Source organism: Pseudonaja textilis, chromosome Z, assembly GCF_049901715.1.
Source record: "Pseudonaja textilis isolate UNSWEBS1 chromosome Z, rPseTex1.2, whole genome shotgun sequence".
In the NCBI taxonomy this organism is placed as follows: domain Eukaryota; kingdom Metazoa; phylum Chordata; class Lepidosauria; order Squamata; family Elapidae; genus Pseudonaja; species Pseudonaja textilis.
Window position 1 is genome coordinate 133,090,803 of NC_142008.1, and position 121,896 is coordinate 133,212,698.

The window sequence follows — 121,896 nt, forward strand, 5'->3', positions numbered from 1 at the left end:
AGCCTTGATGGGAATGGATGTTTTTACACTATATATCCCTTTTAAGATTGCTCAATGGGAACCTCTCCTGCAAACCTCCATGGTATTGCAGGATGCATTGGAAGATTGGTGTGGTCAAGTGTCATGCCATCTTCCCCCTGATACTCGGCTACAAGTTTTGCGAACAGTCCCTTTTGTTCTGAAGTCACCTTTTGTTCAACAGCCCTTGAAAGAAGCCCTTACTGTGTTCACTGATGGCTCTAAGACTATTGGGGCTTGTGTGTGGTACATAGATGCTCAATGGAATAAACGCTTAACTGCCCCGCAGAAATCAGCACAACAGGCTGAATTGGCTGCTTTCTCATTGGCCTTGTCTCTTTTTCCACAGCAACCTTTAAATGTCATATCTGATAGTATGTATGTCACTCAAATGGCTGTTTGCATGTTTGATGCCTATATTTCCCTGTTACCCCTCCCTCTCTCATGACACTTTTTACAGCTCCAAGCGCTACTGAAGGAAAGAAGTAAGCCCTTATTTGTGGCTCACATTAGAAGTCATCAACACTTGCCCGGATTTTTATCAGAAGGCAATCATATGGCCGATGAGGCCTGCAAAATCATGACCTCCTCCCCTTTTCCTCAACCACTTTCGGCTGGGGAGAGTCATGACTATTTCCATCAAAATAAGAAGGCCCTGGTACAGCAATTGGGATTACGTACCAGGAAGCCACAGCAATAATCCAACAATGTCCCACATGTAGTCTCCAGGCTAGAGGTATCCCTGAGGGTGTTAATCCCAGGGGTATCCAAGCTTGTGACACATGGCAGATGGACGTTACTCACTACCCTCCTTTGCTCCCTGGAAATACATTCATGTGTCCGTAGACACTTATTCAGGGTTTATTATGGCAACATTGCAAAGAGGAGAGGCAACTAAAATGTTATTAATCACTGTATTCGAACATTGGTAATGTTGGGATGTCCAAAAATTCTCAAAACAGATAATGGTCCTGCTTATGTCAGCTCTCCCTTTGCTGAGTTTTGTCATAAGTGGGCCATCACTCATAAATTCGGTATACCATTCAATAGCCAGGGTCAGGCTATTGTGGAAAGGAGCAAACCAAACTCTGAAAAACGCCCTTGATCGGCAAATGGGAAAAAAAGGGCTTAGGCCCCCAAACCTCCGGCGTTACAAAACATCTTGAACATTACACTCTATGCTCTTAACTTTCTTAACCTCACTGGCTCTCCCTCTTCTACGGCTGCTTCTCGCCATTTTACCAAGCCAGTGCCCCCTCCTCTCGCCCTCTTGTCTATTTCAGGCAACTCCCGGATCCTGCGTGGAAAGGCCCTGCACAGCTCATCACGTGGGGAAAAGGATACGCTGCAGTACAACTTCCTGACAAAGTGCTTTGGGTTCCTGCTCGTTGTGTCCGCCCTTACCATGGGCCACCCAATGGCCAAGACTCCTCTATCTCTCACCCTCTTGCTGACAATGATATTTCCAGTCTTTTCACTCTTTAATGCATCTCCAGGGGTTATCCTAGCCCCCCTTCACAGCACAGTAACCTTTGTTTATGAAGACAATTCTCTTCCTGCCTGCAATTATGCCTTTCAGCATAATGGCTGCCCTCTTCTGCCTGCTTCAGAAATCACTCTCTCATATTATTATTTCCCTTGCTTCATTTCTCTGACTATACAGGTAACTTCGCAAACAATTGGCTCCTATTCTTGTTTAGGCTTTTCTTTTAATCATACTTACCTCAATCATACTGTTCTCTTATTGTCTACCCCCTCTTCTGCTTTTCCTCCCCTATCCCCACCGCTTCTATCCTGGCTACAGCTGCTTGACTCCAACGTCTCTCCTCTTTCGGAACGTCTGGAGAGACACCTTCACTGCTGCATTCCACCCTGCGACTCCGCTGCCTGCCTTTGGAGATCTACTCTTCCATCTTATTGGCCAGGCCGTTATAAGCCACCCTCGGACCGCAGACATCGCCTCATCCTCGATGGCACTTCTCACAAAACAACCACACTCATCCGGACGCATCGCCTCAGATACCCTGCGGTTCCGGGTCTCAGCTCCATTTCCAACGCCATGGAATGTGTCCAACGCTCTCCGGTAAAAAGGAAGGGAACTATTTGGAGGTGGTTTCGAAATGACACTCTGTTGACAGATGGCACCCAATATTCCATCACTTATCATTTCCGTGGGGTCGAGGCTACGCAGCAGTCCAGCTCCCTGACAGAACTCTCTGGGTTCCTGCAAGGTGTGTCTGCCCATATCACCGCCCACAACCAGCGGAGCCACCATCAGAAAAAGATGACAGCACTTCTCTTCTTCCTGCTTGGCTGTTCGTTTCGCTGGACTGATGGAACATCCACCAGCCTTAAGGCCCACAAACCACACAACATCACATGGGTCATCAAGGACGCTTATGGGCAAATACTCAACTCTACAACTAATTACACCATGATTTCTTCCTATTTCCCCAAATTACATTTTGACTTTGCTGAAATGATTATGTATTATTGACAAAAAATTCCTTTTGTATTCAGGTACAATTGCTTCCCAAAATTGATGTATATAACTCAGAAGATTTTGTTTCTTTACTAGAACCTAGACAATATAACCTTAGGGCAAAAAGAGAAGTAGTAACTGCTTTGATGCTAGCTGTACTGCTGGGATTGGGGGCTTCTGGGACGGCCACAGGTATAGCTGGCCTTGTTACTTCTGATCAGCATCTTCGCCATTTAAGCGCCACCATAGATGCAGATTTACGCCGCATTGAACAATCTATAGTTGCTTTGCAGAACTCCCTCACTTCCCTATCTGAAGTTGTCTTACAGAATAGAAGAGGTTTAGATTTGTTGTTCCTCAAGCAGGATGGGTTATGTGCAGCACTGAAAGAAGAATGTTGTTTTTATGCAGATAGTTCAGGAGTGGTTTTAGATTCTATGAAAGAATTGGATAAGAGACTAAAGGAAAGGCAAAGAGAACGAGAGGCTCAACACACATGGTATCAGGGTCTGTTCAACTTCTCCCCATGGTCAACCACCTTAGTATCTGCCATTGCTGGTCCTCTTATTCTCCTACTTGTGCTCTGTACTATTGGCCCTTGTATTTTGGGCAACGTTTTGGCCTTCTTAAAATGCAGATTAAGCCAGTTGGATTCCAACCTGTCACGAACTCAGAAACAGGTAAATAAAAGCAACCTTTGTTATCATTCTCCTCGGACTCAGACAACGATGAAATCATCAAAAGTGTTGGTAAGACATGCATCCTAATGCACTTGCACGCCCTAGACTCGGAGGAGGAGGGGGCGAGCAAGAATCACCATTAGGTAGTGTTAATCTCACTTTCCCAATAAAATAAAAACAGAGGAGAGAAATGTTGCAATGTACTGTTACTGACTGGTACGATAAGTGATGGATGGACAATGGAATGTAGCCATGTGATAAGGTGCTGTGTGAAAAAAAGTACTAGCTGGAGAAGCGGAGAAATGAGAGTAATATGGGAGAAACGAAAGTTATGGAGATAAGAGTAACTGGGAGGAGCTGAGAAGTAGGAGCATAAGATATCAGCTATGGCATAGGTTTGCATTAGCATAATTATGTAGAAAGCTTCTTTGTCCTGCTATGACGTATGCATGTAGCCTATAAAAGGAGTACCCACCTGCCTGTTTAATAGGTCCATGTGTTATGGGACAATTGCTAAAATTCTTACAAGGTCGCTTACAAGCACTTGATAGTGAAATCAGTAATACTCAAAAAACGGTCAGTTTTCTCACATCTGTTATTGTATCCAAGGATTCTGTTAAACAGCCTCTGCTGCTGCTGCTGCTGCTGCTGCCTGGGTCAATCCATCTGCCCCAGGTGTGATGTGCTCCCTCCTATGAAAACAATCGGATGCCTGGTGTCTGTTATTGGTATTCACCCTTGCGAGGGTCCCTCTAAACTACTTCCCTGCGGGGAATTCCATAGGCAGCGAAAGAACGCAGACGGAACAACGGACCGGTCGCTCGCTGCGACACAAATTGTTTATTAGAGAGTAGGTTGTTTGTCTCTAAGTGGAGGATAATGGATTGGTTAATAATTGATTCCATGACTTTACAGACTCTCATTTAAAACCTCATCAACTCCTCAAAACCTCCTCAAAACCTCCTCCTCAACTAGGATGAGGTGTGTGTGTGTGTGTTAGTGAGCCGGGGGAAAGGGAAAGCGCAAAGAGAGCATTTTGCCATTCTTTTAAATTCATTGAGTCTCTGTGTATTCTAAAGAACCGGTTGTGACTGAATGTTCATGTGAAAGTGGTTTGAGTATGACTATTTTCCAGGACAGGGAGTGTGCAAGTGAGTGACCATAAGCTGAATCTGGGAGCACACGTGTAACATTTTTAATAGTGTCAGAAGTGGGGTCTATGGATTAGACCCTTTGGATTTATTATCTGAATGAACAGTTACGCTTTACTGAAATATGGAGATGCCCAGCAAAAGAGTGTGATAGCTACACTGGAAAATCCTGAGGAAGGAGGTGAAATGGGTTTTGCATATTGTGAAGGGATGGAGAAACTTGTTAAGAATCTGAGGTTCCTATTTGTGCAGGAATTGCGCAGCAGCTATCCAAATGAAGTGGGAGACACCAACACAAACTTGTAGTTTTATATAAATAAATATATTTAACATTCTTATTAACAGCAGACAAGAAAGTCAGGAACATCATGAGGTAAATCAAAACAGCATATACAGGGCATGCAGAACTAACGGGCGTGGGAAAACACTCTCCCTTTACACCCATAACAACCAATCACAGCACAGATTTGCAGATAAATGGCAACAAAAACATGTTGTGCAAGAATTAAAAATCGAGGCCTTAAAGGACCTTGTGCACATCTCGGCTAGGCATAAGCCCCCAGCCTGTGGAGAATATAGCAAAGGAGGGGAAGCTGTACAGACAAATAAGGCAACAATCTTACCAAAATGCCTGTTAACAAGCTTAGATTTTGATGAAACGCCCAGGCATTCTTTCTGATGGGAAGGACCCTTTTGAGGAATTAAGCAACACAATTCTGTGGGATTCAATATCAGTAGTGGAAACCTGAGCACAAAGAAGGTACAGAAATCCCCCAAACCAGCAATGGGAAGAGTGGGAATAAGTACTATTTTATCAGGAGGAGAGCTGAAACAGATACAGATCTAGGGACTTTGAGCCCTGTCCTCCTGAAATGGACCTGGAGGCTACATCAGTTCAGCCTCCAGTACAATTTGTCTGACCAAGAGATTAAGCTGGCCGTATTAACATACCTGGAAGCCTGCAGCAAATGGCAAATCTACCAGAGAAATCCTAATTTCCCCTATTCTGATGTCTGCCTCATTGTCTTACGGGGATCCCAAAACATGGTTGAGAATTTAATCACAGGCACCCAATTATGGCTTAAAGTCACTGAGGATTGGCAGGAAAGAAAGAGGACTTTTTAGAATTCTGCCATCACTATTTAGGTACCAGCTCATAGCTTCCTAATAACACAGATGAGAAGCAAATGATGGATGACATTATGCAGTGCCCTTGGAGAAACCAGCCTTGGAAAGGTGTGTTGGATGGGCTGCGTCCTGAACGATCTTGGATTGGGCAAGTAGGTGCCAGATTATCCATTAGATTTGGAAACCAATCTGTGAGATGCAAGGAAAGCTGTTATTAATGTTGGAGAGGAAAGGAAAGTAAAGGATGTGAGGGAGATACAAGGAATAAAAAAAGGTGGGAAAGATGAGGAGAAGACAATAGGAATAGGAAATTGTGGAATAACCAAGGGCAGAGAGCGGAGAATGGAAAGGAAGGGGTGCAGATGTGACAAAAGATGAGAGATTTGGGAGAAAACATGGAGATGGGATGGGCTTTCTACTATGAGCTGGAAGGAGTGGGTGGAACAGTTAGAAAGAAATCAGCAAGGAGGGCATGGATCAGAGGAGGAAAATGGAGGGAAGATGGAAAAAGAGCAGCCTTTCTTGCTGCTCAGGCAGGAACTGAAACAATTATCTAAACTGTAAAGAATGTTTCAGTCAGGGGTGGGATTCAAATTTTTTAACAACCGATTCGGTGTGCGTGGCTTAGTTGGTGGGCGTGGCTTGGTGGCCATGTGACTGGCTGGGTATGGCCAACTCAACATCACTCATATTGAGGCACGCATCTCCTCGCCTGGCCTCTCATGACTGTGGGGATGCCGCAACAGTTGTAAGTGTGAAAAATGGTCATAAGTCACTTTTTTCAGTACCATTGTAACTTTGAATGGTCACTCCACACAAGCAAAGGAGGGGGAAAAGACTCCAGAGAAGCTCTGGAGACAAGAAGTCTAGTCCTGCCAAGAATGTAATAAGGGTTAACAGAGAGGCAGTTTCTGTAAGCAACACCAGATTGTTTCCTTCCTGCCTTCCTTACAGGATTAGGCCAGTAATTTATTCTAACAACTGGTTCTCCAGACTGTTTAGAATATTAACAACCGGTTCTAGAGAATAGGTGCAAACCTGTAGAATCCCACCCCTGGCTTCAGTCCCGGCTATAAAAGGGAAAAAGGAAACTTAGGGTTGGGGTGGAGTGGGGTGGCAGGATTTCATCCTATTTTGATTACAAATTTTGGAGTTTTGTTAAAATCCCTCTATGAAGCCACTACCCGGTGTGATCAAGCTTTTCATCCGCTTAAATAAGCTCTCACCTCAGTTCCTGCACTAGGGTTGCCTGACCTGGAAAGCCATCCTGCCGCTCTCGGAGGGTGAAAAGAAGACGATTGCAAATGGAGCTTTTGACTCAGGAATTAGGAACTTGGGGGTGTCCTGTGAAATATTTTTCTGAGCAATTAAATCCAGTACTTTTAGGTTTGCTCGTGCACTGGAGCAACAGCTGCTGTGTTGATTGATTGAAGCTGTGTAGAAATCAACCTTTGGAAAGGAAATGGAAGTGAGACTGACTCATGTGGCGAAAGAAATTTTGTGAATCAAAGGATGTCTTTGGCTCACTGCCAGTTGATTAACAAGGTACAAGTAATGCGTTTTTTTGAGTGAGGTATTCCCCTCCCCCCGCAAGTGATTTATATGTCAGTGCAATTGTTTGCATATTCACTCAGAAATAAATCCTGTCAACTGTTAAGATTCCTATGTAGAAAATATGCTTAGGACTACTGCCTCAAAAGGACCTGATTTCAGCCAAAAAGGTAGACTTTGACGGCAAGCAGGAGAGCAGATACGAGAATAGATTCAGAGATAACACAAAATTGTTCTTAGTTTTCAGCAGTTGGAGGGCAGATCAGACAGGGAAATTGGCAAAGAAATGTAACTAATTAGGCTGCTGATTTGAGCTCCGAGGTTGGCAATTTGGGAGCAAACATTTCGTCACCACTTGAGTGGACATCATCAGTGTGTTTTGAGATCAGCTCAACTCAAAATGCATTGACGATGTCAATGCATTTACTGACTGGATGCCTTTCCTGATGCCTATGTAAAGTTTGCAGCAGAGATTTTCTCTTTGCACCCAGAGAGAGAAACATCTGCTGCTACCTAGGATTGAACTTATAACCTCATGGTTGTGAGGTGAGAGCTCCACCTCTAGGCCACCATGCTGTTCATTTTTTCAAAGTCCTTTAAGTGTTGAAATGTGCAAGCAGAAAAATTCTCATTGACACAAGATGGTATCCACTTACCAGAAATGCAGTGTTGATGCTCCTGCTTCATGGTGGTTTTATGTCCCAAACTAAAGGAAACTTTTCTTTAATGCGCTTTATGATGTCTGTGAAAGCCAATTAAATTCTCTCTCTTCATTATAGTTTGTAAAGCATTATCCTTTATATATGGATGAAGCTATGTAAATAATCACAGGTATTTAATCATACTTTCTAAGATTTTATTTGCTTGTTCTATGTGTTTCATTTTGGGTTGTTTTAAGAGCAGAGAAACAATAATTCTTAGGATATTGAGAGGAAGTCTATCAGGGTATAAATCTGAAACACTTCATTCACCTGGAAGCTTCTGAGATTTCATTTTTTTCCCATCCATAAGCTCAAACGGAAGGAAAGAAGGAGGGATGGGGGAGGGAGGGAGGGAGGGAGGATGCTGAATTGTATGCCTGCAGATTAGTCCTCAATTTACCACCACAACTGAACCCAAAATTTTTGTTGCTAAGCGAGACATTTATTGAGTTTTGCCCCGTTTTATGATCTCTCTTGCCACAGTTGTTAAGTGAATCACTGCAGTCATTAAGATTATAACATGGCTGTTAAGTGCATCTTGCTTCTCCGTTGAGTTTGCTTGTCAGAAGGTCAAAAAACCTGACCCAGGGACACTGCAACTGTCATAAATACGAACCAGTTACCAAGCATGCAAATTTTGATCATGTGACCCTGGGAATGTTGCAACGGTCGTAAGTGTCAACATCAGTCATAAGTCACTTTTATTGATGCTATTGTGACCTTCAACAGTCATTAAAAGAACTGTTGGAAATCGAGGACTACCTGTGCTAATAATCATGTCTGTGTCAGCAAGAATGACTTCTGAAAATTTGCCTTCATTCGTGACACTCAACTCTGGATACATACAGAAAAAAGATGCACTATAAAGTGAATTGGAATAAGCAAAAGATACAGGTTAAATAAAAATTGTATGGTTAAATGCATTTATTATGAAGACACCTTCACCGCCCTAAATCAAGGATCATGGTGAGTCATACAGATCTAGGCGTGAATATCACCATTAGGTGCCGGGACCAGCGGAAAAATCTGTCAAGAAAAATCTGTGCAAGTCAGGGAAACTAACACATTCACAAATAACAAAACAATATGGAGGCACTAACTGAGTTCCTTTCATACCAGCTGAAGTTGGGGACAATAACACCATAGAGGAAATCTCTTTATGTAGTCAGAGCTAAATGACCCAGTTGTTGTGATTGCGAGAGGTAAATTGATTTCCTTTATCTGGATTCTTTCTCCTACTGTTCAAACATTGTTTTATGTGAATAAGACCACTGCTTGGAGGCACTGTGTTTGCTCAGCTACCCTGCAGCAGATAAATTTCTTGAAGACATTAAGAAATTGGCTGAGATATACAACAGGGCAACTCTGGAATTCTTCACAGGTTGTGTTGATACAGGGTGGGAATTTTGTTAATTGCAATCCAACATAACCTTGGGTAACAAATTGTAGGAAGGTTAACTCTAAATAGCTTAACAGTCCCTGGTACCCTGGGTAACTTTCTGTATTAGGGAGTATGGATTTATATTGAAGCGTAGAGTGAATAATAAGGTTATGGCAAGGTTATTCCAAACATATTTTCCTTTCAGTAAAGGCTTTTATAAACCAGCAATTTAAGAAATGATTAAGAAGTTTCTTGTACAATGTTTTAAATAGTGAAACAGAATTGAAAATGTAAAAAGTAATTTAAAAAAGAGAAAAGGGAATACAATGTCACCAGATGAATTTGATCTAAACTGCTATAAAGAAAGCCGTGTTGGCCCATTGAATGGAAACAACACTTTGACTGAGGACAATCAAATGCCAAAACAGAGTGTGTGAGTTTTGAATTTAAGCCTAACCTGCATTTAACAATACATTCACTTTCAATTCAGCAATACTTCATTCTTTCTTTCATCTTGGATTCCAGAAATTCTTATTTTAGTTCTATTCTGTCTAAAATGTTCTCCAGCTGTGGTACCCCTATTGCAGATGTGCTGTCCAGACAGTTTAGAGTTAATGGGCTTTGGGATAGTTAGTTGGGATTTGAGAGCTGTCCCCTTAAGGGAATGCATCATGGTAAATGTAGTTAAGGTATCCTGGGAAATGTAGTCCATGTCATGTGGTCACATCTGTAATCCTGATTGGTCACTAAATTGACCCTTGTTGGGTTGGGGGAGGCTCCCTCACTCTTGCCTGAAGCCATTACCATGCAGTCGCTTCAATCATCATCATAGGGATGACAGTTTATTATCTTTCTACACCACAATTCAGATATGCAAAGGATTGGACATTAAGAAGAACCTCGTCATAAATGTGAGTTGATAAGGGTGCCTGATGAACCAATAAAAAAGACTTTGTATGGATGCTTTGTGGAGTTGCTCTGTCTGCTTTATATCCATCCAAATATTAATAAGCAGAACAGCAGTCTGTGGAGATTTTCTCCCATGTACTTTCCTAGTTGTCAAAAGACTCACTATGATGACCACAACATTGATCAAAGCCCTGCTTATTTTAAGTTTGTTGCGAAGAAATTAAACATGTTGCATTCAGGATAGATACTACAGAGATCTTTCATTGAATCTTTCTTAATTGCAGCCTGGTCAACTCCCCCAAAAAAAAAATCAAGATTAAAAAGGTGGAACCATATGCTTCCAAAACAAGCATATTATTACCATGAAAGGGGATAAAATGTAGTCTGTTTTTTTGCTCCTTCTCCACCCGATGAGCTTGGAAAAGGTACACTATACACAGTTATACCCACCAGTACCATCACAAAAATAATCTCTATGTTTAATCCCAGCCATGTGATCTATATTTTCACACTTGCAAGACTGATGTGGGATAAACCAGTTGAGAATCACCACCAGACGTACGAATTCTATTTTATTGTAAAGCCACGTTTAAAGAATGTAGGAAGTCTAAAGTCTCCCCCTCCCATTTATGACCTGGGAAACTAGGGGGGGTGTCTCTTCTGAGACTTACTCTGCTCACCACCTAGAGTTGCAGGCTATGCTGTCTCTTCCCTAGGCTATGCTACCATTCCCTAGTTATTTCCTTGACTCAGTCAGCCAAAGTCCTCCCCAAACACCATTACAGATCTTCTAGCCTTCCATCCTACGGACTCAACATTCTGCTGAACACCCCACCCCCTCCCCCTCCCTAAATCGTTCATAGAAGAAACTTCACAAGAACAATGCAGAGTTAAACTTTTGGCATTTGAAGCACTTAACTGGGTTGGATGGACTGAGAAGCAGAAGCAATGGGAGGCTGTATGTCTCGTTATTGAAAGCACTTAAATTAAACAAGGAAATTTATTTTTGCCCCTTCTGCTTATTTGGTCAACTCTTTAGATTCAGGATTCCTTTGGCTCCTGTGCAGAGTTCAGTTGAATGCAGGCTGGTAAGCTACTACAAGGAGGAAATCATCAGACATTTGATGTAATTACCCAAGTCGTTCTCACTAATAGTGGTCATTGTTGCTGCTCCTTTTTGTCATATCAATGGGCAAAAATGATCAGCCATTTTTAGGTAGTCTATAGGTAATCCTCATCTTACAACCACCATTGGAACCAGAATATTCATTGCTAATCAAGGTGGTTGTTCAGTCACGCCTGATTTTTTGCCACAATTGTTAAATAAATCATTTAACGTAGCCGTTGTTAACTGAATCATATGATCATAAAATAATCTGGCTTCCCTGATGATATTGCAGATCAAAAACTGGCAGGGAAGGTCACCAATGGCAATCACATGACACACACCCTATTCTGCCTGTCCTGTACAAATACTGTACAAAGGCAGATAGATAAGCTCCACAAAGCATCCATACAAAATCTCTTTTATTGGTTCATCAGGCATCCCCATCAACTCAGTTATGATGAGGCTCTTCTTAATGTCCAATCCTTTGCATATCTGTCTTTATGGGTAAAAAGATGGTTATCTCTTTCATCCCATATCATAGAGACAGGGGGTAACTGCTACCACAAGGCTGTGAGTTCAAGCAAGAGTGAAGAAACCTCCCCCAATCCACCATGGGTCAATTCAGTGACCAATCAGGGTTACAGATGCGGCCACATGACATGGACTACATTTCCCAGGATACTTTTATCTACATTTACCATGATGCATTCCCTTAAGGGAACAGCTCACAATTCCTAACTATCCCAATAACTCTAAACTGTCTGGACAGCACACTCCCTGCCTGGAATTGTAAATTCCACTATTAAGAAAATAGGAATTAACTATATAACTAAGAAAAGCTGTAAACAGTGATACTAACTGAATAGCAGATAACTGTAAGATATAAATAAGATAAACAGTTAGCTATATAACTAAAGGAAACAGTAAATAGCAATAAAGCATCAAACAAAGCAAAGCATGTAAAGCTTGAGGTTCAATCTTCTAGTTCAGTCTTTCTCCGCAGCAGCACAAGGTCAGTGACCGGTCTGGTGTAGAGCTTCTTGGTGAAAGTCTGCTGGTCGTAGGAGTAATCTAGTGACCTCACTATTCGGATCTTGGCTTTGCGGATTAGTTCATCAGAGCTGGGCAGGGTTTGATACACAAGTCCCATAGGCCATGCATTCTGATGCACATCCTTGTCTTTCAGCAAGACAAGGTCTCCCTCTTTGAGGTTTGGTTCTTTGGTCTTCCATTTACGGTGGTCTTGTAGGGTAGGACAGGTACTCTTGCTTCCAATGGTTCCAAAAGGTGTTGGCAAGCTGTTGAACTTGTCTCCATTGTTGTTTGTACAAGTCCTTAGAATCAAAGGTACCTAAGAGTGTGGGCCAATCACCCGTCTGAGTTAGCAAGGCAGCTGGAGTGAGAAGAGTTGGATTCTCAGGATCTGAGGAAACCGGAACTAAAGGTTGACTGTTGATGGTGGCTGTTACTTCTGCCATCAGGGTAGATAGAGTCTCATGTGTCAGTTTAGGTGCTTTCGCCAACATGGAATCTAGGATTCTACGAGCTATTCCAATCATGCATTCCCACTTTCCTCCCATGTGAGATGCATGGGGAGGATTAAATATCCATCTGCACTTGTTGACTTTAAGGTAGTCATCGATCGGCGAGTCAGGGTGAATGCGTCTTCTTTCTGTAGTTCTTTACAAGTGCCTACAAAGTTTGTTCCACAGTCAGATCTGAACACCTTGACTGGGCCTCTGCAAGCTTGAAACCTTCTCAAAGCATTGATGAAGCAACAGGCGTCCATAGATTCAATGACTTCGATATGGACCACTTGAAAGCTGAGGCATGTGAAAAGTACTGCCCATCATTTGCTGTTAGGTAGACCATCCCTGGTCCATTGGGCAGACACAGACCAAGGGCCAAACACATCGAGGCCTACATTGGTGAATGGCGGTTCAGAACTCAGGCACTTGGGTGGTAGGTCAGCCATCATCTGGTGTAGAGTCTGACCCTGTTGTTTGCGACAATGAAAGCAAGACTGCAAAGCAGTTGTAATACATCTTTTGGCACCTACAATTCAGAGTCCATTCGCTCTGAGGGCACTTTCCATTAAGTGGTGGCCTTGATGATGGATTGCTTCATGGTAGTATTGTACCAATAGCCTCGTTACATGTTGGTTAGCAGGAAGGATGATGGGGTGCTTGGTGTATGAATCCATTTCTGCTTTGTGTAGGTGACCTCCTACTCGAAGCACTTCCTGGTTGTCAAGGTATGGGTTCAGTCTCAGAAATGGACTTGATTGTGGTATGGGCTTCCCTGCACTCAGGCATGTGTATTTCGAAGGATATGCGTCTTGTTGTACACTTCCCAATATTTGTCTCTCAGCATGAGAATAGTGGTCTGGGAAGTATGACTGGAAGCCTTTCCAATGACTGAGGAGACGGATGACTGTGCGAATGATCAGAGTCATCCCCAGTACAAGAGGTTTCCATCGGGAGAAGCATTCAAAGCAAGCAGGTTTTAAGGGGCTTTCCTTCTAGCGTTCGACCATCATTGCCAGGCAGATGACCGGAGGGACAACTGGTTCTACTTTCTTGACTAACAGTTGAATGTTGCCATCATTATCTGGATTTAGAAGTTCATACAAACCAGGTTTCTGTGGCTCCAAGGCATCTGTATGCCACAAGAACTCGGGGCCTTTGAGCCAGGTAGAAGTTGATAATTGTGATGCAGGAATAGACCTTGTCGCATGATCTTCAGGGTTCTGATCCATTGGAACATACCGCCACTGCATGGGTTCAGAAGCTCTCTGATCCATTCAACTCTGTTGTTCATATAGACGTAGAAGCGCCTACTCTCATTGTAGATATAACCCAGTACCACTCTGCTGTCTGTATAGAAGGTGGTGGGTTCTAAGGGAAGAACTATCATCTTCATTATCTATCATCTTCGTTATTGTGTCTGATAGTTCCACGGCCAGCACAGCCCGGCAAAGTTCCAGCCATGGTATAGTATGACATTTGATGGTGCTAGTTTTGCCTTTCCCATGATGAAACCGACATACACGTTGCTCACCCCACCACAGACTTTGAGGTATGCCACAGCTGCTACTGCCTTTGTTGATGCATCTGAGAAAATATGCAGTTCCTTTCATTGTGCCATGGTGGATGAGATGGGAACATATGTGCGCTGTAGGTGAATGTTGTGGGGACAGCATAGAGAGTTGCACCATGTCTCCCAATCTTGCTTCTGCTTTGGTAGGAGGGGTTCATCCCAATCTTTGGTGTTTTGGGAGTGTGCACAGTAGGATTCTACCTTGAATGGTGACGGGAGCTGCAAACCCTAGAGAATCGAACAGACTATTAACCGTTGAGAGCACTTCTCTTCTCGTGAAGCCAGTCTTCAGGGCTGGGGTTTTGAAGGTGAAGAAGTCTTTCTTCAAGTTCCAACACAAGCCGAGACTGCATTGGATAAAAGGGGGTGTCACTGCCAAAATTGAGGTCTTGCAATCCCTTGGCATAGCCTTTGGGATTAAAGTCCTTCAGTACTTCTTCACTATTGGATGCTATCTTGTGTCCAATAGCTTGAGGTTGGCCGTCCCTAGCATTTGTTGTGTGTTCTTCAAGAGGCCTATGGCCTCTGCTAGGGTGGCTACCAATTTCAAGCCATCATCTACATAGAAGTCATGTTCTACAAAGCATTTAGCTTCTGCTCTGTATTTGTCTCCTCCCTCTCAAGCAGTATGCTGGAGACTGTAGAGACGTTGGAGAGATGCAGTACATTGGAGACAGTACATTGGAGACATGCACCCTCATTCAGTATTCAGAAATCTGTTGGTTGTGCTGATCATCACTGAACCATAGGAAACGGAGATAGTTACAGTGATCTTCCTGTACAAGGAAGGAATAGAACATCTGCTGTATGTTGGCCATAACTGCTATAGGTTCTTTTCTAAAGTGGATGAGCACCCCAAGGAGACTGTTCATGAGGTCAGGACCTGTCAGAAGGGCCTTGTTCAGAGAGTGGCCTTGAAACTGTGCACTATCATTGAAGACTACATGTATTTCGCCTGGTTTCTGTGGATGGTACACTCCAAAGAACAGCAGGTACCAACATTCTTAATCAGTTTCCAGGGGTGGGGCTGGCTCAGCATGTCCATTCTGTATCATTTTGTCCAAGAACTCCACCAGATGAGCTTTCATTTCTGGCTTCCGGGTCATGATTCATCTCAGACTGAAGAGGCGGAAGAGTGCATATTGTTGGTTGTTAGGCAAGTGTGGTCTGGGAGTGCGAAAGGGTAGTGGCCTGACCCAACTACCAGTTGCGTCCTGTTGAAATTCCTTATCCATGAGCTGAAGAAATTTTGTTCTCAAGAGACAAGGCTAAGTCGTCTTCTCTGGTAGTCTGAAATAGTGCCTCTCCTAAGACAGGTTTGACCATCGAAAGCGTGAAATGTTCTTGGCACAGTTTCAGGTGAGATGTTCTTCCATTCTTGAGAACGGAGGTAGCTAAGTAGTTGTCTGGGTTGGGGCCTGTAGCCAATTGACACAAGCTACTCCTACGATCCCCCATCCTAGTGGGGGATGAAGGCCACCAGGTCGTCTATAGGGCCGGCAATTAACTTGGAGAAGGCAAAGGTGCGTGGGGCGTTAGTTCCTAGCAAGAGTAAGATCTCAGCCTCCAGATCTAGAGTGGGAAACTGAGGAGCCAGATGCTGCAGGTGAGGTATGCTACTTATGACCTCAGGTGTTGTGTTCTGACTGCAGTCATTCGGTATCCCATCGCATTCAAACACGGCTGGCAGTGTGAACCGGGAATTTCCATCCAATGATTCTATACTGAGTCCAGTAGCTGTCCTCCCCATCGTGCTTCTTGGCCCATGGCACGTTGAGATAGTGAAGTGAAGTTCATCCTGTTGCACCTCAAAGAGGTCAAAAAGACAGATATGGCCAGGGTGCAGATGCTTTGAGTGTCCACTACCACGTACATCTTCACAGCATCTTCAGGGCATCCTTCAGGGCACACTTTGGCTAAACAGATGGGATTACATGGATGAGGACTTGGTGAGTTGGCACACACTGCTGCGCAGTTGACACTCATCACCAGTTTTGGTTGCAGTCTGGCAGCCTGCCAAGGAGCCTTGTGTGCTTCTGTGGTACATTGAGCCTCCTTGTTCAAAGGAGGGCTACGAGATGTCTGCAGTGGCGGCTCGACGTCTGGATGCAGCATGGTCGGGTGCTTGTCACTTTTGCATAAGTAACATTGCACTTTGGCTGTGCAGTACTTGGGTGGATGTTTGGTTTCACAACACAGAATTGGTATTCCTTTATCAATTCTTGCCATTGGGTCTGTGATTTCGCTGCAGACCCCTGGCACCTGTTCAGCAAGTGTCGAGTGTGATGCAAAGGACAAAACTGGCTTCTCTTTGTCGTTGGAGATCTAAAGTGGGTTGTATGTGATGAGTTAGCAGCCAAACTCTTTATGGGTGAGGAGTCAATCTCAGCTTTATGGACAACCATGAAGGGTTTTGCCCTTGCAGTAGGCGTAGGGCCTGTGGATGGTATATAGTTGCTGTTGTATCTTTTTTCATTGGGAGAACTAACAGCTCTGAGTCTGCGGGCCCTGGGGGTGTTGCATGCTTTTGCCTGGTGGGCCACAAATTCTTCAAGAAGAGTAAAGGGTACATAGTTGTGGCGATCCTTGGCCATGAAGGCATCAGACAACTGGAGCCACTGTTCAATTAGCACCTGTGGGAGTTTCCGAATGATTTTGTTTTGCATGTTGGCATGGTCAAGACAAGTGAGTCCCATTGTGCCACTTTTGGTTGTATAAGTATATTAGAGAGTTCCACAACCAGGTGAGGCTTGTCGATAGGAATTTTAGGAAATCTGTTGAGGCTGTCCAAGAGTGTTGATTCTACTGCTGTGGGAGCGCCATACATTTCGTCAAGTCTTTTCCATGCCAACTGTAGAGCAGCGTCTGAGTCATCTAAGTGGGAGGTATAAAGTATCTTCGTTGCTTTGGCAGACTGCAGCCCTAGCCATGCTATCAAGTGTACAAGTACTTCCTCAGGTTTCAGGCGTGCATCCTGAATGGTATGCAGGAAAATTTTCTTCCAGAGGAGATATTTGCCACCTGGCTCATCAGAGAATTTGTATACCCCATTGGTGGACAAATCTAGCTTTCCTCTCCTGATAGCCAACTCACTCCAGTAGTCTGCATCAACTGTAGAAGTGGATTGGGTAAGGGGCATTGATGTAGATGGTAGGTTCAGGTTGTATGTCAACAACGGCTCATAGTGTTCCTCCCAGTGCTTACGGAGGATGTCATCCTGCCATTCCAGAGATGATAGTGGAGCTTCATGCTGCTGTGTAGGCTGGCCATGGTTATCTTGTTGTACCTGTGAGCTCGAGTGGTATTGAGGTTGTGGCCGGAATGCTACTGCCCATGGATTGAGTGTGGCGGGTGTCGTTGGTTGCATGTCTACTTGTCAAGAAGTCGTCATGTTCACTGGTGGGCTAATTTGTTTGCCCGGCAGGCCATGAGATGTTGGATTAGGGTTGCTGATTCTGGGAACAGAATCTCTGCCTTTAGGTCATACAACATTAGTTGGGGAAGATTTGCTGTTGGTGGGAAGTAAATCTCGTATTTTAGGTCTTACAACATCAGTTGTATGACTGAAGTTTAGAGTCTGTGGTTGAGATTCACTCCTATGCTTCTCTTGTTGTGGGAGACTTGTAAGTAACTGAGGCGATTCCACCTGCTCATTTCGAAGCGAGTGCTGGTCATCCACGTAGGCCTTGACCCATGTATCTGGGCTCTCTTCTCCCAACTCTTTGAGGTCAAAGTTGAAAGAGGTGTTGTCGGCCACCTTCCTCAATGCTGTGGCCAGCGCTGTTTTTGCTGCTGTGTTTCTTTGCCATTCGGCCAACTCCAATTTGGCCATTTCTGCCTGTTGTCTGGCCTGGGCTTTGTCCATTTCTGCCTGTTAAGCTGCTATTTCTGCCTGTTGGGCTGCTACTGCCACCTTCTGATGTGTTACCTCCTCTGTGGCATGTAGATCTGCGTCTGCTACAGCAGCTTCTACCTCAGCTTCTGCAGCCCAGTCAGCATAACTTGCTGCTTTGGAGGCCTTAGATGCACCACTACGATGGGAGGATGCTCTGGAAGGATGGTGAGAGCCGGCAGCAGAGAATTGGCATGAGACACTGGAACCTGCTTGTGATCTAGCCAGTTTGGAATGGAGGAAGGAGGCTTTCTTAGAACGGTAGGAGGAGGCTGCTCGTGATTGAAGACCTATTTCAGATGTGGCCCTCTCCCCTGACATTTCTTCCAGCTTTAGGGCTTTGTTGATCGCAGCTTGGAGGGCATTTTTTCCTTCCCTAATGTATTCTTCATGTTCCTTGTGTACTTCCTTGAAGCATTGAATGTGTTCTTCAAGGTTTGGGTCATCCAACCTTGACTGGATGGTCTTGAGTTGACTTTCGCTGTCTCTCCACTTTGGGAGAAGGTCCTGTAGCTCTTCCTGCAATGTTCAGAGTCTCCCAAGGGACAGCCTATGCTTGGGAGTTTCGCAGATATTCTCCAGTTCTGTCCATGATTCTATATAATGACGATACTGCTTAACCCACTGCTCCCTCAATAAGAAGTCCATGGCTGCGGTAGGCTTCCTATGTTGTCTGAGGTCGTAGGCTTTCTGAGGTATCGCCATTTCTTCGGAGGTTTGGATGTCCGAATGAGGGTTTGGGGAACCACCCTCCATCAAGGGGGGGGGGGGTTGAGTCCTCTGGTACTTCAGGGACATCTGTCATGGCTGCAGAAGTTGCCATACTTCAAATTGACAAAGGTGAATTTTGGAAAATTTAGTGGTTTTCTGTGTAATTCCCTTTATTTTGCTAGGGGGTGCTGTGTGCAGGGAGCAGAAAGTAGGAGTTTCTGCTAAATTTAGTACTTGAACATGTAGGAGGCGCTGCAGTTGCTTTTAGAGTGCGTTGCATGCTTGCTACACAAGTGGGCGGTATAGGAGGTGTTGTTGCTGAGTCTGAAGACATGAGAAAAAAACGCAGATTTGCCTGTTAGTATTGCTTGCTACACAAATAGGCGCTATAGGAGGCGTTATTGATGAGTCTGAAGATGTGAGAGCAAAATGCAAGGTTGCCTGTTAGTGTTGTTTGCTAGGTCTGGAAGACACTGTTGCTAAGCAAGATTAGGTTTCAGATAGTACTAAAATCTTGCATTAAGTTGCTTAATGTTTCCACAATAATTGCAAAAAAAAAAAAAAAGAATTTTCATTGGTTAAACACTGGTTAAATTTGGGAAACTTCCTATAGTTTTTATAAAAATTTGTAAACAAGTTCTTATAAAAATTTGCAGACAAGTCTTTGAATTCTCTGGGAAATTTCTCCTAGACCACCAGATGGTGCTGTGGGCTGCTTTGCTGAAGTCTGTAGGTGTGTGTGTGTGTGTGTGTGTGTGTGTGTGTGTGTGTGTGTGTGAGAGAGAGAGAGAGAGAGAGAGAGAGAGAGAGAGAGAGAGAGAGAGAGAGAGAGACCAAAGCAATTGATTGCTTCCTCGCTGGAAGAGAAATTCATCAAATGAATACAACACTCCAAAGGTTGCATGCGGTATTATATTTTTAAATTTTATAGGATAGATATAAGATGGATAAACTCTAGGCTTTTAATCAAAAAAGAAATTGCTCCTTTGTTCATATAGCTGCTTGAGTTAGCTTTGCGTCTTGGGAGGGGGGAATGTGCTCCTTTGCTTTGAAGACGGTCCTTCAACTAATGAATTATGACCCCCAATAAAACGGGCAGAGTGGTTGTAAAAATAGCTGGAGAGGCTTCTTTTATTGCCTCTGAGCTGGAACATAGAGCTTAAGAAATGCTGAGTTTTTTAGTTTGAATGAGCAGAGCAGATTTAGCTTTTCTTTTAGAACACAAGAAGATACTACTTTTGACTCTTCATCTGCATTTGAAAGGAGTTTGTAGGTAGTAACCGAGGGAAGACAGTGGTACATGGGTAATAACTGGCTCCTCCCTTTTTTGCAAATTGGTTCTTTCTGAGTTAGGAGCTGTAATTTGAGACTCAGCACTTCTTTCGCTGAAGAGAAAAATGGGGTGAATTTGCCCCTTCTTGCAGCCACGATGGGAGGTTTGAGAGAGAACCAAAGTACAAAGGAATAGCATGCACATTTACTCCTGGCTTCAATATTGCAGATCTCAGGGCTTCAGGATTCCAGATTTTTTAAACCATCTTTTTACTACTATTCTGCCTGTCCTGTACAAATACTGTACAAATACTGTACAAAGGCAGATAGATAAACTCCACAAAGCATCCATACAAAATCTCTTTTATTGGTTCATCAGGCATCCTCATCAACTCACAGTTATGATGAGGTTCTTCTTAATGTCCAATCCTTTGCATATCTGTCTTTATGGGTAAAAAGATGGATATCTCTTTCATCCCATATCATAGAGACAGGGGGTAACTGCTACCACAAGGCTGTGTGTTCAGGCAAGAGTGAAGAAACCTCCCCCAACCCACCAAGGGTCAATTCAGTGACCAATCAGGGTTACAGATGTGGCCACATGACATGTACTACGCTTCCCAGGATACCTTAACTACATTTACCATGTTGCATTCTCTTAAGGGAACAGCTCACAATTCCTAACTAACTATCCCAAATCCCATTAACTCTAAACTGTCTGGACACCACACACACCCACAATCTTGGAACTGTCAAGCACCAAAATTTTGATCAGTGGGGATGGTGCAATAGTTGTAAGACCAGTGGTATATCACTTTTTTTTAGTGACATTGTAATTTCAAATGCTCACTTGTGGTCATAAGTCGAGGACTACCTGTATAGAAAATGATTTAGTTAAATTTAGGCTATACTTATTTTTTCGTATAATTTCGTTTATCAACAAGAATAAAATACAAAACAAAAAACCCAAACATCCGACAATAATGATGGAAAAAAATATTGTGTACGAAAAAAGGGGAAAGAAAAAAATAACACCCCAAAAGTCAACTAGATCTCATGTTAAACATAAAGAATCCACCGAGGCTGGATGCTGAAAAATATATTAAAAAACCTTGTTGTTTCTCCTCCCGCTGGTTTACAAATAGTTATAAACTTTCCCATCCTTAATTAATGTATATACTTCATTAAATAAATCTTTGAATCCCTCTGTTAACCATCTGTTATTATATTTAAGACTCAGAAAGTCCACAAATGGCTTCCGGTCTCTTATAAAGCTTTGTTTTTAATCAAGGCAGTTAATTTTGCCATCTCTGTTATTTGATCAATTTTAAAAATCCACTGTTCAACAATCAGCATCTTTTTTCTCACAACAGTCATCACATAAAGAAATAGTGCCCCAAACTGTTTTTGATTGGTTTATCCATAATACCTAAAAGAAAGAAAATATTTTCATTAATATTTCATTTCATTCATTAATGTTTGTACCTTAAATATTTTCTGCATTATCATGACTATGTTTATCCAATTTGATTTAACATATTTACAAGGTGACCACATGTTAAAATGTATCTGGATTTTGATTATATTTTCAACATTTCTTGGAAATCCCGCTACATATTTTTGCTAGGCTGTCTGGAGTTAAATACAAATGATACATTATTTTGTAAAAAAAAAAAATTGAACTATAATTCAAAGTACGTTTTAAGCCATTGCTCTCCCATATATCTAGCATTATGTTATACCCAAAAATGTTGCCCATTTTACCATACAATCTTGGACATATTCATCTTCCAAATTCATCTTAAGCAACATTTTAGCAATTAAGTGGTTGTCATCTCCTGAACATAAGTTGGTATTCAATTCAGATTTAGCTCCTACAAATGCAAAACTTTTAATTAAGTTTAAATCTTTCAAAAATTCTATAATAATTAAACCAATCACAAACAAATCCTCACTAGTTGCTCTCTTTTTATCTTAAGTCCCTTTTTTCCCCAAATATCAATAAATCCTGATATGCCACTCATTTATATTCCAATAGCATCTCTTTTCTATATAGAGCTTCATGGAGTGATAACCAAAGTGGCATTTCATTAGCCAATCTTCTTTTATATTTCGACCATATATTCCCAATTGATTGCTTAATAATATAATTCCTAAAACTAGGGCTAACCTTTACATCCCACCCAAATCTCAAACCAGAACCTTGAGATTCAACCACCCTTAGAGCTAAGATATAACCACCTTAAGTTTTTTAAAGTTATCCAATCTTTCAACTACTCCAAACAAGCATCATAATATAACGTTAAGCTCCAGGCTTCCTCTTCCTTTAGCATCCTGTAGAAGCTTATATTTAATTCTTGGGAGGTGGGTGGGGGTGGGTTGTTTTGTATTTAGTCTATTTTTTTTTCTTTTCTTTTAATGAGCCTGTAATCCCTTGCATTGGAATGAAGTCAGGGTGACTGAATAGAGCTGAGCGTTTACTGGCCAGATATCCTACCTGACACCTATGCGGAGAGTTTGCAGCAGATATTTTCTCTTTGTGCCCAAAGAGAGAAGTGTCTGCAGCTACAGTAGGATCAAACTCACAGCCTCCCGATTGTGAGGCAAGAGCTCCACCTCAAGGCCATCATGCCACTCATTTTATTTTGCATTTAGGCTGTGCTTATTTAAAAACTGAGGTGGTGGTGGGGGGAAGACTGCAACTGTTAGCTGGGTGCCAACTGTCATGACAGGGGCTGGGGAGTAGGTGGCCCTTTGGATGTTGCTGAACAAGACATCCCAGGATGTGCCACACTTGATTCCATCAGGCTGCAGCTTCTGGGAACTGTACTCTTTAGAGATGTCACACCAGTTGCTTGTCACTTCTGCATTTGTTACTGGGATTGATGATTGGGGATTTTTTAGCAATAAAAATAGCTAGCTTGGAAGCTTCCACATGCTTTGTGCAATCTTTCATATTTTTCAGGGTGTAATTTTCCTTTTCTTTACAAAACAGGACATAATCTACCAAAGTGGATGCTTGTTAACCCCATCCCAACCACCTTGGAATCAGTCTCACAGAGAATAGAGAAGTGGGGGGGGGAACATTAAGCCAAATGCTTCCCATTACAGTAGTCATAATTCTTTTCATTGAGAGAAGTGAAGCTCTTGATGCTGATAACGAAGAAAAAACACCATTGACGTACCAGTTTCATCTTTTAAAATCCTCACAACTCTGGGTGTATGTAGCACATTTGTTCCCCTTTGTGCTTTTTTTGCAATAGAAAAATGGGATGTGGTTTTAAAGATGACATGGCTGTGAACACTGCCAAAGAGAGATCTCACCAGGTCATGATTAGACATTTTCATCTACATAGTCTAGTCCCTGTTATGCGTTAGGCAGTACAAATCCTCAGTGGGGACCATTTTCCGCACCTGAGAAGAGCTGAGAAGACTATCCTGGCTGTATGGCTGAAGGAACTTTGAAGATGAAGCTATCCCTCAATATCTTCTTCTTTGGTTAGTACCCGACATAGAAGGGAAAGAGAATTGTATATGCTGTTTGATAGGGGATGGGGGTAGACTCACTATTGCTTCCTATTTCTTGGTTTCTGTGGCTCTAATGGCCTGATCTTCTTTCCAGGATGGTGGTTGGCCAGGCAATGTTGGACCTCTACAGGTGAGTCAATATAGTGGAAGGGTTTTTTGCACCCTTTTCCCCAAAAGCTGGGAGGTTCTGGGGTTGATGCTTATGGTTCTGGATGCTTATGGACCATCTGAAATAATTGTTTATACTTTGAAGATTTGAGCTTAGACAGAGGCATAATGTAAGCACTCCAACAAGCACTTTCACTTATGAATATTTTAACCCTAGGAGTTGACCACAAGGGTCTTCAAAGTATTTATTTCAAAAGTTCTTCTGTAGTAAAATTTGGGAGGAATCCCTTGCTCTTCAGATTCTTGTGGGGGGGGACATCTTTCCCAGTCTTTCTTATAAATATATTTATTTATTAAATTTATATGTTGCCCATTTCACTGTTGAACAACACTGGGCAGGTCATAACTGAATGATTGAATTGGTATAAAATTATTAATTGTTCCCATTAAAGTTGGTGATTGAATATATACTATACATGAAGTTCAGCTACTTTTACTTTTTCTTTTGTCTTTTGTACTGTAGTATGTTGTATCAGCTCAAGCTACTTTAACTTACCGTGTTTCTCATATAATAAGGCCAGGTCTTTTTTTTTTTTTTGAGTCCCCCCCCAAATGGCTAGGCTGTCTTTTCGGGGGTGACTTAATTCCTCCCCCCACCCCTTGCATCTTCAGGCGGGGGGCGACGGCTTGGATGTTGACCTCGGCGTTGGTGGGGCACTTCACATCGGGGTCAATGCAGGCAGCACCATATCTGGGTGTGCAACAAAAGTACTTCCTAATGGCAAGCCCCCCCACCATTCCCCCCCATTTCGCATGTTTTAATATAGGCCTTAATTTGTGGGAAGGGCTTATTTCATTTCATGCCTATAAAACATGCTGGGACTTCTTATTGGGGGAGGCCGTATTGTTGGGAGAAACAGGGTAGTTAAACATGTGTCCATACATAGATCTCAGTCTTGTTCTTTTGACTGTTAAGTCATGTCCAACTCTTGGCAATTTTATAGAAAAATGTTCTCCATGCTACCCTGTCAAGCACAGCTTTTTTAATTATGGGATGTTTAACTTTGTATCAGGTTTGACAAGCCAGTGTGCTCTTTGCTGCCCCTTCTTCTTCTTCTACTAACAATTTCTATTTTCACTGCCTCCCCCAATGAATTTGCATGCATGTCATGGTCAAGGTAAATCAGACAGTAGCCTTATGACTTTAGTTTCTAGTGATGGGTCTGGTTTTATATCATTTGACATCTCTCTGCTAGTTACTCTGGCTGTCCATGGGATAGGCAATAATTTATCACCAGTGTCACAGTTCAGGATCTCAGTTTACTTAATTAGATTATCAGATACTCAAACTGAACTAGGGGGATGTGTATGCATCAGGTTGCTTCTGTGTCAGCATAATTCATGGAGAACCTATTCAAAAGAAGTTGTGGTGGTATTTTTTCTCTGTGTTGAGTTTGCAAATGATGGCCTGCAGTTAGCTAACAATATGAATGGTTTACAGTGAATGTTCGAAATAATGTCTCATAAAGGCGAAGAGTATTTAATCTGAAAATTAATGGTCCAAAGACCAGGCAGGCTGTATTTGACAAGGTAAGTACTGCAAGTGGTGATGAAAAAATTGTACCAAGTAGAAAATTATGTGTATATTGGAAAAAAAAGTGTTGCAGCTGAAGTGGAAAGAGAGTTTATTTCCAGGACTTGTTTCCCTGAACCTGGAAACATGACAAGACCAAGTTCAGTTCCCCACTTTACATAATCCCCTCAGATCTCCTCTAAACAACTCCTACTCCCATATAATCCTTTCCTTGCTGATATAAATGACCACACAAAAAGCTGCCAGGCTTTGAAATACCACATCAGGAATGGTCAATTCTGAATAGGATTTGCCCCTGACACGGCCTCTATATAAATGAGGCAGAGTATCCTTCCACCAATGTGATTGTGGGCTGCAACATCAAACTGTAGGTCGGAGTTCCCCAACCTTTTTGGTTTGTGGACCAGCCAGGAATGGGGGTGGGGGGGTGGGGAGGGGATGGTTTTGTGCGTGTTCAAGGCCTGGTAGTGATTCCTCAGCTCGGAGGTTGGGGAGTCCTGCTATAGATCACATCATGATCGGCAGTAAGCTGAGGGCATTTACTGGTCCAGTATCTGATTATTATTATTTTTTACGATGATTGATGTTGCACTTCAATGGTTAGATGATCTAGACACAAGTATTTGAACACCAATCTAATATTAAAATATATTTTGCCAATGCATGTATGATATGCCATATACTAAATAAATAAATAATAGGTATTGCTCATTGTTAACAAAGGGACAATGAGCTTGACTAGAGGCAGGCAAAATTCAGCCCAGTGCAATTGATTAAGCCAGTGTTTCTTAAAATGTGGTCTTAGGACCCTAGAGAGATCACACAACACCCCTTCAAGGGTCCATGAAATGAAAATGATTTGCCTATGTTGAAATATAATACATCAAACATTCCCATCAAACAATTGTGAGAAGTGGTATTGTCAGCAAATGTGTCAATTTTAATTTTTCATGTGGACATATCAATAAACCCATACAAATAAAAGCTCTTTGGGGTCCTTCATACATTTTTGAAAGTGGGAAGAGACTCTGAGGGAAAAGAGTTTAAGAAACACTGGACTAAGATAATTGCAAAAAGTAACTGGCACCTTAACACTAACAATGTTTTTTCACTTGCTGACAAGAAACCATGCTTATTTCCAGCATCTCTGCTGCCTCTGTGAAACATTAGGTATTTTAATGATAAAACGGCTCACTTACACGATTAAACTTAACCAGTTTTCCCTATATGCTCACAAGATCCTAACAGTGAACTAGACTCCTAAACTTTCTCACCCCAAAATTCAAAATACCTATAAAATATTTTCCATTCTATTGTGCTCTGTTCCTTTTCCTTTGTAATCTGAAACTGAACTACTGTTCTTTGAAAAAGTGTAATTTTGTTCTTCAGAATTCTACTCCATCTTTTTCATTCACAACAATTTCCTAAAGATGGAAAATGGATGGAGAACATTTTTGAGGTATAAGTCCTGGGAGAAACTAAGTATATGGCTTGTTCTGAAGAATGAATGTCAAAAGAAGTCAAAATAGCCCATTTTTTATGTTGGAGAGGGCAACAACAAATAAGTCCTAATTCTATCTGTTACAATGATCCCATTGCACACAGTATGAAGCACATTGAGGCTTTACCATAAAACTGATAAGGAATGAGGATGAAATCACAAAAGAAAGAAAAAAGGGATAAGCAAAAATGTTCCATTGAGAGGAAGGGAAGAAACAGAATGAATGGTGGTGAGATGGAGTTGATTAGATCCTGAATAAGTGAAAAGTGGTACATTTATAGAACAAATATCCTTATAAAATGATTTAGTGAAAGCAAAGATAGTGGTTTGTAAGAACAAAAAGAGACAGTGTTATAGTGAATCATATAGTGGTAAACCTAATTTAAATTCCTTTTTCCTTATCTCCTACCTTTATTGGGTTGGCTTATTGCATTAATCTGCTTTTTATGTGCTTTGCATACAGTTCCTTTGCTCAATGAATAAGTATTTGTGATCATATGTTAGCACTCCAAACCAAGGGAAGTTTTGCCAATTTCAGACTCTACAGAGCACTTTAATTGTGTCCTAGAGGGAAACATGGAGGGAAAATTCCAGTATAACTATGTAATCCCACCTGTGTGTGAAGAAATAATATTGCTTTTTAATTATTCTTATAATTTTCAATCTCAGTTGGAAACTGGTTTGAGTGTGTGAAAACTGTGCAGGTTTGTAGGAACAGAAATATACAGAATGAAATATTGAATTATCTAGGTATAAAGGTGATTTAGTAGTATTTTTTCCTATTCCTTTATCTCCTAAATTTAAAATGTTTCATGCTCTGTTTCTGGGTTTTGCATGAAGTTCCTCATCCTTTCAGGTATTTATCTCACCTTTTAACTTTGTTCAGGGGACCCCAATTCTGAGGCTAAGCATGAAGAAAATATTCATATAGAAAACTGTCCTGAGGTTGTTCACTTTCCAAGATATTTTTTTCAAGGAGAGTAAATGACAAGTGTGCAAAACATTTCAAAGCCAAGTGCCTGATTTCAAGTTCAAAATAGCACACTCTAAAGGCAGATCGGTCTGTTTTGAACTAAGCAGACTTCAGATTTGAAATGTTTGACTCACCATTATTAGAAATGTCTCTATTATAGAGAGAGAGAAAACAAAATCAGAAAATAAAATACAGGCTGAATAGTCAAGACCTTGTTGATGATCCAAACTCTGTCAAGGACCTTGGAGTACTCATCTCTAATGATCTAAATGCTAGAGCCCACTGTAACTACATAGCCAAAAAGGCATTAAGAGTTGTTAACCTAATCCTACATAGCTTTTTCTCTGGTAATATCACACTACTAACCAAAGCATACAAAACATTTGCTAGACCAATACTCGAATACAGCTCATCAGTCTGGAACCCCCATTACATATCTGATATTAACACAGTTGAGAAAGTCCAAAAGTATTTCACAAAAAGAGTTCTCCATTCCTCTACTCGTTGGAGAATACCTTATGCCACCAGACATTCTAGAGGTATCGGGGGGATATGTGACCTGTGGCTTTCATGTGTTGGACTAGTGAGGAAGTATGTTCCAGCTTTTTTACTGCATTTTTGTGTTTATAGAATAGAAGAATAAGTACCCGCCTGGATGAACACAGGTCATAGCATCAACTTCAATGGCACCAAAACCCTAGCCACTATAGAAAACCCCAGCCACAGAATCATCAGAGAAGCCATAGAGATTTAAAAAAGACCTGAAAGCATGAATAGAAGAGATGTTTCCACCAGACTGTCAATCATTTGGAAGCCTGCACTCACAAACAAAAAAATCTCCACACCACTAGCCAGGCAAACACCTGGGCACAAACAGATCCTCCCCTGATACCTCCAGCTCAACACACCCCAACCAGGCACCCAGATGAAATCTAGCTTTCTAACAAATGATAGCCATCCATTTACTCAGAGCCAAGCTGCACTAAAGGCCTCCAATAAAGGAACACAATATTGCCAGCCAATCAAGACACAAAAAGAGCCACAAAACAGACAGAAGACCGTAAAGCCTACAAACTTAAAATTTGGCATGTATGTTCCTCTTGGGTTTCACTAGGAAAGGATTTTTTGAAATGACCATCAGAGTATTTGTATTTTGTATATTATTATTAACACACTCTGATGCTAAGGAGTTCTACTCCCCCTCCACATCTGAAAAGAACTCTGTCCCAAGTGTAAAGCACAAGCAGAGGAGTTTCAGTTTCAGTTTCAAAGCAGCAAACAGCTTTAGTACAGAACAGTTAACCTAAGCCAGTGGTGGCTAACCTTTTTTGGCTCCCATGCCAAAAATTGCACACACGCTCTCGTGCACTCACATGCCAGCACCAAGAAGGCAATGCATGCTGCTCTCCCATGATCCCCCATGCATGCCGTGCATCTCTGCGCATGCGCGCACGATCCCCTGCATGTGTCGTGCATATCTGCACATGCACATGAGACCCCATGCATGCTGCGCATCTCTCACATGCACGCTGCGCATCTCTCGCATGCACGCACATCTCCTGTGCACCCTCGCCTCTTACACATGCGTGCCAGATACCCAACAATCAACTGTCAGGCGGCAGCATGCGCAGGCATATGCAGTGGGGTTCTTCTGGGCAACCACTCGTATGCCATAGGTTCGCCATCATGGCCCTAAGCCATTCCCAGCTCCTTGCTGTCACATAGCAAGTTTCCAAACAGCCCTGAATTCTCTCACACACTGACAGGATGCTAACCAGATGAAAACCAATGGATGCAGATAGGCAGAGGCACAATTTCCACCCCTTTATTTTCCTCCCCAAAAACTAAGCCTGAGCACATAGTTTTGTAGTGAAGCACAGGTATAGAGCTGGTAATAAATAGAAGTAAGTAATAAATACACAAGACAGAACTAGAAAATGTGAAAGATAAACTACTGAATAAACTAGAGGTTAGTGATATGGAGTAAGATCTTCCTTGGTTTACTTGCTAGGCTCAGACACATAAATCTATTTGCTGAACACTACTGTAGTATATCATCAATGGTATCAAATTTATTTATTTAGTGTATAGCACGTGTCAGCCAGGGATCACCGAAGTGGCTGGCTGCCTGCATGAAAGGAATTTTTTCGGGTGGTGTTATCTTTACCCGCAGGACCCCTGAATGCTAGTAGGCAGCCGAGGAGGGTGGCTCCTTTCTTGTCCCACTGCAGTTTATTCGCTCATGGGAATCAAACTGCTGAGCTGCCAACATCAGCGCCCTCATAAGTTTTACCCCATGAGCCACTGCAGCCCCCAATTTGTATCAAAAATCTGAAGGCATAAAAATGGTAATGTATGGCAACAAAATAGATATTATGGCAGGTATATTCTCTAGTTAAGGGAAATCATTTCTTCCAGAAAGTACTAGCCACTCTTCATAAAGAAGAGTACCGCTTCCAAACAGAGTCTCGATTTTGCCTTTAGTTGTTCGATTTCTGAGGATAAACAGATGCTCCGCCTTCCAGATTTTATTTTGCTGATTTTTTTTTCTTTTCTTGTCCAGGTCAAATTCTTTCCACACCTTTGATATCTACCAACTTCAACAGGATGGTTGCTTTGGGAGAAAAGGTCACTATCACCTGCAGAAGCCAGGATGATGTTCATGGAACATTCTATCTCACCCGATATAAAAGCTTAAGTGATCATGGGGAAACTGTAGAAACTAAGAAGGCTGAATTATTCAATCAGACTGAATTTTTCTTCCCACATCTTAGCAATTCACAGGGAGGCATCTACAGCTGCAGATTTTGCCTGGATGAATGGGAATGCTCAACTTTAAGTAATATAATCTATCTCAACCTAACAGGTGATGTCTAGTCAGTCATGGTTTGATCTTCACACAACTGGCACTACAAAGAGTTTCACAATATTGCATCAGCCAAATATTCCCTTTCCCTGTCAGAGAAGCTCATGGGATAATTTTAAGCAAATTGCTCTCCCTCCCCCCCACCACCACCACTTTTTCACTTTTTATTCATTTATAATATAAAATACAAAAATACAAAAGCAAAAAGTAGGAAAAATGGGGGAGGGAAAAAGGAAGAGCAAAGTGTAGAAAGTAGGGGGAAAGAAAGAAAAGGCAATTTAATTTCCGACTCCTTTTGGTGCAGTAGAATAAGATAGCAACATCAAACCTCAACTTTTTACCTCTACATAACAGTATAAACTAGCCATTTCTATAACAACAAACCTATCTAATCAGTAAACCTCAAAATCAAATTTTCATTTTTTTCCCCACCTCGAGCACAAAGTCCAGAAGGAGTTTCCAAGTAGAAACAAAAGTGTTTTTTTTTTCTTTTATCAAAGCAGTCAATTTAACCATCTCTGCTAACTCCATTAGCTTTCGCAAGCCATTCATCCATTGTGGGGGTGAAAGTGTCCTTCCATTTCTACACATAAAGTAATATTGCTGCCATCAACATCAAAGTTCCAAGAAAAATTTCCAAGTCTTTTCCCATTAAACCCCCAAAAAAGTTTCTATCAGCCAACATATCTCACAGGGTTGTTATTGGGAAGGGGAAGGAAGAGGGAGCACTCTGTATACCACTGAGAACACTGGTTCCGGGGGGGAATTGGTGTTTGTAATGCCTGGATGGAAAGCCAAGTTGCTTCAATTCAAATATCCATGCATTTTCCCTTCTGCGTCCATAGTGATTAAAATTGGTTCATTTTCTTGCCCTGATATGGATTAGGCTCTTTCTCAGTCCTTGAAACGGCAAATCCATAACTCTGCTTGGGCACCCACTCGGTTGGGAAAAAGAGGGTCTACATGTGCATGAAGTTGGCAAAATAGAAATGCGGTAACTGATTAAATGCAGCAATCTTTGCATCAGATGCTGTTGACTTCATGACACAATGCAGCCATTTGTGCACTTACATCGTGGCACCTATAACTCCATTTTGATACCTTTTTGCTTTTATAGACACCATTCTCTGTCAGCTAACATTGTTTAGTATATCACTTTGAAGACACAGAATGTAAGATAAGGGAAATTTGGTGCTTGGGCCTTGGCTAAAACAATAGAGTGTGGAAAAAACAAATAGGCTTTCTTATAAATATTTGAAAAAAAATGTACTGAGAATGGAGAAGATGATCCTTTTATTGCCAAAAGACTGAAAAGGGAGGGATGTTATTTGTGGCTGAATGAAGCAGGAGATATTTGTCTACAAGGATCTCTGAGGTTTCACTGAATCTTTCTCCCTTCTAGATCACAGCCTGGCCAAGCCTTTCATCCAGATTTTAAATACATATCATCCATACTTCGATGTACAGTGTGAGGGGAGAGAACCTCGTCTAACATTTGCTCTTATGAGCTCAAGCCAGCAGATAGGTTACAAGTCTGCAGAGCCAGGGGAAAAGAAAGTGGTTTTTCCACTCAGCTCCTTGAGGTTGAAAAAGGCAGAACGTTATACCTGCCAGTACCACCGGGAAAGCAGCCCCTTTGTCTGGTCAGTGCCAAGTGACCCGCTGGAGTTGCCTTTGAGAGGTAAGCCACCAAAACAGCATATTTCCTTTCCTCCATTTGCCCCATCTGAGATGGACTGAATTTCTGGGAGATCTCGAACTGGGGCAGAACTTCTAGTAATGGATATCATATAGATTGAAAGTCATAAACGTTAGGCCAGTAGGTGACCATTGATAGGCAAGTATCTGTCTTGGGACCACTGAAGGGTGAATAGACACCTATTGCAATATTGACCAGAGGCTCATCTGTGCTTCTGCTGTTGTCTCATCACCAGATTATAACAATTATAAACACTGAAGGATATTGCTCCAATTGCGAGTGCTTGCAGTGATTGTCGGGGTTAAGCATAAGATTTGGATGATAATATTCTAAAGTTATCCTTTGACAGCAACTGCTAAAATTGTTTTGCCAAAGATCAGGAAATGCTCCCAGGGAAACATGGAAGGGGAGGGAGTATTAGAAATGTGAGTATTCCTTTCTGCAGAGAGAGGAGATGAGAAGAGACTTGGTCAACAGGACCTGCAAGGGCCTTTAGCAGTGGGCTCTGCTTGTCCTCTGAAGTTGATCATGTGACCAGCTGGTGGTCGATTCCCGTGATGTGCCCAGAGCAAAAAGAGCCACTCCTGTTGGAAAGAAAGTGGTGGGTTAGGTTAATTCACTGCTCTTGTTCATTGGAGGAGTGACCCTCCAGTGGTGCTGGGCTTCCATCCCCATTGTTTTTGGGAAAGTTCTCTTTTCTTTGCCAATAAATGAAGATGTGTTGCAAATGTGCAAAAAGAACCTTGCTATTTGCTAAGATATTTCACAAAAAATATTGTCGAAATCCAAAGAAATAAATGAATTTCTTTCTTGAATCCTGATTATTTTTAGATCCTGAGAGTATGAATCCCACCATGAAGACGATACCTGGAGGGGACAATGCTTCAGGTGGGAATTTCACCCCCCCCATAAACTCCCAGGGGCTAAGAAATGGTCTGATTTTTGCCCTTCATAAATAAGAATGAGGACTGTCTTTCTCCAGACTCTATTGCCATTACCTGCTGAACCAATGATAAACCTATCAACTACAACATACTAAGCATAGTTAGGTTTAACTTTGCTTAATTATCCTTGGAACTAAGAACAAAGATCTTGAACCACCCCTTTGTGGAAGGGAGGGTCTGATGAACATCTTCAAGGCTGATGTGATTGTGAAAAACAGAGATAAAATTGCTCAGATCTGGTCTGAGTTGGATTTTGAGGATATAGACCAAACCTATTTCTAATTTCTTGCCTCCAGTCAATGAGACATCACCACGATGGCTGCCTTGACAGCTTTCTTCTTCTCCAAGTAGCCACCATGATGGTTTCTTTAGTCAAAAGATGCCCACTTCCCAAAGAGCACACGGGGACAACGTCTCCTCAATTCCCCTTTGGCCCCCTTATAGTTTACTTTTGATTGTTCCTGTGGGCATACCTTCAAACAAAATATTGATTTTCAGTCACTCCTTTTTTTTTCTAACTGTGTTTCTTGGACTTACTTGGAGGTTCAAATATATTAATGAAATCCAACCTGTTGCTAAGGAATATTGCTTTGTATGGCTGCATTGCTAAAATCATAGGACATAGAGTCTGGCTGGCCTCAAGGCGGTTATTTGTGGTTACTTTCCATTGTATTGAGATCTTACAGAAGATAGGATGGAGATTGAAAACAGATAAAGACACCTGAGGTTATAGATCTTTTTGCAGAGTGAATGGTGGATGGAATTCTATTTCTGCTTTACTCGTCTCTACTGTATATTTGACCCTTGTTTTTATTCCTTAAAATGTATTGCATGGATTTTCAACATTCATAATGATGATTTTTTCATATGCATCTCCTACCAATTTGGATTGTCCCCTTCACGTTAGCGTTCTCTTCATCTTTGCAAAGAATTCTTATGGCTGTGATTTGAACTGGATTCTGATTCACAGAATTCCAGAGTTGAAAAATTCCACTGGACACCAAGCACTTGCTCTGTGCTGGAATCAGGCTGTTTGCAGGGACTGGTCAAAACAGGAAAGAGGAGGAGGATGCAATAATGCTACCCAAGCCCTACTCCTTTCTGTGTATTCGCAATTCTGACGCACACACGCACACACACACACACACAAAGGGGCTGGGCTTCAATTGCATTAGGCAACCACCATCTTCCCTTTTTTGACACCCCAGACAAGAAATGAACAAGTTTTGACATCCTGTGGGATATCCCTTCATGGGAGTTGAGAAGTGCTACTTCGTACTTTTCTTTTCATGGCTGAACAAGTCTTGTTTTCCCCTTCTTCCCTGCATGTACTGCACTTCTTCATGCTCTCTGAGTTTCCATTTCCTGGATTTATGGGTAGTCCTCAACTTACAACCACAATTGGGACTGGAATTTCTTTCGTTAAGTCTTTGTGGCCATAAGTCAAGTCAGACCAGTTTTTGATGGCCATTATGACAATCATTAACGATCACCCATGGTCACTAATGCCAGAGTCATAAATGCAAATCCATTCTTCTAAATTGTTTTTTTTTTTTTGCCATCCCCCCACAAAAGGTTGCAAATCATGACCACAGGAGAACAGGATCCTGGAAACTGTCATATATGCGTGCTGGTTACTAAGCATCCCAATTGTGATCATGTGACCACGAGGGTGATATGGCAATCATAAGTGCAATAAATGATTGAGAGTGTGAGGATTGGCCTTTTTTCAGCCCTATCGCAACTCCGAATAGTTACTAAACAAATGATTGCAAGTCGAAGATTAGCTGAACTTTATCTGGTTATTAGATTTTAGCCTACCTACTGTATAGGATTTCTAAGGAATATTTTCAGGCGTGCAAGATTGGTGTAATTCCTGCAAGGCAGCCTAGTGAAGAAACACAAAGAAGAGTGCTAGCTCTGTCTTTATTATTGCCAGAATCTTGCAAGACTGTAGAGTATTTCTCCACCCCTCCCCCTTTCCCTTTTCTCTCTGGCAAACTAGGGAGGAACCCTTTTGAAATGTTTCCCCATGTTCCACCCCTTTCCTGAGGGCTGAGACATCTTTTAAATGCCAGCTTTTTCTCCTGTCTCTCAAGGTCACTCTCTTGCTGACTTGCTCTGTCTAAAAACAGCTGACCAACACTGGTGGGTGGACTCATTGCTTCACCAGCATCCCACAAACTGTCTGTCATCCGTAGGATTATTTTTTAGGTTGTGTCTAATTTGTGAGACTGCTAAAACTGTGCAAATAAGGAGCTAGAGTACATAAGGAGCTTCTGTAATGCCTGATTAGCATATTGTGAGGCACAGATCAAGCATTATATAGCAAAACCCCAATGCCTGATCATATTTGTTCTCAGAATGCTAAAGTGGACACAGAGAGAAATCACAAGTAACTGGAAGAAAAGAGGGGCCAAAAATAACCCTTAGGAGCTCAGAAGGTCTCGGTCCTTGCTTCATTACTGTCACCACAGTTGTTACAAAAGTGGCGTGTAGCAAGGTGAAAATACTGCTTCAACACTGAAATATCAGGACATATTCTATTTACATTTGCCTATAAAGTCAAACTAGGACATGGTGACTTGGTTTGCAGAGCTGTAAGATACAGAACAGCTAACAAGAAGGATTTGTTTTAATTTTACACAATTTGGTTATTGCATTTGATAAAGATTATGGAAGAGTCATGTTAATCTATAGTAGCCATTGTTTTTTGGATCTGATACCGAAATCAGAGACAGCATGGCAGTTGAAATAACAGATAACAGAGAACCAGAGTTGGAAGGGACCTTATAGGTCATCTAGTCCAACCCCCTGCCCAAGCAGGAGACCCCACACCATTTCTGACAAATGGCAAGCCAATCTCTTCTTGAAAATCTCAAGTAATGATGCTCCCACAACTTCCGAGGGCAAGCTGTTCCATTGGTTCATTGTTCTGTTAGAAAGTTTCTCCTTATTTTCAGGTTAAATATCTCCTTATTCAGTTTCCATCCATTATTCCTTGTCTGGCCTACAGGTCTGTTAGGAATGTAAGTAACCTAACAGCTATTTGGGATGGAAATATATAAACCAGGATAGACATTTTAAAACTGTATCTTTAAGAAAATACAAACTGTCATTGAGTGTGGTTTCTCAAACGGCCATAAGATGGAGCCAGAAACCTGGGCTATCTTAGTCTCAGAAGAGAGTGTGTCTGAGTGAGTCTCTGTTTTTCATTCTGTTGGAAAGTATTGCCCGTCCCTCCATTTCTTCTAATTGACTGGTATCACTGGATTTGATATAAGTCTGATATTGAACTGTTTTTGACACTGGACTTTGATATTTGGATTATCCCTGGACTAAAAACTGACTGATCTTACCTGTGAATGACTTTGGACTGCCTATTTTGAACTTTGCTTAACGTTTCTGGAAGTAAAACCCTACATTTTCTGTACAGTGTATCTGTGTGCTGTGTGTGTATTATTCAAACACTACTCTCTATACGTCTCCCTGTATGCGCTCATTCTCCTAACGGGGAATTACCTCAACAAGGTGCTTTAGAAAATAGCTTGACTCCTTCCTCCCTGTGGCAGTCCCTCAAATATTGGAAGACTGTTATCATGTCTCCCCTGGTCCTTCTCTTCACCAGACTAGCCAAGCCCAGTTCTTGCAACCGTTCATTGTATGTTTTAGCCTCCAGTCCCCTAATCATCCTGGTTGCTTTTCTCTATACTTTTTCTAGAGTCTCAACATCTTTTTTTTAATGTGGTGACCAAAACTGGATGCAGTACTCTAGATGTGGTCTTGCTAAGGCTTTATAGAGTGGTAGTACCTCACTTGATCTCAATTGTATCCTTCTGTTAATGCAGTTTAGGATTACATTAGCTTTTTTGGCTGCTGCTATACATTGCTGGCTCATATTTAGCTGGTTGTCCACTAAGACTCCAAGATCTCTCTCACAGTTGCTGCTATTGAGCCTGGTTTCACCCAGTCTATATGTGTACTTTTGGTTTTTCTTGCCTAAGTGTAGGGCTTTACTTTTCTCTACACTGAATTTCATTTTGTTAGATACAGCCCAATGTTCTAGTCTGTCAAAGTCAATCTGGATCTTGAGCCTATCTTCTTGGATATTAGCTATTCCTGCCAGCTTAGTATCATCTGCAAATTTGGTAAGTTCCCCTTCTATTCCCTCATCTAAGTCGTTAATAAAGATATTGAAGAGTACTGGGCCTAAGACAGAACCTTGTGGCACCGCACTGCTTACTTCCCTCCATGTAGACTTAGACCCATTAAGGACTACTCATTGAGTACGATTTGCCAGCCAGTTGCGAGTCCATCTAGTGGTGGTGCTATCTATTCCATTTTTTTCTAGCTTACTAAGAAGTAGGTTGTGGTCTACTTTGTCGAATGCCTTGCTGAAATCTAAATATATTATGCCCACAGTATTTCACTGGTCTACTAATTTGGTCACTATGTTGAAGAATAAAATAAGATTGATTTAGCATGATCTGTTTTTAACAAACCCATGCTGACTGCTAGTTATTACTTTACTTGTTTCTAGATGTTGGCAGATCTGGGTTTTTTTTATTATCTTTTCCAGTATCTTCCCAGGTATTGATGTTAGGCTGATTGGTCTATAGTTTCCTGGGTCTTATTGAGGTATTCCCTGTTAGGAGAATGAGTGCACTCAGGGAAACATAGTAAGAGTGGTAATGAATAACACACAACCAGCATACAGATACACTGAATAGTAAAATGTAGGTTTTACTTCCAGTAAACGGGTAAACAAAGTCCAACAAACAGTCCAAATCATACACGGTTAAAGCAGTAAGTATCAGTCCAGGGATAATCCAGAAACAAAGTCAAGTATCATAAACAAAGTTCAGTAAACGGAGTTTGCTAACAATTGCAAGACTCACAGCAATCCGAGCAGAATGATGATCAGGCAATACGGTAAAACAGGAAATGCAAGGAGAAAGAAACCAGGTTTCTGGCTCCATCTTATGGCCATTGGAGGAACCTCAGCCAATCACACTTACAGCATTCTCTTAAAGATACAATATTAAATTAATATCTTGGTTTATATATTTCCAACCCAACTGTTAGGTGACTATCATTCCTAACAGGTCTGGTTTTTTCCCCTTTTTTGAAGATGGGAATCACACCAGCTCTTTTACAGTCCTCTGGTAGTTCCCCAGTGCTCCAGGATTTTTGAAAGATGTGGTGCAGTGGTTCTGAGATTACCTCTGCCAGCTCTTTTAAAACTCTGGAATGTAATCCATCAGGCTCTGGTGATTTGTATTCATCAAGATCAGACAGGTGTTCTCTTACTATTTTTTTTTGTGCTTATTTTAACTTTTATTTCTGGTCTGTCTTTTACAGTTATGTTTTTGGTGGGTTGAGCTATAGTTTTTTGGGGGTGAAGACCAATGCAAAGAATGAGTTAAGCAGTTCTGCTTTCTCTCTATTGCCTTGTGCTGTCCCAGCCAGTCTATGGGAATTGGATAGTTACTTAGGAATTATGAGCTGTACCCTTAAGGGAATGCATCATGGTAAATGTAGTTAAAGGTATCCTGGGAAATGTAGTTCATGTCATGTGGCCACATTTGTAATCCCAATTGGTCACTAATTTGATCCTTGATGGGTTGGGGGAGTTTTCCTCACTTCTGCCTGAATTCCCTAACTCATAGCAGCTGCTTTCTATCGCTAGGAGATGGGTTAGGAGATAACTATCTTTTACTATGAGGTAGATATGCAAAAGATTGGTCATTAAAGAAGAACTTCATCACAAATATGAGTTATGAGAATACCTGATGAACCAATAAATGTACTTTGTTATGGACATCTCGTTGAGTTTATCTATCTGCATCTGCACAGCTTAAAAATCCACTACTGTGCAGAAGACAGAAAATGCCTCTTACTTCCTTGCCCTCTTCTCTCTTTAGTGGACTGACTGTTTCCTTGATTTTTTTCTTGTTATTTATATGTTGGAAGAAACTTTTTTTATTATCTTTGACTTTTGTTGCCAGTCTTTGTTTGTTCTGAGCCTTTGCTATCCTGACTTCGTCTTTGCAGATTCTGGCTATGTGCTGATATTCTGCCTTAGTTGTATGTCCTTCTTTCCATTTTTTGTACTTGTCCTTTTTTCTTTCAATTTGCCAGAGAGACGTTTGTGCAGCCATGCTGATTTCTTCTTTGATTTTTTGTTTCTCTTTCTCAGTGATATTGTGCTGTTCTGGGATTCTATGATCATACTTTTCAGAGTTTCCCAAGGTTCTTGAGTTGTTTTCCCCTTTAGGATTTTCATCCATGGAATCTTTCCCAAGTTCTCTCTGAGTTTATTAAAATCAGCTCTTTTAAAATCCAAGACTCTGGTGTCATTATGTTCTATTGCTTATGTTTGTGTAATGTTGAATTCTAGTATGACGTGGTCACTCTCACCCAAGGTTCCTGCAGTTTCAACTCCCTCTATCGTAAAGGTGGTAGGAAGTGAAATATGGGCACAAAAACTTGAAAAAGGCAGCATTCCTTCATTCAACATTGCCTAAATTATTAGTTTCCAAACGTGCTTCCTGAAGATTAGGGGAGGAGAGGAATCTAGTATATCTAAAGGTCTCCAGGATAGACAATTCTGCCCTAAGCAAACAGTTCCTGTAGGACTTGAGATAGTTGGATGAAAATCCTCCCTCTCCCCCCGAAAGCTAAATAAAAAGAAGAAGATAAAAGAAAGGATGTATTTTTGTCTGTGAATTAAGCAAGGAGTCAGATAGAGGACATAACAGAAAAGCATCCTTAGATATTTTTAGTATTTAAGTGACGGAAGGGATATGGAAAGACCTACTCAACTGCTTTGACTCATGTGGTTGCTTAAGACTAGGTCCACCTCATACTATAAAATGATGATGTAGGGAATTTATGTGTGTGTGTATATGTGTCTAAAAAAGAGAAGCATGGGATGGATGGAGAACTAGGAGCTATGTCCAAGAAGCAGTGTAGGGAAAGGGCTCCATTCAGAGAAGCAAACCCACTGACTTAAGAATCATGGTAGCTTTTCTTCCCCACTGTCAGCAGAAGGTGTGGAAAGATCATACGTCTATTTTAGGGCACATACTTTATGTTCAAAAGGTGCAGTTTCAATCTGTCATCTCTAGAAGGGTGAGGAGGAACTTTTAAGAAATCCTACCTGAGTAATGAGAAGGACATCTAGAGGAACAGCAGTATAATGCAGGTGTTTTTGGCTTCACAGGTCTTCTTCAACCATACTTATGGGCAGGCATTGGGGTGAGCGTTTTCCTGCTTGTCGTGTTGCTGCTGGCTGTGGTACTGTACAGAAAAAGGAGAAGAAGTAAGTGGAGATGATCTTGTAATAAACATGGCTACAGAGAAGCGGGTGAACAATAACCAACCGTGGTCTATAAACCTTACATAATGGCTGCATTGCCTTCATTTTCATAAAAAGCATAAAAAAGCTTCTCCCTTAAAGATTATAGGTAATAGCATCAGACAGAGAAGCAAAGCACATTTTTGACCTTGAGATTTTAAAAAGAAACTTGAAGCTTGCTAGCAATAGGTAATAGAGTCTGAAAACCTTGGTAATTGGCCGAGGAAGATTGTTTTTATAATCCAAGAGGAAAAGCTTGTATATCTCTTTGATATACTCCTTGAATTAAGTAAAAAAAGAAACTGAACATAGGCTGGCTTAAAGAAATTGAAGAAATGCATTATAGCCATTACAATTCAACATATGAACATGTTTTTAAAATGGCTTAGAGTGGCTTACACCAAATACTGAATAGCAAAGGAAGCCATCTGACAAAAGAGAAATGCAAAATTTAAAAAACTGAGCCATAAATCAGCAGTACAAGATAAAATTTTAACCTTTTGAATAAACATAGACATAATCTCATGTCTAATGTTAACAAAGTGGCACAAGCAAATCTAACCAGAAAAGAAACCACAAATTTGACCTAAAAAGACCTAAAGTGGAAGTGGATAGAATTTGGTTTAACTGACAATTTCATATGAAATGTCCTCCAGATATACCAGCTTTTCAAACTGGAATAATATGAAAATCTTGGCAGCTGTATTTTAAAAACCAGGGGAAGTTTTTAAGCAATAAGTATTTTTTTAAATTAAAATTGTATGCCATCCAACTCTCAGCAACTCTGAATGTTTCACAACAAAGAAATTAGAATAAAATCAGTAAAAAATAAAAGAGGACAAATGTGATGACGCCAAAGGCCTAAGTCTTCGTGACTTTAACAATGATAGAGTGGGGTCACCATGGCACAAAACCTTTCTGGTATAATCAACTGATAGAGACTTATTTATTTAGGAATTTTAAGAGTAGAATATTTTGGAAAGGATCAGCTACTATTATTTTAACCAAATTCAAATTAGGCACAGAATCTCATGGCTGTCTTTGATCCACAGGTTCCCAAACCAATGAACGTAATCCAGCAATAAATCTGGTAAAGTATCTTTTTTTCATAACTGTGCTTTCCTTGTCTAGATTATTTCATCAGATATAGATGTTACAATAGGCAAGTCCTTCCGAAGTTACCTCTGAATTGTCAGTTTTCATTTTATCCAAGAACATTGCTGCGTAGGGAGCAATAATAATAGCACTTAGACTTATATATCACTTCACAGTGCTTTACAGCCCTCTCTAAATGGTTTACAGAATCAGCCTATTGGCCCCCACCAATCTGGATCCTCATTTTACCAACCTCTGAAGGATGGAAGCATGAGTTAACCTTGAGCCTGGTGAGACCCAAACTGCTGGCAGCCAGTGATCAGCAGAAGTAACCTGCAATACTGCATTCTAACTACTGTGCCACTGCAGTGTAAAGCTGTTAACTATAATTAATTGATAACATTCAACAAGAGCAGCGCTGTGACCTAGAGGGAAAGACACTTGCCTCCCACTCAGAAAGTTGAGAGTTCAATCCTAGGCATTGACAGATGTTCCTCTATCAGGGCTCAAAGAGAAAATATCTGCTGCGAACTCCACATAGGCGTCAGGAAGGGCAGCCGGCCAGTAATCGCTCAGCTCCATTCAGTCACTCTGACTCCAGCCTGATAAAAGGGATTACAAGGTTGTCAAAAGAAAAAAAAAAGATGATAACATTCAACATTAACTATTAAAACCATTTACATTTTGTCTTGCTTTAAGGAGTCTGACTTGAAGAATGACACCCAAAAGCTTGAAAATAGTTGTGCATATGAGATTTAGAATTTAAGAAATCACCCCACATAATAAAACTGGTGGCATTACATTTATGACATCATGAGAACAAATGGGTAGACATACTTGTGCATATGAATTCTCTAATCTCAGAAATGATCCACTCAATTAACAGAAGGAAGACTAGATTTGATCATGCTTGTTGGCGGCTGAATTAATTCTCCTTATCTCCTATCCTTAGTTAAATAAACTATTTAACTGGGAAAAGTGGGGATCCTGTGTAAGTTCAATCTTGTGCCAATGAGCAACCAGATAATTGGTTCAATTTCTCTGAGGCCGAAAAGTTTTAATTCCATTCTGTGCAAAAATGGGAGCTCTCTAGGTCTCTTCAAAGTTGGAAATAGAAGAATTGTGTAGAAGCACATGAAGATCTTGAGAACAGGAACTGCCTGAGAATTGATTAATGGAGTGGGTTTTTAAAACTGAAAGATTTACAAAAAATATATGATAGAGGCAAGTAAAACCTAATGCTTTCATTCTATTGGAGGGAATGAAAGAGCATGTGGGGATACTTTTGGGGATACTTGGGAACAAAAGTCAAAGGAAGTTATCTGAGATCTTAGCAAACAAGTAGCCAGAACAGAACGATGAACTAAGAGAGGGCAAAGATTTTACTATTTACAACTCTCTGCCCCAGTAGAGAGAAGAGAGTAGATTATGAGTAGCTGAAGAATCACTGCATGTAATGGGAAGTAGGAATTAGGAACAGGAGAAAGGGCCACAACTGAAATAGTGGTTAGATAAATGAAATTTGAGTCCAAGGTGGAAGACTAATTTGAGAAAATGACTCAGATTTGACCCTTCCTAGTTTTCACAAAGATGGCGGGGACATATCAAATGAGATTTACACGATTCTGTTCTTATAGCCTTATAATATAAATAGTAATAGTATTCCTAATTTTGCTTTTCTAATCCGGTTCACCTCAAAGGACTGACATAAATCTTGCAAATCTTCAGAGTTGAATGCTTTTATTTTGAGAGACTCCCATATAAGTGGTATGTGGGAATGGCCTTGGGAGAAAAGGGGAAGAGATTTTGTCCAGAGAATGATCAGGTAAAAGTGGGAGCGGCCTACAATTGAACAACAAGAAAAGAAAGGATCTGCCCTAACTCCTCCTCAGGTGGTAAAAAGAGACGCCGGGAGATTTGTGCTTTCAGATGGAGCTTAGTACTTGGGAGGCTGACATCAACCTTATAAATCTTAAAGTACAAAGCCCCCACTGCCTCTTTTTACCACCTGATAAGTTAGGATGGATCCTTGCTAAGCTTCTTTCTTGGCCTATTGTTTAGCTGCAGGCTCCCCCTCCTTTTATCTGCTCGTTCCCTAAGCAGCATCTCTTTCCCTTGCAAGCTCAGTCCCACCCACCATTACATCATCTCATGTGGTCGTATTGCAATAGAGAAGGAAAGTATGTGTTCTGAGCCTTTCTTCTTCTTTCTAGTCTTCTGATGTTGAAGAACATCCGGATGAAGTCTCCTATGCTATTCTGAATCACCAGCCACAGAAAACCCAACAGGCAACCGATCCTAGGCAAACCTCTGAAACTTGTTTATATGCATCAGTGGTCAAAAATACAGGTTTTCAGCCATATATATCATAAAACTTTGGGAGGACTCCTGAGATGAGTACATGCAAGAACGGCTTATTTTTATTTTCCTGCCAATGTGTAATTATAGATGCCAATTATAAGGACCGCATCATAGTGGGGGCTCCAGAAATGAGGTCATCAGAATGGTTTTGACTTTGTTTCTTAGCATTGAGGCACAGGCTCTTACAATCATCACTCTCCCCATCCATTGTTAACCAAAGCTGAAGGAAAGTGTTGACACTGAAATCTACTCCTAGTCTGTAACAATGGCTCCTTCCTATATGCTTTTATTTGGCATTGCCCGAGTATTTATTTATCTCAATCCTGTATTAGACAGGAAAATCCTGTAGTTGAGACTCACACTGTTGTACTGTCCATCGTGCAGCATTGCTAGGCTTCTATTCCTCTCCTCAGAAGTTCTTGTCTATGCTGGTGTTTCAATTTTTTTATTGCATTTGACCAATCACCTGACATTTCCTTGGAGGGCTGAGAGGGAATCCCCTTGTGGAGTATTGTGAAGCCATTATGATGGCAAGTCCACTGTGCTGTTCAGTAGTAGCCATGTTAAAACACACATACCTCTAAGAAGTGTTAGGGATGTCTTACCCCCACAGTATTTGTTTCCAGAGGGTAAGTCATCTGTGCACCAAGATGGTTGAAATTGCTTGAGGCATTCCAGAGTAATGCTGGAATGCATGCACACACACACGCACATTTTATATATAGATAGATAGATCTTTGGTTATTCGGGTTTTCTCCCACGTAAAATTGGAAGTATCTAGGCAACGTTTCGATGAAGTCTCATTCATCATCTTCAGGCTTGTGTCCTCGGGAGAAAACCCGAATAACCGAAGATCCACATACAAATACCCGCGAGAACAGAAGCCTGATGATGGCAGATGAGATTCTGCCTAAACGTTGCTACAACTTTAAAAGCACAACTACAATGACATGGGAAAATACCCGAACAAAGCTGAATGCCATACATGTAAGTACCCGCGAAAACTTAAGAAAACAAATATAGATCAGTTAAACAAAGACTTGCTAGCACTACACCTGGAATTGAGCAGCAAAATCCACCCTCTACTTTGGGACAAGATTAAACAACTTACAACTTGGAGAGCTGAATCTGAAAGCACTTACAAAACTGATAAACTCTTGAAAAAATTAAAGAAATTAGAACAGGACAAGAAAACCCCCAACAACTCACAACAACACCTGAAGCAATTAGTATACAACGTTTCCAACAGAGAACTCACCAAAACAGAAACAGATGTCCTAACCAAAGGATTCAATTATGCTATAGCACCCCAAAAAATCCCCATAGAATCCATCATATGTGCAGTAGAATCCAGCCTAACCAAATTAAATACAGATGAAGCTGATAAAATAAGACACCAAGTTACCAACATCCTCTGCATGAGCAAACCACCCAAAAGCAACTTGCAGAAAGAAGAAATTAAAGCACTACAAACCCTGAAAAGAGATAACAGCATAATCATACTCCCAGCAGACAAAGGGAATGCCACAGTAGTAATGGACAGAAAAGACTATGAAACAAAATTGACAGACCTACTCCAAGACTCCACATACAAACCCATAAACACAGACCCAACCACATACCTGGAAAAATTAACCAAGAAGAAAATTATAACCAGCCACATGAGCAAAGAGATCCAACAGACAATCATCCCAAGAGAAAAATCTTCCAGATGCCCCAAACTATACGGCCTCCCAAAAATACACAAAGAAGGCATACCTCTCAGACCCATAGTCAGCTCCAGAGGAGCACCACTACAAAACCTAGCCAAATACTTAGCAAAACAGCTACAGCCCCATGCTGAAACAGCAGCTTCACAAGTACAAAACTCATACTACTTCTTGGAAATGATCAAAGATCTACATGTGGAGCAAGAAGATCTGCTTGTAAGTTTTGATGTGGTTTCACTATTCACTCAAGTCCCGATAAAAGAGACCCTTGAAATCATCAAAAAATAAATACCAACCAGCTAAACACCTCATGGAACTAACAGAACACTGCTTAACCAACACATATTTCATATACAAAGGACAAAGATACAAACAAATTGAAGGAGCCCCTATGGGATCACCACTGTCACCTGTCATTGCAAACCTGTTCATGGAAAAATTCGAATCCAGAGCCCTGGCCAATGCCATCCACAAACCCAAACTATGGTTAAGATACATCGATGACACATTTGTGATTTGGCCCCATGGAAAAGAAAACCTAAACAATTTCCTAACACACCTAAACAGCACACACCCCAAAATCAAGTTCACCATGGAAACAGAAACAAACAAACAACTACCATTCCTAGATGTACTAATCTACAAAAAAAACAGATGGCACACTAGGACACAACGTATACCAGAAGAAAACACACACTAACCACTACCTCAACGCCCAATCCCACCACCACCCAGCACAGATAAACTCCATGGCTAAAACACTAATTACTAGAACCAAACGCCTGGCAGTCAAGACACACATTAAGACTGAACTATGCACCCTGACTAAAGTAATGACAGCCAACGGCTTCCACAAAAGCAAAATCACCAGCTTGATCCGCAAAAACACACTGAGACATAATAGAGACCCAGAAGATGAACAGACCTATGGAATAGCTGTCCTGCCCTACGTAAGAGGTACTACAGACAAAATTAGTAAGATACTGCACAGACATCACATCAAGACTGCCTTCAAAACAGACAGGAAAATAGCAGCCATCCTTAGAAACCCCAAAGATAAAATTGACCTGGAAAACCAAGGCATATATGAAGTCCCCTGTGCATCATGCCCGGACACATACATTGGACAGACCAATAGAAGAATAAGTACCCACCTGGATGAACACAAAAATGCAGTCAAAAAGCTGGAACACACTTCCTCACTAGTCCAACACATGGAAGCCATAGGTCATAGCATCAACTTCAATGGCACCAAAACCCTAGCCACTATAGAAAACCCCAGCCACAGAATCATCAGAGAAGCCATAGAGTTTTAAAAAAGACCAGAAAGCATGAATAGAAGAGATGATTCCACCAGACTGTCAATTATTTGGAAACCTGCACTCACAAACAAAAAAATCTCCACACCACAAGCCAGGCAAACACCTGGGCACAGACAGATCCCCCCTGATACCTCCAGCTCAAACACACCCCAACCAGGCACCCAGATGAAACCTAGCTTCCTAACTAATGATAGCCGTCCATTTACCCGGAGCCAAGCTGCACTAAAGGCCTCCAATAAAGTAACACAATGTTGCCAGCCAATCAAGACACAAAAAGAGCCAAAAAACAGACAGGAGATATTAGAAACACCAATCAAGCAGAACACAGCAAACTCCAAGACCAATAAACACAGACCAAGACTCCCAACCAATCAGGGTGAAAAAAAAACCATTCTGGCACAGCAATAGGCTGCCCCAAATTTAAATCTGAAACCACTATAAAAGCCTGACTCACAGATGAACACTATACAGAAGCCTGATGATGGCAGATGAGATGCCATATATATATATAGACTGAACTATGCACCCTGACTAAGGTACTGACAGCCAACGGCTTCCACAAAAGCAAAATCACCGGCTTGATCCACAAAAACACACTGAGACATAATAGAGACCCAGAAGATTTTATATATATATATAATTACAGGTATCCTCAACTTACAACTGGTTGTTTAGTGGCCATCCAAAGTGACAACAGATGTTCCAAGGGTTACTTACAACCAGGGGTGGGATTCAAATTTTTAACAACTGATTCTGTGGGCGTGGCTTAGATGGTGGGTGTGGCTTGGTGGTAATGTGACTGGCTGGACATGGCTTGGTGGTCATGTGATTGGCTGGGTGTGGCCAACTCTGTATCACTCACATCGAGGCATACATCTCCTTGCCTGGCCTCTCATGACTGTGGGGATGCTGCAACAGTTGTAAGTGTGAAAAATGGTCATAAGTCACTTTTTTCAGTGCCATTGTAACTTTGAATGGTCAACCCACAAAAGCAAAGTACCAGCAAGAGGGAAAGAAAACTCCAGAGAAGTTCCTGAGATAGGAAGTCTGGTCCTGCCAAGAATGTAATAAAGGTTAACAGAAAGGCAGTTTCTGTAAGCAACACCAGAATGTTTCTTTCCTACCTTCCTTACAGGATTAGGCCAGTAATTTCTTCTAACAACCAGTTCTCCGAACTGCTTAGAATGTTAACAACCGGTTCTAGTGAATAGGTGCAAACTGGTAGAATCCCACCCCTGCTTACAACCCAGATTCAAAGTTCCAATGGTTGGTCCCTGTGTTCATGTGGCTGAATTTTGGGTGCTTGGCAACATGGCCTTATTTATGGCTGTATGTAGTGTCCTACAGTCATGTGATTGTGTTTTATGTCAGTTTTTCCAAAATCCAGCATTTCCATTGGCAAAACTATGCCCTTAGTGAACCATTAATGATGAAGTTCACTTAACATTTGCCGCAAAAAAGGTTGTAAAATGGAGTCAGCCCATTCTGCAACCGTTATCACTTATGACTGTAATGGGCAGGCTCTGTCATGGTCATATGACAAGGACCCCATGCAGTCTTTTTTCAATACAGGTACTCCTTAATTTACGACCACAATTAAGCTTAAAAATTATGTGGCTAATAAGTAAGACAAGTGAGTTTTGCCCCATTTTATTACATTTCTTGCCACAGTTATTAAGTAAATCACTGCAGTTAAGTTCATAACATGGTTGTTGAGTGAATCTGGCTCCCCCATTGACTCTGCTTGTCAGAAGGTGGCAAAAATGACCCTGGGACATGGCAACTGTCATAAACACATGCTAGTTACCAAGCATCCAAATTTTGATCATGTTATCACAGAAATGCTACAAGTGAGAGAAATGGTCAGAAGTCACTTTTTTCATTACAACTTATAATTGTCATAACTTTGAACACTCACTAAAAGAATGGTTTGTAAGTCGAGGACTACCTGTGTTGTAATGACGAGGCAGTCAAGTTGTTTGATCATGAACAACTGAATCATGATGATCTTTATTGGAGTCTAGTCTTGCATTTATACACATTTTTAGTTATCCTCCATCACTGCTTAACTTTGGTTACTGTTTAGCACAGTAATCCATACAATTAATTATCTCTAGTTAAAGTCTAACATATGTTTACTTCCTCTCTCTAATCCTCCTTTAGATTAGTGACTTTGTTTACCTGAGTTGTATTTGCTTGGAAACATTCTTTATCTGAGGTTTGCCATCCGAGATTGGAACATTCCTGCAATTACAACTCTACATATCCTCGTTTTTTATTTTAAATGGAGGATTCAAAGATGTATAAATGTATCGCGATTGTAGAGGATTAAGAGAGGGGGAAGCAGGATGAAACAATGCGAATAAATTTGGAATATATGAATAAAACAACAGGTTGCAATTAGTACAATAATAATAATTATAGCATAAAAGAAAAACTGTCTGAGCCAAGACCAATCAGGGAGCCAATTGGTTAGCCACTCAAAAGGTAAGTAATGAGCATGGATATTATTTTGAATGTATGATTGTAAATTGGCAAGCTCATCCTCAATAGTTTTATTCAAAGAATGAAAATGCACAGCACATCCACGGCGCCCAACTAACGTACAGAACCCTCCCTGATGGGCTAAAAGATAGTCTATGGCAAAATGCTGCTGTAAGACATCTTGATTTAAGTCTTCTATTTCATGCTGCAAATCACAAATAATAGCAGCGGTAGCATTGATGGATTTTTCAAGTCTGCAGGTGAGACCAAGAATAGATCATCTGTTTTCTTGAACAATTATGCCAGGATAAGAGCCTAGAGTAAGGACTCCTGTAATGGCCCCTGCCAATGCACAGCCAAATGTAGAACCAGAAGACAATTGTGTGTCAATAATGACTTCATGATTACATGTAGGCCCCAGAGAGGAAGGCCGCTGTCAAGTTGATGGGAGTGTGCCTATTTGAACAGGTAGAGTAAAATAACCTATAGTTGCACATTGATAATTCTGAGGATGAACATTAGTAGCATATTTATCAAAAAGGAACCACATACTAGGATCCTTAAGCTGCCAACCAGCGCATATCGATCCTGTATTAGATTGATCAGAGGCATTAAAAATAGGAAAATTGTCAGGATACATATCAGGAGCTATATTAATTCCATGCAAAGAAGAATTAAAGGTACCTGACAACCAATAGTAATCAGAACAATAACTATAATTCCCTAGCTTTTTTAATATGTGCTGAGCAGCATTATAATCAGACCAATTATGAAGCCAAGTGTGTTTAGCGTGACAACAGAAACACAGACCCCTTGTAAATTGACTAACTTTTAAGTAACGCCAACGGACAGAATTCAATTGCATAGGGGGTGTAGAAAATAGCCAGGAGTGTGAAATAGATTGTAGTTGTGAGACAATAAATGTAGAAAACATGATCAAGTTAGGGGTAAAAGAAATTTGACCAAATGCCATTAGGGGCTCATAGTATAAATAATATTTGTGCCATGGATCATAAACATGTATTGGGCATGACGTACCCACAAATTAGGGTTAAGACGAACCACAGAAGTGTCATTTTGAGCAAAAACACCATTAACCATAAACAAGAAAATACAAAGTAAAATGGTAACAGAGTTAGCAGTAATAATAGCAAAAACAGCAGCAACAAGATTTTCAGGAGTCTGAGGTAATGAGGCCTGTTGCAGTTATTGTTGAGCTTGATATGTAGTAGATTTAACCTGGCCCGAAGTGATGGGTTGTGGGCGCGTCAACCTTGGAAGATGGACTTCCATGTTCAGATGAAGATTGAAATCCGGAATCGGGTTGTGAAGGCTCTGATGCCATGCCATGATATGGACAAACACAGCGCGCTGGAACCCACACTGCTTATCGAGTAGAAGGATCTTCCACGGCAGTGTAACCGTGACCCCAAGTGATCAGCAGTGTAGGGCCTTTCCAGGTTGGATCTGGAGCTTGGCGATACTTTACCAAAGGCCTTGCTAAAGATTCAGTAGTTCAAAAATGCAAATTAACAGGTGAGTCTACAAGAGAATCTAAAAAGGTTAAATAGTTCCAAGTATATAATGCTTCAGCAATGAGATTTTGAATCTTTCGCAGATGGTAAGGGCCAGACTCAGTTTGTAATTGTTTCTGAAGCAATGCCTTAAAAGTACGATGAGCTCGCTCAACTATAGCTTGACCCTGAGAGTTGTAAGGAATTCTGTGCACTAAAGTAATATTCCATTTCTGACAAAAGGTTTAAAATTCCTTACTAATATAAGTGGGGCCATTGTCAGTTTTAAACTGAGAAGGCCGACCCATTACAGCAAAAGAGTATAGGCAATGAGAAATAACATCTGAACTACATTCATATTTTGAAGCAGTAACCCAAAGGAAGCGTGAACGAGTGTCAATAGACGTATGAAGATAACAGTATAGCTTAAAGGTTGAAAATTGAGTTACATCCATTTGCCAAATTTGTTTAGCTTGGGTTCCTTATGGGTTGACACCCACTGGAAAGGAAACTGCCAGTTGCTGACAAGCTGGACAAGCACGGACAATATCCCGGGCTTGAGATAATGAAATTTGAAATTGCTTTGCAAGCGATTTGGCATTTTGATGAAAATAAGAATGACTAGCAACAGGATCAGCAAACAAAGACACAACATCCTTTAAGGATTTATCTGCCTTCCGATTTCCTTCAGTCAAGACATTAGTAAAGGGAGTATGACTTCGAATGTGTTCTACATACAAAGAATACAAGCGAGTTTCCAAACTATTCTTTAAAGATACAAACAAGGATAACAAATTCCTATCCAAAGAGAGAGCACAATAAGAAAAGGGAAGAGATTGCATAGCTAAATACACATATCGAGTATCAACGATCAAGTTAATAGGTTGGTCATTGAACAATCGTAAAGCCAAAATCACAGCAGCCAGCTCAGCAAGTCTGTGTGGCAGTAAATTTAGAATACCATTGTTGTTGAATCTGCCAGACAACCACATCCCTTGTAGGTGATCCATCAGTAAAGACTGTAAGAGCTTTAGAAATAGGATTTCACACAAAAATGGAAAGGCCGGATTTAAAGTAGTAGTAACCACTATTCTAGGATCCTTGGGTAAAGAATACAACAAGTTTCCCATATATTGAGAAAAGGCTATCTGATATGATTCTGAAATCATCAAATGCTCATGTTCAACTTTTGTACGAGTAAAGCTATGCTAAAGAGATCCTGTCCTGTAAGATGTAAGGCTCGTTTACGACCTTTAATAATCAAATCCTCTAATGCTGATTGATAAGGATAAATGTTTCTAGGCGGAGTAGCTCACAAATTAATCCATTCATGAATGTTGACCGCTTGCAGGGACGCATTAGAATAAAGACATCCCGTGGGTAAGGTGTAGTGGGAAGAATAGCTAAACAAAGTCCTATTGTTAAGGATGTTATCCTGTCCATATATTGATGCTTAAACTTATTCAATATTTCTTGAAGGCATGTTCTTTGAGGATCAGTCAATACAACTAGATCTCCTGGTGATTGTGCTCCCTTCAAAGACTGAAATAAGGGCAACATATCACCAGTTGTAATGTAGAAGAATGGGCGTGCCCAATTAATAATGCCAAGTAATTTTTGCCATTGTACTAAGGAATATGATTTCTGTACTTGTAATTCAGGAAGAATTGGAATGGAGGAATTGTGCAACATTCTATGTTTCCCATTTTTCTTTTTTATAAGAAAAACAGGAGTATTCCAAGGATTAGTAGAAGGTTCCATATGACCAGCAGCCAATTGTTCTTGAACCAACTGTTGTAAAGCAGCGAGTTTTTCCCTTGATAATGGCCATTGTTCCATCCAAACTGGCATAGAACAGAGCCATTTAAGAGGAAGAGCCATCATCAAGAATCAAATGGGCATTAAGAAGAGAAAGGATATCACGGCCCCAAATATTAGTATGAATATCTAGAATGTATGGTTGTAGGAAAAAGGACTTACCAGCAGATGTTGTAACATTAATTTCTTGAACACTCTGCCAAGCAGCTGTAGTACCTCCTATTCCCCACAATGAAGGAACTGTCGTTTTTGGCCACTGTACTGGCCACTGTAAAGAGGAGATGACAGTAACATTGGCTCCAGTATCCAATAACCCTTGAAATGGTTGTGTCATCTGAAAATTTGATGAGTTCCCCTTCTATTCCCTCATCTAAGTCATTTATGAAGATATTGAAGAGCACTAGGCCTAAGACGGAATCTTGTGATACCCCACTGCTTACTTCCCTCTATATAGATGTAGTACCATTAAGGAATAGATGTAAGGAGGTTACAAAAAAAGATCCCTCCATCTGATTCTTGGGCACTGGCAATAAGTAATTAAGCCACTTTCTCCTTTGTCTATTTGACTTCCGATGGGAGAATCGAGGTAGCAAGATAGCAGCTGCAATCATCAGGTGATCAAAGCCAGCCCCTTTTTACTTTCATTGAGCATGAATTGAATTTAGAAAAGGGCTTCAATGATATTACAACCACCATCTTGTCCTAAACTCACACATACATACACACACTTGAGACTGCAATTATTTCAAAACTCATCAACCAGCCAGTTGGACCTCCTTAGCACCTTCCCAATTTTTTAAAATCCATTTGCTGTCAATGACACAGAATTGATGATGGTCAAGAACTGAAGGCCACTTAAATCTTAGGCGGATTCCTTTCTTTGCAGAAGAAGAGCCAAAAAGTAGAACCACGTGGTCTGCTAATGCAGCTAACCTATGCAGTTCTTGGTTTTATCACAAGGGGACATATTGTTAACATGCACACACACAAAGCATGCTGAGTTTGGCTGTGCAAGTGTTTTGGTTTGTGAATATTGTAGGAATCAGCCTTACGGTGAGAACAGCTACTTTTATCTCTCTTGCATTTTAGAAAATGGAAATGTTCAACTCCCTTTGAAACCCAAACTCACTTTGGGAAAAGTCTAATTTGGTCTCAGTTTTGAAAAAAACCATGGAAATATCTTTGCCTCTTACAATGATATTGTACAAAGTTATTGCTCAAATTTCAGTGGATTGGTTGATATCTGAGCAATAACAATAGTTCTCCTAAAAATACAACTTCAATCATAGCCATCATCTTTCCTGCATCATCCAATTATTACTGGCATATTATCTTACATACAACCCTTCCAGGAGGCAAGGTATCCATGGTATGAGAATAAATTAATCTTTAATCATGATCTTTTTTTCCCTATTCAAAACTCTATTAAAAACTGTTTTTTAATGTTTATTAGGACAGTACCTCATGCAGTTACTCTTATAGTCACTGTATAATTATTACTACATACTGTATTATTATATTTAAGATCCTTATTGTATTTGGAGTGTTTTTTAAGTTTTTCATATGCACAGAAAGGTAAAATATATACTTTATATTAAGACAAACATTTGACTAATTGATGCTAAATAACTGTTCCAACTTACCTACAAATTTGACTTAAAGCCAGACATAGTAATGAGTCTCATTCATAACCCAGGGGTACAACTGCAACTTCCTGCATCTGATTTTTTTAGCTGTGATAATATGAAATGCAACCTTATTCCTCTCAATAGTGGAGGCTTTTTATTGAAGATGTCTCTCCTTAAGACACAAATGTCTGTGGGTCAAATTCTATCAATCTAACAACAAACCAAAGAGCCAATATGTCCAAAAGTGGCTGACCACAGTTTGAGAAAGATGGTTATTCCCTCATCTAAAGATTAGTTTAGCTTAGAGCTCTCAACTGGAAACTGCTGTTTTGTTGTCTCCTTGCAAGGGGCAACTGTCTGGAGGACTTGTGGGTGATCTCAAATCCTTGTCCAGAGAGGAATTACAAAGATTCGTCCGGCTCTTCATTCTACTACAGTTTTCAACTCTGCTTTTAGGGAAGCCATCTTCATTTCATCATTTCTTTTCTGGAAATCATTATTGCACTAAATAGCATTCCTATTATCTCTACCATGCCTATTTCTTGACTTATCTGAAGCATCTACTGTAGAATGGAGTTTCTTTCCTTGCACTACATTTTACTACCATTTTGGTAGTAAAGAGCACCATCAGAAGTGGTGCAGAGACAGGCAGATATTAATAGTAGATGAAATGACTGCCTTGCCTCTTCATGTACTTTTCTTTGGTACAGGAAATACATGTAACTTCTTTGATTGCACTTTCATGTTCCAGGGAAGGGTATGGAGAACATTTACCGTAACATGCATGAACAGGTGTGGGTTTCTCTTCTTTGTTGCTGCTTATTATAAACAACAGCAAAATGTTCTACCTCTCCTGGTGTAGAACAGTTTTACCCTAAGAGAACTGAAGATAATACCCTATCATATCATCCATTTTACTATAGTAAATTGCTGCCATTTATTATACTATGTTAATTAGACAAGACTATTCTTGAATCAATAATAGACTAATAAAAATACCACTGCCCTCTCGTCCCCCTCCCTCAATGCAAGTATTCTGACTGAACATTCAGTGAAGTAAAGGAGGAGGCTAGATGATCCATATCGTAAAGAAATACAGAGGAAGACTTGAAAAAAATATCTACAGCAGTGGTGGGATTCAAAATTTTTTACTACAGGTTCTGTGGGCATGGATTGGTGGGTGCGGCAGGGGAAGATTACTGCAAAATCCCCATTCCTTCTCCACCTCACTAGCCTGCTTTCCAGCTCCATTCTCCTGTGCAGGGCAACAAAAGAAGACCCAGCCAGGGAGAAGACAGTCTCTTAAATACAAGCAAATAAAGAGAGAAAAATGGATTGGATGTTACATGTTGGTTTTACAATACAAAGTTCCCCCAATTCTCCTCCCATCACATCAACCAAACACACAGGTATAGAATAAGTGGTACTTTCTCAACAGCTGTGAGAGGGATCTTGGGGCCCTAGACTAGTGGACAACCACTTAAATATGAGCTAGCAGTATGCTGCAGCTGCCAAAAAAGCTAATGCCATCTTGGGCTGCATCAACAGAGGGATACCATCAAGATCACTGCAAAAGTGACTCCATCTCACTTCCTCTTTGAGCCATGGTGGCACAGTGGTTAGAATGCAGTATTGCAGGCTGACTCTGCCCACTGCCAGCAGTTCAATCCTGACTGTAAACTGCTTAGACGGGCTGTAAAGCACTGTGAAGCAGTATATAAATCTAAGTGCTCTTGCTCATGCTATTTTTATTGCATTAGTGAGGCCACAATTGGAATACTGTGTCCAGCTCTGGCCACCAAGATACCAAAAAGATATCGAGGCCCTAGAAAGAGTACAGAGAAGAGCAACAAAGATGATAAGGTATCTGGAGCAGAGGTGGTATTCAGCAGGTTCAGACCAGTTCTGGAGAACCGGTAGCGGAATTTTTGAGTAGTTCAGAGAACCGGCAAATACCATCTCTAACTGGAGATTTTACAGTATCCTCCCCCTGTCACGCCCACCAAGCCACGCCCACAGAACCGGTAGTAAAAATAATTTGAATCCCACCACTGGTCTGGAGGCTAAGGTGTACTATGAATGGCTAAGAGAACTAGGTATGTCTAGTCTATCGAAGAGAATGCTAATGAGGGCAGAGGGGACATGATAGCTGTTTGCCAGCACCTGAGGGATTTTCATAGAGAAGATGGGATCAACTTATTCTCCAAAGCACCTGAAGGTAAGACAAGAAGCAATGGGTGGAATCACCAAAGAGAAATCTAACCTGCAACTAAAGGGCAAATTTCTTGACAATGAGAATAATCAATCAATGAAACAGCTTGCCTCCTGGAGTTGTGGATGGAGGTTTACAAGAAAAGATTAGATATCCACTTGTATGGGATGGTCCTACCTTGGACAGGGTGTTGGACGAGAAGACCTCCAAAATCCCTTCCAACTCTATGATTCTAAGTCCGTGATGGCGAACCTATGGCACATGTGCCGAAAGTGGCATGCAGAGCCATTTCTGCTGGCACACGAGAGGTCGCCCAGAAGAGGCCCACTGCGCATGCGTGCGCCACCTGCCAGCCAGCTGATTGTCAGGTATCTGCTGTGCATGCACAGGGAAGAGGCACGCATGGGAGATGTGCACGTGTGCGCAGAGGCATGTGGTGTGCGGGGGTTACGTGCGCATGTGCAGAAGTGTGCAGTGCAGGAGGGTCACACGTGCATGTGCAGGGGATGGGGGAGTTGCACACGCATTGCATCATGGGTGTAGGCATATGAGCATGCGCACGCATGCACTTTTGGCACACAACATGGAAAATGTTAGCCATCACTGCTCTAGGTCTATTTTCTTTTTTTTTTAATAAAAGTTTTTTTTTATTTTTTACACATCTCTTCACATGAGCAACGTGATTCCAGATTACACATTTGTACACAATCACACTTACTTTCTTATTAGTATCACATCACATGATTATCCACTCCACTAATCTTTAAATAAGTTTCCATTTCATATTTCAGTTCATTAATTCAATTTCAAATCATTTCATCCTCACACATATTTCCAATTCTTTATCCCCTATTATTTCCATTTTCAGTTTACCACCTATTTTATTTTACACTGTACATTGTTATCTTCATTAACTTTCTTAAGACCAATATATAGTAAAGAAAGAAAAGAAAAACAATAGATTAACTTTCCCTTCTTACTTACTATCAATTATACATATATATATATATATATATATATATATATATATATATATATATATATATATATATATATATATATATATACACACACACACACACACACACACACACACACACACACACACACATATACACATATACACACACATATATATGGATCTTTGGTTGTTCGGGTTTTCTCCCACGTAAGATTCGAAGTATCTAGGCAACGTTTCGATGAAGTCTCATTCATCATCTTCAGGCTTCTGTCTTCGGCTCTGGGCTTCTCAGAGTGAGATATATATATATATATCTCACTGTAAAAGACTGATTCACAGATGAACACTATACAGAAGCCTGATGATGGCAGATGAGATTCTGCCAAAACGTTGCTACAACTTTAAAAGCACAACTACAATGACGTGGGAAAATACCCGAACAAAGCTGAATGCCATAGATATACATATACATATACATGTACATATATATTTGTTTTCTTAAGTTTTCGTGGGTACTTACATGTATGTTATTCAGCTTTGTTCAAGTATTTTCCCACGTCATTATAGTTGTGCTTTTAAAGTTGTAGCAACGTTTCGGCAGAATCTCATCTGCCATCATCAGGCTTCTGTATTGTGTTCGTCTGTGAGTCAGACTTTTACAGTTGTTTCTGTTTTAAATTTGGTGCTAGCCTACTGCTGTGCCAGAATGGTTTTTTCTTCATCCTGATTGTTTGGGAGTCTTAATCTGTGTTTATTGGTCTTGGAGTTTGCTGTGTTCTGCTTGATTGGTGTTTCTAATATCTTCTGTCTGTTTTGTGGCTCTTTTTGTGTCTTGATTGGTTGGCAACATTGTGTTCCTGTATTGGAGGCTTTTAGTGCAGCTTGGCACCGAGTAAATGGACGGCTATCATTTGTTAGGAAGCTAGGTTTCATCTGGGTGCCTGGTTGGGGTGTGTTTGAGCTGGAGGTATCAGGGGGATCTGTTTGTGCCGAGGTGTTTGCCTGGCTAGTGGTGTGGAGATTTTTTTGTTTGTGAGTGCAGGCTTCCAAATGATTGACAGTCAGGTGGAATCATCTCTTCTATTCATGTTTTCAGGTCTTTCTTCAATCTCTATGGCTTCTCTGATAATTCTGTGGCTGGGGTTTCCTATAGTGGCTAGGGTTTTGGTGCTATTGAAGTTGATGCTATGACCTGTGGCTTCCATGTATTGGACTAGTGAGGAAGTGTGTTCCAGCTTTTTGACTGCATTTTTGTGTTCATCCAGGCGGGTACTTATTCTTCTATTGGTCTGTCCAATGTATGTGTCCGGGTATGATGCACAGGGGACTTCATATATGCCTTGGTTTTCCAGGTCAATTTTATCTTTGGGGTTTCTAAGGATGGCTGCTATTTGTCTGTCTGTTTTGAAGGCAGTCTTGATGTGATGCCTGTGTATTATCTTACTGATTTTGTCTGTGGTGCCTTTTATGTAGGGCAGGACAGCTGTTCCATAGCTCTGTTCATCTTCTAGGTCTCCATTATGTCTCAGTGTGTTTTTGTGGATCAAGCCGGTGATTTTGCTTTTGTAGAAGCTGTTGGCTTTGTGGAAGCCCTCCAATACAGGTACACAAAGTTGCCAGCCAATCAAGACACACAAAAAAGCCACAAAACAGACAGAAGATATTAGAAACACCAATCAAGCAGAACACAGCAAACTCCAAGACCAATAAACACAGACCAAGACTCCCAAACAATCAGGATGAAGAAAAAACCATTCTGGCACAGCAGTAGGCTAGCCCCAAATTTAAAACTGAAACAACTGTAAAAGTCTGACTCACAGACGAACACAATACAGAAGCCTGATGATGGCAGATGAGATTCTGCTGAAACATTGCTACAACTTTAAAAGCACAACTATAATGACGTGGGAAAATACCCGAACAAAGCTGAATACCATATATATATATATATATATATATATATACACACACTCAGGTTAGTCTTAGTTGCTGGGGGATTTGAGCTGATGAGCTGTGATCCTGCTGTTTGACTTCGAGTTCGTGGTCGCTGGCAATGGGAGAAAAACTTGATAATCCACTTCTGGGCCTGCGGGAAGGGGTTGTTTCCCCCACTTCAAAAGGAATGTCGTGGAGCCTTAAAGCTCTGGGTCTCTTGCAAATGATGCTTCAGTTCCTCCATTTCAACACACCCACAGATTGTTATCACTTCCTCTATTTTTCTTCTTTCTTTTCTTTCACAACTGCGGAAGTTTAGAGAATCATCAGACAGAATAAGGAGGCTGTTGTCTGAATTAAGCTGCTTTTGGGGGTGTGCATGATAAGATCTTTTCCATAGATTTCTGTGGTATTTCAGCACCAATTTGTTCCTCTGAGCAACAGGACAGGACAAGACAGAAGACCTAGGAAGCCAGAAGTTCTGCTGCCTATAAAAATCCCATCATGAGGCTCGTTTTCAATCTGTTCCTGGGTTGGTATTACTGGTAAATGGAAGATGGTAGCAGTAGGGATGGTGACATAGTGCCAAGGTCAAAGATCCAGTGTCAATTTCTGCTGCTCAGATATTTAATATTAATGCAGAGATCTCCAAACTTGGCAACTTTAAGACTTGTGGACTTCAACTCCCAGAATTCTCCAGCCAGCATAGAATGCTGGGAGTTGAAGTCCACAAGTCTTAAAGTTGCAAGTTTGGAGACCTTTGTACTAATGGAATCATTTTTTCTCCCCCAGGATGGTGGCTGACTCAGTATTATAGATGGATGGCTGAAGGTGAGTCTCATTAGACATGCAACTTGGATGGATGCAGAATGAGAATTACATGTCAGGGTCTCCCCAAACAAATCCATTTTTTTCTTTTTTAATATATTTTTTTCTTTTATATTTTAATTATACATAGATACTTTGAAAACAGTGTGTTGTATGGGTCCATTTTGTTTAACAGAGAAATAACACATGTAATAATAATAATAATAATAATAATAATAATAATAATAATAATAATAATAATAATAATAATAATAATAGCAAAATCTTAATTATAGTAGTAAAAATAATTATGTTAACTTATTTATATTCATAGTCATACTGACTCTTCTTTTACTTAGTAATAAACTTTCTTCTGATTTTTACCTCTTATATCTAACCACTGATAAAACATATCCCATGTTGAGTAATATTCTGTATCTGCTTTATCTTTTATTTTTAATGTGTGTCTATCCATCTCTGCACAGTCTAATATTTTCTGAATTATATTTTCATCTGGGGGGGGGGAGGGGGGTAATCCTCTTTTTTCCAATATTGTGCAAATACGATTCTCACTGCTATCAACACACGAAGTATTAAATATATAGTCCCTTTATTGTAGCTTTCTGGTAGTATACCTAGTAAGAATATTTCTGGCTTTGGATCTATATGTTGCTTCATTATCTTCTCTAACCATGTATGTATTTTTGTCCAGAATTTTTTTGCCTTCACACATGTCGACCACATATAAGTATCTGGAGTCTGATTACATTTCCAACATTTGGCAAACATATTTTGGACAACTTTGCTAGCCTTGCAAATGCCACCTATAAAACACCTTGTATAGGTTTTCCTTATGTGAGGTGGCCACTGTTATTTTATAGTTCCTATCCCAAAGTTTTTGCCATTTCTCTACTTGCATGGTATAGCCAAAGTTTTTTGCCCATACTATCATTGTTTCTTTCACTTGTTCATCTTCCATTTTAATACTTAATAAGTAACTATATAAGGGGATGCGGTGGCTCAGTGGCTAAGACGCTGAGTTTTTCGATCAAAAAGGTCGGCAGTTCAGCGGTTCAAATCTCTAGTGCCGCATAACAGAGTGAGCGCCCATTATTTGTCCCAGCTTCTTCCAACCTAGCACTTAGAAAGCATGTAAAAATGCAAGTAAAAAAAATAGGGACCCCTTTGGTGAGAAGCTAATAGCGCTCCGTTCGCCTTCAACATTTAGTTATGCCAGCCACATGACCATGGAGATGTCTTTGGACAGCTCTGGTTCTTCGGCTTTGTAATGGAGATGAGCACCGGCCCCTAGAGCCAGAAATGGCTAGCACGTTATGTGTGAGGAGAACCTTTATCTTTAAGTGATTATATAGTTCCTTTATTAATTTTTCATCCGTCCCTAATAGTATCCAACCGAGTGCTGATAATTCTTTATAAAAACTCCATGTCTTGGCATCTTTCTCATATTTAGATTGTATTTGCAGGTATGGCCACCATGCTAGATCCACCCCTTCGTTTTGCTATTCCTGCCTGGTTTTAAGTTCTCCTTCCTCATTTAAAATGTCTTTATAAGTTATAATTTTTTCCAAATTAACAATATTTCCATCGTGGAGAGCTTGACTGGTATTTTCCTGTAGTTTTCTTGTAGACATTTATATTCTATTTCTCTCCTCACTTCCTGTCCCTCATTTGTGTTAAAATGGTGATCATAAAATTCCATTGCTTTGTTTAGCGAATCCAGTCTGTATCTTTTGTCATTCCAATTGACTAGTATTCCCTCAGGTATCAGCCATCTGTAGTTTACATTATATTTAATCAGCATCGCAGTCAAGAATTATATTGTTTCTGTAGGTTTCTCACTCTCCTAGGAACCAGCTTCAAGGCAGCCAATTCTTTTCCCTTGTATTGTAATGGTTCGTCTTGTGCCTTCTTGAGTATTTCTTCTCTCATCAACTTTTTCAAAAATCTCATGCGTACCTCTCTTGGAAGTTTATGTCCTTTTGCATAACTTGCGTGTATTCTAAAGGTGTCATCTATTTTTGCATCCATCTCCTGCTTATCAATCTTTAGCAAATCCATTTTTCTTATCCCAGCAGGACAGCTAGATATATTTTACAATTTATAGGAAGTCCAGTATTTCTCATCTCTTGTTGTATTATATACAACTCCTCCAGAAAAATGCAGGATTTTCTCTCTTGGTCTTTGATTGTACAATAGCTAAGAAAAAGTGAATAAATAACCTGTTTTCTGATGAGGTCCAATATAGGATTCTCATCTTTTGGGCTTTTGATGATAGGGAGAGGATCTGCTCAGGGTGAGCAGTATCAAAAGTGCTGAAGTCCCTCCCTTGAGTAATGCATATTCATATCAATTGATGGGTTCACGTTTCTTGGGTATTGCTTTCTTCAATGAGGTGTCTAATGAAATTGCATGAATGGAGACCAATGATCTGAGCCAAGTACTTCAAAGGGAGAACTAAGGGTGTCCCTGTCATCTCAATTCTACAGGAATTATATGGATGGAGTTTCCAAAATTCATTACTCAAGACTTGTCCTAAAATTTGTTACAACTTCTGAGTTGCTTGTCCTAAGATTTGGTTGACTGCAATTTTTATCAGGAGGCAGATGATTTTAATCCAAACAAGGTGTTAGTGTTAGATCACTGACTTTTCCCCATTGAATATCTAACAATTAGAGGAGAGAGGGCCATGTTCAAACTCTGCCCTGTGCTCTCCAAACCAAAGTGGAAGGTGGGGTGGGGGAAATCAGCCCGTAGGAACCAGAGGGGATCAAATTATTATTTTTTCAGTCAATTACAGTATCTTGCATTAGTCTCTTTCTCTTTCTCTCTCTCTCTCCCTCCCTCCCTCCCCTCCTCTCTCTGTAGCAATTCATGTGGGTGTGAGTCACTGAACAAGGGAAATGTTGATGCTGTTTCAGAGTTTGCACAATTTCGTATATAGACCTCACACACATTTGTTGCCTAAAAGGTTCTTCCCAAACCCCCAAAACTTTAACCTTAGACTGTCTACTGTTGACCTCACCCCACTCCTAAGAGGTCTTTAAGGGGCATGCATAAGTACACCAATGTGCCGTACTGTCCCTATTCTAGTGTTCCCTTTTATTCATCCATTTCATGTATTAATAATCATGATTATACTTTGTTATCTGTTATCTAATACTCGTTTGACAAAATAATAAATAAATATAACCTACCAATCTCTTACACAAACAACTTCTTTCCGATTTTCCATGTTACAACCTCTTTCGTCTTCTCCTCTTATCCAGGAAAACCTCTTCCTCGACCTTCCATCTCGGTGAATCCCAGTAACGTGGTTGCTTTGGGAGAGAATATAAGTATCAGTTGCAAGAAGGAGTGGAACCTAGAAGGGACATCCATTTTATATCTACGGAAATCAATGCCTAGTGAAAGAACTATTAGGAATACAATGCACAATGAGCTTGAATTTCATATTTTCAATGTCCAGCAATCACATCAGGGGAAATACAGTTGTATATATAATTTAAATTCATTCTGGTCACCCTACAGCAACACAGTTTCTATCATTGTGCGAGGTAGGTCTTTTTCTGTGCTGCTTTTGTCAGTGAGACTAACCTAGCTACAAGTTGACCGCAATTTACAACAATTTGTTTAGTGACTGACGTTACAACAGAACTGAAGAAAATGACTTATGACCGCTTTTCACACTTATAACCACTGCAGTATCTTCATGGTCAAAATTCAGAGCCTTGGCAACTGACTCATATTTATGATGGCTGCAATGTTCCTGGGATCATGTGATCCCCTTTTGCGATCTTCTGACAAGCAAAGTCAATGGGGAAGCCAGGTTCATTTAACAACCATGGTACTAACTTAACAACTACAGTGGATCACTTAACAACTATGGAAAGAAAAGTCTTAAAATGGGGCAAAACTCACCTATAAAATGTCTCACTTAGCAACAGAAATTTGGCTTCAATTGTGATCAGAAATCAAGGACTATCGGTATTTCCTACACCTATAAATAGAAATCAAAGTTTGTATTCCCCCAAATGCAGAAAGGATGAAAATTTCCATTTTCTCCCCAAGGCTCTTTCCCGCCAAGGTCTTGAGAGACCATTACAAATCAGAGCTTCTTGTTTAGTGAAGCTCAGCAGGTCGAGTGTCTGCTCTTTATCAGCTAATATGCTCCCGTGAGCTGTAACCCATTTATTCCTCCTCGTTTTTCCAACCACCTCAATCTCTCCATGCGGGAGGTAGGGAGACTTTGAAATAATGCCTTCTGAATTTCAGGAGCAAGACAGGATAATGTATGAAAGTCATATTTTTCATGCTGTTAAAAGAAACAGTTCCTATCCTGATTCTTGCCTCCCTCCCCAGGTAGGTTTTGACCTAATCGTAGTTGTTTGTTTCCTCCTGAAATGCAAATATCTAGCCATTTTAAAGATTTGGGCTGTTGTAAATATTGGTTTTAAAATCTCTTTTTTTCTCTCCTACTCAGATCAACTTTATCTCAGCCCCTCCATTTCAATAATCCCCAATGGCATGATTGTCCTAGGGAAAAAAGCCACCATCCAATGCAAACAAGAATATTACCCAACTGCACATTTTAACCTCTTCAAAAAAGATGCTTTAGATGCACCAGCAAACTATGTTTACAACAAACAAATAGCTGAATTCCCTATTCCCAGTGTCCAAGAATCAGATGGAGGAATCTACTTTTGTGACTATCGAATTGGCTACTGGAACAAATACTCAAAGTTCAGTAATAAAATATATATCAATATAACGGGTAAGATATGGATTCCTATTCTTCATAGTTGTTTCACCAAAGAGAGTTCAGCGTTTTTGCATTTTCTGTACTTAGAATACAAATATTAGCATTTGAATTTTCTTTTTCCTTCATCTCTTCATGCGTCTGCAACTCAGTTAACTTATTATTCTCTTGAACATCAAGGCATATACAAATGTAATGATCATATTGTGATAGCTCATGCTGTAGGATGAAGGCCCTTGAGTTATTTTGTGATTCCTGACTCTAGCAGTTTTCCTGACAAGATTTTCACAAGAGATTTGCCATTACAGTACTTCTTCTTGGAGCTGAGAGTGAGTGATTGGTTCAAGATCCTCTATTGGTTTGCTTAAGGAGGGACTAAAGCTCACAGTCTCCTGTTGATTAGCCTAAGATCCCCTGTTGGTTCCATGCCTAAGGAGGGACTGGAACTTGCAGTCTCTCGCCTGATCCTTTAACTACTACAGAAACTTACTCCAGGTACATAAATATATAGATACATACATTCGTATGAGCCGCAGTGGGGCAGTGGTTAGAATGCAGTACTGCAGACTACTGCTGCTGACTGCCAGCTGACTGCAATTTGGCAGTTCAAATCCCACCAGGCTCAAGGTTGACTCAGCCTTCCATCCTTTTGAGGTGGGTAAAATGAGGACTCAGATTGTTGGGGGAAATATGCTGACTCTGCAAACCTCTTAGAGAGGGCTGTAAAAAGCACTGTGTAAATTTTCTAATGGTGAGAATCAATCAATGGAATAGTTTGTCTTCTGAAGATGTGGATCACTGGAGGCTTTCAAGAAGAGACTGGACAACCATTTACCCAAAAAGGTATAGGGTCTCCTGCTTGAGCATGGGGTTAGACTAGAAGACCTCTGAGGTACCTTCCTACTCTATTATTCTATGTTCTAAAAGGATTAAGAAATTACGTTTAGATGGAGTTGATGAGCTTGTTATGGAATGTTCAGGTTAAAGATAAAATTTCAGAGGAAATTAACAATTATTTTCAAGATAACAATGAACATGAAGCCTTGTTCAAGTTCAGGAAAGCTGTTTGTTTAATGATCCTTATTTCTCTGTGTTTATTTTTCTATCCAGCAAATTCCTCCCCAGCTACGTCAGTCTTACTAGTGATGTTGCATAAATCTAAAAGAGGGGGGAAATTGTAGGTCATTGCCCCCTTTTAAGGCTTGTCATTTAGTACTTCTAATGCCTTAGCTCTTTATGTAATGTTTTCTTGCCTTTAGACCCCAAGGTCACCGAGCCTGCCATCTTTATGGAACCAAAGGGACAGCAAATGCTTGATACAGATGTCCAGATTTACTGCCAGGGGCCAAAGGGTGACCTGAAATACTCCCTCTATAAGTCAACAGACCTCATAGCTTCCCAAAGGACAAAACCAAACAGTTCCTTGGCTGAGTTTTCCATCTTGGGAGTCAGGTTGGAACACATAGGAAACTACAGTTGTTGCTATCAACTTAAAAATAAACCCTTTATGTATTCAAAGTTAAGTGACCCTCTGCAGCTTGAAGTAAGAGGTAAGGAATTGGCTCTTCCCCAATTCCCGCTATCTTCCAAACCCCATATCCTGAATAAGAGCCATGAGTAAAATTGGGGACCATTTATCCTGAACCATTTGAGAAAACCAGAGGATGAGATGTTTTAATGAGGAAAGTATATATACATATAAAAGATCAGAATGAGAAAGTGAAAACATTACAGCCAACTTCATTTGCATTATGCGTATACTGTAGGTGTGAAAAGCAGCATGCACAGAGTCAAAAGAAAAGAGCCTGGAGAAAATACGATACACCACCAGTGTAATATGTGCATGGGTTTATCATTTCTGCTACGAGAAGTGTGAAGCCCAGTTTGTTAAGCCACACAGGTGGAGAAAGAGACATAAATAGGTGCTTCCCTGAACTTGGATTCCTTGTAAATTTGTTTATTTAGCATGTGGCATACAATGTCAGAGAAATCTACACATGCTAGACATTGGTGGGATTCAAATATTTTTACCACCGGTTCAGTGGGCATGGCTTGGTGGGCATGCTTTGCGTGCATGCACACACTTTGCATGTGCATGTGCACCAAATGCACACTTTGCGCAGGCACAGAGGCGTTTGCGCAGGTGCAGAGGCGTTCTAACTCACCTCCTGTGTGAATATTTTATAGTCTACGTTCAAAAGTGAGATTGGTCTATAATTTTTAATCTGTTTTTGATCTAAATCTTCTTTAGGAATTAGTGAGATGTTCACTTTTCTCCAGGAATCAGGTAATTTGGCAAAGTCTAATACTTCATTGTACACATCTAACATCACTGTTTCAAGACATACATAAGTACATTTATACAATTCCACTGGAAGACCATCTGGCCCTGACGTCTTATTATTTTTCTGCCTTTCAACTGCCCTTTTCAATTCTATCACTGTTATTTCTTTCTTTTTTTAAATTTTATTGGTTTTTAAAAACAAACATAAACAAACAAAACATAAAAACATCAAGCTATCTTCCATAGGTGTACATACAGTGTGCCGGTTGGTTTATAATTTTTTTTTTTTTGCTTCCATTTCGTAGTCTTCAATTACAATTACATTACATATAATCTCATATTGTCAATCAAAACTTAAATCCCTTAGTCTTCTTCTTCTTCTTCTTTTTCTTCAGCGTTTGTCTCGCGCTCGGGCGAGGTCCGCTAATGTCCTTGAGTACTGCTTCCACACCTCTCTGTCTGCCACGTGTGTCGGGTCTGCCTTCGCGATCTCTAGATCGGCCTTGATCGTGTCCATCCAGCGTTGTTTAGGTCTACCACGCGGTCTCGCTCCTCCGACAGTCACCTTCATTACAGATTTGATGATGGATTCTTCCTTGGCGCGGCTCACGTGGCCGAACCATCGTAGCCGGGACTGCCTCATGACCGTGGGGATGGGCACGACGTTGAACCGTCTACGCACTTCTTCGTTCCTGACGCGATCGAGTAGGGTGAGGCCTACCGACCATCGGAGCATTCGCATCTCCATTATCTGGAGTCTGCTTTCGACTTCTTTGGTCGTCGGCCAGCACTCTGCGCCGTATATGGCCACGGGGCGCACCACAGAGTTATAGATTTTCGCCTTCAGGCGCATCGGCATCTTCTTGTCACAGAGGACGCCCGTGACGGACTTCCATTTGCCCCACGCTGCATTGATCCTGGCTGCCACCTCAGTTTGTAGTAGGCCTTCTTCCCCAAGAGTAGTTCCCAGGTACTTGAAGGTGGAGGCGCGCGGTAGCTCCTGCCCGTTCACGTGGATGGAGCCTGTCATTTCATTGTCAGTGGTCAGGTATTCGGACTTCTTTAGGTTCAGCCGGAGCCCGAACTGCTCGAGGCGGTCGTGCCACTGTTGGACTCGGTGCTCTAGTTCAGCCTTGCACAGGTTGGCCAGGAACACATCATTTAAATCCCTTAGTATCATTATTAATCAATCATTTGACTATACTTTTATTCATGCATGTTTTACAAGATAACCATAATTTACTTAGTTTATTTTATAACAAATAACAAATAGCAAATGTAAAATTCTGGGTAATATATTCATCTTGGTTGTTGAAATTCTCCCTATTAGTGACAGTTGTAAGTTTTCCCATTTCGCCAAATCTAGTGCTATCTGTTGTTTAAGTTTAATATAATTATTCTCTTTTAATGTACTACATCTTGCTGTCAAATATATCCCCAAGTACTTGATCTTATTTGTGACCTGAATTTTCAATAGATCTGCCAGTTCTTCCTTTTGTCTTAATAGCATATTCTTTGTCAAAATCTTGGTCTTATCTTTATTTATTTTCAAACCAGCCACCTTTCCGTATGTCTCTATCTTTTCTATCAATTTTGATTGTTTCTAAAGGGTCTTCTAAGATGAAAACCAGATCATCCACAAATGCTTGCAGCTTAAATTCTTCCTTTTTGATTTTCATTCCTTTTATATTCTTTTCATCTCTAATATTTCTGTTTAACACTTCCAAAGTTAACACAAACAGCAAAGGTGATAGTGGGCACCCTTGCCTTGTTCCTTTTCTTATATTAATAGAGTCTGTCAGTTCTCCCTCTATCATTACCTTTACTGTTTGCTTATAGTATATAGCTTCTATTGCTTGAATAAATTTTCTAGCAAAACCCATCTGTTCCAACAGTAATAACATGAATCGCCAATTCACATTATCAAATGCCTTCCGTGCATCTAAAAATATCGGAGCCATTTGTTTTTCAGGATGTGCCTCGTAGTATTCCAAAGTATCCAAGATTACTCTCATACTGTCTTTAATTTGTCTCTTTGGCAGAAATCCATTTTGATCAGGATGGATAAAATTATTTAAATATTTTTTAAATCTTTCTGCCAATATTGAAGCAAAGATTTTATAATCTGCATTTAGTAGAGAAATGGGTCTATACTTCTTAAGCATAGTTTCTTGAATGGTCATTAATGAAGCCTGTATTGTTTGCATATTGGCTACAGTTTGTTTTTCTGCCCCTGACATTCCCTCAATCGCCTTTTGACCCGCCGGTGATGTAATTGTCAATGTTTGACTGGATGTTGTCTTCTTTGCCATTCTCCAGGCTGATGTCATGGCATTTCTCTTATTTTCAAGCTCTATTTATTTCTACCTATTTTATTATTTCCTTTACAATATATTTTAAACTAATCTCTTACTTTCAATTTGTTCCTTCTTCTTTTCAAATATTTTTATTCTAATTATATAGACTTAGCACCACTTATTATCCCTTAGTCTATCTCAAAGTCAATATCACTATATATCTAACAATATCCTACTCAGACAAAGCCCTCCTGCCTTTCCTTATGCACATTGTATTACATTTATTCTTTTTTCCTTTTATCTATAGTAAAAGAGGGAATCACTTCCTCCTTCTCCACTCGCCATGTTGGTCTCGTAATAGCCCTCCGTCCAAGAAGCAGAGAGGAGTCAGTCGTCTCTCCCTTATCACCTTCTTTTCTCCATCTCCTCCTCTGGCTTCCCTGGATTTTCTTCTTCTCCCACCAGTTCTTGTCTTATTTCAATCTCCACCTTTCAGCTTCCTAGAACCATTCACTTCCAACTTGTACCCCCTCTTTCCGTCTGTAAAAGGTGCTGAATCACAGCTTTTCTTACTGTCTCGCCGCCTGTCCTATGGGGTTATCCCCCCCCTCACCGGAGCTCTTTTTTATTCTCGGAAACAAGTTCAAACTTACTTTTGGCAAAACATCACAGTTGCAACTTTGGGATTTTAACGTCAATGACACTTTCTGTTGATAATCTTCTCACTTCCTCCTCATTCACAGTTCAGCCATGGCCTCGGATCTGCCATAATAAAATGACAGACACTTTCACTTCAGGTTTTCAGGGGTTTACCTTCTTGCCGGCTGGCGATCGCGTTTTGCCTCACCGTCTTCCAGGCTTCCCTCTTCTCCGCTTGGCTTTCCAGGCTCCTCAGGCCCCAAAAGGTCCCCAAAAGTGAAAGAATTGGATCCAGAGATGGAGACCGCTCTCCCTTCACTCTTTCACCAAGGCATCACCGCCGGAAGTCCTCTGGCCAGGAGTTCCAGCATCATTAAACCTCCGAGACAGTGCATCCCCCTCATTAAAAATGTTTCATTACCAACAAAGTACCAACATCAGCGTTATGTGGTTGTTCCCTGTTTTTATATATATGGTCATTTTTATCATATACGCACACGATAAAAACTAATACAAACTAAAATGTAAAGTAAAAAATAAATAATAGAAAGTGCAGAAAAGAAAAAAATAGAAAAGGAAGAAAAAAAAACAAAATTGTAACAAAAAGAAGAGAAATATATAAAAATATGACTTCTCCCTTCATTACAATATATATAAACCATTTTAATAACTTACCACATTCTTTAACGTATTTGGTTCTGGCTGGGGTTGACCCCATCTTCAGTGTACCATTTCTTCCCCAAAAGTCCTCGGTCGGTATTTATGTCAAAGATCTCTCCTGCAATGAAATTTGGGAAGAATCTTTTGCTCTTCAGGGTATTAAGGGAACATCTTTCCGAGTCCTTCTTGGAAGTGCTGTGATTGGATGGTTGAGTTTACACTCAAAAGGTTTTAACTTCTCCAGTTAAAGCTGGTGATTATATTTTCTCTGTAAATGAAGCTTGATTAGTTTTAATATTTGTATTCTTAGCACCTGGTGTCAGCTCAAGCCACTTTAATTGGGTCAAAACCTGCATTCATGGATCGCAGCCTTCATTAGATTATTGTACAAAATTTCAGTTGGAATAGTATAATCCTAAGCCACATCTGGCCCTTTGGCTGTTCCTGTCCAGCCCGCATGAGGTTAACTGGAAATTAAAAATCAACTATAAATAAATATATATGACATGCACACAATATAACTGCATTACTTTTATTTTGAAGGCAACTGCTTTTTAAAAAAAATTATAAATGTTCCTAATTAACAGATTACTCCCATAAAATGGGAGTTTGTATGTTTATGCGTAGGTCTTCAGAACCCTGTTGGTTTCAGCCTTCCACAATAGTCCCAGTTTCTCTTGTGGCCCTCTGAGAAAATTAATTGCCCAACCTTGCTTTAACCTTAACCCTACCTTGATACCTTGATAGAAGAGGATGCCCTGAACTTCTATAATTTTATTTTGACATCTTTTCTGCTTTTACAGATGCCATTCTTCTCTGTAAGCTCAATTATTTAGCATCTCACTTTAAAGACAAACAATGTAATATAAAGCATACTGGACCCCTGGATAGAATAATGGAATGGGGAAGAAATAAATAGGCTTTCTTATAAATATTTGGGGGAAAAGTATATATCTGAGGATTCAGCCAAAAGACTGAAAAGGGAGGGATGTTATTTGTGGTTGAGTGAAACAAGAGATACTGATCTAAAAGACTCTTGACGTGCCACTGAATCTTTCCCCCTTCTAGATCCCAGCCTGACCAAGCCTTCCATCCAGATTATAAATGAAGAACAAGATGCCCCAGAAGCAATCGTCTCCATACAGTGCAAGGCGACAGAAACAGATCTGATTTTTGCTCTTCTGAAATCAGGGAAACAGATAGACTGCAAAGCCGCAGAGCCAGGGGAAAAGGCGGTGAATTTTTCTCACCATTGGATAAAGTTGGAAGAGATACAGAATTATACCTGCCAGTACAAAACCAGGCCCTTTGTCTGGTCTGTGCCAAGTGACCCAGTGGAGGCGCCTTGGGAAGGTAGGATGTCAAAGGAGCACATTTCATTTTCCCCATTTGCCCTGTCAGAAAAAAGAGACAGAGACAGACTGGATTTCTGGAAGACCTGGAGAACCAGGGCAGTGAATATTGGACACATTGTCTGCACAATATGGTGGACACACACATCTGAATATGAGTAGGAATAGGTGGGCCTGTGTCTACCTTGGGATGTTTGAAAATGTTTTGTGGGTGCCATCAAGTAAAGGTAGAGAGACATAAATATTGACAGATAGACTGAGAGCTAGACTTTCCATTTTTTTTAGTAGGCTATGGAAAGTAAATTAATAAACGTAAGATACTGAGAAAAAACTAGAGAAGAGATAGCAGGCACAAATTCTGATATGGACCAGAGGCTTATTTGCATTGCTGAGTTATTCTATCACCAGATTATAACAGATCATAAAAATGGTACACATTATAGGCTATTAATCAAATAGTGAGCCATTTGTGATGATTGTTTGGATTAACCATAAAATGAGAAAGTTTTGTTAATGATACTGATAATAATTATGGTGGAGGTGGAGGGGGTGGTGGTGGTATTGGAGGAGGAGGAGTTATCCCTTGACATCAACTGCTCAAATTATTTTACCCATGACAACAAAGTGCTCTCAAGAAAACATGGAAAGGGTGAGCAATGTATATATTCTTTTCTGCAGGGAGGGGGAAGGAGAAAGCCTTTGGTCACAGTGGGATCTGCAGTAGCTTCAGCTGCAGGTTTTACCAGTCCCCGTGATCACATGACCAGCTTTAGATGGACCTCCAAGCATGGAAGTGTGCCAAGAGAGAAACAGAAATAGAATCCTTGGTGCTCTGGGGCTAGTTGTTTAGATGTTACATTACCCAAATACTATAGGTAACATCATCAACTGACTGAGTGTAAGGATTGCTTCAGTAGCTTGCCCAGCCTGTTTTGGTGGGTGGGTGGTTTTCTTCTTAATAGTTTTTTGATTAGGGTATTGTTTTCTGCTTTGCTTGATTGTTTGTCTGGTGTTAATCCCTGCTTATCTCAGTGCTGGCTGCTAAAAAGAATATGTTCTGAAATAGAAATGGAAATAGAAATAGAACAAAATTGCTTTATTGGCCAAGTGTTGTTGGACACACACAAGGAATTTGCTGCTGGTACAAAAGATCAAAATGTACATATATAAATAGTAAGTCATAGGTCGTGATTATAATTATGATTATGCTCATAATCCTTCTTATCTTGAATCAAACAACCAAGCTCAGAGAGCACCAAGGACTCTACAATTCAACCCAACCTCAAGAAAAACACAGCTGTGCAACTTGCATAAATTGTTAAATGTTGCATTGTCTGTAAATTGGGGAAAAAATGGATTTTAAAACTGACAGACAGCTCTAGTATTCTTGGTAGCAGATGATTGATAGTAATGAGCTGGTGAGTGGAGAAGAAGTTCAAAAACTATTTTATTGGAATAGTTAAGATGGTGGATTATAAACTAAGTTGGTTATAAGTTCTAGTCCTCCTTTAGGTGCAGAAGCGTAACTAAGTAACTTTGGACCAGTCCACTTGCCTTATGCCAATTCACTTCTTAGGGTTGCTCATATGGGAAGAGGGAGCATTGTGTACTTTGCCTTAAATTGTATTAAATAAAGTCAGGATATTAATGAAATAAATAAACTAGAAAAGGCCACCATTGTTTTCCAGTATTTTTTGCCTGGAATCTTTAAGAGACTGTTAAGACACTGGAAACCAGGGAAGTTGAGAAGATGAATAAATTGAGTGGACTGGACTGGTAAAAAGATCACAATAATAGTTATCCATCACCAACTCTGCATTTATTAGATATCATTATTACTCTTCTAATCAAGATGTCTGTGGCTTTACAGGTAAATCCTTAATAACTCTATGGACAAGTATTGCTGCATGCCTCTTCTTTCTGACTGTCCTCCTCCTGGTGCTTATCCTCATTTTATACAGAAAAAGAAAAAAAGGTAAGAGATATACGGATTGGTAGAGGAGAATATTTGTAGCTCAGGTTCGAAATGAGCTTGGTTGTTTTCTGGCAGACGTTTCATTATCCAAACTAGGTAATATCATCAGTGCCGGCAGAAGGAGCACCAAAGACTCCCTTAAGGACAGATTGCTTTACAGCAGCCGAGGATAAGGCTATGCCCCTCTGTCTGCTTAACAGTCTCACTTGATTAAAAACTTATCCATACTTCAGGTAGTCCTCAACCTATGACCACAATTGAGCCCAACATTTATATTGCAAAGCGAAACATCTGTTCAGTGAATTTTGCCTCATTTTACAACCTTTCTTGCCACAGGTGTTAAATGAATCACTGCAGCTGTTAAGTTAGTATCATGGTTGTTAGGTGGATCTGGCTTCCCCCTTGACTTTGCTTGCCAGAAGGTAGAAAAAGGGAACACACGACTCTGGGACAATGCAACCGTCATAAATATGAATCAGTTGCCAAGCATCTGAATTTTGGTTGCATGATCTTGGGGATGCTGCAACGGTCGTTAAGGGTGAAAAAATGGTCCTAAGTCACCTTTTTCAGCGTGGTTGTATGAGAAAGAGAACTGTTTTCTTTAAAACTGAAATGAGATATAACAGCAAGGAAACAGGTTGCAGAAAGCACAACAAAGAATTCTATTTGTTACCTTTGGAGTAGCTTAGCACCAGGTGTAGAAGCAGAAATGGCTCCAAACCAGGGGTGGGATTCCACCAGTATAACAACCGGTTCAGTGATCGCTGTGGACGCGTGCTCCGCGTTTAGAAAAGCTCAAATTCCCACCTTGCAATGCAGTTCCTGTGAATCAAACAGCTGAGGCGTGGCAAACCGCTTGGCCGCGCCAATCAGTTGTGCTCTAAAAACAGGAAATAAGACCAGGGGCGGGTGGGAGGGCCCACATGCCAGTCGCAGCGAACCAGTTTGGAGCCAGGTGATCATCGGAACAAGGGGTTCACCTAATCCAGTCCAAACCAGTGGAATCGAACCCCTGCTCCAAACTGATTTTATTCTGGAAGGAAGTTAAATCTGTATTGTTCCGGCAGCTTTTAGTCCTTAACTGGGTTCAGGTAACCACCACAGGTAGTTTTGGTATTACTGCTATTATAATTTAATTATTGTATTTTGCAACTATTGTTTGCTGCTTTAGCTTGGATTATTAGTCCATAAATATTACAAATACATTAAATCCATATAAAGGAAGATCTAAGGAATCCCCTTAGCGATCATTTTTTGATGAATCAGTACAGGGGGTCCTCAACCCTAAAATTTCAGTAGCTTAAGTGAGATGTTTGTTAAGTGAGTTTTGTCCAATTTTATGACTTTTCTTGACACAGTTGTTAAGTGAATCACCACAGTTGTTAAGATAGCAGCAGGATTACAAAATGAATCTGGCTTCCCCATTGATTTTGTTTGTCAAAAGTTCACAAAAGGTGATCACATGACCCCAGGACACTACAATGTATCATAAATATGAGTCATTTGCCAAGCATCTGAATTTTGATTACATGACAATGGAGAGGCTACAATGGTTTTAAGTGTGAAAAATGGTCATAGTGCCATTATAATTTGAACAGTTTCTAAATAAACTGTTGGAAGTTGAAGACTACTTGTATTTAATACTGAACTGCCGATAATGCAAGTTTAGTCCACTTTGCAGGTTGTAAGAAACGTAAAAAGCAGGAACAGAGTGGGGCAACCCTACTACCATCTCCATCTTTCAAACAAAGATTTTTAAGAAGGGGACATGAATTATTTCTCTTTTAAAGATCTCTCTTCCCATTGCTGTCCTTAAAACCCACCCCAAAATTCTACCCCATTCATTTATCGTGAAGACACCACATTGAACAACATCCTTCAATCTTCCAGAAGACTGGAACCTTTCCAACTACAGGATTCCATAATTTTGTTGGAAAATTCAATACATTTCTGTGGATACAGAATACAGAAACCAATATAAAATGTATCTTTCCGATTGCAGAAATCTCCTAATGCAGATTTCATGCAGCCAGACAATTAAGACCAGGAGCTTGGGTGTAGAAAATAAACCAACATTTATCATTTAAAATAAACCAAAGCAAGATTTTTCACAAGATCTTTTTGACTTACAGGCTCTGTCGCCACAGAAAGCAATGTACCAGCCAAGATGGTAAGAAACATTCTCTGCACATACTAGTTCTATAATTGTCAACATGTCGTCCATGAATCTATAGGTCATAAATCAAGATGACAGGGCTAATTTTTATTTTTAAAACAAGTGTTTAAAGATGAGTTTCACAAAAGGCAAGGGAAATTATCTTTAAGAAAAGCTTAATATTTCATATTAGACAATATTTTTACTGGGTCTACTAAGCGATCACAAGCAGTGTGCAAGTTTTCAAGGTAAGTTTGAATGTCAGAAAAGGAATGAAACAAGGCTGTATACTCTCTCCTTATTATTCAACTCGATGCTGAATAAATATTGAAAAAGTCTGGATTAGAAGAAGATGGTTTTAAAACTGGAAGAAGAAACATCAATAACCTGTGCTACGCTGGCAACCTTATTTCTGGTAGCTAAAAATGCAAATGATCTTCAAACTGTAATAACAAAAGGCAAGGGGTATAGTGAAAAAGATGAAACTATGATGCAATATAAAGAAGAACATGCTAATGGCAATAAGCAGCCAGACATAAGATTTGCAACAAAGATACTGAAGTGATGGATAGTTTCTGCCTTTTAGGATCAATCACAGGTAGTCCTCAACTTATGACCACAATTGAGCACAACATTTACATTGCTAAGTAAAAAAATTCTTAAGTGACATTTGCCCCATTTTATGATTTTTCTTGCCACATTTGTTAAGTGAATCACTCCAATTGTTAAATTACTAATATGGTTGTTAGTGAACCTGGTTTCCCCATTGGCTTTGCTTGTCAGAAGTTCATAAATGTGAGTCAGCTGTCAAGCATCCAAATGTAAATCATGTGACCATGGTCATAAGTATGCAAAAATGTCATAAATAACTTTTTTCAGTGCCGTTGTTACCTCAAATGTTCAATAAGCAAACTGTTGTAAGTTGAGAACTACCTGTATTAGCAATAAAGGAACCAGCAGTCAAGAAATATGCCTCAGACCAGCATTCAGTAAGGAAGCAATGAAGACTTTAGAAAAAAGTCATTCTGGCCAAGATGTGTCTATATCTGTAAAGGTTAGAATTGTATAAGCAATGTTTTTCTTTGGCACTCTATGGAAGTAAACTTTGGACATTGAAGAAGTAGATACTTTTCAACTTTGATCAAAAGTTGAAATTGAAGAAATCACTTGAAGATGTCAAGAACAGACCAGAAAACATAACAAAAAATAGTTCATAGAACAAATCAACCAAGTATCTTAAGTCACCAAAAATCATGTTTGGACCACATTATACAAAAACCCAACCTTACTGAGAAGTCCATAATGCTGGGAAATGTAGAAGGACAGAGAAAAGGACTACCATTAACACTTTGGATGGACTTAACTACAATAATGATGGTGTACCATGAGGCTTCCAAAACTGCTTATCTCTAGTGGCTGCTTAAGGATGAACAATCCATAACTACAGTGCAGGTAACTAGATTCTGCCCAACAGCACTGGCGATTCATCAGAAACATGAGTCTAATCCATCACAGCTATTTTACAGAACAAATGTGGCAAACCCTTTGCACTGCTTATTCCAGGGGGTCTTCAAACTGGACAGCTTTAAGACTTGTGGACTTCAACTCCCAGTATCCCTCCTCCAGTCGTATAAGGAATTCTGGGAGTTGAAGTCCACAAGTCTTAAACTTGCCAAGTTTGAAGACCCTTGGCTTATTCCTTTCCCTTTTAGTAATAAACTGACAACGGGCTACAGAATTTATGAATTTTAATTTTAGTATAGTTAGACCATGTATGATTGACAGACTGGATTTTATTTTAGGTTTTAGTTGTTATTTATTATTTCATACTAGAATTTTTAATTGCATATTTACTGAGTGTTTTTATTTGTTCTGGTCCCTGATCTATGTCTGTAATAAACTGAATTGAATTGAACTGATGCACCATGAGCGGATCTGAAGGATAAAGTTGGGGATATATCCTGGAAAAGGTTGATTAATGCGATCACTAAGAGTTTATGGCATTTAATCTATCAAGGGGCCAAAAAAATGGCACTTAATTTGACATACTTAATTTCCAAATCCGTTTCTCCAACACATCACCAAATAATGGTTTTCAGTATCTAACTCACTTCAAAGTATATGATTAATCTGCAAAAGTTCTAATGATCTCAATCCTGGAAGTTTTCTTCATGACTTCTCCAAACATTTATTATTGTTTGGGATAAAATTCTGCTTAGTGATGAAAATGTGCAATTAAATTTGCTAACTCAGAACAAAGCATGTGGCCACTTCTCTTTTCTTCACTGTTTTTTATAAGATGAATTCAAAATGAGTTCCTGTATAACTCCAGATTATATAATTAGGCTAACTGGAAGAAACCATGTGATCAAGAGTCCTGCATATAGAATTTTGAGAAAATTAGTCATCAATAATGCTCTTGAAGGAATGTGTGTGTGTGTGTGTGTACACAAACAGAAACAAACATACATACATACCAGCATCCTAACCACCACACCAGGTAGCTCTCAATGAATATAATGAATGTTGTCGATTCATAATATTTTAAATTGTGATATACTTTAAATAGCCAAGCCAACCTTAGGTTTCTATTGGGAGAACATGGAGGCAAGTGACAAAATGTGTGGCATGATATTATTACATCAAACCATCTCTTTTGGCATATGGGGACACCAAAAAACATAAGGATGGTTGGCTGTGAGGGAATGACTGGCCCAAGATCACCCAGATGGTTTTCATGGCCAGGTGGGATTTGAACTCAGAGTCTCTTGCTTTCTAGGCCATGCCTTAACCATTAAACCAGACCGCCTCTTGTTTAAGTATCAGTATCCCAGCATTATTAAGCGGTTCGGGAGAGGCCACGCTTAGCATTTTTCAAAGCACACTTAAAGGCTTCTGTTGAAACATTAGCAAAAACACTGCACTCTCAATGTCTTTCTTTTGTTCTCAACAGCACTTAAACTTTCCCATGGAGGAAACCCCTGATGAAGTTTCTTATGCTACAATAAACCACAATTCACTGAAAATCCTTTATGATACAGCCCCTGAATCCTGTGTCTATGCAAACGTGTCCCAAGAAAGCACTAAGGAGATCCAATAGGGAAGGCTATTGAGAAGAGAAGATCATTGTTGGTGAACCCATCTATACCCATCTATACCACATTCAGATCATCTTGAGTATACACATCCTCCTTCCTCTTTAACAGTTTTAATTGTTCAATCTCAAAGATACGCTGGGTTCAGGCAAGCACAAAAGGGTCTTCAAAAGGAGATTATTATAACACCCAATATTGAAAATTGAATCCTGGCATCCCGTAGCTCAAGTCCAATTTTTTTTTCCAGGACTGAAAGGTTTTTAAATAGCCCGTGGCATTGTCTCTTACCCTCCTAAAGTAATGCCATCTTTCTCATCTCGGGAGGTAGATGTGATAATCTGATCACATCTGGTACAATAATGTGAACATATTCTTGAAAAATAAAGTGATAGGAAGTGGACTTACCATGGCAATTTGTAGAGGAATTACAAACACAGAACAGAGTTGGAAGGGACCTTGGAGGTCATCTAGTCCAACTCCCTGCACAAGAAGGAGAGTCCACACGATTTCAGACAGTGGCTGCCCAGTCCCTTCTTCAAAACTTCCAGTGATGTGGAACTCACAACTTTTGAAGGGAAGGCATTCAGCTGGTTGATACAAAACCGGTTGAAACGAAAATTAACTTCTCCCTAATTCCCATTAAAATGTATACGACTTAAGTTAAGTGTGGGTAACTCAACTAATTGTTTCCAAACGACTACAATATTTCTGCTTTTTTTCAACCCAGTGTTTTCCAGCTGCATCTTCTGTCAGCTAAGAACTACCCAAATTGAGCAATATAACATTGGGAGAACCCCAGATCAGAGACATTGTGCTGTAATGTTTTAAAATATTACAGCATTAGTGTTACTGATGACAGTGATAATGATGACCTTCCATCCTCCTTTATTAGCCCCCTCTCTTTGTAAGTGTTCCTGCAACACTGTTTTGACAACGTGGACGAGAGAAGGACAATTACTTGGTGACAAGACAAATTCAAGTTCATAGGGGAAAACTATATCATAGGATATAATTTTTAAACTGTAAAGGGGGAAAACAGGAGTAATTTGAGGTTCCTTCTTTTGGCTTTGTTGAAATTCTGTATGTGTTCCTGATAATGGAAATTGAATCTGAGCAGGATTAGTGAAACAAGTTTTGTGACTAACAAGCATATGCAGGTAGAATGTGCAAGGCCTTTACCTAGCTAACTACATATATCAGATGAAAGTTAGAGCATGGGGTCTGTGGATGTGGGAAGAAGAGCAGAAGAAAGTGGCCCAAGATTTGTGGTTTCATAGACAAACAGCAGGCAAAGTGTTGGACAAAGAGTATAACTCTGATACGAATGACATTGAGCTGGCCACGTCCACCCTGGCCCCCTGAGGTCAAACACAACTCTGATGCGGCCCTCAATGAAATTGAGTTTGACATCCCTGGTCTAACACTTTCAAACACCACCTCCTTGTGGTAAATCTGTCAGTGCCATCGGATTTACACTACTAAGACATGGTTTACACATGCTCCTCTGAAGAACTTCCATTGAAAGTTTGTCTTCCAATGAGGACAAAAAAGTATTTCATGGAACCCCACTTAAAGTCAACTTCATAGTTCTTACTAGGCCGTACTGACAAATTCACTAGCGTCAGCTATTGTGACATGTATAACATGTAAATAAACCAAATGTTACTGAAGCAATATCAATATCTTATGACTAATCCAGTAAACGAAAATTTGGGAACTTCTGGAACTTCTCCATTCTCAGAAATGAGATATGTCCACATTAGTATTCATTATTACAGTTGTACTATTCCTGTTTTATATTATCCTGTTGTGTTTTATCCTTGACAATCTGAAAAATTGCGGAGATGTGGCTGACTGTAATTTAATAAAGACATAAATAACATGTTAAAGAGTGAGTCCTTCATCATGATTCTGAGGGGGTTGGTATCTTAATGCAAAATGCAAATCTCATTTCCTTTGTCCAGGCCAGATTTCCAAGCCCCCAATTCAATGAGATCCTGTCCCAAGGCCTGCCTGAAAAATGTCCACATCATCTAAAACAGAGAGGGGGAGCTATGGCCCCTTTATGACTTGTGGACTTCAACTCCCAGGATTCCTGAGGCAGCCATGCTGGCTCAGGAATTCTGGCAGTTGAAGTCCACATGTCATAAAAGAGCCATAGTTCCCCACCCCAATCTAAAATAGAATAGAAAAGAATAGAATAGAATAGAAAAGAAGACTTTACTTGCCTGCAGCATTCTTTTTGACAAGAAAGAATTCCAATCAGAGAAGCATCAACATTCCCCATTAAAACTATTTTATTTAAGATGGGAGTAGGACATTTCTCAGCTTTCAGGCCCTTGCCTTCTAATCCATCTGTCCAGATGCTGTTTTGGCTAATATGTCATTTTATCCGTTATTTAATTCCAAGACTTTTGAAAAGTTTTAACTCAGCTATCCAATTTCATGGTCTCCAACCTCATTTCTATCTGTGGACATCATTCTACTTCCTGCCAAAATCTCCTTACTTTACCTTAATGTTTCCCTACTCCTAGCCTTGGTCGTGAGATATAGTAGTGTTGTCAGAAAGATGCAAAGAAGGCTGTTTTTTAAACCACTTACATTATATTATCCATATGCCAGGTGTCAGGTTATAATCAATCTGAGCAGTCTTGGATCCAAATGAATATGAGATAAGGCTGCCTACTTAATTAGATACCGCACAGATTCTAATTTTTTATTTTTTAAAAATCACTAGCACTTAATAGAAAAAGTAGGAACTGTATGCCAACACTTTTAAACATATCTTTTTCATAATTAGGAAATGAGAAGGATCTCCCCCGCCACCCCACAAAGGAAGTACCAACCAGTACCGAAATGAGATGCTGTATGGGCAGGGATTCAAAGTCAAATGCATAAACTCTACTTACTGCAAACACGAGAAAAGAAAAATCCTGACAACTGCAAAAACTCAAATGCAAATGGGCAAAGTAAAACTCAGTGTTTATGCTTCTTTCTCTTGCTGGTATAACACAATCTTGTTTCTCAACCTTGTTAACTGGAAGATGTACGGATTTCAGCACTCAGAATTCCCCAGACAGCATTAGGAATCTCGTAAGGTTCAGAAACAGTCCAATACACCAAGAGCCTATCTCTTTAAGGCAGGAGGAAATGTTGACATCTCTCCCTTATTATTGCATTCAAATTTCAGCCTGTTCACTTCTGACTTCGTCAGACTGAGTTGTCATCCCTTTTCAAGATGGAAACTATTATTTTAACATGCAAATCCATTTTGTTAGTTTATGCTTCGGTAAGTGAAAGAATTTAGCTCACACTGTCTGGGCTGGGATTGTCCCTGATGTCTCTCTGCCGCTAAACTTCACAATATACATTCACCATAAGCATGAGGTAAAACCTAGCATTTAACTTTCAACAGACTAAAGATCTGAAAAGAAAAAGAACCCAAACAGAAGGCAACAAAGCAAAACATAAATATATGATAAAAGGGCGCCGGCCAAAAGGCTTGAGTATATCTCATAAGAAATTACATCAGAAGGAAGCTGCATTTTTAAAGTTTGCAATGAGGAACATTTATAAAGTGTGTCCACAAACAACCTCTTAAAAATATAGCAGGTTCCAAGACAATTTACATTAACAGTATTCACAGGTAAGATCCTGTGTCATGAACGCTTCTGACCACGACCAAATCGGGTTCCGGCCAAAAAATTCACAAAACTTTTGAATCTGATCACAAACACATACTGGGGTAGCGATCAAACACGACCCCTGACCCAGAAATTCCTGAAGATGAAACATTAGAAGATGAAGAAATTGCCAAAGTTATGGAATGAATTATGGTCGTGACCAGAGGTTCTACTGTAGATGGTAAAGCAGACATTATTTCAGTAATTTGCACATTTTTACGAGTCCTTATTCAGTTCAAAATATTTTTAAAATAGTTTTTATTGAAATTAAGTTTTAAAAACATTGAGCGTGGTAGTCTTTTTGACATTTATCTCAGTCTTTCCATTATTATATGAGCAAAATATCATCAAACAATACAAACATTTATATACGTATATATATAGCTATATATAATTCTATAATTCTGAAATATCTCGCTCCTTCAGTTCTAACATCATACTATCTAACTCAGCATGCTGAAAAATCTTTTCTATTTTTGCTTCATCATTCAGTATTCCTTTTAACTTCCATGTTTGGGCAATTGATAATCTTGCAGTTGAATGATTAAGTAAATATTTGCTTTTTTGAAATTCTCATTTATTATTCCCAATAAAAACATTTCTGGTGTATAATTTATTTTTAAATCCAACATTTCTTCTAGCTATTGCCATATTTTGTGCCAGAATTCTTGTATTTTCTTGCATTCCCATCACATATAATAGGTGCCCCATTCTTTCAAACATTTCCAGCATGTAGCTGGTTGAGAGCTATACATTTTGGCTAACCTAGCAGGTGGGAGATGCCATCTGTAAAACATCTTAAACAGGTTTTCTTTGTAGGATGTGGCTAATGTAATCTTTTTATTCTGATCCCAAATTTGCTGCCATTAGTCCAAATTTATGTTCTGGCCGAAATTTCTAGCCCAAGTTAACATTTGTTCTTTCACCTGCTCCTCATACATTTTATAATCTAGTAAATAGTTGTACAATTTCTTTATTTGTTTCTTTTCTGATCCTTATAATATTTTATCTAATATTGTATCTTGACAGTTAATTCCCCTTTCTTTTTTATCCCTTTTGTATCTAGATTGTACTTGGAGATATATCCACCATTCCAACGTTAAACCTGCTGGTTAAGTTCCAGTTTTTGTTTTAACTTGCTTTCATCTGTTAAAATATCTTTATACGTGACTGCCTTTTTCTGGTTGTAGAGATTCGGATATGGCTTCTTAGAGGAGAACCAGCTTGGAGTTTCCATATAGTTTTGCAATAGTTATTCCAAATTGAGATTAGAGCTTATCAAATTTTGTGCCTCTAAAAATATAGGTATGTCGTATGTCTACTGGGCCACAAATATGCATGCCAGCCCTGTTGTAAATCGTGTCCTTCTAAAAGTAAAAGTCTTTTATTATCCATATTTATCCAATCTTTAATCCATGTTAAGGTGGCTGCTTGATAATACAGTTCCCAGTCCAGAAAGCCTAATCCCCCTTTTTTGTGTGTCTTGTAAATGTTTTAATTTGATTCTTGGACTCTTACCCTGCCACACAAAATTTAATGTTATTTTATTCAGATCTTTAAAGAAATTTTTCCCTCATTTAATCAGTATATTTTGGAATAAAAACAAAAATTTTGGGTAGTATGTTCATTTTAATTGCCAAAATTCTGCCTATTAATGATAATCGAAGATTATTTCAATTTTCTAAATTGTTTTTTAATTTGTGCAATGTATGGAAAATAAGGTACCCCAGAGTTAAGACCGGAGTTAAGAAACAAAGAGATTTTTAGGAAATATTAAAAAAGCCACGACCAGAGACAGAGAAAAGAAAAGTGGCAACAGATGAAAGTGGCTTTGAACTTTGAAAAGAGCTAATTGAAAGAGGAAGTTAGAAGAAAATATCTACTATAAAAGACTTGGAGATTAAATTGACACTATAGTAACGGGCATAATTAAATGCTGAAATTGAACGTATTCAAAAGAAAAAATAATTGATAATTGGATTCATTGAATTTAAAAAGCCTAAAAAAGGGAAAAAGAAACTGAAAAGAAAGGGTGGAACTTGGACATAACAGAGAGTGCCACCTAAAGGTAAAGGAAAAATTTCAGTGTCTCTTTAAAAAGTTTTTGGTCTTTTTAAAACTGGATCTTGATACAAAATAAGAGAAACTTTGTTACAATCATACAGAAACCCTGAAAAGTGAAAAGACAAAATATTATAAAGATTTTAAAAAAAGAAGTGTGAAAGAAATTATCCTGGGATTACTTGGTTACTTTGAAAAAAAATGAAAAAGGAACTAATAGAACAAACCTAGAAAGACTTATGGACATTGACTGTTGGAAATAAATATTAAAGATGCTGGTTGACATAAATTACTGGACAACTGGATAAAAATAAAAATTAAAGAAGTGCACAAAAATGGTAGAACTTTGTAGGGAAATAAAGTTGGAATTAAGAAGCATAAAGGAAATGATACATGAAAAAATGGAAATGTGTAGTATCATTCTACAAAAATTATAAATGGTGATGTTGATTAAAGAACAAAAAGAACCAGGAAGGGAGGAACCCAACAAAGAAGTAACCAGCATTAAAGATCAAATGGAACAACGAACATTAAACAAGAGAAAAAAAAGACTTAAAACTTGGTGGTTTGATGGGATAATTAAAGAGGGAATTACTTGAAAAGTTAAACAAAGAAAAAGGAAATAGCGAAAAGGGGAGTTACAAAAGAAACTTCAAAAGAGGGAGGGGGATAAAACTGGAATAAGAAATGGAAATAAATAATAAAGGAAAAAAGGAGGATTAAAGAAAGAACCAGAAAGGGAGGGGAAGCGGAAAGTGAACAAAAATGAAAAGAAACTGCACAATTAGGAGACCTAGAGATAAGGGCTAGATGAGGAATAGGAAAGGGGATTCTGCAAGGTTATATGTTATGGTATACAAGAATATAGACTTTAAAATTGAAAAGACTGGAACTGATTTTTTTTGGGGGGGGTTGGTTTCTTTTTTAAGGATTATGGCTAAATCACATATAGCTCTAACTGGAATAATTGTGGAAATGGGAATTTATGATAAGAATGGTAAGTGTAAAGAAGAATAAAGTTAAAATGAATTATAAGGATTATAATAGGAAGATTGATATCAGTTTCTATAATTAATTGAATAGACTAATACTTCTGAAACAATGATTTAGAACAGGGGTCTCCAACCTTGGCAACTTTAAGACTTGTGGACTTCAACTCCCAGAATTCCTCAGCCAGCCCCGATTTACAATGCAATTGAGGAAAAAAATACCATGTGGAATCTGACTATATATATATATATATTTGTTTTCTGAGGTTCTCGTATTTGTATGTGGATCTTTGGTTGTTCGGGTTTTCTCCCGCGTAAGATTCGAAGTATCTAGGCAACGTTTAGATGAAGTCTCATTCATCATCTTCAGGCTTCTGTCTCCGGCTCTGTGCTTCTCAGAGTAATGGAGATTGCAGCTGCTTCCTCCTTTTAACTGCCAGTGGGGGTGGGACTTGATTGGGTGGGGGCTTGGCTGTGTTCTGATTGGGTGGGGGTGTGTTCTCATTGGTAGGGGGTTTGGCTGTGTTCTGATTGGTTGGGGGGTTAGCCGTGTTCTGATTGGTTGGAGGCGTGTTCTGTTCAGGTGGGGGCTTGGTTGTGCTCAGGTTAGTCTTAGTTGCTGGGGGATTTGTGCTGGTGAGCTGTGATCTTGCTGTTTGGCTTCGAATTCGTGGTCGTGCTGCATCTTCATAGTGGGTGTCGGTTTGCTTCATGTATGGCTCGGAGTGGTTTGAAGTGGGTAGTGATGCAGCTGCAGTGCAGCTTCTGGTCCATGGTCGTGTCTCATCTTCTGAGTGGGTGTGAGTCTGTTTTCTACATGGAAGTGTGGTGGTGGCATCTTGTGTGGCTTTCATGGGTGTGGGTCTGGTGTCCTTCTTCATGTTATGTACTCATCTGTTCATGAGGGCGGGTTTCCAAATGGCTGGAAGGCGGGAGGTGTCATCTCGTTTGTTCATGCTGTGTGGGCGTTTTTCTATCTCTATGGCTTTTCTGATTATTCTGCTGTTGAAGTGTTCGGTTTTGGCGATGGTTCTGGTATTTTTAAAATCAATTTCATGTCCTGTGGCTTTGAGGTGTTGGACCAGGGAAGAGGTTGTTTCTTCTTTTTTGATTGAGTTCTTATGTTCTTCAATGCGTGCACTTATTCTTCTGTTAGTTTGTCCAATGTATGTGGTAGGGCAGGCAGTGCAGGGGATTTCGTATACTCCTTGGTTTTCTAATTCGATTTTGTCTTTGGGGTTTCTTAGGATGGTGGATATTTTTCTGTTTGTGCAGAATGCTGTTTTGATGTTGTGTTTTTGGAGGATTTTGCTAATTTTGTCTGTAGTGCCTTTTATATATGGGAGGAGAGCTTTGCCGTTTTCTTGTTCTCTGTCTTGGATTTTGGTTGGGGTTTCTTTTTGGATTAGGTGGGTAATCTTCTTTCTTTGGAATCCATTGGCTGTAAGTACGTTGGTGAGAGTGTGTAGTTCGTTTTTTGGTGTTGTTCATCGGCTAAGCATTTTGTTCTGGAGATGAGTGTCTTGGCTACGGAATTGATCTGTGCTGGGTGGTGGTGTGAGAGTGCATGTAGATAGCGGTTTGTATGTGTTTTCTTCTGGTAGATGGTGTGTCCTAGGGAGCCATTGGATCTTTTGTATACCAAGACATCTAGGAAAGGAAGTTGATTGTTGGCTTCTGTTTCCATGGTGAATTGTATTTTGGGGTGTAGGCTGTTGAGGTGTGTGAGGAAGTTGTTCAATTTTTTTTCTTTCCCGTGTGGCCAGATTATGAAGGTGTCATCTACGTATCTGAGCCAGAGTTTGGGTTTGTGGTCGTATTTTTCTAGAGCTTGTGTTTCAAAGTGTTCCATGTAGAGGTTAGCGATGACAGGTGAGAGGGTGATCCCATGGGTGCTCCTTCTATTTGTTTGTATTTTTGTTCATTGTAGGTGAAGTATGTATTGGATAGGCAGTGGTTGGTCAGATCTAGGATGTGCTTGGGGGTTGTATTTGTTTCGGATGGCTGTCAAGGCTTCTTTTATTGGCACTTGGGTGAAGAGGGATATGACATCGAAGCTTACTAGTAGGTCGTTAGGTTGTAAGTTTTGTTTCTTTATGATCTCGATGAACTGGAATGAGTTTCTTACGTGTGAGTTGATGGATTCTGCATAGGGTTGTAGTTGTTTGGCAAGAAATTTGGCCAGGTTTTGTAGAGGTGAGCCTATGGAGCTGACTATTGGTCTGAGTGGGGTTCCTTCTTTGTGTATCTTGGGGAGACCATAAAGCTTGGGACATCTGGATGATTTCTCTCTGGGTATGATTCGTTGCTGGATTTCTTCACTGATGGGGAGGCTTTTATTTTGGATTTGGTAGTTTTTTCTAGGTAGGTGGTGGGGTCTGTCTTTAGGGGTTTGTATGCGGGGTCTTGGAGTAGGTTGGTTAACTTGGTTTGGTAGTCAGATGTGTTCATAACCACTGTCGCATTGCCCTTGTCTGCTGGTAGGATTATTATGCTGGTGTCTTCTTTCAGGTTAAGTAGTGCAGTTTGTTCTTCTTTGGATAAGTTGCTTTTGGGTGGTTTGCTAGTGCAGAGGATGTTGGTGATTTCAAGTCTGATTTTGTTAGCATCATCAGGGTTGGTTCTGGTCAGGCTGGTTTCAACTCCGCATATGATGGTTTCTGTGGGGATGTGTTTGGGAGCGACAGCAAAGTTGAATCCTTTTGAAAGGACCTTGGTTTCAGCTTCAGTGAGGATCTTGTCTGAGATGTTGTGCACTGTTTGTTTCATGTGTGGCTGTGGGGGGAGGAGTTGGTTTCTGGCGTTGTTGTAGTTTCCTGAGTTTGTTGGTGTGTGTGTCTGTCTTGAGGGTGGTCTGTGTTTCGGCTCTCCAGACAGCGAGTTGTTTGGATTTGTCCCAAAGTAGGGGTGAATCTTGTTGCTGAGTCTGAGGTGGAGTGTGAGGAGATTTTTGTTGATTTGGTCTAGGAGAAACCTTTTTGTGTGAAGTTCATTTCTAATTAGGGCCAGTTCTGTTCTTTTTAGGATGCGTTTGGTGGCTGCTGTGTTGGTGTGGAATTTCAATTGGAAGCTTGTGGGAATTAAATTTTGATCTCGGCAGTTGCATAGGAATGCAAGGTCACATAAAATGGAGGCTCTTTGGACTTCAAGTTTTCATAAGTCCTGGTCAGATGGTGGGTTTCCTCCCGTAGAGGTGCAATATTTGTTTTCTGAGGTTCTCGGTATTTGTATGTGGATCTTTGGTTGTTCGGGTTTTCTCCCGCGTAAGATTAAGTATCTAGGCAACGTTTCGATGAAGTCTCATTCATCATCTTCAGGCTTCTGTCTTCGGCTCTGTGCTTCTCAGAGTGATGTGAGATTGCAGCTGCTTCTTCCTTTTAACTGCTAGTGGGGGTGGGACTTGATTGGGTGGGGGCTTGGCTGTGTTCTGATTGGGTGGGGGTGTGTTCTCATTGGTAGGGGGTTTGGCTGTGTTCTGATTGGTTGGGGGTTGGCCGTGTTCTGATTGGCTGGAGGCGTGTTCTGTTCAGGTGGGGGCTTGGTTGTGCTCAGGTTAGTCTTAGTTGCTGGGGATTTGAGTTGGTGAGCTGTGATCTTGCTGTTTGGCTTCGAGTTCGTGGTCATGCTGCATCTTCATGGTGGGTGTCGGTTTGCTTCATGTATGGCTCGGAGTGGTTTGAAGTGGGTAGTTATGCAGCTGCAGTGCGGCTTCTGGTCTGTGGTCGTGTCTCATCTTCTGAGTGGGTGTGAGTCTGTTTTCTACATGGAAGTGTGGTGGTGGCATCTTGTGTGGCTCTCATGGGTGTGGGTCTGGTATCATTCTTCATGTTAGGTACTCGTCTGTTCATGAGGGCGGGTTTCCAAATGGCTGGAAGGCGGGAGGTGTCATCTCGTTTGTTCATGCTGTGTGGGCGTTTTTCTATCTCTATGGCTTCTCTGATTATTCTGCTGTTGAAGTGTTCGGTTTTGGCGATAGTTCTGGTATTTTTAAAGTCAATCTCATGTCCTGTGGCTTTGAGGTGTTGGACCAGGGAAGAGGTCGTTTCTTCTTTTTTGATTGAGTTCTTATGTTCTTCAATGCGTGCACTTATTCTTCTGTTAGTTTGTCCAATGTATGTGGTGGGGCAGCAGTGCAGGGGATTTCGTATACTCCTTGGTTTTCTAATTCGATTTTGTCTTTGGGGTTTCTTAGGATGGTGGATATTTTTCTGTTTGTGCAGAATGCTGTTTTAATGTTGTGTTTTTGGAGGATCTTGCTGATTTTGTCTGTAGTGCCTTTTATATATAGGAGGAGGGCTTTGCCGTTTTCTTGTTCTCTGTCTTGGATTTTGGTTGGGGTTTCTTTTTGGATTAGGTGGGTAATCTTCTTTCTTTGGAATCCATTGGCTGTAAGTACGTTGGTGAGAGTGTGTAGTTCGGTTTTTTGGTGTTGTTCATCGGCTAAGCATTTTGTTCTGGAGATGAGTGTCTCGGCTACGGAATTGATCTGTGCTGGGTGGTGGTGTGAGAGTGCATGTAGATAGCGGTTTGTATGTGTTTTCTTCTGGTAGATGGTGTGTCCTAGGGAGCCATTGGATCTTTTGTATACCAAGACATCTAGGAAGGGAAGTTGATTGTTGGCTACCAGAAGAAAACACATACAAACCGCTATCTACATGCACTCTGAAATAATTAAAAAGTAATTATATTATGGTAAATTTTTATTATAAATTAAAGGGGAGTAAACTGAGGAATGTATAAGGTAAAAGGGTGGTACACTCGAATTAATAATTAAAGGGGGTAAAAATTTTCTTGAATTATTAGAACTGTGATGAAATTAATTGAATACTGAATGAAATATAAATATGTAATAATATTGCAAATGTGACAGATAAAAATACATAAGTATAATAAATATAGAAATGAAATAAGAATTTTAGATACCATTTTAAAATAAGATATGAAAATATTTAAAGAAAAATGAAATAAGCTATGATATGAATTGGAAATGAATATAATAATTGTGATGAATATATATGATATGAAACTGATTAGGATAAAAGAATATGCAATCAAGACCATGTTTGTATTGAAATGTAAAAACCTGGAACCACACTGTTCCCCAAGAGTTGTTTTTAAAATATATAGAATAAAAAACTTATTTATACAAAAAAAGTGTGAAAAACTGTCATTGGTCAGTTTTTTCATTTCATGCCATTGTAATTTTGAGAAGTCACTACATAAGTTGATGTAAGTCAATGTAAGTCGACAGTTACCTGTACTAGAAAACCTTATGTTTTTTCATTGATGCTAATCTGCTATATGGGGAAATATAGAATCCTCCATTTCAACTGAGAGCTCTTATCTGCTCACTCTCCAGTGATAAAGATCACAAGAGGATGACCCAGGACTGATGCTATTCTTATAAAAGGCACTAAAGCAGGAAAATTGCACTAGAAAAAGGTGCATGTTAGAAATAAGAAACATTTTTCAGTTTTGGGGGGGACTTCCAGTTTGAGCTTCTTCGGCGACAGACCGAAACCTTGTCTCTTCAAGGCTTCGATCTGTGCTCGCTGCTGGAGCGCCCTGAGGTGGTGAAGAGGGGGGAGACTGCCTACAGGGTTGAGGAGAGCCGCATCTCTCCTCCCCAGCTTAAAGTATAAATATAATGATTTGAATTGAGATGAGATAATTAAAACAAAGTTGAGAAAATTAAAAGAGGGGAAAAACTATGTAGAAAATATAAAATGGTAATAAGATATGGAATAGAATATAAAAATGAGCATGAAATTGAGTTTTGTATCTATATGAAAAAGTGATAACCTGGGACCATGCTATTTTCAAAAAAGATGTTTTATTTGTATTTTGTTTCTGTGAAAACCCAAATAAAATTTTCAAGAAAAAAAAGAAGCATTTTTCAGTTTTTGTTTTATATCTGATTTATTTTAGGCATAAGTGACATGAGATACATTAAAATTTTTGTTTTAGGGAAGGGAAGGTCTCGAAGTTGAGCTCAACCTCAGGAGTGGAGTGGACTTTATTGTCACTTTAAATGTACACTAATCAGCATACATTAAAATAGTCTTCATTGGCTTGTTTTTTTCTGCTACAGAGCGACTAAACTGAATCCAATCAGTAGCCTTTAATTGATGATAAAAAGCAGTCTAGACAAGCAGCCTACAGTCGATAGAAAAGAATAGGAGGCAGGATATAGTGAAAGCAAAAAGTATTTCAATCCTGCCCTGTATGTTTTGTGGTTTTACAGTGCCACCTAATGGCCATATTAGTTCATGGGATCATTTCATGATAACTGTGGTGATTCCCTGACAGCCTTCTGATCTAATGAGGGGAGTCCAGTGTTGTTACCTGCTGAGGCCATCTAATTTTAAGTTACAGATAGCTTTTCCCAGCATTTCATGGAGATAGACCAAAAAATCTGCCAACATGATTGATTTAATCAGTTTAGTGTAAGTAGACTGATATGAAATGGCCATTAAAAAAACCCAAACAGCTCTGGTCATAATGATGCAGAAACATTCTCAGTGGTGGTATGCTACCGGTTCGGCCAAACAGGTAGTGAAAAAAATAAAAAGCCTCCAACTATCAGTTGAGAGGAGGGAAAAAAGCACAATCAGCTGAGAAGAGAAAGAAAAGCACAGGAACGGCCCCCCTACCCACCCCTCTGCTTTCTCTTCTTCATCCTCTCAGCTGATTGGCGCTGCAGGCCTCAGCTGGTGTGGGGAAAGCTGCGCGGGTGCGTTAGATGCGCGTGCACTTGCGATCACCGAACTGATAGTGGAACAGGTAGAATATTCTTGGGTCAGTCGGCCCTAGCTATGAGGCTGCCCTTTGACAAGCCATGATCTTTATTCTGGAGAGGGAAGAGATAATGGACCTCCTCTAGGCCTATTACAGCAGTGAGTTCTATTCTCTCAAAGGGAAGGTTGACAAGGCGGCTATAGCTATCACGGATTGAAAAATCCAAGATCTTATGGACTTACACCAGTTCCTTCATCTTTGGTCTCCCATGGTCCTCTGAAGCAAGTGTAAGAAAGATCTTCGGGGGTATGTTTGACCTTCTGATCTTTCAGAGGACCTCAATGACAAGACTGTGGTAGTATCACAGAAATGGACAGGACCGGTGTCCCAAGTGTTTTGTTTTTTTTCCAAAAGACAACTGGAGTTCTTGGTTTTTTTGCTTTGGAAATGTTTCACTTCTCATCCAAAAGGTCTTGATGACTGAGAACTTCCATAGATTTTAGACAGAGCTGATGTTTTCTGCCCCATTTTTCTTTGCGTTTATGTAGTATGGCGGCAGAAGGCATTTAGGGAAAAATTACTTTAATTCTCATTCTTAAATCCCCACTTTGCGGGGAATAAAGCCAAAAATTGTAGCCCAGCCCTTCAATCACAGATTTGTGTATTTCAGCAGATGTGAGACATTGCAGGGAAGTGACAGACACGAAGAGTTTAAAAACCACAGATGTTAAGTAATTTTAAAGCATCCGGAGGAATTGAGCCTGTTAGCAGCAATCCAGCCCAAATGGGGAAAACTCTGGGGAAATCATTTAAAATATTCCAAGAAGCTGCAGTTTAAATAACTATTAATGAGGGTGAAAATATCCTCGGATAATTATTTAACCCCATTTCCCTCCAAAACTCCTCCCCAAACTAACATTAAAGATATCTTACTGAAATCTGTATACTGACTTCCTTCATTTGCCCAGTGTGACACTGTTACTCTTAAAAAAATTCTTAAGAATTTCCCAGCCACATTTATAGTTAAGAGAACTTTGAGCCATTTGAAATACTTTTTCCCAGATTTCTCTTCATCTGAGTTGAGTTGCAGCTCATGAAATAAGTTAACCCTCTCCTGCAACTTCTGAAGGATGTGCGAGAGCACATCCCATTCTAATGTGGCCTCCACATCCTCTGAAAATCATGGGAACAGGAATGCTTTCAGGAATAGTTGACGTGGGTGAACATTCGTATGTCACTCAGAATATTGTGATCTTTGACGTGTCATAGGTTCCCCTTCACTGTTCTGTAAACATATGCACGAAAGACAGGTCATTGTACTGTCCAGCCTTGACAACTTATGTGCAAGGCAGAATAGTGTAATATTCACATTTAACCACCTGTGAGCTATTCTTTGCAGAAAATTGGGTGGGCCATCTTCAGTTCCAAGATGTTGCATTACACCCATGATGACAAACCTATGGCACACGTACCGCTAGTGGCACACAGATCCATCTCTCTGGGCATGCCAGACATTGGCCATTGCTGTTCTGGGTCAGCTGGTCTTTGTGTGTGTGGGAGTGCCGGAAATTAGAAGACCAGGTGGCCAGTGTGCATGCGCATGACTGAAACTGGAAGCTCAGCTTTCTGGCATATGAATGTGCACTGGAGAGCTGCTCTTCCGGTTTCTGGTGTTCCCATGTGAGTGCCAGGGAGTTGCTCTTTTGATTTTTGGTGCTCCCCACCCTCCCATGCACGTGCACATTCCCATTTTGGTACTTGGTGCCAAAGTTTCACCAAAACTGCCTTACACCATCCTTAAGCAGTGGGAACTGCACTTTTCTTTAAAAAGTAACTTTTTTGCAGTCTCAATCTCTTCTTTTCCCCATGTGTCCCAGTGTTTATTCTAAAATAGTGCCCAATGAAAACACCCGTGCCCGAGCACTTGTACTTTTACTGGGCTGCTACTTCTTTTCCTTTCTTTTGGACTGTCCACTTCTTAAGGAAAAATGTCTTCCTTTGTTTGGCTGCTGTATCGATTGTTGGTGGCTGCAGAACTCCAAAACACCTGTCTCATGAAGCTTTTTGGCAATTCTGTGGTATTGACACTGGAAAGACTGGTTCAAAAGGGGAAGCAGTAGCATAGGTGCCTGCAATTTTGCTAAGCAGTCTGCTCTTCCATGCAGAATAAAACTAGCTTATGAAGAGTTGTATCCTTGAATCATGGCCTATCGCTTTATTTCCAATGCTGGTCAGAAAAACATCTCACTACCTCAGAATTACAGGGTTCTATGTGTGTCGCGACCTTTTTTCGGGAAATGAGCCTTAAAACATTTGAAAAATTGTACTGGTTACCACATTGTACATAGATGGGAAAATTTTGGTATGCGAGTTTATCAGCAAATAGTGCATGCAAGAAAAAAAATGAGGCCAATGATGACTCATCTCGGAGTCATACTGGAGGTTCCAAATATCAGATAGAACCTTGTCGCACTAAGTTACACCATAAAAATGAGAATTATGAAGTTTTTTTTTTTAAAAAGCATTGAATTCAACTTGATATTAACTTGAATTTGTTTTTGTGACCATAAAATGCTTGTAAATTACTATTTGAAGGTTCAGCATTAAATGTAAGAATGTAAATGCATGTCTTAATACCGAGAATTACTAACCCGTTTTGCATAACAGTTTCTTCAAAATGGTGCAGTAATAGTCATTATTGACTTTAGGTATCCATTTGAGCATACTTTCTATGTCATCTTGTTTTGTTTTGGATAGTGTGTGTACTTGTAACTCTGTCTTAGGCACAGGCAATGTAACAGATGTGGCAGGTGATGTTGAGGAGCAGGTTTCCCGCAAACACTCCTCATCTTCTTTTCAAAGGCATGGATGGTGACTATGGTCCAACTTTCCACAGTGAAGATTGTCTTGAACCTTACTGTTGAATGGGTCTGGATGAATTTTACTTGTGAAACTTTAGCATATGGCACATTACTGTACTGAAACTGCTTTGAACACATGGAGTAATTTTTAAATTGTGCGTGTTTCATCCTGATGATTTTAAATGGCTGGCATCGCTTGGCTTTTTTCAGCAATCTTAGGAAAGAAACTGGTGAAAAGAATTCTATTGGTAGCATATCACTTCAATTATGCTATGCATATTATCCAAGTCTTGAATGCAAGAGTGGCCTGGTACAGAAAACTTCATTTCAATCCTTTCAATGTTCGAGTGATTCTGAAGAAAATCTGTTATTGAAAAAGACATGTGTGAGTTCCTATTTTGTGGAATGCAGCTGTCACTCCATAATGTTAGACGCACTGCAGGTGGTTGATCTTGCACTACATTTTTCCAAAATTTGTACCATGGCACTAGCTATATCATTTCCAGCACATCCTCCCATTAATTCAGTCTAAATGGTACAGTACCCTTGTCCTGTATGTGATGTGCGAGCAGTCATATTGTACAAGTTAAGTTTATGCTTGTAAAAAAACTGCTTCTACCAGATTTTGGCAAAGTTATGACATTCTCCATGCCAAAATAGCCTAGTTTTGTCTCCTCTTTCTTCCTGTCTATGATCTCTCATTAAATTCTTCTCTTGGATTTACGAATCATGTTTCTTTTGCAGCATCTCTTCTACCTGCCCAATTGAAGAGGCAATTTTATGTTCCTTGCAAAGGTCACAGCAATCTTTTTTGGTACGTGGAATGCCAGGTTAAATTCATTGTTGAATACAGTTTGATAGTAAGAGAGTTTGACTCACTCGTTTTCAATTAAAAGTTCCATATCCAATTGGTCATCTTCAGTTTCTGGAACATACTCGGATCCACTTGGTTCATATAAGTCTGAACTTGCTTCCGTATCATGGAAAAGAGACATTATTTCAGTATTCACGTGTCCAGAAATGGAGGCAACACTAGGTGCTGCAGGCTCCATCCTTGCTCCATCACGTGGGAGCAGCCAAGCACGACAATTGGCTGTTGCAAATAGAACCCTGTAGTTCTGAGTTTTCATGCAATAGTGTAGATAGAACCTTGTAATTTTGCTATTTGTGGTGAATCTATTTAGAAATTTTACAAAATAAGTTATTTAAAAATAAGTCATGGTAGATTCTTGTCACACTCTTAACTCATCTTTGTCAGAAATGTTAGATAGAACCCTGTAATTCTGAAGTAGCAATCTGACAAAATGTTAAAACCAAAGAGCCATTTTGTTCATCTGTGATAATAGAGGGTTAATAGAGGGTTTTGAACAGTAACAATTCCAAGGTAATAACTAACACTTTCTGTATAGTATTTAGAAATTGTGCATTTCTCCAGCTTTTCCACAATACTTAAGGGTCCTCATCCATAAAACAAAACCTGAAACTACTTCCTCAACAGAAGCCAAGGGAAAGAGTTATGTAAAATTTAAATTGGATGTATCCTTAAGAATTTTACAAATGAACAACAATGGTTATTACACTGTATTACAGCATAAGTGTGGGCACGATAGCTCAGCAGTTGAAGACGCCAAACTTGTCAGCTAAAAAACTGAACCTGAGTTCGAGACCCAAGCACTGCACAACTGAGTGAGCTCCTGTTACTTGCTCCAGCTCCTGCTCACCTAGCAGTTTGAAAGCAGGCGAATGCAAGCGGACAAATAGATACCACTTTGATGGGAAGGTAACAGCATTCTGTGTGCCTAAGCATGTACTGTAGTTCTGCCGGCCACATAGCCATGGAAGTGTCTTCTGGCAATGCTGATTGCCTCAGCTAAACACTGAGATGAGCACAGCCCCCTATATAGTCAGACACAACTGGATAGGGGAAACCTTGCCTTTACTTTTTCAATTGAACTAAGTAAATTATTTTGATATATTGGTTTTATGTTTCACATTGTTACTTTCCCTTTTAGACTGAAACTAAACAGTATGGATTAAATATCTAATAACTGATTTAAATATTTCCCAATATTTAAAAAGTAAATATTAAACATCACAAAGAATGTAATTCAATATCAAAGTTTAAAGATACTATAATTCTTTACCAAGGTTTTTTCTATAAAATTCTTCACTGTGAATATATACACATGAATCATTTAAAATTTTACAAATGGGTAGACCATCTCTACCAACTCTTTAAAATATCTACCAGTAGGAAAGACAGAATTAGATAACTAACCTATTTATTGAGAAGTATCAACTAAAGTATAATCTTTTTTAATTGTGAAGACTCATAAATATTCATATTATACTTTCTATATATTTTTTTGAGCCTCTATTTTTATTTAGAATAATTTCTTGTTAATTCATGCATGTAAACAAGGGTATATAAATGTATATTTTTATGATTTTTATACCTTTATTTTGGATTCATGACAAATAATAAAAGAACTGAACTGAAATATACCTACATTAAGTTGCCCTGCAGGCAAAGGGTAAAGAAACAATGAAGTATCTTACTAAAAAACACTGTTCAACATTCATAACATCAAATTTATTCCGAAAGCTGTCAAATATTTTTATTTAAGCTTGGGCTTAAATTTTCCTGGGTTCAAAACAAACTTTTGCCTAGCATGGGAAGAAAGAACAATCTATTTATTGTCCTCAGCTGAATATTATGTAATCATTTAACAATTAAACTTCACTTTCAATCATTATACCACAAGTATACTTTAGTTCTGTTTACAAGACATTCAGTCTGTCTAAAATGTCCGACTTACCTTAGAGAGAAGAGTACACGTTGAGGCTAATGTCCTTAGCATTCATTTATCAGTCTGGATAGTGAAATAGTTTTTAAATGTTCATGTTTAAACTAGCATTTGTTATATCTGAAGTAATTCTGCCAACAGGTCTCACAAGAGGCAGTTCACATATATCACAACATCAAGAAACAGGAAAAGTTTTAGAAGAGTTTATTTCAATCAAGTATTTTAAAAGTATTATGCACCCCTCCCCCCTAACACACACCATTAAAAATACAAACAGAAGTTTCTGCCTTTACCCACTTCAGGATACCGGCCTGATCATGGGGCAGGAAATACCCTGAGGCCTCAAATTTCCACATTTGGAGCTGAGAGTAACCTCCATCAACCCTTCCAAATATAGCACCATTAAAAATACAGATAACCCCCTTACCCTCCCCACCCTCTCCTTCTGCTCAGACCAAACTAATATACACCCAGGGCTGTATGCACTCAATCATACTGTACCAATGAAAGATTTGAGCTTGAGTCCAGGTCCTGTTGAAATTCTTCCATCCAACGACTCCTCGCCCCTTGACACTGGGATGGAAGATATAGACCAGCTCTGCTAGATGGGATATACTAATCTTTTTTTCCTATCGTCAAATTTCCTGTAATGTGGTGCCCATGTTTTATGACATGTTACCAAAAAAGGCCTAAGAATTCATTTCATAATTCATGCAAATTCAGAGCTCGGTTTATGTTACTTTTTTGGCAGAGTACACACACCCCTGAAAATATGCTCCATGTTACCCCTTTTGGACTCTCTGGTCTTCTAGATGCTGAAGTTCTTGAAGAATCTTCCATTTAAATTAAGTATTGCGAGCATGTTGAGTGATAGGGTAGTACAATGGAGCAAATTTTCCACAATCCTAGTTAGTGCATATTATGGGCTGAGCAATTTGTTTCCTAATGAAGCAAGTTTGTAATAACCCCACCACAAAAGGAAGGTATTCGGACTGATGTACTGTGGTTAAAACCTGGGGCAGAAAATGATATACAGGTGTCTACCAAACCCACTCCCTGAGGAACCCAGCCAACCAGACACCTTACCCAGTGTCCAGGTTGCTTATTTTTCCTAGCTGTGTGAAAATCAAGGTATCTTAACATACCCTCCTGAGCATAACTTTTATGGAGAAGTGGAATTCAATCTTTCCTTTGAAATGAGGATAGAGTGGCTCCAGGCCAAAAGCATCTTTGAAAATTTTTATAAAAGATGGAAGAAGCAATGTAATAAACCATGGTATCATCTGGGAAACAAGCAGAGGCTGGATCTGGAGAGGCTGATTTAAAAACTTATTCATACAGGATGCTAGAACAACAACAACAACAACAACAACAACAACAACAAACCACTGGATCTGCTGATCGCTCCACCTCCTAAGAACACGTTTGTTTGTTTTTTTAAATCTGAAAGCATGGAAGTGAGAAAAGAAATGACAGGACTTAACGGACACTGGACTGAAAGAAGACTGAAGTCAGAGGTGGAAGATTGCCTTGATGCTTCCCTTCCCAAACGAGGTAGCACAAACCATAAACCCACCCCAGGAAAGATGGGGGAAAGAGAGGCACAGAAAGGTGAAAACCGAGCCCCAGTGTGTCTTTCCACAGAGAGTGTACAGTATCCTGACTAGCAATATCCACCCTTCCCACCCGACCTTTCCCCACACAAAACCCTTAACCATCTTGCCCTCTTTGTTCCTCTCTCCCCTCCCCCCATTACAGTCATTATCTAAAGGGCTGTGCCACTAGTCTCCAACTATTAACTAACATGGAACATCCATAAGTGGAAAGTAGCAAGCAAGAAAGCAAGTCTGGGCACCCACATTAATAGGAGCCACAAAGTCAGAACAACTACTAAACCTCTATTTCTTTTTAGTACATATATCTATGCTGTGCACAAACATTGATACACAGATGAAAATGCACATCTTGTAGAAGAAAATTTAAAAACTAATGAGACATCATCTCACGTTTAGGTCAAAACTATTCCCATAGACACTCACGTATAGGCATTAAAATATCATAGATAGTGAATCACACATTCTGCGATGCAACCAACAACTATGTGCAATTAACAAGAAATCAATGGAATAATTATTATGAAATATAAAATGATTACTACCATGCAGAATTTTGGGGAAAGAAAAAAGTGTCTTATTTTTAAATATAAAGCAAGCTTACAGAACAGAAAAAAGATGTACAATTTCAGCTATGTCTCAATTATTTTAGTGAGCAATGTGATACAAGTAGTCCTTGACTTATGACCATTTGTTCAGCAAGCGTTCAGTTACAATGAAGCCGAACATAGGGACTTATGACCCATACTCGAAGTTACAGCCATGGCAGTGCCCCCAGTCACATAATCAAACTTCAGGTGCTTAGCAGCCTGCCCATACTTAACCACAGCAGGGGAACTTCAACTCCTATTACCTATGCCCCCCCCCCCACATCTATTCCCATTTGGCCCCCTGCTGTCCTGTGTTCTGCTGCCCCAGCTGACCTTCAATTTCTTTCTTTCTTTTTTTTTTTTCTCTATTGCTGACAAGGTATGTCAGGCCTGTGTTTGGGCTGAGTTGCCAAAGGAGGACAAAGCAGCTTAAAGGGGCCACAACACAACAAAACACCCCTTTGCACCATGCTCTGGGATGTATGGGATTGGGAAAAAAAACAAACACAAAGCAGCTTCTTTCAGCAGCTGCTTTGTGATATCCCACCTTTTTTATAGCACAAAGCTAGCCCTATTTGTCCCCAGGATCACAGTGCAAAGGAACATTTCAATATACTTCAGCTCTGGAACGGACTTTGTGCTTCCCTCCACCCCCCCGCCGCCCCCCCTTGAGGGCAGTCCCAGTTCTGCCCAACAGTCAGGGTGGATAAACCTTGTCAGCAAAGGAAGCAAAAAGTTGGCAGCAAAGCTTAGCTGGGGCAGTGGGGGTCTCGGAGTGCCCGATGGCAAGGGCAACTAGAAGTGGAACAGCTGCAGAGTGCAGGACATCCAAAAATGCAGAGATTGGGTAGCGGGGAGATAGGCAAGTTGGTGGAGTTTACCTTGTTAAGGCTGAGGTATGGAAGAGACCAATCCTGGAAGACTTGGGGTGGGTCCTTGGCTAATAACCAGTAAAATTTGCTTAACCGCAGCGACAGGAACTGCCAAGGTTGTGGTCACTGAGTAATGTGGCCACATTACATCTTACTTTATGACTGCATTGCTTAGCAATCAAAATTCTAGTCCCAGTTATGGTCGTAAGTTGAAGACCACATTTATCAAGTTCACTAACATTTTTTTAAACTATCTTTTTTCATATAGGTCTAAGAGAGTAAAAGAATGTCCATAGACAGTGGTAATTCTGGACAATCATATGAATCACCTATAGGAAAATATCCAAATTGTTACCAAAATATGCTATTGTTATGCCTTCCCAATCAATTTGTGGACTATTGTCTCTGTCTGTATTGTTTCTTTGATATTTTTACATGAGTATGCATTGTCTATTCTTCTTAAGATTTCCTTCTCAGGACAGGTTGAACAGTATCAGCTCATCCTAGCTTTTCAAAGCTAGCACCTAAAAACTACTTTCAAAATTATAGTGGTTTCCCAGGAATCAGCACCTATTTTGCAGAGCATTGAAAAACCCAAAATTGCAATACATTATGTATCTCAGATCAAAAAGGCATGCCAGACAAACTAATTCTATTCTAAAAGCTCTATAATTCAGATTTTCCAACTACGGAGCTCAAAGAACCTTTGCTGGATTCTACCCAAAGGTATTTAACAGAAAGGCTAAGTTTACTGGAATTTATTCTCAAATGTGCACAGCTTAATCCCTATCTTAACACGACCTTCAAGTCATCTAGACAAGCTTTTCTAATGCTAACCGCACCAAACTACAATACCAAACAAACAAAAAAAGAGGAGTTGGAAAAGGAACATCAGGCTATCCTAAGACTCTTGGATATGTATCCAAAGTCAACACCACAAAGGACTCCACAAAATTTCAAAACAAAGCAAGCACTTAAAGGAAAAGCTTAATTGCAACGTTTCACCCATTCAATTGCCACCACCTCTCCCCATAGACCTTGCACTCAGATTTCTAACACCAGAATGTGCCCTACCTGTTCAAAATCCTATCATGGCAAGATGAACGGGAAAAATATACAGCAAATTCACTTACCCTATGTGACTTTGAACCGAGTTAGGCCACATTAAACTGAGTAAAACTTTTATCCTGCTCATCAGTCTCTCATGGAAGGAAGCCCCTTTATCACAATGCCCCTGAGCCAAGCAGCTCAACTTTATCAAATATAAAACACCTGAATATCTAAAATTCATTAAGATTCTAAAAAGCCCCACCAGACACCTGTTTAAAACTCTGGCTGGGAGAAGAAACAAGTCACACAGATTAACTAATATAAAAGTAGCTTCCAAAACTAGAAAATTAGCTGTCTTGTAACAATAGGCACTCAAACAGTGAGGCAAAAGAAGAGGAGCAAGAACATTTAATTCCCTATATAAGCCTGTTTAGCAAAGAGCAGCCTTCAGGCTAAATGGACTGAACAGTTTAGGCTGCATGCCAATGTGCACTTCTGGTTGCTGGTTTTCTCACAATAAGTTTTAAAGAGACTTCCCTGATTAGATGCTGGTTATCTTTTCTCCACAAGTCACTTCACCAATTCTGCCTCACTTTGTAGGGACAATAAATGCCAAATTACCATGTCCATCTGTCAAGAAGTCTATGACTACAGTACTATAAACCAGAGCATGGAGATACGAGAGTAGAAAGATGAAAGGACTCTGTGGGAGATAAAGTAGAGTTCAAAGAAAAGACCAGGAGGCAATCCAAAGCATCCATGCAGTCTACTATATGGCTTAAGTTTCAAGACTATACAGTAAAGTTTGGCAAAGTAGTGGAGAACAATTTTTTTAAAGGAATAGTGAGGAAGTGATAAAGGAAGTACTCTGGAAAGATAACTGAAATATCAATTTCAATGGAAAAAAGTAGGAGTGGAACACAAGGTTTTTAGCATAGGCAGCCTTGTGCCCACCTGGGGACATTTCTTCAGAAGAGATGTTATTAACCCATACAAGGTGATGGGGAGAAGGGCATAACAAAAGATGGATAATTTCAGGCAAATTCTGGTAGATGGTTATCATGGGTAAATTCAGTAAGAAGCTAAAAGTCTTGTTTTCAATCACAGGAGATCAGCCAGATCAAGACATCTCCTCACAGGAGCTTGCAGCTACCTCGAGGTTGATGGAACCATGGCTCACTACCAGTCGAAGCCGTTTGGGTGGAACAAAAGGAGGAAAGGAAACCATCCGCTTAGGAAGATGCTGATCCTCCGCTTGTTCCTTCTCTGTCTTGTCTGAAGGGGGCTGCTGACAGCATGGCCTGCCTCCAAAAAGTGGGCCTTCCAGGCGGACATGAGCATACTGTGAAAGCTTGGGGTCTACCATTGATAATGACAACTGAGACTGGGGCAAAACTTGAGCTTGGCGCTGGGCCGTGCTCCTTGTTCTGCACAAGACCTGGCTGGATGAAAGAGAACCTGAAGAATCAAGGGGGATTTGCTCTCCCGAATGGAGAACCCCAGATCCTGTTTCATGGGTTTCGTTAACATCAGCATGACTCTCCATATCCCTTGAATCATATTCCTCAGTCCCCTGGCTAAACTCCTGACTAGCGTTATAAGATTTTTCCTCCCTAATGTCGCACACTACTTCCCTATGAAACCTTGCCCAATCCAAGGGAATTCTCTTCCCAAGATTCACTACCAGGCTGCCCTGGTTGGCCAAATCAGAGCTTTCGGGGCAGTTGTGCATCTTTAAAAGAGAGCAGCTTTGCTGGGCGTAGCAATTCTTGTTTCCCAAAGACTGCCTGAGGTGCAATACAGATAACATAGGAGAAGGACAACGAAGCAGACACACCAGAGGCTGCTTACGGAGCTTGCATCCACGTGTTCTGCAGGCCAAGCAGTTGTGCAGTGGGATATATAAAGGCTTGAGCATCTTAAGATACCAGCGAGTGGTATATCTGTGTACAGCACCTAGAAAAGGAAAAGAGGTATTAATTATAAGAACAACACTCCACTCCCCTGTTTCCTCTTATTAACTATTGCTGCCATATCTTCACTACACAACCAGCAACTTCCATTTCTCCCTGGATTTTTTAAGGGCTTTAAGAAGATGGAGTAAGTATTTGACTGCTTCACTATCCAACCCTGACACTAACATCCACAATCCTATAAACTCTTTCTTCGAACATGTAAATAAAACATGTTCGCTTAAAAACAAATCTGACATAAGTAACCTCACTGTACCTGTCAGCAGTCTCACAGAGAAGCTGCACATTTTCCTGAAATCACACAGTATGTGAAAAATCCCAGAAAACATTAAGGAGGCAGCAACAGGATAGCTTATCTTTCCCACTTTGGAGCCAAATATCTGAACATTGATTACATTTCCCAATACTGGAATTATACTAGGCTACCCAATTAGTTCTGCCAGGCTTTAATCTAATATTGTAGCTAGAATAATTCTTGAATATCCACTTTAATAAAAACAAATGACTACTTTATTTTTGCAACCCAAAAGAAGTTAGGATAACTACTGCTGTGGGACAAACCCTAAGGCTGACAGGGATGTAACAGTGTCCTGTTAAGATTACATTATAGGTGATAAGCAAACCATTCTGCCCTGCATAGCACTAGGATGCACAAAATCAATCCCAGTTAAGTATTTTTGCTTATCTCACCATGTAATCGTGATTTCCTGCGCCGGGCTTTGTGTCCCCCTTTCACATTACGCTGAGCAAGTTTGCAAGACTGATTTTTCCACCTCTGCAGACGGCCGTCTGTCTCTCTCAGTAGGTATTTCTCACTGATTGAGGTAGCTAGCAATGGAGTCCGATTCAGGAGCCGAAAAGCTCCTTCCCCCTTCCTAAGGAAAAATTGAGAATGAGAGACACTATCAGGAACAGCCCAGTATTAATCAAAAAGATCACTGCTTCCCTCAGAATATTTATACATCCTTTTCTATCCTTGGAGAAAACAAACTCCAAGGCACTTGCCAAATGCATGAAAAATTAAGACATGATAAACTTAATATTAAGGATGAAGAGATTTTCCACTGATGAACTCTGTGTGAGAACAGTTACAATGTCTTCTTCCTAGCCTTTAGATGCTACCATTGATCTTTCCAGGGCTCTTGTGATAATAGAAGAAAAATACTGCCCCTCCCTTTCAAAATCTATGCTCGCTAGCAACCATCCCTTGAGAACTAAGGCATATTAACACCTGGGCATTAAGCAGTCTGTACTTCTTGCCAGGAATGACTGCTGAAAACACTGGAAGCTGGGGGCAAGAATTAATGGAGATAATCATTTGGTTTCCCTTCCTGCCGCTGTTTCTCAGAAACTCAGAAATCTGACTCCCAACCAGCTCCCAACATTTGAGATTCTGGCCCCTCCATTTTCACCTTTCACAAGTGTGGCATTCGCATAATTCATTGTTCTCCCCAAAGAAGCCGTCACCATAGAAGCATGTGATCTCATCATCTGGCTCAATGTCCCGCAGCACCTTGACACAAGCAGTGTTCCCATCCATTGGGACAAACTACAGCATAAACAAAAGGTTGGGCATAGAAAAAGCAGGAAAGAAAGGATAGTTGGAAAGGAACGGAAAGAAATGGATTTAAGAAGCTCGTAGGAGCGGAGGAGAATGCAGCAGTCTCCTCATCCCCTTCAGGAAGTCCACATTTCAAATCAACTCTTTCTCAAAGCTATTTGTTTAGATTTCTTATGTCATTGTAGCACAATTTCACAAAACAGGATATCAAAGGGAATTTGGTTTCTTTCAATCCTAAACAATGGAAAACTATAGCATATTTCTAGCTTTCAAGATGGCAAAAAAGGCTTTTTACCTCCAGTAAAGAATTAAAAGACTAATGAGGTAGAGCTTCTAGAATTACAAGGAGATACTTTTCTATCTCAAGCAATCACAACTAAGTGTTTTCCAGACAATGCTACAATATATTGTGCTCCTGGTCTATTTCAACTTCTCCCCAAATATATTCCCTCTCATTCCTATTCACTGTAGTCAGTAATATATTTAGGCCTCATTCCAAGTTCAGAGTCTTGTATTCTAATGAATAGCATCCCTTGCCCCAACAATACGTCAACTCATCTTACCTTACAGTTTGGTCTGCAGTCTGTATAGGAATTAATTATGCAGGGAAACAATAAGAAGAAAAAGGAAAATTTTAAAAAAGAGCTAAACATGAATTACAAGTATTCTTTCTTAGAAGAAGCTGCAGCAGAGAAAATTTGCTCATGTTTTCAACAGTATGTTTTGCTTTATCTGGAAGCATTTACAAATCTGAATCAATTGAGTAGGTGACATACAAATTATGGAAATCCAATCAAAGAAAAGTACCATATTGGCTTAATTCTCACTGTTGAGCTCCACATTATGAACTCAAAGCAACATATTTATCATTCGTAAACTATATTATCATAACCAATCTCTCAATAAAGTGCAAAATAATTGTGCCTTATGTCTTATACCCTTAATGAAAATGTTAAGAAAAGGAAATAAATTTTTCTATGAGTTCTGTGGCTGAATAAGGAGAAGCTTCCAAGAAAGTTCAATTTATTATTGCCTTTTGCAGTTAAATTCTGAATCCTAAATTTATCAGATAATCCCCATGTCATTTGAAAGCCTTACTAATACAGCATTTTAAGCAATTAACAACGAAGGAAGCTTTCTTAAAAGACTATTGCCTCACAAATAGCTGGTAAATAAACCTCTCCCATTTTGGATATCTAAAAATGTGAAAAATGAATAAGTAATAAATACATAAATTTTAAAAAGCTTATTCTAAATGCCTTTTTATATCTAGTCTTTATACAAATGATACAAGTTTAAGATTAAATATTTAGGAAATTTGGTTCCAGCTTCAAAAAAATTTAATAGTCCTCTGTTCAACATAAAACATACAATCCTAACTAGATGTTCAAGGATAAGAAGTTCCTTAGACAGTGCACACTAATTTTTATCAACCCTTTTGCAATCAAAATTCTATCAAATTCTCAATTCCTATAGCAGTATTCACATAATTAAATGTCCTTCACTATGAAAGCTCACACAAGAAACAGCACCAAGCAATTTTAATCTACAGGCCACCTATATTAATAGTTAGCACCGACATATCCCCCAGTTGCTAAAATAATCATAATTCTTGGCAAATGCTTAATTTAGAAAATAACAGATAACTTACACAGGTGCACATACAGAGTGACATGATTAGGCCACTCCTTATAAAGAAACTGCTTCTTTCTGGTTATTAAGTGGGCAGATAAGTAGGGACATTTGTATTTCTTTAAAACAAAGTGTCCTTTTAAGCTTCAGTGCCTTTAAATTTCAGTAATGTTACCAACAAAATAACTCACTACAATGCCTTTTTTTCTTGTTTTTTTACTAAAATATAAAAATATCTCAAAGGAAACCATGTTAATAGGAACAATTCGTCTATATGTTATCCAAAGACAATGACAGTTATAATGAGTAATAAAAGATGCCTGAGCATTATTATCTAGTTAATCATATTAACTAGGAAAATATATTCATTTTTGTAAGAGAAAATTGAAACAGTGTCTAGACATCAAGATTAAAACAGATTTTAAAACATTCTGTCTATGAAAAATAATGCAAGTTTTGGCAACCAAATAATCCTGTCTGTATTCGTGTCAGAAACATCTACAAAACTACCTGAAATGAGATTATTAATTCTTAATACTATAATTAGGACCTTGCAGCAGTTCAGATTTGAAGGGGAAAATGTGATTTGGAGATCTGGAGACACTCAAGCCGCTTCTGTGGCAATCCTGTAAAGAAGTTGTGTCTTTCCCTTGTTTCACAGTAGCCCAAGAAAAGCCGCACTGGGTTTAAGGAAATGTCAACAGGTCTAATGAACACTCCCAGGTGAGCTCTGAATAATATACTCTCAACTGAATCCTGATTGCTGTACTGCCCCATTAATAACAACTGCATATTCACTACATACCAGTCTCTCCACTGTTTGGTTCTGATGTATCCCTATTGATATCTACAGAAAATTCAATTTCCCAAATACTTAACTAGAATATTATTTATTAATACTCTCTGATCCGGGATAGATAGCTATCTTATTTCTCCTCATCGTTTGGTCTAAGTTATAAGACCAGTTATATGAGACTTGTCATTGTCATTTTCATAGCAATTTAAACAGTTTGAGGCAACTACCTCTCTAGCTTGCACCTGAAGGCTTCCACCTACCATGATTAATGAAGGCTGCAGGCCCTAGCCAAAGCTGGGCACACTGTTTCCGGGTGGAGTACATGATGCTGAAGTCATTTTCACCTGCTCGGAGGAGGCTTTCATCGGGTTCTGTCAGTTCTGCAATGTAGCCTTCTAAAAGCTCCAGCTTATCATTCTTTCTCCTTATGGGAGAGGGGAAAAAAAATAACCTTACCTATCCAGAGGATTATGCTGCTGTAATCTTAAGTAAAACGTACAAGAGCAAATGCATGGCTACTTTATTATCCACTTCTTTGCATTCTAGTTGGAAAGAAAGCTTTTCTAATGGACACGCCCTGTTATAAAATACACTCATCAGAAAAAGCACTCCTTGCCCCTCCCTTTGTTTTCCTCTCAATGTTGGTTTACACATTTTTTTGGTTTTTATGCTTCATCTATTTTTACTTATTTCTCTTTTTCTTAGTATAATCCAGCATGCAAGTTAATAATTTTGCCACATGGGGAAGCAGTAGCACTATGAACTTACCATGATTTTGTAGAGACTACCCGGGCTCCATTTATTTCTAAGGAATATCGACTACAGCGTCTGATGGCAAAACCACTCTCGGGAAGGAAAATGCGAAGGTACCGAAAAATCTGGGATGGGTATGGGGGAGAGGGAAGAGAGGAAGAGGAGTATTAGATGTGTTTACTGCCTTAATTTGTTTACAAAAAATAATAAAGGTATGATATAAATAAAATCACTGCAAGGGAGTTAATTGGAAGAATCAGTGGATAGAGAGAGCTAAGTTAGAGACAAAGCTCCTGACTTTTCTATGAATGTTTACTCTCTTCCCATATAACATGTATCTCATTATAGTTTTTAAGCAATATTCTTTCTATGAAGCTGACATTCACATTAGCTGAGGATGCTTAAAAACTTCAAGCCAAAAAAAAAAAAAGTTAAAAAATAAGAAAATGATACTTCTTGGTCCTTTCATCCAGTCAGCCTCTGTGGATCTTCACTGCCAGCTTGTGTTATAAGTACATGCCCCATGATTCACTTTCAATAATAAATAACACATTATGGAACATTCTTTCGACACCTGAGTGTTTGGAATGGTGTTAAACTCCCACCACCCTAACTGCCCTGCTGACTAGGATGATCAGAGCCATAATGTAATAATCCAAAAGGAACAGGATTGGGATGAAAAAGTGTATATAAATAACTTTTTTCAGACTTCAACATGCTCTCCAGCCATTAAACAGGCAAAAACTAGGATTATACATGAGTCTTGAAGGCAGCTTCCTGCTGATGGCTCCGGTTTGCAAAATACTGGCAGGCCCAGCCACCCTGCATCAAGGCTTGATATGATGCTTCTAGGTCCTTGCGCTTCCGGAAAGCTTCTACTGCCTCCCGTAAGTGGTGCTTTCTCCTGATGGCTGGGAGTGGGCTATAAAAATGAAAGACGAAGAATTTCTTTTGTAACATATTTTTTTCCTCATTTCAGGTAGTCTTTGACTTATGACCATTACTTCAGTAACCATTCAAAATTACAGTGGTGCAAGTTATGGTTGTTGCAGCACCCCTGCAATCATGTGTTCAAAATTCAGATGCCTGACAGCTTACTTGCATTAACAAAGAGGTGCTGCAACTCCCCCCCCGCCTGCCTATCTCTCCCATCTCAGCTGCGCACCAGTTCTTGCTAACCTGCTGTAGCACAGGAAGCCTCTGCCGGATTCAGAGCCCACCAACAATAAAAAACATCTGGTCCCAATTGTAAGTCAAAGGCTGCTTGTACTCTCAATCCTCACCACTTAATATTAAAATATATAAAAACCTGTCTGGCTGTCTGTCTATCCCGCCTTTACAATCTTAATTTTCAGACTTATTCCATGCCCGCTCCTAGATCTTACCTTACATTCATTTTATGAGTCTTAAAGCCAAGGTAGGAGTCAAGAATTAACGTTGTGGCAAGGTCATCATTCTCACATAGTTCTTTTGCAGTTAACCTAGTAGAGCCCATCTTCTTTCTAGAACCATGCTGTTCTTAACTCTCTGCTACCCATAAGAGAGAAGCGAGACAGACAATTAAAACCATTACATGGAAGTTGGGAATCTGAATCAAAATTCCAATAAAAGCAGGACTAGCAAATATTAAAACAAGCAGAAATATTCCCTACAACCCCTACCATAGTTTTACTTTGTTATTTGCATGTACACTGAGATTTCCTTTTTTAAAGAAAGTCAATCTTTATTAGAATGGTTCTAATAAACTAAAACTACCGGTAAAATAGTATTTTGCCACATTTGCTCATAATGTTTGTAATCTGTTGACGTTTCCATTGTGTCCTACAATTTTTATAATTAAAGTATAAGCCAAGAAACACAGATTTTATATCTACAGGGTAATCAGTAACAAACTGAATTGATCAACAAAAATTATTTCATTATGATTTGATGTAACTTTAATATTATGACAAATCTTCTTGTGCCACTTTATTAAGCCTAAAACTCATATGACTTTCATTTGATCTGATCAGCAAAATGAAATTCTCCATGGCCAGGGGGAAAGGGAACAAGCGCTGCAAAAATATCTATGAAATATTTTTAGAAAAATGTTTTGCAAACATACAACTCAAAACATAAAAATACAAATATTTTTAAGGATTGCTGCCATTAAAATGACTATTCTTCCAAAATTCCTCTATATATTTCAGACAATACCAATCAAAATTCATAAAAAAATACTTTGAAAGAGGATAATTTCAAAATTCATCTGGCAAGGGAAAAAACCGAGAATAAACTTAAAGGCAATGCAGGACATGAAGGGCAGAGGAGGGGTGGCACTTCCAAACTGGGAGCTATATCACAGTGCAGCCTCTTTAGTAGGGTTGAAAGAATGGGTGAACTTAATAAGAGAATATTAGTCCTAGAAGGTCATGACTTACAGAGGGGGTGGTATGCCTTTTTATGGGATATAGGGAAAACCAGTCAGAAACACTTCCATAGACTTCTAATTAGAGATACCCTCCGGACCAACTGGAAGAAAGTAAGGAAAAAAATATTGTTTAAAGATCCCGATCTGGATCTCAACTATGGAGGCGATTATACACCCTAATAATTTGGATATTACCAAGATGATTAAATATAAGGATTTATTTGGTCTGCAAGGAAATTTGAAATCATGGCAGGACCTCCAAGATCAGGGACTACAGATCGACCATTGGTTCAAAACAGATATAAGCATAAGAAAGTATTCGGAATTTAGAATAAATCTCAGCAATTGGACAAAATTATTTTAGGACCAGACAAAAAAAAATAACAAAATTTTATAATTATTTATTAGAGACAGAATTAGAGGAAGAAATAGTTAAAAGAAATATGATAGCCTGGAGTAGGAACATAGTACGTAGTATCACCTTAACAGAATGGGAGAGGGTCTAGAATAGAAATAACAAAATCACAAAATCGGCATTGTACAAGGAAAATGCTTATAAAATGTTTTATAGGTGGCCCCCTCAAGATTGGCGAAGATGCACCCCAATATGAGTCCAAACTGCTGGAAATGCAAAAAAAAAAGGAGGGAACATACTTCCACATGTGGTGGTCCTGTATAGAAGCACAATGATACTGACAGAGAATTAAAACATGGCTGGAGGAAATGACGACAGAACAGACTGAATTCAAACCAGAGTTCTTCCTATTAGGGATCTTTAATAAACAATTTACAAAAAAATTGAAGTATATAATATTACATATATTGACAGCAGCTAGATTGGCTTTTGCACAATGTTGGAAACAACCACATGCTCCATCAGAGGAAATGATTATTCAAAAAATACTAAATTGTGCAGAAATTGATAAATTAACCCTAGCATTAAAAGATAAAGAAACATCAATGTATTACGAGAGCTGGAATTGCTGGTATGAATGGTTAGATCAGATGGGCTACATAACATTGTAAAAGAGGATAAACTATAACTGTAGTGGTAATTATATATTCACATTAAGGATTACTTGTAAATATGGCATAAAATAAGGACAGAAATAATGACCCACAAACTGTCGAAGATGAAATTGTTTTTAATCACTTTTTGATTTCTTTTTACTTTTACTTCTTTTTTCTTTTTCTCTCCTCTCTTTTCAACTCTGTTTAGCTTCTTTTCTACATTTGTGTATGTGTTGTTTATTTTAATGGTAAAATTAATAGTTTGTTTAAAACATTACAAATATTTCTATGGAAGAATCTAGACTCTAAAACCTTAAACAATTCCTGTTCTCAAATCAGTGCCCTCCATAACAGGAGTTAAAATCCATCTAGGGGAAATTTTGGGGATAAATAACCAGCAGGTGGCAACATCTGACTAACCTTTGTGAGGCTCACAAGGCAAGCAGGGTTGGACTTGGTTAATCCTGGATAGAAGAATACAAGTAACCCCTGAGATGTAAACTAGACTGGGATGCCAAAGCACCATTGTAAAGGAAATGGCAAATCACTTGCATACACCAAAAGATGAATTTGATGAGAGATACATTTTAAGATACAGAAACATTCAACATATATTTCTTGAATTCCTGCCTCCTAGTTCTGAAGATACTGGAACTAGAAGTATTCCAAACCTGCTGATGCCTATTCTCCTCTGTTGATGCATTTTCACTTCTCTCTCAAAATAGTTGTGAACCAGACATATAAGACAACAACAGGATCAAGACTTAATATCTTAATTAATATTATCATGAGCAGTTTGTGTTCTACTATAAACCGTATATCTAAAAACAAAACATTCTAGAAATTTCAGGATTTCTCCCCTGCATCATATGTTTCTATAAGGAGAAGCAAAGAAATAAATATGCAATTGTTTTTTCTCCAGGATGTCAAAATGCCCAGACTTTAAATTTCTAATTTGGTCCCAATCTGTTAAAAAATTAACTCTCCTATTTTAAATAGGAGCTATTATTTTAAATAGAAGCAATTTTAAAGCTTCCAAAACTTTTTTTACTACTTAAAAGGCTCACTTTATCAATCCTTACAAATGATATTTCTATATAGTTCATTGCCTTAACAGTGAATATTTAATGATCCTGATACCCCAATCCTACTCAAGTACATTAGGCATTCTTCAACACGAATCCTCAAATCTGGTTGATTTACCAAGCAGGCTCATTTGCTGCTTGCTATCCCTACTTCCAAAGTGGTTTGGCACATAGAGGATCTCAAGAGGTAGGCTTAAAGTTCCCCTATCTTCACTGAGAGATGAAGAAATTGCATTGTTATTTCTTAGATTCATCAAATCCCTAACAAGGATTTGCTTGGTAAAATAAATGGGACCTCTTTCATAATTCCTTTCCCCAGATGGCTAGAATTGCTGGTTTGAGAATACTTGTTCTCCAAGAGTTGAGGCCAGGATAGTGCCAGCAGAACCATTTATCCATTAAAACAAGAGATATGCTGCAAATTGACTTTAGATCCATACAAAAATGTCATGATTCCTCTCGTCTCCTGATAGCAGTTTGCACATACCAGATAGTTGATCCAAATACTATGTATTTATTCATCTATTTATCCATTCACTCAGGCCTATATATTGCTTTAGTCATAAACGGAATCTAAGCTTACATTTCCAATGAAATGTATGAATGAAAGTGTCACAGCACAAACTCGCCATCATGTGACACTTCACTATGTTTTTCCCATTTGCCGTACTGGAGTGGGCATGGCCTACGCGTGACGCATCCAGGCCCCAGGCCACCAGTTTGACATCCGTCAGCATCCTGAGTGGGTAGTTAGTATACCATCACCTCTTTCAAGGCAGACAGAACCACTCCCTTTCTCAAGGATATATTCATTACTCTTCTAATCCAGCTACTGTCACCTCCCTAGAAGCCTCCACCAAATGGGAAAAGCAGGGATCCAATCAACACGTGGCAAAGCTAATGTCATAAACGTCCTATCTCAGAACTAATAGAATCAAACACACCCCAGATAATTTTACAAGGCCCTTATTTCTTATAATGGACTTGCCTATTTGGCTTCTAACTGAATCAAAGCAATTTGTATTCCAGGCACCTTGCAAACTCCTTCACTCTTTATAGTTTGTATTTCTGCTAGGATTGTTCTTGTTGTGAAAACAGTACCTTCAGGTTTTGCAAAAGAATATCAACTGCTGAGTTAGGAGCATCAGGATACTGTAAAATCTATATTGGGATATCAACTCAACATTCTTGCCAAGCCTTTGTTTCTAATTTGCTAGCTCCCTGAACTGTTGTGCAGTACCAGCATGTTGTATAGTACCAGCGAGTATTACTGGATTACAGAAAGATATACTGTAAATGCAAAACAGTTAGTGTGGCTTTTTTTTACAGTAATATAGAAGTGAGTTGTTGCTGCCTTCTTTCTTTTGCAGCTTCTCAAACTAGCCTATAGCTATGTTTTCCATTAACCAATCCCAACTATACTTATCTTCCGAAGCCAGTCAGCTGTTGCCTTCTACTTAGCCATATGGCTAAGGCCAATCACTTAGAGTGAGAGAATAGCTATACTCACCCAAAAGGAACATCTATTGTTAACTGAACCACAATTTATTCACCCTAGTTCTCTAACGTGACACACTGAACCAAACAGGATATTTGGAGCTAGAGTTTTGGGCAGATCCAATGTATTGGATTAAAGATTGGTTAATTATGCTATACGAAATAGTAAATGAATATTGTGGTATAGAAGAGGGAAAAAACAAAATTCCTATAGATTAAAAAGTCAGGAATTTGGAGCCTGAATGAAAAAATACTTACATTTTATCCAGATTTACACAGTTCCATATCTTACATTGAAATCGATTGAAATTCATTAACACATATGTAATTTTTTATTGGTACAGATGTGCAAAATACTATAAATCCACTGTACTAAACTGAATAGAGCAAATTTTCCTCTTTCTACACCACTGTGACCAGGGGTGGGATCTGACAGGGTTAACTACCGGTTTGGTGGTTTACAGGTTCGGTGAAGCAGTCTTTGAAAAAGCACTTTTTTCCTGCTTTTTTAACTGCAGCTGCACCTTGTTGAAAAAACAGGAAATAAAGGTCAGGTAAGAGCCCAGGCTGCGGGTGGGCAAAAACATCAGCAGACTGGTTCTATATGTGCTGCTCTTCAGAGCTACCGGTTCTACAGAGGTGGACAGGACCAGTAGAAACTCACCCCTGACTGTGACTATTTCGAGGTAGAGTTGTTGAAACGATTATACTTCTTCATCACATACAGAGCTAAGCATTTCTGCAAAGTATTCTTCAAAAGAGATAGGGTGTTAATTAAAGATTGCCATAATCTATTTGTAAGAAGCTCAAGTCTATTTACATACAAGTTCTTGTTTCATAATCTGGGCCAGAGAATTTCCTAACTTTAGTTTTCTGAACTATAGCAGGCTACAGTTTCTTACTTTTCTTCTCTCAATTCCCAGCAATGTCAGAAGAAAATAGCAGTTAATCCTCAAGATGGCAGAATTTCTTGGGAAAGGTTATACAAGCATTATATAATTTAAATAAATTATTTTATAGGAGTAGATAAAAAGCAATATTTCCTAACCTTACACTTAACTAAAATTTGTAGAACAAGTATGACAAACTATAACCCTGAGATTCCTCTGACTGCTATTGCTGAACATTTCTGAGAATATTTGTTACCATATGAAATACAAACTTGAAATTGCATGTTCTATAGTAAGCTTAATGTAGTTTTAAAAAAGAAAACACATCTTTAAAAACTAAAGAAAAATAGATCCACACTATTTGTATTCATCATGTTCTAAGGTTTCCTCAAAAGGTTAAATGCAGCTCTGTGCCACCACACGTTGCCCAATGCATGTCAGGAAGTGCAACTATGCCATCCCATTGCACATCAGGAAGGCACAAGGGTGGGGTAAAAACACAGTCAAGACAACAGCATGTTTGCTATTTCCCAATATATAATTATTTCAATTTTCAAAACTGTTTCTCTTACTTAGCTTATGTATCACACTGCCATCGATCTAGCCAGGGTTTATTGGGTGAACTATATTTGGTTTCATTCATACACAGCAAATAAGGAAACCACATTATGACTGTTTGCACTGTATGAACAAAATTACTGAGGTATCTTTCTGAACAGTACGTTCACATTATTAGTTTTGTTTATGAAATAAGCAAGATACACTACGATACAGTTATTAGATGAAAAGCAATATTCCGGGCTGTTATGAAGGGGAAAACATTATGACTTCATATACCTAAGTCCTTTTCAGAAGGAGTGGACATGAAATACAGTGATAACTGCATACATATCAAAGAGCTGTAGCAAAAAGAATTGCTGGTAAACAAGAAAGTGCCAATACAAGAGAATTATTTGTAAATAAATGTTGAACTGTGGGGTCCTAACCACTAAAAGGTATTAACATCTACTACATGACACATACTGTATTGAAGAATCAGCACAGGGTTTTTGACACACTAGAACAATTTTAAAAGCCTCAAAAAAGCTTTAAAACCTGTCTCAAATAGCAACTTTATAGCAGCAGTGTGTGAAACAGTACAGGAAGTCTTCAACTTACAACCATTTATTTAGTGACTGTTTAAAGTTACAATGGCACTGAAAAAAATGACTTATGACTATTTTCACACACATGACACTGCAGCATCCCCTTGGTCACATGACCAAAATTCAGATGCTTGGCAACTAGTTCATACTTGCAAATGGGTGCAATGTCCCAGGGTTATTTGTGACCTGCTGACAAGCAAAGTTGATGTGGAAAACAGATTCACTTAACTACCATGTTACTAATTTAACTGCAGGGATTCGTTTAACAACCATGGCAAGGAAGGCTGCAAAATGGGGCAATACTCACTTAACAACTGTCTCAGGTAGCAACAAAAATTTTGGACTCAATTGTAATCATTAAATAAAGGACTTCCTGTATGTATAACAACGGGCAAGAGCTTCAAATATACTAGTACACTGGATTCAGGCCCCGAATGCGACATAGTTAGTTGTGGATAGGGAATTTCTGGACCAATTCTATAAAGAGAAGATATTTTAACACAGAAGGAAGAGAACACCAAGTGAAGAGTTGAGAGAAAGCTAGTTGATGCCACAGAGCATGTGACAGATTTGAAAAAGAATTTGATTGGCTATCGCCTTGAGTTATTTGTGAAAACAATAAAGGTGGGATACAGACAAATAAATAAAAACTACACCTACTCTGCCTTTCCCAACCTAGTGTCCCATTGATGTCTTAGACTAAAAACTGTTTTAAACCTTTTGAGAATGCTGCCTAAAAATTAAGGGAAGACAGGATTAGGCAGAGTTAGGTGTAAACTTGAGTTGTTTCTTTGTTTCTTTTGTTTTTGCAGAAAGGCAATTACAGAGCACGAAGGGGAAGTTGGGGGGTGGAGAAATGCTCCTTACCTGAGCCCTAAAACCAAAGCCTTCAGTTGAAGGGCAGAGATTCAGCTTTGAGGGAGAGCCTGAGGAAACGAGGTTTTTTTTTTATTCATAGAGGCTATTTAGTATGAAACAGGAGAGGAGGGAACGGGGTCTCTGACCCGGAGAGGAAATGCCCCATTTGGGGGCTTTGTTACCTCACGATCTGGACTGAAAGGGGAAATGAAATGAGGGCGGGGAAGGCGGTTTATGTGTATATGTATGTATGTGTACAGACAGAGACTGGCTGACTTGACAGGCAAAAGTCGAAGGCAGCCGTTTCTGCCCCCCCAACCTCGCGCGACCCTCACGCGACCCAAGGGAGATTTTTTTTTCCCTCCCCGCCATCCCCACCCCGCCGCGAGACACCCCCTCCCTGTCCTCGCGGGTTCCCACGCGCGCCGCGCCTTGGTGTAATCACCCGCGCGCGAGAGAGCCGTGTTCTTCTCCTCCCCTCCTCCTCCTCCCTCTCCCCTCCCTCCCTGCTGCTGCCTCCTCACGCGCGGCCATCCCCAAGGACTTTGCCCCTGCAACCTCCCCCCCGCTTTCGCTTTCCCTCCACCCCCTCCCTGTTCCCTTTCTCCCTTTCTCTTACACGCATACCCGCACGAGCGCTCCGTTTCTTATTCTCCGCTGTTGGTTCGCCCGCCTCACAACGCGCGGGAGCCCACCTTCTCCCCCGTGCGATTCGCCCTCCCGCAAGCCTGTCAATTTCCCGGCCCCGTAGTCGCGGGGTGCCGTTGGACACGCTCAGCCGTCAATCACAGGCAGCCCCACCTTCCCCCTGTTGTGTCTCCATTGTGTCTCCCCTGAAAGCAAAGACGGCTTCCTGGACTTCCCACCCGCATGCTCGGGGATGATTGGTGTAGAGAGACTTCCTTTGGAAAGAGTGTCTGTCTGTTATTCGATAGGGTAGATACGTGTGGTTGTTGATTCCTACGGCTGCTCACGTAAGGGAAGGGGTGTGGTCGCAACTTATTCGACGATACTGATGTCCATTAATTTTGAATCCGCCTTCCGAAGTCGAATGAGGACGCGGCCCCCAGCCTACGCGTCCTATTGGGCAAATCTGCTGCCTCTCAAATTCCTCACGCCGTTCCTCCTCCAGTCGCGCCTTATTTGCAACCGCATCCTGCCTACAGCATGGTTATTGCGCGTATTAAGCTAGAGCGATATTTCCCTATTGGATACTTGAATATCAAAAAAAATTGTAACCACCCTCTCTTACAAAGACTGCACAGCCCTCCCCCACGCTTATCTTCATTGGTCAAGCGCAATGCTTATCAACGAATAAGACATGCCTCCAGCGCTCATTGGATAGTTCAATGAACTTGGAACAAATCATCCTCTTTCTTCAGTTCCTGAGGGCGTTCCCTCACTCTTGTTGATCAAAGAGTAGCGTTCTCCTAAGCCTGACATAGTAATAGTTTTGAAGGTGGGAGATCCACTGACAGCCTCATTGCCCTTTCTGTCGATCCCGCCATTTGAAATCTCCCGCCATAATGCCGCTATTCTCTATTGGTTCGACTGTTCTATTGCCATTAACTTACCATTAAGCAAGTTTACTGGTCAACTCAGCTGTCTATCACTGAGCAGCCACACGATTTACTTCGGCTTACAAAACCACGCCTGTTATGTAGAGGAGCCCACAAAATCAGAAAGCTTAGATTTGTCCATTAGATTACTTCAAACTTTGTTGAAGTACTGAAAGTGAGCGGAAGTTTCACCCTTTCCAACGTTAGCCCTTTCAAAATCAAATTTTAATTCATTCCAAATATCCTCATTTCACTAGTATAAGTTCACTAGTATAAGAGGAGATACTTAATATCTCCTAAATATCTGCCTAAATAATAGCAATTAATCAATCTTGCAGAAAATACTGGAGGATAGGAGACCACCAAGATTTTCCATGCTTGAATTGGGAGGAGAAGAAGAAGAAAAAAACCTACTTATGTATTGTTTGCAAGAAAACAATACATAGACTTGCCATGATGTTGATACAATATGTCATTTGTTTTGAAACAGATTTTATCTGATAGGTATAGTAATTGGGAGGCCAAGAATTTAGTAATCCACTGAAACATGGACAATATATATAGAATTCTGTTCTATTGTTTACTCATCCCTTAGTACTATATATACTCAGAAATCTCAGAATGAGATAGGCTCAAGGATGGCAGCTTCAATGCCCATCCAGTTAAATTTATTCATATGGACTAGGATCATGTTCTGTTTTAGCACCAAGTTGATGTATAGAGTGTGGAACTGATTCTGATCTTCTAGGAATAATAATTATTCCAGAAACCTCAGCTCAGCTCCTTGGGAACCTCCAAAGCTGATGGGTGGAGAGATGAGTCTCTGTAAAGGACATGAGTGCCCAGTTATGTCCAACTCTAGGGCACTGCTCATCTCTGTTTCTTGGCTAAGGGAATCAGTGTTGTCCGAAGACATTTTCTGTGATCATATACCAAAGGTGCACAGAACGCTGTTACCTTCCCTCCAAAGTGGCACCTGTAAATCTACTCACATTTGCATGTTTTCAAAATGCTGTGTGGGCAAGAGCTTGGGGCTGCCAGCTTTCCAGCTGACAAGCTCCATATCTTTAACTGCTGAGCCATCGCACCCACTGTATTTTCATATAAAATATACATAATTATATTTAATGGACCCACATAAAGTTGTAAAGAACAGTCACTTAAATATGTGCTGCAGCTGCCAAAAAAGCCAACACAGTTCTAGACTACATTAAGAGAGGGATAGAATCAAGATCACATGAAGATCGCGACTTTATAATGCCTTGGTAAAACTATATTTGGAATATTGCATCCAGTTTGGTTGCCACGATATGAAAAGATGTTCAGACTCTGGAAAGAATGCAGAGAAGAGCAACAAAGATGATTAGGAGACTGGACTGGAGGCTTAAACAAATGAAGAATGGTTGCAGGAATTGGGCATGTCTAGTTTAATGAAAAGAAGGACTAGGGGTGACATGATAGCAGTGTTCCAATATCTAAGGGTCTGCCACAAAGAAGAGGGAGTCAAACTATTCTCCAAAGCACCAGAAGGCAGGATGAGAAGCAACAGATGGAAACTGTATGGCCTTCAGATCCCAGAATTCTCCAAGCTGGATGGGGAATTCTGGGAACTGAAGTCTATAAAATATAAAATATTTATAAAATCTATTGGCCACTCATCTTACCTCAGGATAACTCTGAACAGCTTGCAATCTATCTTTAAAATTGTTGAGGTTCAGAAACACCA

The 121,896-nt window shown here is 39.8% G+C and overlaps 3 protein-coding genes and 2 long non-coding RNA genes across 12 annotated transcripts; 2 read left to right on the top strand and 3 right to left on the bottom strand.

The window, feature by feature from the left end:
* Positions 1 to 23,389: 23,389 nt before the first annotated feature.
* On the top strand, positions 23,390 to 44,400 carry LOC113443625 (osteoclast-associated immunoglobulin-like receptor). Of its 2 annotated transcripts, XM_026711973.2 has the most exons (8): positions 23,390 to 23,581; positions 23,706 to 23,741; positions 30,351 to 30,653; positions 32,056 to 32,334; positions 33,184 to 33,240; positions 40,522 to 40,620; positions 41,709 to 41,746; positions 43,965 to 44,400. In XM_026711973.2, the coding sequence occupies exons 1-8, from the start codon at positions 23,530 to 23,532 to the stop codon at positions 44,121 to 44,123; spliced, it is 1,023 nt and encodes a 340-aa protein (XP_026567758.1). In that variant the 5' UTR covers positions 23,390 to 23,529; the 3' UTR covers positions 44,124 to 44,400. The 2 variants fall into 2 exon arrangements, with proteins under 2 accessions (XP_026567758.1, XP_087771375.1); XM_087915249.1 differs by lacking the exon at positions 33,184 to 33,240 and having other exon boundaries at positions 23,402 to 23,581; positions 43,965 to 44,244.
* LOC148124417 (uncharacterized) lies at positions 32,328 to 53,227 on the bottom strand. The gene is made up of 4 exons (XR_015739890.1): positions 53,122 to 53,227; positions 42,197 to 42,353; positions 40,459 to 40,598; positions 32,328 to 32,936 (listed from the first exon to the last, which is right to left on the bottom strand). It is a non-coding gene; the product is annotated as an uncharacterized LOC148124417 (long non-coding RNA).
* Positions 53,228 to 60,012: 6,785 nt separating this feature from the next.
* On the top strand, positions 60,013 to 81,618 carry LOC113443624 (immunoglobulin superfamily member 1-like). The gene is made up of 9 exons (XM_026711972.2): positions 60,013 to 60,227; positions 60,488 to 60,526; positions 63,790 to 64,077; positions 65,004 to 65,294; positions 66,539 to 66,829; positions 72,228 to 72,512; positions 74,382 to 74,486; positions 76,619 to 76,656; positions 79,595 to 81,618. Exons 1-9 carry the CDS (start codon positions 60,200 to 60,202, stop codon positions 79,739 to 79,741), a joined length of 1,512 nt encoding a protein of 503 aa, XP_026567757.1. The 5' UTR covers positions 60,013 to 60,199; the 3' UTR covers positions 79,742 to 81,618.
* On the bottom strand, positions 70,512 to 80,269 carry LOC148124418 (uncharacterized). Its single transcript, XR_015739891.1, has 3 exons — positions 80,142 to 80,269; positions 71,175 to 71,277; positions 70,512 to 70,622 (listed from the first exon to the last, which is right to left on the bottom strand). It is a non-coding gene; the product is annotated as an uncharacterized LOC148124418 (long non-coding RNA).
* Positions 81,619 to 99,064: 17,446 nt separating the features above from the next.
* Positions 99,065 to 119,460, bottom strand: KMT5C (lysine methyltransferase 5C). 7 transcript variants are annotated; one of them, XM_087917616.1, is made up of 10 exons: positions 119,239 to 119,278; positions 112,136 to 112,226; positions 111,101 to 111,245; positions 110,472 to 110,637; positions 109,731 to 109,840; positions 109,223 to 109,386; positions 107,098 to 107,117; positions 106,386 to 106,522; positions 105,664 to 105,848; positions 99,065 to 104,956 (listed from the first exon to the last, which is right to left on the bottom strand). In XM_087917616.1, the coding sequence occupies exons 3-10, from the start codon at positions 111,208 to 111,210 to the stop codon at positions 104,121 to 104,123; spliced, it is 1,728 nt and encodes a 575-aa protein (XP_087773742.1). In that variant the 5' UTR covers positions 111,211 to 111,245; positions 112,136 to 112,226; positions 119,239 to 119,278; the 3' UTR covers positions 99,065 to 104,120. The 7 variants fall into 7 exon arrangements, with proteins under 7 accessions (XP_087773742.1, XP_087773743.1, XP_087773739.1 ...); XM_087917617.1 differs by lacking the exons at positions 112,136 to 112,226; positions 119,239 to 119,278 and adding an exon at positions 119,413 to 119,460; XM_087917613.1 differs by lacking the exon at positions 112,136 to 112,226 and having other exon boundaries at positions 119,239 to 119,442.
* Between the last annotated feature and the right edge of the window lie 2,436 nt (positions 119,461 to 121,896).

Bases quoted from the DNA above. Each gene is read 5' to 3' on its own strand.
- LOC113443625 (XM_026711973.2), top strand. From the start codon at position 23,530: ATGGCTGAAGGAACTTTGAAGATGAAGCTATCCCTCAATATCTTCTTC. The intron at 23,742-30,350 runs GTGAGTCAATAT...TTTCTTGTCCAG, and splicing joins GCAATGTTGGACCTCTACAG to GTCAAATTCTTTCCACACCT. The intron at 32,335-33,183 runs GTAAGCCACCAA...GATTATTTTTAG, and splicing joins GCTGGAGTTGCCTTTGAGAG to ATCCTGAGAGTATGAATCCC.
- LOC113443624 (XM_026711972.2), top strand. From the start codon at position 60,200: ATGAGGCTCGTTTTCAATCTGTTCCTGG. The intron at 60,527-63,789 runs GTGAGTCTCATT...CCTCTTATCCAG, and splicing joins TTATAGATGGATGGCTGAAG to GAAAACCTCTTCCTCGACCT. The intron at 72,513-74,381 runs GTAGGATGTCAA...GTGGCTTTACAG, and splicing joins AGTGGAGGCGCCTTGGGAAG to GTAAATCCTTAATAACTCTA.
- KMT5C (XM_087917617.1), bottom strand. From the start codon at position 111,210: ATGGGCTCTACTAGGTTAACTGCAAAAGAACTATGTGAGAATGATGAC. The intron at 109,387-109,730 runs GTAAGTTCATAG...CTCTCCCATAAG, and splicing joins GTAGTCTCTACAAAATCATG to GAGAAAGAATGATAAGCTGG. The intron at 107,118-109,222 runs GTAGGTGGAAGC...ATTCCTATACAG, and splicing joins TGCAGCCTTCATTAATCATG to ACTGCAGACCAAACTGTAAG.